The sequence below is a fragment of the Peromyscus eremicus genome, chromosome 7 (genome assembly GCF_949786415.1).
Source record: "Peromyscus eremicus chromosome 7, PerEre_H2_v1, whole genome shotgun sequence".
Taxonomy (NCBI): domain Eukaryota; kingdom Metazoa; phylum Chordata; class Mammalia; order Rodentia; family Cricetidae; genus Peromyscus; species Peromyscus eremicus.
This window is the reverse complement of record NC_081422.1, coordinates 103,122,886-103,238,081: the sequence shown is the minus strand read 5'-3', so window position 1 is coordinate 103,238,081 and position 115,196 is coordinate 103,122,886. Positions and strand designations below refer to the sequence as shown.

General features: G+C 49.9%; 5 protein-coding genes and 1 long non-coding RNA gene across 8 annotated transcripts; 1 reads left to right on the top strand and 5 right to left on the bottom strand.

Moving 5' to 3' along the window:
* Positions 1-9,892: 9,892 nt before the first annotated feature.
* Positions 9,893-10,816, bottom strand: Tmem89 (transmembrane protein 89). Its single transcript, XM_059267117.1, has 2 exons — positions 10,489-10,816; positions 9,893-10,088 (listed from the first exon to the last, which is right to left on the bottom strand). The coding sequence occupies exons 1-2, from the start codon at positions 10,780-10,782 to the stop codon at positions 9,903-9,905; spliced, it is 480 nt and encodes a 159-aa protein (XP_059123100.1). The 5' UTR covers positions 10,783-10,816; the 3' UTR covers positions 9,893-9,902.
* A 1,566-nt stretch (positions 10,817-12,382) lies between these two features.
* Slc26a6 (solute carrier family 26 member 6) lies at positions 12,383-23,014 on the bottom strand. Its single transcript, XM_059268710.1, has 21 exons — positions 22,861-23,014; positions 21,098-21,263; positions 20,881-21,020; positions 20,602-20,712; positions 19,907-20,055; positions 19,622-19,786; positions 19,387-19,539; positions 18,968-19,050; positions 18,743-18,890; positions 18,389-18,502; positions 18,037-18,114; positions 17,658-17,753; positions 17,470-17,576; positions 17,234-17,303; positions 15,993-16,085; positions 15,784-15,888; positions 15,267-15,371; positions 14,374-14,547; positions 14,195-14,249; positions 13,074-13,210; positions 12,383-12,661 (listed from the first exon to the last, which is right to left on the bottom strand). The coding sequence occupies exons 1-21, from the start codon at positions 22,976-22,978 to the stop codon at positions 12,647-12,649; spliced, it is 2,382 nt and encodes a 793-aa protein (XP_059124693.1). The 5' UTR covers positions 22,979-23,014; the 3' UTR covers positions 12,383-12,646.
* A 1,111-nt stretch (positions 23,015-24,125) lies between these two features.
* Celsr3 (cadherin EGF LAG seven-pass G-type receptor 3) lies at positions 24,126-50,822 on the bottom strand. Its single transcript, XM_059268709.1, has 36 exons — positions 47,090-50,822; positions 44,674-45,324; positions 44,089-44,314; positions 43,739-43,854; positions 43,283-43,371; positions 43,013-43,170; positions 42,263-42,426; positions 41,879-42,004; positions 41,615-41,784; positions 41,242-41,427; positions 40,011-40,127; positions 39,502-39,673; positions 39,207-39,348; positions 38,992-39,112; positions 38,487-38,670; positions 38,066-38,167; positions 37,835-37,849; positions 36,617-36,711; positions 36,215-36,424; positions 35,753-35,948; positions 35,380-35,535; positions 34,889-35,060; positions 34,141-34,308; positions 33,788-33,914; positions 33,487-33,693; positions 33,072-33,246; positions 32,741-32,853; positions 32,156-32,235; positions 31,487-31,613; positions 30,866-30,982; positions 30,613-30,761; positions 30,100-30,209; positions 29,612-29,770; positions 28,729-28,929; positions 27,105-27,996; positions 24,126-25,765 (listed from the first exon to the last, which is right to left on the bottom strand). Exons 1-36 carry the CDS (start codon positions 50,820-50,822, stop codon positions 25,738-25,740), a joined length of 9,954 nt encoding a protein of 3,317 aa, XP_059124692.1. The 3' UTR covers positions 24,126-25,737.
* Positions 50,823-60,663: 9,841 nt separating this feature from the next.
* On the bottom strand, positions 60,664-71,443 carry Nckipsd (NCK interacting protein with SH3 domain). The gene is made up of 13 exons (XM_059268705.1): positions 70,623-71,443; positions 68,073-68,182; positions 67,626-67,830; positions 67,404-67,494; positions 66,679-67,169; positions 65,360-65,530; positions 65,176-65,262; positions 64,958-65,096; positions 64,770-64,850; positions 64,447-64,575; positions 64,259-64,351; positions 63,944-64,116; positions 60,664-61,965 (listed from the first exon to the last, which is right to left on the bottom strand). The coding sequence occupies exons 1-13, from the start codon at positions 70,791-70,793 to the stop codon at positions 61,762-61,764; spliced, it is 2,145 nt and encodes a 714-aa protein (XP_059124688.1). The 5' UTR covers positions 70,794-71,443; the 3' UTR covers positions 60,664-61,761.
* Positions 67,762-72,648, top strand: LOC131915435 (uncharacterized). Of its 2 annotated transcripts, none has more exons than XR_009380332.1 (3): positions 67,762-67,893; positions 67,997-68,188; positions 72,363-72,648. It is a non-coding gene; the product is annotated as an uncharacterized LOC131915435 (long non-coding RNA). The 2 variants fall into 2 exon arrangements; XR_009380331.1 differs by lacking the exon at positions 72,363-72,648 and adding an exon at positions 69,211-69,257.
* Positions 72,649-72,949: 301 nt separating this feature from the next.
* On the bottom strand, positions 72,950-95,484 carry Ip6k2 (inositol hexakisphosphate kinase 2). 2 transcript variants are annotated; one of them, XM_059268707.1, is made up of 6 exons: positions 94,863-95,468; positions 83,050-83,382; positions 80,924-81,146; positions 79,823-79,998; positions 74,489-74,664; positions 72,950-73,730 (listed from the first exon to the last, which is right to left on the bottom strand). In XM_059268707.1, the coding sequence occupies exons 2-6, from the start codon at positions 83,249-83,251 to the stop codon at positions 73,230-73,232; spliced, it is 1,278 nt and encodes a 425-aa protein (XP_059124690.1). In that variant the 5' UTR covers positions 83,252-83,382; positions 94,863-95,468; the 3' UTR covers positions 72,950-73,229. The 2 variants fall into 2 exon arrangements, with proteins under 2 accessions (XP_059124690.1, XP_059124691.1); XM_059268708.1 differs by lacking the exons at positions 72,950-73,730; positions 74,489-74,664; positions 79,823-79,998; positions 80,924-81,146 and adding an exon at positions 82,063-82,187 and having other exon boundaries at positions 94,863-95,484.
* Positions 95,485-115,196: the final 19,712 nt, after the last annotated feature.

Below are 115,196 nucleotides of genomic sequence, written 5' to 3'. Positions count from 1 at the left end.
ACGAAAATAAATAAAACATATACTTTCTTTTGAGACTGGGTCTTTCTATGAAGTTCTGGCTGTACTGGAGCTTGCTGTATAGATCAGGCTGGCCTTGAACTCACAGAGATCCCTCTGATTCCCTAGTGCTAGGATTGAAGGCGTGCACCACAAGGCATGGCAATAAAATCTTAAAGAGACCCCCTCCAATCCTAAATGGCCAAACCTAAACACATACACATATGAGCAACACCTAATAGGCTCATCAAGTTGCATTCCTGTGTGTGTGTGTGTGTGTGTGTGTGTGTGTGTGTGTGTGTGTGACAATAACTCAAGAGATTATGGTGATGACACGGGGAACACAGGAGGAGATGGCAGGGACAGGAAAAGGTGGGAATGATGTAAATACAGTACACATGTATGAAATTCTCAAAAAAAAAAAAAGAAAAAGAAAGAAAGAAAGAAGGAAAAGAAAAAGTTAAAGAATAAAAGTCCAGGTATGGCCGGGCGGTGGTGGCGCACGCCTTTAATCCCAGCACTCGGGAGGCAGAGCCAGGCGGATCTCTGTGAGTTCGAGGCCAGCCTGGACTACCAAGTGAGTTCCAGGAAAGGCGCAAAGCTACACAGAGAAACCCTGTCTCGAAAAACCAAAAAAAAAAAAAAAAAAAAAAAAAAAAAAAAAAAAAAAAGTCCAGGTATGGTGGTGCATACTTTTAATTCCAGCACTCAGGAGGCAGAGGCAGGTGGACCTCAGTAAGTTCAAGGCCAGCCTGGTTTACAGAGCGAGTTCCAGGACAGTCAAGGCTACATAGTGAGGCCCTGTCTCAAATAATAAAATGAAGTAAAATAAAGTAAAAGGTCAGTAGAAGTCGGGGGCAGGTGAGAGGGGGGGCAATGGAGCTAAATGGGATCACAACCCTTGGTATACATGTATGAAACCATCAGAGAAGCTATGGAAAGAAACAGAAGGATCGATAGGCCAAAGAAGGAAATGCTATTGCAAATTAAGTATAAGCAGACAGAGATCACGTGGCTGCTGCAATGACTTGTCAAGTCTTTAGTGACTCATTAATTGATCTTCCATAAAGAGTGAAGTGAGGTCAAATGCTCCCACACACCCATTACAAACTGAGTTTTGTTTCCTGGCCAGACTTTCTTTCTCCAGCTGCCTCTGAGGCCTGCTTCATCAGCCTGCTCTCAAACCCTCCGCCAGGTGTGTGGCCTCTGCACTGTGTTGGAAGGTCCTGGCACTCGCCTTACTCTTTTTTGAGACAGGGCCTCATGCAGTCCAGGCTAGCTACATGCCAAGAAAGATGTTGAATTCCTGCTCCTCCTGCCTCTGCCTCCCAAGTGCTGGGATCTCAGGCACAGGGCACAGCTTTGGGCTCCCATCAGCCTCACTCTTTGCTCAATATTTAATACATTCACCTGTTCCAGATTTTTCTTTATTTTGTGAAAAATATGTTAAACTACCCAGGACAAAATTCTGCAGCCTCACCGTTGAGATAAGCACATAATTTGTTGTTATTAAATACATCTACAATGTTGTGCAATCATTACCACTACTTCATTATCCTCAGCAGAAACCCTGAGGAGCCATGAAGTAATCACTCTCTATTTCTGTACCAGATAACCTCTGCTGCTCTGTATCTTTATGACTGCCTGTCCTAATGCCTCCCACAAGCAGAGTCAAACGGTATTTGCCCTTTCATGTTCATTTACTTGATTTAACATAATGGGCTCAAAGGTTTGCCCATGTTGTAACATGTACGGGCATTTTCATTCCTCACTGGGTGTGGTGGTGCAGGCCCAGAATCTTAGCACTCCCACGGCTGAGGCAGGAGGATCACCAAAAGTGTGAAGCTAGCTAGACCACGTATTGAGTTCTGGGCTAGACAGGGCTACTGACTGAGAGCCTGTTGCAAACAAACAAACAAACAAACAAACAAACAAACAAGCAGGGGCTGGCGATGTAGCCTAGTTGGTAGGGTGCTTGCCTACCATGCACAAAGCTCTGGGTTCAATATATATATAGTATCACAAAAACTTTCCACCGTGGCTATTTTGGGGGACAGTGCTGGGAAGTTTTAGGGCAAGCACCTACTTTAAGGAAGCACTCTGCTACTGAGTACACCGTCAGCCCAATCGGGGCAGTTTAAGTGGCGTGAACTGCATTCACAATGTTATGCAACCACCGCCCTTTTCTGTTTCTAAAATGTTTGCATAATCCCGGATAGAAACTCTAACCACTAAGTAATTTCTCGTTTTCTCCTCCTTCTAGTGCCTGGTCACCTCTAGGGTACTTTTTTGACCCACAGGTACCTCGGATAAGAGCAATACTACAGTTTTTGTCTTTTTATATCTGCCTAATTGAATTCACCAAATGATCTCCAAGGTTCATCTGCTTTCTACCGTGTGTCAGAAATTCGGTATGGGGTCTCGAGCATGGCTCGCAGGTTTAGGTGCCTGTTCAAGTGCACACACATCAGGGCGTGACTGTCAACAGTTGGTTCTCTTTCTTTTTGTGAGTTCCAGGGATCAGGCTTGTGTGGCCAGGCTTGGCAGCAAATGCTTATATCCTCTGGGCCGTGTCACTGGACCCTTTCCCTCTTCTCTCTCTCTCTCTCTCTCTCTCTGTTTTTGTTTTTGTTTTTCGAGACAGGGTTTCTCTGTGTAGCTTTGGTGCCTTTCCTGGAACTTACTCTGCTGGCCTCGAACTCACAGAGATCCTCCTGCCTCTGCCTCCCGCATGCTAGGATTAAAGGTGTGCGCCACCACCACCCGGCTCCTTTCCTCTTTTAATTTTTTGAAATAACACCATTTTGATTCCCCCTTTTTAATTCTCATTTACCAAAAGCAAACTTGAGGAGGAAAGGGTTTATTTCCACTGCTCTTCCATATCACCGCAGTATAGCACGGTCTACCCTTTCGTCTTTTTATATTTCCTTAGTGGCTCTCACCAACTCTGTGTGTGCTCGTGTCCGTACAGGTGGACCTGAGGCAGCTGATGTTGAGAGTGGTCCTCCATCACTCTTTACCTTATGTTTTAGTAGATCTCTCGGTTGAATCTGAAGCTCCCTTACAGCTAGAGCCAGCTCGCTCTGGGCATCTCCTGCCTCTGCCTTCGCCATGCTGGAAGCACAGGCCGGTCGCCTTGCTCACCCTGGAGTTACGTGGGTTCTGGGGATGTGAACTCTGGTCTTCACACTAGTGTTTCATCCACAGAGCCATCTCTCCAGCTTCACCAGATTCCTGTAGTTTTGTTTTTTTTCTGTTTTTGTTTATTTGGTTTGTTTGAGACAAGACCTCACTACACAGCCATGACTGGCCTGGAACTGACTATGTAAACCAAGTTGGCCTTGAACTTGGGATCCTCCTGCCTCTCACTCTAAGGTGCCAGGATTACAAAGCACCCAGTCACCCATCTTTAAAACATCTATTTTTATTTTTATTTATTTATTTAAATGTTTTTCAAGACAGGGTTTCTCTGTGTAGCCCTGGCTGTCCTGGAACTCACTCTGTAGACCAGGCTGGCCTCAAACTTAGAGCTGTTTTATTTTTAGTCATATGTATATGTGTATGATGAGAGTTGTATGTACAAGTGATGGCAGGTGCCTGCTAAGTTCAGAAAAGGTGCTAGGTGCCCCAGAGCTGGAGTTTCTGGCTATTGTGAGTGGCCTGATGTGGATGTTGGGAACCTAACTCAGGTCTACAAGAGCAGTAGATGCCCTTAACCACTGAGCCGTCATTCCAGCCTGTAGCCTGCCCCCTCCTAAGATTTTGGATTCTGGTATCAATATTCCCAGAACTGGCATCCTGAATATCAGCTGTAACACTGTTGATCCCCTAAGGGTTGCCGATTTCTGCTTGTTAAGAGTTGGGAGCACTTGTGTGTGGCTTTCCAGATGCTAGCATTGTGGGCATGAGCCAACACACCTGTCCCACGCTCTTTCCAAAGCTCATACTTTCTATTGTGTGTGCTCACTGAAATTTGTTCCATTGTTTCTGAAAGCAGTCAGTGACCTGGAAAAAAAGCCTACGTTAAATGGCTGACATGGAAGAGGATGTGAAAGAAGAATTTTTCTTTAAATTCCCTGCACCTGGGAAGCCACTTCAGCTTGTGGGGTGGAGCTGGGGCAAGAGACTCTGAAACAGCTGAGAATTACTGAAACTTCCCAGCTTTATTACACTCTCTCCTGGATACGACTATGTTCATTGAGACAGTGGAACCCAAAAGACATTGCTGGGGGCAGGTCCTGCCAACTTGAGACATGGAGGGATGGATTCCAATGTTTCCTAACCCACTGCCCGTCCGGGTGTTGTTTAGTTTTGTTTGGGATAGGGTCTCATGTAACCCACGCTGATCTGGGATTCCACTGTCGTAGAGAATGATCTTGGACTCCCAATTCTCCTGCCTCTAAGTGTGTGTGTGTGTGGGCACTTTCTGTAGATTAGCAAACACTTTCTGTAGATTAGCAAACACTTTCTGTAGATTAGCAAACACTTTCTGTAGATTAGCAAACACTCTACCAACTGAGCTACAAGTCAAGATTTCATCTAATGGTTGAAGACAATCTTGGATTTTTCTATGATCTTCCTCAATGTGAATTTTAAAATTTTATTACATTCATATTTACTGTGTGTAGGTACATCCATGCCACAGCACATGTGTAGGGTCAGAAGACAATTCTCAGGAGTCAGATCTCTCCTACCATTTGGACTTGGGATCGAACACAGGTCATCAGGCTTGGCAGCAAGGTGTCTCTTTACCCACTGAACCATGTAATCGGCCCATTTTCAATGTTCTTTTAGCCTTTGCCCACCTGATTCCAAAGCCCACAGTTTTGAAATTTGCTGCAGCAGTACCTAATTCTTGGTATCTACATTTTTACTCGTTTTTATTAGTTTATCAATTTTTCGACAGTCTTAATATGTAGCCCAGGCTGACCTCAAACTCTTGATCTTCCTGCCTCAGTCTCCCAAGAACTGGGATTAAAGCTGTTTGCCTGGCTCATATCTTCACTACTTTTCTGTTACTGCTGCAATAACAAGCTGGCCCTGGGCTAAGGGGTGTAAATCAGTAGTAGTAGAGTGTTTGCCTGGCATGCATGAAGCCCTGGGTTCAGTCTCTAGTACCAGAAAACAATAACAACAACACCACAAATTTAGTAGTTGGAGCCATACACATTTATCACGTCATAGTTTTGTTGTCTCACCGTTCTGTAGTTGACATAGGTTCCATCGAGCTAAAATCAGGGCCATGACTTTCCCAGGGGCTGTAGGGAGTTAGCTGTGCTCTTGCTTATTAAGGTTGGCACGTTTCAATCCTTGGTGACTGTAGGTTACCTTGCTGGCTGTTGTCTGATTGTCCCTGCTCCTGATGCCACCTGAATTCTTTGGTCCCTGGTTCAGGATGAAGGACCCCTTACTCTGAATCGCTCTGCCTCCTGCCGGCCTCACCTGCCTTTTTTTTTTTCTTCCTTACATTGGGCCCAGAAATTTTTTTTTTTTTTTTTTTTTTTTTTTTTTTTTGGTTTTTCGAGACAGGGTTTCTCTGTGTAGTGTTGCGCCTTTCCTGGAACTCACTTGGTAGCCCAGGCTGGCCTTGAACTCACAGAGATCCGCCTGGCTCTGCCTCCCGAGTGCTGGGATTAAAGGCGTGCGCCACCACCGCCCGGCCTGGGCCCAGAAAATTTATCCATTATAAACTCCCTGACTTAAGACCCCTCTCTCTAGTTTCATGTCAAATTCTTTCTGCCAGATACTGCATTAGGCATTAGGGCACGGATGTCTTTGTGGGGCCATTGTTCTGCCTACCACACCCCCTCCAGGAGCCATTAGTTCATGCCACTCTTCCTGCTCCCCACAGCACTTTCCCCCTTGAAATCAGGGTACCTTAGATCTGGCACAGGCTGAGATCTGGGTATCCACTGGTTACTTGTAGGTGCTTGTCCTGACTGGAGTTCACCCTCTCCTCTGACCACTCCGCTCATCCTGGCCAGTGTTCCCTGCATCAGAGTGATTGTCTTCTCAAGTCTGTTTCACCGGTGGTGGCACCTCCACTTGTGGGTAGGTGAAGGAGGAACCAGGTCTGCTGCAGCATGCACTGGAGTACACGCTCATAGCCACTGTGTAGGGCCAGCAAGCCCGAGTGCTCATTAAACCCTGTAGGATGCAGGGTGGGGGCGGGGCCTCAACAAAGCTTTGTCTTCAATATCCTTCACTTCCAGGCCTTGAGAAGGGCCCAAGGAGTATGTCCACAGGGACATGTCATTGTGGAAAACCTACAAAATTAAGATAACCTAGAAATCAGCAAGATGGCTTCCTGGGTACAGGGGCTTCTTCCACTTAGGCCTGATGAGCTGAGTTTGACCCCTGGAATCCACATGTAGAAGGAAAAAACCGCTGGGCGGTGGTGGTGTACCCCTTTAATCCCAGCACTTGGGAGGCAGAGCCAGGCGAATCTCTGTGAGTTTGAGGCTAGCCTGGTCTATAGAGCGAGATCCAGGACAGGCACCAAAACTACACAGAGAAACCCTATCTTAAACAAACAAACAAACAAACAAAAACAAAAAACAAAAAAAGGAGAGAACCAACTCCTGCAAGCTGTTCTCTGTCACGTGTTCCCACCATGGTAGACATGTACTTGTAAGCTTGCATGTGTGCATGTGCACATGCACGCACACACACACACACACACACACACACACACACACACACACACACACTCAAAATAAATAAACCAGCTTAAGACGCCCTAACTGTGTCCACTCAGGATCTCTCCCCTTTGGCACTGGTTCTTTTCCAGCCTGCTTCCTCTGTCTCAAACAGCAGCTGGAGAACAGTGGAGGAAGTCACCCAACCTTGACCTCGGGCCTCCACGTGCTCACCTCTGCACACACCACACACACCACACACACAATTTAACAGCAATACTATCAGCAACCCATGTGTAACATTCATGCAGCACTGTCAATAATGAGTTAGGAAAAACAAAATAACTTTCCTAAACAATCAACAATTAAAACATAAATCTCCACGTTAGACGGAGGGCTGAATTATCTTCCTAGGGTCAGTATGAAAAAATTAACCTCCCAAATTATAAATGGGTTATCCTATTTTTAAAATATGCATTTTTAAAAAAAGATTTATTTTAGGGACTGGAGAGATGTCTCAGTGGTTAAGAGTGCTGGTTGAAGCTGGGCGGTGGTGGTGCACACCTTTAATCCCAGCACTTGGGAGGCAAAAGTAGTGGATATCTGAGTTCGAGGCTAGCCTGGTCTACAGAGTGAGTTCCAGAACAGCCAGGGATGCACTGAGAAACCCTGTCTTGAAAAACCAAAGAAACAAAACAAAGAATGTTGGTTGATCTTCCTGGGTTCAATTCCCAGCACCCACGTGGTGGCTCACAACCATCTGTAGCTGCAGTCCTGGAGGATCCAACACCCTCTTCTAGCTTCTCTGGGTACCAGGTGTGCATGTGGAGTGTAGATATGCATGCAGGCAGATACCCGTACTCATAAAATAAAGAATAGAAATTGTTTAATTTATTGTTATTATTTTGTTTCCTTCCTTCCTTCCTTCCTTCCTTCCTTCCTTTCTTTCTTCTTTTTATTTTTTATTTTTTTTTATTTTTTTTTTTATTTTTTGGTTTTTCGAGACAGGGTTTCTCTGTGTAGCTTTGCGCCTTTCCTGGAACTCACTTGGTAGCCCAGGCTGGCCTTGAACTCACAGAAATCCGCCTGCCTCTGCCTCCCGAGTGCTGGGATCAAAGGCGTGCGCCACCACCGCCCGGCATCTTCTTTTTCTTTTTTAGATAGGGTCTCACTGTGTAGCTTGGGCTAACCTTGAACTCACTATGTAGACCAGACTGGCTAAGTTCATAGAGATACACCTGTCTCTGCCTCCTGAGTGCTCATATCAAAGGCCTGCACTACCACGCCTGGCTGATTTTAGTTTTAATCATGTGTATGTGTGTATGTCCGTGTGTGGATATGTGCACATGAGTGTGAGTGACCTTAGAGGCTAGAGGTATCAGATCCCCTGGACCTGGAGTTATAGTTAGTTGTCAGCTACCTGACATGGGTGCTAGGAACTTAATTCAGGTCCTCTGGAAGATCAGTGCATACTCTTAATCACCAAGACATCCTTCCAACCAAATTTTAGTTATATATATTTGTATTTGTGTGTGTGTGTGTGTGTGTGTGTGTGTGTGTGTGTGTGTAAAAGAGAGAGAGAGAGAGAAAGGGAGGACATGAGCAGGCTAGTGTATATGTAACACAGTGAACTTGTGGAAGTCTGAGGCTAACTCCTTGTGGTCAGTTTCCCGCCTTCCACCTTGTTTTGAGGCAAGGTCTCTCCTGTTGGGTCACATGCTGTGTACAGGCCCATGTGCCTCTGACTGGCTGAGTTTCCTGCCTCCGCCTCTCATCTCCTAGAAATGCTGGGATTCTATGAGTACCGTGGCATCTAGCTTTTCACACGGGTTCCTGGGACTGAACTCATGCAGTCAGGTTTGTACAGCAAGTATTCTTACCGGCTGAACCACCACCCTGCTCAGCGAGCTTTTTTTTTTTTTTTTTTTTTGAGACAAGGTTTCTCTGTGTAGCTTTGGCGCCTTTCCTGGAACTCACTATATAAACTCTGCCTCCCGAGTGCTGGGATTAAAGGAGTGCGCCACCACCACCTGGCTGCTCATAGTTATCTTATATAGAAGCCATCACACCTTTAATCCCAGCACCTAGCGGGCAGGGGCAGACAGAATTCAAGACTAGTTTTGTCTATGTAGTGAGTTCTAGGTCACCAGGACTACGTACCAGGACCTTGTCTTAGAACAGAACAGAACAAACAAAAAGAGGCCAAAGCCATAGCAGGGGAAACATTACAGGGAGGTGTCAGGAGGTTCCCATGAATGTTATTTTTTCCGGATTTACTATTACAATATTTGTCAACTTAAAGCCCCTTTTCCAGCCACATGTTGGGGCGCATGCTATAATAGCTGCCCCTAGAAAGAAGAAGCAGGGGGAGACACCAAGTTGAAGTCCAGCCAGAGCTGTGTGGTTAGACTCTGTCTCAAAACACACACACACACACACACACACACACACACACACACACACACAAAGCCTCTTTTAAATTCGTTGTGATTTTTCTCATTTTGTTTCTTCTCAGAGCGATCAAAGCCAGGGCCTCATGCATGCTAAGCACATACTTTGCCAGCTGAGCAACAGCCCCGGCCCTTTTCTCATTATTTTGATTTACTTCTGTTTGTCTTTGATTTGTGATTGGAGTTTACTTTTCTGAAACACAGGACTCTAAAAATTCCTATTCCCCGGGACCCATTCAACCAGGATCACCCATGGAAGAGGAAGGGAGGAGAGGAGTGAGGGGTCCTTCGAAGTAGTTCAACCCTCACGCTTACTCCAGAGACCGTGGAGCTGCCTGGGCATCAGAGTATGTCTGAAGTTGCCACACCAATAAAGGCAGTTAGGGATCCCTGACTGGCCCTAGGTTGGGGCTCTAGGGGCCTGAGCTGGGAGTGAGGATGGGGTTAGAGATGGGGCATCTGAGGAGTGTCAACTACTGGACCCAGAGCAGTGACCCCTTGGGGACAGCCTTGCGAAAGTACAGGAGGAGCCCAAGCCAGCTGCTTTCTGGTGGTGGGTCCTGAGTTCACTCATCCACCTCCCTGAGATGAGACAAGGGCAGGGCTGGAAACAAAGGAGTGGGCACTACCCCACTGAGAGGGCAGTGATGCCTGGGACTACTTGCCCACCTAGCCTGTGCACCGCATGGTCAACAAGCCACTGCCTCTAACAGTGGAAGGGTCTAGACAGTCCCACAGATACACACGCCGGCGCCCCAAGGCCTTGGGCCATTCCCCGCTCCAGACGACAATCAGATAAAGAGAAGCCTGTATTGGGTCACCCAGACTGAGCGGGAGTCCCTTTTATTTGCATTTGTTGCTGGGAAGCCAGGCGCTGCAGGTGGCCCTCAATGTGGACCAGGATGGCGTCCAGCATGTGAAGGACCCTAAGGACCAGGGTGCGGTCTGAGACAGCTGCCTGCCGTCTCCAGTGTTTGCAGGAGCTGGAGGTCACCTGTGGGAGCTGAGAGTATAAGATCAGCGTGAGAGCGGAAGAGGGCCGGGGGTGGGGGGTGGGGGGGGCATCAATGGAGCTGGAGAGAGAGGCTGCGGGGCAGTGCCCGAGGCTGGGGAGACAGGTAATGCGTCACTGTGGCTCTGCCAGGGGTTAGGTGGTCCTGGGGCCCATGGAGGCTGAATGACGAGTGGGAGTATTAAATGGGGGCAGATGGGTCAGAGCACTGGCCCTGAGCAACGGTTAGGGATGGACTGGTGTAGACAGGGGTTCCATAGAAATGCAAGAGTAGGACATAGGCGTGAGGACAAGGCCTGGCAAGAGGCCAACAAGGCCCTAAGCCAGGCTGATCGAGGACGTGGGTGAGCAGAAGCAGGGACTCGAGAAGACAGAGGAGAGCTGTACTCACCTGACCCTTGGCGACCCGAGAACGCCACCGGTACAACATCACACGGGAGACGACCAGCATCATGGTGGTGGTGATCGTGATCCCAGCCACGGGGTAGACGCGGTTTCCTCCCAGGGCCATCCAGTAACCAGGGCAGCCGAGACTGCTCCTACAGCTATCCAGGCTGTTTGGCTGGCAGCCCCAGGGCTGCAAGTCCAGCCCCACTTGGTACCAGAGGGGCCGTGACCAGGCATGGCTAGGGACAGGCATCACCAGCAGGGACAGTGATGCCACTAAGAACAGTGAGTTCAGCATGGCTGCAGCCACTGCCAGAGGCCGGAACCCGGGCACCTTGGCAACCAGCAAACACCCCTCCCCCAAGAGCAGCCCCCCCCCCCCCCCCAGCAGGTTCCAGCTAGGCCCATAGCCTTTAAAAACACAGCTTGGCCAGATGATGGGACATGGGGGCGGCTGATCAAATAATGCAGGTTTAGGGCTGGGTCCCTTTCTCCCAGATGGACTAGGTATGAAAAGAACCTCTTACATGCTGGCCGCCAACTCACCTACCATCCCTCCTTAATCTAAGCACCCTGATGCTTGTGCCTTTAAGGTTCAGTGTTCTAGGGGAGCTACCCAACAGCTTAACTACCCAGCCCAGTCCCTCTCTGCACTGCGCTTCCTTGAAGGCCCCTGCTGGCTGCTGTCCCTGCCTTACCCAGGCCTCCCTCAACTCTTCCTTGTTCTGGGAGCATGATTTCCCTTCTAGAAAGCCACCTTCTTCTCGAGGTTAGAGCTGCACGCACTGCCAGCAACCCTCCCATGACTGCCTTGGTGATATAATCCACTTTCTCTAATAGGACCCTACGTTATTTTCTTTAGAGCACTTCTGGCTACCTACATCCTCATTCATCTGTATTCTCAAACCAGCTTCCTCCTAGCACCCAAGGCCAGCCTGACAAGTTCATGTTTGAAGTCTGCCTCTGGCTCCAGGTCTTCATTCCAACACTATTTACCAAGCACCCAGGCCCCAGGGCCAGAATGCAGTGCTACGGACAGACAAACAGCTCTGCCTTTCTGGGCTGAGGCTTTGGTGGGAGCAGAGACGGCTTGTAAACACTGTGGTGCCAGGCACGGGCAAATGCCGCGATAAAAATAGGGACAGGCAAGGGTACCTGGGTGATTTGGAGGGCAGGGAGACTCAGTCTACTGTTGCCTAGTGCCTAGCACTGAACTTGGCACCTGGAACATACCTGATGAATAGGGAAGTTCATGTGTTCTGGGCAGGTGATGTGGGTATTGCTTTGTTCTGGTCATGTCCAGGTGTTTGCTTGGGTAACTCACCAGGCAACTCAGGAGGCTGTTGATCCGTCACTGATCAGGAGCCCACTGCCCCATCCTTCCCACCACGGGATCAGGGGCCATAGGAGCAGCGCATGCTCTGTTGGTGTCTCAGGCCAGAAACCAGCCAGTTCTTGGCTGACAGTGTTCTGCCAATGCCAGTGTTGCAACTCTGTAAGTAGGCAATTCCTACCACTGATTTTTAAATCCAGCAGCAGAGCCTGTGAATGGGGGTCAGGGGTTCACTCTACATCCCCCAGAAGCACTGACTCGGCCTTGCCTCTTGTCAGGCTATCCCTGAGAATGGCTTAGTCCTGAGCTACAGTTTTGATTCCATTGATTTTTTTCCATTTGGAACAAAAGGGCTGTCCATGTGAAACTGAAGAGAACCCTGAGCATGTAAAATCCCAACCCAGCCTGGGCCCTACAGCTGCCCTGCTCGGCATGCTCTCTGTCTGGCCCTGACCTCCCTGAATCTTACACCCCAGTTATGTCTACCTTAGTGTTTATAAGGCGGTCTGGGAGCTGATCTGAGGACGGCGGCCCAGCCACACCCTGACCACATCACAGCAGAGCCTGAAGTTGGACAGACACATTTATTCCCAAAGTTGTAAACCCACATCAGCTCCCTTCCAGCACCTAGCCAGGGCCAGCCTGACTGCAATACCCTGCCCCAGGCCTCTAGCATTGAACTCGGAGTCCCAAGGCATCCATCCATGAGTTATATGTGCATGTACATGGAACAGAGTTCTGGGTGGCACCTGGAGGTGGCCTAGAGGCAGGAGTTTCATGAGGGTGACCTGTCACAACCTCCAGAGGTAGGTAATCTCCAGCAGTAAAGTCACAGTTTGGTGGCCTGTGTGGGCAGGAGAGGAAGTTCCAGTTAGTTTCTTTCTTTCTTTCTTTTTATTTTATGAGTGTTGATTGGTATTTTGCCTGCATGTATGTTTATGTGGAGGTACAGATGGTTGTGAGCTGTCATGTGGGTGCTGGGAATTGAACCCAGGTCCTCTGGAGGAACAGCCAGCGCTCTTATCCAGTGAGCCATCTCTCCAGCCCCCAGTTAGTTTCTGAAGGACATGTGACCGCCTGCTCCTGAGACAGCACCCCCACTCCCCACAAACAATTTTCTTCCAGGCAGGAGGGGAGAGCAATGGGTTCAGTGTGGCCAGAGCCCTGGGCAATAGCACAGACTTTCTGGAGTTGGGGTCAGGAAGGGGATAAGCAACAGATTAACAAAAGCGCTCAGTGGGTCAGAGGCAGCTTACCAAAACAGGGCTCTTAGAGCCAGGCTTCCGGTTGTGGAGGGCAAAGGTCACAGCGTCATGGACAGAGACAAAAAGATGCTGCTTCGTGATAGAGTCATCAAAGAAGTGTCCAGCCTCAAGCTGGGTGACCACAGGACCTGTGGGCAAGGAGGAGGTCCTGACATTCAGTACCACCAGGAGGCCCTAGGATTCTCTGATCCCTGCTACCCCTGAGGCTACTACAGCTAGAAACCCAGTCACTCCGATGTCTGTGTGTGTTTGTGTGTCTATTTATGTGTATATGTGTGTGTCTGTGTGTCTATGTGTGGGGTGTGTCTGTGTGTCTCTATGTCTATGTATGTCTGTGTGTCTATATGTCTATGTCTGTGTGTGTGTGCATGTCTCTGTGGGGTGTGTCTATATATCTGTGTGTGTGTGTGTGTCTGTGTGTGTGTATATATATATATCTGTGTGGGGGTGTGTCTGTCTGTGTGGGGGTATGTCTGTGTGTCTATATGTCTATGTGTATGTGTCTGTGTGTGTGTGCATGTCTCTGTGGGGGTGTGTCTGTGTGTCTATATATCTATGTGTGTGTGTGTGTCTGTGTGTGTATATGTATGTGTGGGGCTGTGTCTGTGTGTGTGTCTGTGTGGGGGTATGTCTGTGTGTCTATATGTGTATATGTCTATGTGTATGTGTCTGTGTAGGGGTGTGTCTCTCTGTGTGTGTGTCCCTGTGTGTGTGTTGCTTGCATCCAGAGGACACAGCAGGACGTCAAATGTTCTTCTGTTCTTACGTCTCTCAACCTTAGTCCCTTGAGTCGGGGTTTCTCACTAACCCTGAAACTCTGTCTTGGCTAGGCTGGCTGACCAGCTAGCTCCTAGGAACCATCTGTCTCCACCCACCGAAGGCTGGCATCACAGGCATGCACAGATGCGCCTGGCTTATTTTACACGGTGCTGGGGATTTGAACTCAGGTCTTCATGTGTGGGCAGCACTGAGCCACCTCCCTAGCCCTGCCCCTGACTCTTGACTCCTGTCTCCCAAGGCCTGCAGACTTTTTTCCTTGTGCTGTCTGACAAGCCCTTGACCGGAAGAGTCCCGCCCTCTGCCGGGATTGTTGCTGTCCCCACTCAACGCACTGTAACAGGCTGCGATGTATACTTCCACCTCGATCTCCCGGAAGTCACGGAAAATCTGCAGCAACAAAGAGGGCCGGCCTTAGAGGGGCAGCAGTTGGGCAAGATTTAGTGGGAGTCCCAGCTCAGAGGGCAAGTGATGGGGTCAGCTTGAGGGGTCCTAGCTGGCCATAATCCCTTACGTTCTTCAGGGTCTTAATGCACACGGTGTCCACAAAGGAAAGGGTGCTCAGGTCTAGGACGAGGCTGTGGAAGTCCGGCTGGGGCAGGCCCAGGGACTTCAGAGAGGTCATGGTTGGGGCCTTGACATCTTGATTGCTGGCGACCACATTATCCAGCTCCTCCTCTTGGTGCACCTGCAGTGGATTCGGATGTGCTCAGGGACCATCCATGACGGAGCAAAGGCATGCACACAGTGTACAGGGACACACAGAGCCAGACTATATATGCATGAAACTACAAATGCATGCAAAAATGCAGACATATGAAGACGTGCATGGGACACAGAAGGACACAGACACGGGTTGCTAGGAGAAACATGTGGATCTATAAACGCAGGAGGGACATGGAGGGACACAGGAAAGCATACTCCAACATGCACAAACTGCTTTGGTACTTCCTGGGCCAAAGCTTAACAAAGACACAAGGGAGGGTGCTGGGAGATCATGTCCCACCCTTAGTTAAACAGGGTAGAGTGAACAGGGGCCTAGGAACGGACAAGATGGCCACAGGCACTCACGGGCCCACACTCATTCATACACACCTTATACGCTGACCTGTCTGAATCTTTGGTTGAACTTGGCATCCCTCTTTACCCCTAGGTTTTCCCAATGTTCCTAAGCCCTTTCTCCTATCCATGAGCATAGACTGTGGGTCTTGTTACATCTATAAATTCAAGGTCTTCCTCTAGGTCAGTCTGAGATTACAGACAAGAGCCAGAGGAGAATTTGGTATCACAAGGGTCTTCCTGCAGCGTCCAAGCCCTCACCCCATTCCTCCCATCATTAGCCCAACACCTTCAAACCCACACTAGCAGGGTCATGGCTTTTCTCATGCAGCATGTGTGGACACCCACATCTTTGCAGATCTTGGCTGGTCCTTCCTCCACATCATTGCTTTTGATGTCTTCGGAGCTGGTGTTGACGTTGACTGAAACTGAGGAGATCTTGGAAGAGGTAGCCTAGGAGGGAAGAGGGATGATGGGAAAGTTATCCCAAGTGCCATATGACAACCATGCCAGGTAAACCTGGTATTGCCCCTGGCATTGGGCAAGAAGCCACAATAGGACTAGGCTGCAGGCCTGAGAAGTTGTGACAATGAAAGGGACCTGCTGTGGTGGATGCTGTGACTAATCCAGGAGAGGAACACAACATCTCAAGAGTTTGCCCTGCCTCGCTCGGGGCTGAACCAGGGTCCCTGGGGGGCTGAGGGAGAAAGGGGAGGGACAAAGAGTAGTGAAGAGAAATGATGGGGGTGAGAAAATGGGACAAGGACCAGACTGGGAGGAAGGCCAAAGAAGGATGCCAGAGTAGCTGAGGGTCACGGTTGAGTCCACAGCAGGGCTGGGCCAGGAGCTGCTGAGGGAACTGCACCTGTTTCTGGGTCTTCTTGGCTTTCTTCATCCGCTTCATCTTCATCTCCTGCTTCTTGATCCGTTTCTTTTTCTGGGAGATGAGGTGGTCAACGTCCACACCACACTAGACACCAAGGCAGAGGTAGGGTTTGGGTACTCTGGGGAGATGACGGTATTCAGGACCCCCCCCACACACACACACGCCAAGCAGGGGGACCCCAGCCTCACCTTCTGTTTCAGTGAGTCACTGTAGAGCTCAGCATTGGCAAAGTAAATGGTGGCGGAGGAGCGGAAGACCTTCACGCCAGGGATCTCCTTGGCCTGGAGATGAGGTGGAGTTGGGGTGGCCGAGCCTTCTTTGCCTTCCACTGAATCCTCCTCACTCAGATTCCCCCTCCTAGCCTGCTTACCCTCTGCTCCCAGCCTGTGACCGATACCCTTCCAGGAGTCTGGGCCAGAAGCCTAGCGACATCACCCCAGCTCCCTGTGTTGAACAGATCCGGTCCCTCCCGACTCTCCCGTCTTTGACCAGGTTTTGCGGTTCAGCTCTGCAGCGCCCCATTCCTGAGCCTCCCATCCCTGCGCTCTGCCGTTTCCCGCACACAGACAGAAGAGCCACCCTCAGCTCCCTCCACTCCTACCTTCCCCAGTTCTCACCTCATCCCACCCCCAGCCCAGCTCTCACCTGGCTGCTCCCTCCGGTCTTCTCCAACCCCTAGACCCCTCATTCTACTCTGTATTCTGCCTAATCATACTGCAGTCGGCCTCCAAGGCTTGTTTTATTCCCGACTCTCACACGACCTTTGTTCTCAGAACATGACATGAGGCTCTTTATATGAACTAGCAACTGGGGAGCTTGTATTCCCACTGAGCAGACCAGGAAACAACCTCCCCGACATCCTGTGCCGCCCCCCCCCTCCATTCTCTTGGCCCAGGGGTACTCTACAGGGTGGGGCTTGTTCTTCTGGTTCCATGACTGATCTGTCCACTTATGCCCTGAATAGGGTCACAGACCCAAACTCCTCTCTTCAAATTCCAAGAACCAAAGCCAAAATGCTCCCAGTGTGTGTGTGTGTGTGTGTGTGTGTGTGTGTGTGTGTGTGTACGGGTGTGCACCTTGCATGTGAAGACATTGGGTATCTTTGTCTATGGCTCCTCACCACTGAGACAGGGTCTCTTACCGAACCTGGAGCTTACCAATTGGCTAGACTAGCTGGCCAGTGATCCCCAGAGATCCTCCTGTCACTGCCTTCTGAGCCCTGGGGTTACAGACACACATGCTGCTACGCCTGCCATTTTATGTGGGTTCTGGGGACCCAAATTCAGGTCTTCATGTTCATATAGCCAACAGTGTACCCTCTGAGTCCTTTTCCCAGCCCATCCCCCAGTGTTCTTGTCCATGTGGAAGGGAATAAAAAGGGCCCATTTATCTTGTCTGCCCCAACCGCCCATTTAGTCCTGCCACTCACCCCTGAGTATTCTGCCACGTCTCTATAAATATCCGTATCTGGCACCTGCCCCAGGACAGAGTAATGGGGCCTGAGGAGAGAGTTAGGGGCAAAAAAAGGAGGCAAAGAAAAGGCCATGAGAGGGGAATGAGGAACTTGGGGTGTCCCCAGAGATGTAAGGAAAGTTGTGGAGAGCCAGCGTGAAACTTACTCCCTCACCAAGTTGGAATTGGGAGTACCAAAAGTGGTTGACTCACAACTGCATCCGGATCACCACGAGTAGCAGGGAGAATACTATGGAAACCGCCAGGCCAATGTCCAGGTTCAGCAGGATGGTGGCCACAAAGGTCACCAGCCAGATCAGCTGATAACAAAAGGACAGGGGTCAAAGGGTCCTCTGGCACTAAAGGCCCAAAGCCCAGTCCTAGGCTCCCAAGCACCTCACCAGGTCCATTCGATTTGCCTTCCAAAGAGAGCAGATGTCGGAGAACTGCTTCATCATGCCCTTTAGATTCACAATAATAACGGCTGCCAGGACGGCCTGGGGCAGGGAGAATGTCACTAGGGTTACTGCGAGGTTCCTAGAGGCTGACAGCCTCTACCACCCAGGCATGACCCACCCAGACTGGCCAAGCACTGGGGCAGAGCCCAGCCTATAACCAGCTACCACCCACACTAACCTTAACCCCTTGAAGCTGATTAGAAAGTTCTAACCCTTGACCGCTAATTCCAGATTGTGTCCCCAAGAGCTCAACCTTGTATCTCTGAGCCCCTCACATGGGACTAGACTGACTGAAGGCTGGCTGGGAGGGGTGGAGTCTCACCTTGGGCAGGTCTCGGAAGAGTTCCCCAAGTTTGACGATAATGAGGAGGATGAACAGGGAAGATATGGCTCCAGCAACCTACAGGGTAGGAGTTAGCAGGGGTGAAGGTGAGGAGGGGTGGGCCACCCTGGCGGAACAGCACGCTCACCCAGATGGACATACACCCACATCCGGGCCTACCCTGGCGGAACAGCACGCTCACCCAGATGGACATACACCCACAGCTGGCCCACCCTGGCGGAACAGCACGCTCACCCAGATGGACATACACCCACAGCTGGCCCACTGTGGCGGAACAGCACGCACACCCAGATGGTATGCCTGCACACGCATGCTCACACCTGAGGCCCACCTGCGTGTTGCCCCCAGTGCTCTCCTGTACCAGGCTCCGAGACATGGAGCAGCTCACGGGAAAACACTGGAAGAAGCTGCCAATGAAGTTACTGAGGCCAAGGGCCACCAGCTCCTGTTGGGGGAGTGTGGTGTGAGAAGTATTGCCAGGGATGCCGGGTCACTCTCCTGTGTAGGCTGACACACTCCCAACCCCCATTCCTACTCAATGGCCTCCAATATCTGGCTGTTGTCCCAAACATCCCATTCTCTCCCCCTCAGTCATTTTCAAGTCCAGCCTGACCCTTCTCTATTTCACCCCTATCATCTGGGCCTGTGTACACCTGTATGCCCCTACATGATCCGAATCACAGACCTGGTTACTGTCTACACGGTAGCCATGCCTCAGGGCAAAAATCTTCCCGAGCGAGATGGCAATGGCGAAGCCCACCACAGCGATAGCAAAGGCATTTCCCACAAGCTTTGCAAACAACTCTGTCTTGGGTGGCACTGGGGGTATCAGCCTGGGAGGAACATCGGTGAGGTCAGAGCATGGCTCTGGCTCTGGCTGCCCCACCTCCCTGACAGGACCAGCGCTTACCCTGTGGTGATGTTGCCCACCACGTCTATCTGGAATCTTTGATTCAGATTTGCACCAAATGAAATACCAGTGGCCCCAATGAGCTGTGGAGACAGGACAGAATTAGGGGAGGGAGGTCCTGCCAGTATCATAAGGGAGAAAGGTAAACCAGTATGGGGGACAGAAATCTTTTTCTGAGGAAGAAGCTGTGGATAGGGTGAGAGGTAAACATTACCACGTGAGGAAGGGGACAGGCTGCCCAAGTTGGTAAAAAGCCCATGATGGGGCTTCCTGCTGCAGTTGCCCCACAACACCCAGGAATCCCGCCAGCGAGCGGTCACCCCATCTGGTCCTCAGATACCTCGAGGTTGTGTACTGGCACAGATCTGCCCTCACTTCCCCTTCTCCTCTGCCCACCATGCCCTGGCACCCGAACCAACCGTGAGCAGTTCCCCAGGGATGGGCAGGGGCAGATGCCGCTTTAACTTTTCATTCAACAGCTTCACCATCACAAGCGCCACTCCGGCCACAAGTGCCGTGACCACGGTGCCGGGCACAGTCCGTGGCAGCTTTGAGCAGACCTCTAGCACTGTCTGAGGAGAAGTGGTGTTATAACCAGGGTTCACGGTCATGGGGCACAGCACACCTACCCACCCTTGCCCCATCCTCACTCACATAGATAACGGACAGTGGCCCAGAGTAGGTGGTCAGTTTGATGCCAAACACATACTTGAGCTGTGAGATAAGGACTTGCACAGAGGCGGCTGTGGTGTAGCTGCGGACCAAAGGCTCCGAGAGGTAGGTGACCACGAAGCCGAAGTGTACCAGGCCCAGCCCCACCTGTTGGGCGGTCAGGGAAAGTCAGGGAGGCAGAAATCATTAGGCCAGTGGGATCAGAGGGACAAATGACAGCCAGAAGACACAGGGTAGGGCAGACACTAAGGGGTGGCTGTTCCGTACCTGGAAGAGGCCGACCAGGAAACTGAGTGTGTAGGCCACCTGCACTCGGGCATCATCAACCGTGGCATTCAAGCCTTGCACAAAGGCCTCATCTGCAGTCAAGGTTTCTGTCACGCCGCCCACCATCACAGACATTATGGCGAAGGTCCCTGAAGGGGCAGGACAGGGCGGGTCTGAGGGGAAGAGGACGCTGTCCTGCTCTGGAGCCCCAGTCTTAATTAAAAGAGGCCAGGGGACATCCCATCCCGAACAAATATCCTTGGCCTACAGTTATACAAATGGAGGCAGTACTGGTTAGACATGGCCAAGGTCAGAAGTGACCCTTGAGCTCACGAGCTCTTACGGCTAGCCTGTAATGGTGACCTTCTCTTGCCACCTTGTCTCACCCGTGTCCAATGTTCTGTGACACAAAGGCTCTCTGGGAGCAAGAAAAGGATCGTAGCCGGGCTGGACAGGCCTCTCGGAACTCCCAGGCCCCATGAACTGTCTCATTCACCTGGAAGCCAGGGCTTAGAGATATCCTGAACTTGTAACCTCTATAGTCAGTTTTCTAGTACTTCTTGGGGTAGTCCATATGCTATTCTCTTAGTGACCTAACACCCACACTGCCCTCTTCCCCAAGCTGCCCTGCCCAGCCTGCCCCTGCCCCCTACACAGGGCACCCTCTATGAGAAGCTAGGCCTGACTTCACTTACCCACAGAGATATGCCGAGAGGTACCAAACAGGAAATAGACGAAGACGGGGTAGAAAGAACTGTACAGGCCAAGCATAGGAGGTAATCCCGCCAGGAGGGCGTAGGCCAGGCCTGGAGGTAGAAGGTTGCAATGCAGACTTGGAGAACAGGGTCTCAAAAAGGTAGGGGAATCCAAGCCCTGGGTTCAGGGGCCATAGTTCCAAGAACAGGGCCAGGGCTCCTGGTTTGGTGTTTCACAGACCACAGAGCTTACAGTCCAGGCTGTTAAAGGTAGCTCACCCTGTGGAAGCTGCATGATGGCCACACTCAGGCCAGATAACAGATCACCCAGGAGCCAGTCACGCACAGGATATCGGGGTAACCAGCCCAAGACTGGAACGTAATGGAGCAGAAGAGCATGGGCCCGAGCACGGGAGCATCTGGGGACATAAAGAGTCTGTTAGAGATAGGACTTGGGCCCTGCCAGAGCACCCCAGCCCTTTACCTTCATCATTACCGAAACCAGGCTCGCCACTGGTAGGTCTTGGACACTGGGCCCCAGTGCCCCAGATCCTCTAGCTGCCCCTGGGTCAGCAATGGCCTTTCCACATGGTAGTCTCGTCTTCGCAGCTCCATCTCCTGGGCTGCAGACAGGAGTGCCTGTGTCTGTTGTGTCCCGTGGTCTAGAGAGGTGAGATCACAGCCACGCAATGAGGATTCCCCTGTCCCAGCGTTTCCTACATTTCTACCTGGGACCACAGTGTCGTACACCTGAGTTTTCCAGGCTCAAAGATCAAGGGTAGATCCAACCCTGCTGGTCTCTGAGGGCCCTGTGCTCACACCCAGCCAGGGGCAGTACCTGAACTTTGGCTGCTGGAAGCCTCTTTCTGGGCCAAAGTCTCTCCAGGAGGGAGAGTGGGATGACCATGACTTAAACATCCAGCTCAGGTGTGGCTACCCAGCCCTGAGTACCACTCCAAGTTCATGTCCAGGTCCAGGTCCAGGTTCAGACCGGCTGTGCCCCTACCTCTCTCAGCCTCTTGCCTTCCCTGAACCAATTCCTGTCCAGTCCTTTTTCCAGCTAGCTGTACCACAGGCCCTGACTCACTGGCAGAGAGCATGTTCAGAGAAAGGACCTAGCAAACCAAAGATCTGTAAGCAATACTGCCGCCAAGCTTTAGGACAGGGCCCACCTAGACACCTCTATCTCCAGGGTCCAAGCCCTCACCTCCAGAGACAGGCTCCCACTTGAAGTAGGGAGAATTCACCTGGAAACAGGAATTTTCAGAAGCCAATCCAACCTAGAGGGAATCCTGCCCAGAGAGCCATCACCAGCCAGACAAGTTCTGACCTGGGGGTGAATCTCTCGGAGGTAGTGGGAGAAGGGGGTGGAGGGGGGAAAAGGTTCTCCTCATCTGGGGAGTTCTCTCAGAAGAAACTGAGCTGGGGGAGACTCCATATGGAATGCAGCTCTCCTCTGCGAATATATTTCGGGGAGTGGGCTAAATCTGGAGGGTGAACTAGCGTTTGGGGAAAGTTTTCATCTGTCAGTTCTGATCTGGAAGCAGCTACAACCAGGGGACAGGATCCCACCAGAGGGGTAGGACTCACCTGGGAAGAGCCTCTAACCGGGTGTCCAAGTTGGAGGAGGGAGCAGAGCAAGTACAAGGAAGATCCTCTGAGGTTCTCTGCACCACGGGCTGGCCAGACCTCAGGGCTCCCTCTCCCCTCCTTCTAGATCACTCAAGTCTTCTTAAAGGGCTCCCTCCCCTTACCAGGCAGCACGCGCCCGGGGGCGGAGCCTTGATCCTCCGCCCCGCCCTTTGGGAGGGTACTAGGGCCCTGAGCGCCAGCGTGCTCACAACCACGCTGCCTCCGGCCGCCGCTGGTCCACGGCCTGGGGAGAGCCTGTCTCGGAGAAGTCGGTCTCCCGGTCCCAACGCGCCCAGCCGGCGCACCTCCAGCCGGCGCACCTCCAGCCGGCGCGCCTCCTGGGCCTGGGCTCCTTGGCTGCCAGCAACCTCCCTGCGACCCCCTGATTAGCACTCCAGGGACTTTCTGCCTCAAGAGCTAGGGTCGCGCCGGATCCCGCCCCCATCCCTCGCTGCTGATGGACAACCACCTGCGGAAACTCGGCAAGGCGGTAAACTGAGGCTATGCAGGCGGGAAATGCCTGCTGGGAATTCGGCGGTTCCCTTTCAGAACTGACCTAGGCCGGGGTTTACAGGACTGCTAACGTTTCGTGGACACGTGTAATTCGGGCGGCGCCCTGTAACTCACCGGACCCATCGGACAGCCCCATTGCCCTCAGGTAGCTCGAGTGCCGCTGTGGGGACAGCTCCCGCGGGAGGCCACTACCGGCGGGAAGGTGGCGCCAGGCCGGGAACGAGGCCGGCATCACGCTCCACCGCCGGGATGTGCATGCTCGGACCAATGAGAATTCTAGGGTGGAACCTAAGTCATACTCTCCGGGCGGGGCGAGCCCGGCGATTGGGGGTTTAACCCTTTCCTTCCCAGAGGCCTAGCTTAAGCCTTCCCCCGCAACTCTAGTCGGTCGGTCGCAGCCAGCTAACCAGCTGCCTCGAGCGAGGACTGTAACAAAGGAGCTGTGCTAGGCTTGGCCAATAACGTGTCTCCGTGCCCCTGAATGGATGGACCCGATCTTACGTTCTGGCTTTGTGGAGGGCCCCCGTAGTGCAGGGGAGAAATCCCTGAATGATCTGGATGTCTAGAAGTGTAAGCAGGGACCCCAACCTCAACTGTGGGAAATCTAGGTCTGTAGGGTCTCTCAGGGACCACCCAGCTGTGAGCACCACCCTCAGACTTTACCTCTAAGACCTGGCACAGTGGTCCTCAAGACCTCCCGCCCACTCCCCCCTCCCCCCCCAGATGTTTCTCTGTGTAGCCCTGGCTGTCCTGGAACTCTCTCTGTGGAGCAGGCTGGCCTCTGTATCAGAGATCCACCTGCTTCAGCCTCCTGAGTGCTGGGATTAAAGTTGTGATCAAAAGCATTGGCCACCACTACTCGCTTCTCAAGGCCTCCCTTTCAATTCTGGCTGCCTATACTGCAAATGGAGCTGGGAGGGTCCCTGCCCACTCTGGAAACCCACCCCAGCCAGTGATCTAGGAAGGGAAGGGAAGCTCCTCTGAGCTTTCAAGCTTCTGGCTAGATCCAAGTCAGAAGGACCAGAGTCAGAGAGTGGGTGGGAAAGGCACACGCTGCCGAAAGGCAACTCCTAGGTTTAGTTTGACAAATGGGCAGGACCACAAATGTCAGGCTCCAGATATAAGGGAGCCCACACACTACTGCCTAGCCCCAGAAGGAGGCTTCTCGTGCCCAGCTCCTGTGTCTAACTTCAGGCTCCAATCACAAGGTGAGAGGCCATATTTCAGAAAGAAATAGGAACCTGGTCCAAATCTGCCATGAAATGGGCTAAAAATAACTGGATGTTTTGGAGGGAGGAGGGCTCAAATTCTTTCAAAGGTCGTTCTGGGTGAATCATTCATAGCAACCATCCTACATCTGAAACAGAAAGAGGAACAAGTGTTTTCCTTAGAAGTTTATTCCCAAAACAGAGCGCGGCTTCACGGAACAGTTTACACAGACAGGAAAGAGGGCCACTGTGCTGAAGGGGGACCCCAGAGACGGGTGTCTACAGAACCTAGGACATAGCAAGGACACTCTCCCACAGACAGGCCACTCAGCCTTGAAGGTCAGAGGTCAGGTCAGTCTGGGTAAGGAGAGCTAGGGACCTGGCTGGTAGGATTTGGCACAGGCAGTGAAGTGGGATTTTTGAATCTCAGAAACCGCCTCCCAAGTGTATACATGGGGTAGAGGTGGCGGCATTTGCAGAGAACCCCAGCCCCAAGTCTCCTTCAGGTGTGCTGTTAAACAGAAGACTCAGCTGACCTTTGACCTGGGAAAGGTCAGGGTTAGAAGCCCCCCTCAAGATGGCCAGGTCCAGGGACATCGCAGGTGGGTCTTCTAAGCCCCTCTCCCACTTTCCCTACTTTTCACTTGTAAACAAACGGGGGGGGGGGGGGCATTCTCAACTGTAAACAAAGTGTCTAAGTTCAATGTTTTCAGTTGTAGACAGTAAATAAAAACCAACAATTTAAAAAAATAATCTTGACCTGTAAACAAAGTAACAAAAATTTAAAGTCCCCAGTCGTGGGCATCAGACAAATAACAAAGAGTTTTATGAACAGGACCCTAACAGTCATTTTTCCCTCTATAAGGGAGTAAGCGGTGCGGCAGTCACTGCCCTGCCTGGTGCCAGGAGGATCCTGTCAGCAGTGGGAGGCTAGGGCACCTACATTCTGGGTCTTGGATCCCCTTGTTCCTGCTCCCGTTGTTCGCCCCCCCCCTCACCCCTGAGGGAGGCAGTGTTGCTGGGCAGGGGAAGAAGCAGGAACAAAGGGGTGGCCCCTCCACCCACCCCCTGGTAGGAATGTCTGATTAGAGGCCCATGTCCCTCCCCAAGGGAGAAAGGGAAGCCTTGATCTGTAAACATGACTTCTGCTGCTCCCCCAGCACCACAGCAGCAGTCCTAGGTCTTAAGGCAGTAAGTGGCAGGGACTCCAGGTAATATACACCCACATCCACAGGGGTAGTGGCACAATGAGCCCTGGAGGAGGTGGGAGGACCCCTGTTTCTAAGACCAACCCCCAAACACAAGAGTTTGGCCTTTGGGGCATTGGAGAAAACGCAAAGGTCAAATTTGCATTCTGGGCCCCAACAATGTTCAGATCAGTGTGGGGATGAGCCGGGAGAAAGTGTCCCACCTGTCCACTCCACCCGTAAGATGGAAAAAAGAGCAGATGGTTTGCTAAGGACCCAAATGAGGCCAGCTGCATCTCTCTCCTATCCCCTCCCCCTTCCAGCCCAGTCTCAGACCCCTGGGAGACAGAAAAGCTGAAAAATAACATAAGCATATCTCTCTGGTTCCAAAGGTACAAAAGTATAAAAGTCCTCCCTTCAGCCCCCACCCCTGCACCTGCCACACTCATGCTCACAGATGCGCATGGGACCTTCATACTGCACTGCACTGAGTCGAGGGGAGGGCTCGAAGGCTGCCTTGGATCAGTCCTGAAGTTTCTTCCATCAGCCCAAATCCTCCGCTGTCCTTGGTGGCTCCTCATCTGCTGGTTGGCCCCTCAGGAGTGACCTTCACTTCTGGGAACTCTGTCAGTTGAATGTAGAAACAGAAGGCCAGGGCTAAGAGGTGCTTTCCCTCTTAGCCCTCAGCCCCTTCATGCCCACGCCAGGATTCTGAGCCCTCCAGATACCCATGTGCACCTCCACTCCCTAGCCTCATTAGCAAGTGGCTGCCTAGGTCTCTGATTAGCAAGCCACCTTCTACGCAGACACTACACGAAGCATCGGTAGTCAGATAAGGTCACAAAGCTCCACAGTTCAAGGAGTTAGTTTCTATAAGCTACAGATGAAGAGCGGCTGTGTGGCTTGTACTGTGCCAAGGTCGGAGATGAGGGACGGAACGCAAACTCAAACTCTTGTGACTCTAAACCCTGAGTCCCTACTCAGTCCCCGGCACTTCTGCAGAGCCCAAGGCTAGACTGCAGGGGACCCAGATGGGTTGTCTGCTTCTCACCCTTCCCTTTCAGCATCCCTCTAGAACTCCAGGCCCCCAAGCCCTGCTTCCTCCCCCGTTCTCTGTCCTCTCAACATTAGGCCCTGCTAGTCCTCTTGGTCTCCAGCCCCATCCCCAGAGACCCTCTTCCCTCAGGTCATCTCTCACCCAGAGCTTGACCTGGCAGTTTCTCCTTGACAGACAACTCCCCTACTGGCTTGTCAGACCCCACCACTCCCCCGCCTGGGCCCTGCGCACTCTGGGTCTGGCAACGCTTTTCCCTGCTCCCCCATTCCTTCTTGGATTCCTGTGTATCCAGCCACTTGTGCTCTCTCTGAAAATCAGCCCCACAGATGCTCTGTAGGCACTTGAGTTGTACTGTGCCTAACTCCACAGTGCCCACAGCGGGGAGCAGTTTCATGCTGATGGAATCCAGCACCGAATGAATGACTTACTCTAAAGTGACTCCTCAGTCTGGCATAATATGCTAGTGTTCCATATGACCTCTTAGGCGGGGCCTTCGGAACAAAGATTCCTCTCATTGCCTCATGCAAATGCCAGGATATTTCATACTTTGATGCCTTGACCCCTGCCTACCCCCTCCACTAGTGTCAGCCTTTGGGGGCACTTTTGGGATGTGTAGGGTTGGGAAGCTGTCTCTAACCATACAGCCAGCAAGTTCCAGCTAGTTCTGTTCCCATGGTATGCTGGAACTGTTCCTAACACGTGGCCTCCTGGCTGTGCTGAGCCTTGGGGTAACCCATATCTGTGGGCCAACTCCCAATTCATTCTGCAGTGGACCTCAGGGATGGGCCCATGGGAAGCTGCTCCAAGCTGACAACAGTGTGAACAGGACCTCAGGGATGGGCCCATGGGAAGCTGCTCCAAGCTGACAACAGTGTGAACAGGACCTCAGGGATGGGCCCTGCTTACTCTGAATCCGGGGACAACTCCGAGATGCTGTGGGATGTGGCTGAGCGAGGTGTGGAAGGCCCAAGTGCAGAGGCTGTGGCCGAAGGCGTGGCAGTGGTGTGAGGGCCCGAGGGCGTGCTTGAGGACTGCACAGAAGACAGGGCTGAGGAGTTGAAAGAGGCAAGGATAGAGGAGAGAATGTCTAGTTGCTCTGTGGAGGGGCCATGGCTAGGGCCACTGGCCGGGTCCTCCCTGGCTCTGAGAAGCTGTGGGGCTGGTCCAAGGGCCTCTCGTGAGGGATGCCGACTAGGCACCTGGTCCAGCCGCTCCCGAGAGTTCGAGATCCTAGATAGAGAGTCCAGGGGCCGAGATGGTAAGAGGGGGTCCCTTGAGAGTTGCCGCTGTGGAGACAGGGGCAAAGGTGGGTGCTGTGGGTCAAGGTCCCGGTTGCGGCGGGGTGGGGGCAGTGTGCTCAACCATTCTCGGGGCGCCCCTAAGTCCAGTGCATCCCGTGACCCAAAGCGTCCAGCCATAGTGCCAGGGTAGTCCCGGGGTGGCTGCCTTCGTGGTAGGGTGCTGCCCCGATCTCTGGGCTCCAGGCGGACTGGTGTAGCATCCAGGTGTTCCTGGGAGCCTGGCCGGCTCAGGGGATGCAAAACAGGGGCAGGAACCGGAACTTCCTCTAGTCTCTCCCGGCTCAGCTGTCGCCTCAGGAGCAAGTCCAGCTGTTCTCGAGAAGAGTAGCGGCTGGCTGGCTGTGAAAGGCTACCTGTGCCCCCACCTGCATAGATGCGACCATAGGAGGCAGCCGGAACAGCACGGTGGCCCAAGGTAGCTGCACGGCACCAGGATAGCTCAGGAGTGCCTCGAGTCTGGGGCACCAATGGGTATTGCAACCTATTCTTCAGGATACCTGTGGAAGAATTGGGGACAGGTTGTATGACAAAGAGCAGGCCGGAATCTAACCAAGGAAGTGCCAGTTCCTGGGATCTTGTACAGAACTAAGGTCAGAGGCAACCAGAGTCCTAGACAGACAGTGAACAAGAGTCAGAGTAGGAGGTAGCAATCTTGTGAGTCAAGCTAGGGCAGTCATGGTGCAGGGTCAGGGAAGTCATGGTGCAGGGCCAGGGCAGACTCCCGAGAAGTCAGACGCGGGATAACTCTAAGTCATGGAAATATGAGCCTGGGTCAGAAGGGTAGGAGTTCCCTGGGTTGGGGCAGGATCAGTCTCCAGTGTTCCTGGGATGCATGACCAAGGGCAGAAACCTCTGTGCTGGTGCAAGGCCAACCTCAGGGACTGCTACAGCCTGTGTAAGAGACCAAGACCTTCCAGACCAGAGCAGGAGCTCTGGACTCTAAGGCTCAGCAGCCTCTATGGTTTGGCAACATGAGTGGGAATGGAGAAGTAGAAGGAAGATGGCTTCTAAGGATCCAGGAGTACAAGGCAGGATCTGGAGGGGGCAGGGACTCCACGGATCAGGCAGTCTCTGGGGACTATGAAGCAGGGTTGAGGAGCAGGAGCCTGTCAGACTGGAGCAAGGTGACCTCCCCATTTGGCATCAGGAAGCTGAATTCCCACAGAGTCTAGGCCTAAGCAGCCTTCAGGACTCCTACAGCGAGGGCGAAGGACCAGGAAAGGTCATACCTTTCCTCTGCCGCTGGGCCCGGCCCAGGGAGGTCTCATCTCCACTGGTCAAGGCCAGATCTGGCTGGTTGTTGTTGGCTGCATCTTTGTTGGTGTCTAGTCCCAGGCGCCTTTCAGAGCCCCACGCCTGCAGAGCACACGGTGCGGCCTCGCACTCTCCCAGGGCTGGCCAGTAGGCCAGGAGGTCATTGCCGTCCATATCTGTGAAGCCAGAGCAGGTTAGAGGAGCCTCTGGCTTGACTCCAGGGTTTCCTAACACTTGTGATCCAGACTCAGTGACCCCTGCACCTAAGGACTCTTCAAGCCCTGGCTGTCCTCACTGAGGACGGGAAAGGGAGAAAGCTGGTGAGATGGCGGGGCAGGGAGGCAAAGCACTTGGCCACCAAGCCTGTTAGCCTGTGTTTGATTCCCAGGACCACATGGTAGAGAGAACTGACTCCCACGAGCTGTCCTGTGACCTCCACATACACACCGACGTGTGCGTGCATGCACATACACACAAAATGAAAATATTTTCCCTTCTCAGATTGGTGGAGCCACTGAAGGAATGTCTACTGCTGAGCCTTTATCCTTAGCTAGAAGCAGATAGATGAGACGGAAGTTTGATGGCTGAGCTTAGGAAGACCAAGATAAACCCCAAATGACAGGGATGCTAGGCAGCTGAAGGGACAGCAAGTGACTCTGTAACATCTCTGACCTCGTTACCATAGCCCAGGTTGCTCCTGGGTCCCCAAGCACTCCTAGAAATCTGGATGGGAGTGGTACATAGGGTCCCAGTGAGTCGGGCTCAGGAATCCTGAGGAGGTGGTAAGGTCCCTACATTACATCTAGGTGAAATATGGGAGTCCCTTGATCACCCATGGAATCAGCAAGTTCCTATCACCTTTGGGGTGGGCAAGGAGCCTCTCACTCTGGGCTGCCCTGCGGAGTGGACGTTGGAAACGCCCTCTCGTCCGGCCATTGTCCTCACTTTCTGAAGACGGGATGGATAGACTCCTCTCCTCCTCCAAGGACAGATCACTGTCAGAGTCAGAGTCTGCACCTGAGGGGTCAGGAGAAAGGTGAAGTGACAGGGACTTGAGGATAAGGAAAGGTCCAGAGCTGAGGGTCTGGATGTGGTCGAGCAAGGGTTTAAGATGGGGCCTGGATGGAGCTTGAGCGAGGGGTAGAAACAGAAGGGCTTGAATTAATCAGGGCTGAGCTAGATCCGAAGTAGGTTTGGACAACCAGGGATGGGTAGGTGCCTTCTGAGGCAGTGACCTGAGAGGAGCATGTCCCCCCCATTAGGCACTGCCCCCAGTTTAGGGTGGAAGGCAGATCATAAAGATACCCTCTGCCCCCCTCCTCCCTGACCCAGGGCTCCAACTCCACCAGCATCTCGATGGAACATAGCCACATCCAGGTCAGTGGGGCCAGCATGAGCCTGGAGGCTGTGCTCGGTGTGGTCAGCAGTTGAGCCGTGTCGCACCAGAACATTGTCCCTGGAAATGCAGAACCCCCACCAGAGAAGAACATGACAAGGTGCTTTGGAAGCTGGGGAGTCTTTGAGTGCATGGCCTGAAGCATGTGGAATGGCTGAGGGTGCCTTTGAGTGCATGGCCTGCTACATGTGGAATGGCTGAGGGAGTCTTTGAGTGCATGGCCTGCTGCATGTAGAATGGCTGAGGGAGTCTTTGAGTGCATGGCCTGCTGCATGTGGAATGGCTGAGGGTGCCTTTCAGTGCATGGCCTGAAGCATGTGGAATTGCTGAGGGTGCCTCTGGGTATTTGTTAGAAGACATATGGGCAGGGCGGCACCGAGTTCCAGGCAGCCACCCTCCCTAAGATCTGATAAGGTCAACCTTGGTGAAGTGGGACTAGACTAAGCCATATGTGGTCACTCACCTGAGGTAGCTGCGGCCCCGCTGGCTGTCCTGGTCCTGGGCCCTGCCGGAGCGGGCACTGCTCACTGAAGAGACGGTGGAGGCACCAAGAGTGATGCGGATAAGGCCACTCTCCTCAAAGAGGGCCGTGTTGTTGTAGGCTCCAGACCCCTGAGGGAGGCGGTTGGACAAGGGTGTGAGCTTGTTCTGAAGGAGCCTCAGATCCGGGCCTCCTAGGGCTCCCAACCCCACCTTCAGCCCTGGCATTCTCTTACCGTCCCGGGTGCTGGCCTTGTCTCCTCAGGAGCTGCCTTCTTGCCTAGACAGGCTGGTGTCCAAGCAGCCCGAGCATCAGCATTCAGGACACAGAAGAGCAGCAGTACAGCCAGGCCCTGTGGGTCAGTAAGGGTCAGTGAAGGTCACTGAGAGATCAGAAGACATAAGCTCAGAATACAGCCAACAGGACATCAATCAGGGCCAATAAAAGTCTCTGTGGGTCAGCAAAGGGAGGATCAGTGTCACAGGTTAGTGTGAGTCAGTGAGGAGTCCAAGGGAGGGGGGGGCAGCGAGAAAGTCAGGGACAGGCTCAGGACTAATAATGAGAAGACCAGATGGCAGGAGGGCCTGGAGTCAGTGCTGGTGTGGTCAGCAAGGGGGTCAGAAGCTGCAGTGTTGGTGAAGGGCAGCCCAGGATTAGCTCCCAGCCTGATCTCAGGGACTAGTTTGGTGTCAGCTCTAGGCCTGGGGTCAGCAACCAAGGTCAGGGTCTGGTTTTGGATCAACGTAGTCACAGTCATTCAGTCAGTGAGCTCCAGGCTCAGTGACAGTGCCACACCTAGGGCTAGGCTGCTGAAGCCCCGTTGAGGTCTAGGGAAGGAGAGGGGCACTAGAGGTACCTGGAGGCCACAGAGTCCCACATGGAGGTAGTGAAAGGCCAGCACGCTGTGGTTGACAGCCAGGAGACCAAAGAGCCAGGAGGCACTGACCAGCAGGAGAAGCAGAAAGGAGCTACGCAGGGTCCTGCTGTAAGGACATGGAGGACACAGGGGACATGCCAGGGTCAAGCAGGGCTTATGTAGGGGACAAGAAAACACCTCACACAGGAACATGGAAGTCTCAGGAGGATACTAAGGAAGATGGGCGGTCACACCAAGAACAGGGAGAGCATTCAGGGAGCCATGAGGGACCATGGGAAAGACAATGGAGTCAGGGAGCCATGAGGGACCATGGGAAAGACAATGGAGTCAGGGAGCCATGAGGGACCATGGGAAAGAATGGAGTCAGGGAGCCACGAGAGACAACAGAAGACAGGAAGACACGTAAAGGCGGGGCGAAGTGAATCATTCAGGTCGTGGAAGAACCCTGGGAGACCCAGGGGATTGGGAGACAACAGAGCGAAAGCACATGTGAGGCCAGAATATGACGAAAGTACCAGAGAGGGAGCACAGGCCAAGGCATGAGCGACTTCCCTTCATGCAGAATCTGGAGCCCAACCTCCGCCAGACCCCACCCGGGAGGGGTCTGCCATCTTGAGGACCCCTACTTCCCTCAACTAGCCAACTCACAGCACAGAGGTCTTCTTGGCCTCCCTCTGCCCTGTGGAGCAGGATGTGCGGGCAGCGAGGAGAAACATGGTCCCATTCATCTACACCCACAGTCAGGTGGAGCAGGGAGAGAGAGACAGAGACAGTAAGAAACAGAAAGAGAACAAGTCCACAAGCCCAAGCATGGAGAGAAAAAACGAGAGGGGAGGGGAGAGGAGGAGAGGGGAGGAGAGGGGAGAGGGGGGAATGGAAGGGAGGGGAGAGGGGAGGGGAGGGGAGGGAAGAGGAAGGGAGAGGAGGGGAGAACATGACTCAGAAAGAGACAGAAGAGCTGAAAAATCACCGAAGTCAGAGATGGAAAGAGACGTCGAGTGGGGTCATGACAGCGACACAAGGAAATGGAGACAGAAGCAGGCGAATGGCCAAGTCTTTGACCCAACTGACCCCCCACTTCCATGCCAGCTCAGTGGGCGTTCATCCTGTGACCAGACATGAGACGGAAGCAGTCCAGGATGCCTGTGCACCACCACCTGCCACTTGGTCCAAGTCTCCTCCCTCCTTCCAGAGAATGGAGCACACAGGTGGCCCCGAGAGCCAGACACTCACCACAATGACAAGGATGATAGGGCCAGCGAAACTCCAGATGAGAGGTTCATGGATGGAGATCCAGCAGAAGTCAGGGTTCCCATAGCCCTCCGGGTCCAGCCCAACAGCAAGGCCTTTGGAAAGGGGAGAGGTAGAATCAAGAAGTGTATTCTAAATTCCGACTCCCTAGCATGGGAAGGAAATGGGATCAATGCAAACAGGGTCCTCCCTGAGTAGGTGACATGGGGCATGCGGTGGAGGGATCATGATAGGGTTGGGGGACATAACCTGGGGTCAGGCCATATGATGGGCAGAGGTTGGGGATCACAGGCCTGAGTGGGTAAGACCTCACCCAACAACACAGCAGGGACGCCCCAGCCCAGGGCATGGTAGAAGCGCATGGCACCACGATCCACATTTCGAGGCTCAACCTGCATTCGGTAGAGGTGTAGGCCCTGCACCAGGAGCCAGGCAAAGGTGCTGAGGAAGAAGTAGTGTAGCAGGATGGCGACTGCGGTGCACAGCAGCTGGGGGCAGGCCCGGGAGACTGCGGTCAGGATCTCTCCCGCCCATGCCACCTGGGACCCCACCCAGACACCCGCTCTCCACTGATGTCCCTAACAACAGCGTTTAATTCCAGTCAGTATCCTGCCCCAAACCAGGACCTCATTGGGCATCCCTGATCTTAGAGCCTGAGCTTCGGCCCGAGGCTTTCCAGGGAAAGGTGGAGTCACTGGGACACAGTTCCCCTGGCCCTGGCCCTGCACCTGGTTGTGGGTCCTGTGGATTCCCAGCAAGAAGAGGAGCTCTGCCACTCCCAGGGCAGCTGCCACGTTGGCATGGATCCCGCGCACATTGGACTTGAGGCTGCGCAGGCTCAGCAGGACAGCCGCCGTCAGAACTAGAGCGGCCACAGACACTGCCAGGACCACGTGAGTGAACACCGCCAGCAACTCTAGGTCTCCCTCTAGCCGCTGTGGAGTTAAGGGTGGTCACTGGGATGCCGGGTGGAGAGCTTCCCTGCCCTTTTGACTTCCCACTTCTTTGGGTCATTGAACACAAGTCTACCTCACGGGGAGAGGCATCCATAAGGACTCCAAACGTGCCTGTCCGGCTACAGCGACACCGTGCATGGGATCCATTCCTGTGTACCAGCTCGCAGTCCCTTGCCGTCCACATACCATGCTGGTCTGCCCTGTATCCAGAGGAGAGTTAGATCTACCCTTCCATCCAGGATGTGTTCCATTGCAGGCAGAGATGGGTGAGATGGTGGGGGAAGGGGAGGGTGCCTGGAGTTGGGGAATAGCATTCCTCATGGGCCTAATTGCACAGTGGCATAGATAGGGGCCTCAGGGACAGGCTGGGACACCTCCCAGAGGTGAAAAGGGACAAAAGGTTTCCAGAGTGGGGTGGGTCCTCACGGGCCAGGTGGATCCCACTGCACACAGATCGCCTTGCTCCGATTCGCTGTCTGTAGCAGGCGGAACTCAAGGTTGATTGGGGACACCAGAACGCCCCTTAGGAAGTTGCGTCCATGGAAAACAGCCACGCTGACCACCGGGGAGTTCATAACAGGGTTCTGGGGGAGCCTGAGGAAACACCCATCTGGTCTTGGACACTGTTGATCAAAGACTGACTGCCCGCCTCCCCCTGTCTTCAAACCACTTGCCATGGCTGACCAGGGTCTGGGATACCTCCAGAGCACAAGTTATTTCTAAGAACACTGTCCATCCTCTGCTGGGCTGCCAGGGACTTCAGACTCACTGTGTAGACAGGGCTCTGAGGCCTGAGCAGCCTGGCCTGGCCTGTGACTGTCAGCCTCAAACCCCCCCTTGTCCTATTTCTATCTGGCTTCCCCAACCGACCTGTCTATGCCTTTCTTTATCAGTCAGTTGACCTGTCTATACCTGGATCGATCGTGTACCCTTGTGCGTGTGTGATGGTCCCCATATATGTCTCTGTCTGTCACCCTGCACCCCTGCTACTCTTCATAACCAAACAAAATTCACATGGAACCCAGTTGAGGCTGCCTCCCTGGAGCTTTGCACAGGATCATGTTTACCTGTGGACTGGCTCATCTGCCCATCGAGGAAAGGAGTGCTGTGTTGGGGAAAAAACCCACACAAAGCTCAGGGTTGAGGGGACTAGGAGCAGCTCTGTGCCTGGTACCTGGCGCCCCGGCGCTCAGCCTGGAACTGGGCAGGGAGAAGCCCTCCCAAGGTGCGGTACACGAGGAGAATGACAATGGACAGCCCACGCTCCGGTTCCGGGTCCAGGGGGCTTGGTGGGGAGACCACACTTGAGGCTGTGGTGTTTTCTGTGTTGCTGCTTGTGGGTAGAGCTGCCAAGGGAAAGGAAGGAGCCAGGGTGACTTCTTACCATGAGCACCCACAGACCTAGCTCTGAACCCAAGCCACCATCAAGCACAGAGCTCTTCTACAAGATCCAGAACCTGGGGGATGGAGGGTGCAGGGCCATGAAGGGACATGGGAAAGGTAGCAAGGCTGGTGAGGTAAAAAGATGGTAGAGAATACACGGAGGTGGCCCTCGGAAGGTCTCACACAGGAGCCATGAGGCGAGGGAGGTCTGGCAGGGGGAGCATCGGTGAAAGGTGATAAGGAGACACGGCCCGGCTCAGAGGTCACCAGAAGGGCTCCTACCTTCAGATGGGGATGGCTGTGGGGACTGGGAAGGCAATAGCACGTGTGTATGAGGATCCCAGGCATCCTGGCCCCGGAAGAGGTTGCTGTGGTAACGGGGGTAACGACGGGCTCCCGGAGCTGAACTAGGATGCTCCATGCGGTCAATGCTGAGCACTGCCCAAGAAAAAGAGGGGTAACATCTGTCAAGGGCCTTCTTCCCATGCCAAGGGTTACATTCCCACCTATGCCCATGTTACACCTGAGCGTCACAAGCTGTATTCCTTGGTATGAGTGCAGAGCATGGCCCTACAAAGCACCAAGGGTTGGAGTAGTATTGTGGCATCAGCCCCAGAGCTCCCCCTGCCCTTCTCCTGTCCCATCCACCACTCACTGATATTGGGTGTGACTAGTCCGACTGGATTTAGGTATGTCAGTTCCATATTCCTTGCAAGTGTGGCTGCATATTCCTCCAGGTGCCGCACTAGCCCTGCACTCCCTGGGGAGCCCCCGGGTGCCCGCTGTCCCAGGGCTGCCCACAAGTCTCCTGTCTCTGGAGCAAGCAGTGCAGAGCCGGCCCACAGCAGATTCTAGATGGATGGAGATGGAGTTGGACTCACCCAGGTGGTGAGGATGTACATAGGGATGGGGCAGGCATGAGGGGTCTAGCCAGGTAATAATGGGGGCCCAGGAAGCAAGAGGGCAAGACTGAAGTGGACAGGGAAGAGTGAGGTTGTAGGACCTTCACTTTTCCAGAGGTCAGGAGGGGTATAAGCTGAGGATCCGGGGCTAGAGGGGAGGAACCATGGAGCTGGGGGTCAGGGCCATGGAATAGGGGACATAGAACACAGCCCACCTCATTGAAGTGGGCATCTTGTGTGGCTGTCAGCCCGAAGCCCTGCTGATGGCTTTCAAAAGCCAGCAGGTAGGCCAGCAGGCGGGCAGTGACTCGGACATCTTGGCTAAAGTAGTGGTCAGTCTGGCCGGTGACCTCCCGCAGCCTCTGGGCCAGCTTCTTGGCCTCCACAGTATCCAGTGCTGTCTTGTTCAGCTCTAGGCCATCCAACTGCCAGGACAAGGATGGCAGTGGTTGTTCTGTGATCCTGTAGGCCTTTCTCAAAAGCCTTACAGGGAGAAAGGCTTGGACAGATGAAAGGGTAACTAGGAAATGCCCAAGAGGTCAGGGCTGAGGTGTGTATTGGGCCCATCAGAGGCCCGAAGGTCTTGCGGGTAGGGCACTATCTGGGCAGAGTCTCACCAGCAGACTGAGCTCTCGAAAGGCAGGCGAGGTACAGTTGAAAAGGTCAGGCTCCAACCAACCCTGGTCCTCGTCACACATCCGCACCGCAGCACCTGGGGGCAGGCAACCCCTGGTCAGGCCTGGAGCCTGGGTCCTTTTGCTGTTAGGTGGCCACAGCACCCTCTTCTATCCCATAAGGAGCCTTGAGGTAGGGGCCAGAGTGAGAAGCATCTATGGCTAGGTGCCTAGATGCTGCTGCCAAAGCCCAGGTGGTTTCCAATAGCTTGTTGGTCAATTCTCCCGAGGATTCTGGGAACCAATCTTACCACTAACCACATAAAGAAAAGTAAAAGGAGGTACTGTAGATAGACACAGACACACACACACACACACACACACACACACACACACACACACTCATACAGACTCACTCACTCATTCACACAAATGGGCTTTGACAAGCTTACCTACAGGTCAAAATTCATACATATGCCAACAATGCTCATTAGCTGCACACACAGATGTATGAACAAGCACACGCACACACACACACACACTGCTCTCTTGTATACTCACAAGCATGCTGACACAGACAAGATCTTCCAGGAGTATCACATGACCCAAGTGAGGTAAGAGTAGGTTTCTCATACAAGTTTTAACTACCTCAATGGTACTTTATCATCATTGCCTTCCCTTGTCTATGCAGTTGGGATAGAAGTTGAATAAGTTGTGTCCACCAGCAAGAGACCCTAACTTAAATCCAGAACCCCATCCCCTCAAGACAGACTCACAGACACATGCACAGGCACAGAAGGACACGCACAATAGCATGCATACACAGACAATCTCTGTCCAGCCACTGCAGAGACCTCAGGCAGCGGGGAGGGTTCTGGGAGGCCCTCAGAAAGCAAGGAGAAGCTGGTGGGTGACTCTGACCAACGGGGAAAACCTACAAGGACCTTAGGAAGTAGGAAAGAGTGTGCAAGGTCTTAGAACGTGGGAAAATATCTGAAGGATCCCCGGGTGATGGGGAGGGATCCTTGAGGACCTTGGGCACCAGAGAAGGTCCCTAGGGTCCTCAGATCACAGGAAGGGGTCTCCAGGAGGTTAGGAGTAGGTTTTAGAGAGCTCAGCAGCAGGGAGGGCTTTGCAAGGACCTTAAGCAGCAGGAGGGGGTCTGCAAAAGCTCTGGCAGTGGGAGGGGGCAGCGCACCTGAGCAAACACGTACCCCTTACCTGTACCCCGCAATCCTGCCCAGAAGCCAAGAGAAACAGATGGAGGCTTAATAAGAGTATAGGAAGGGAACCAGAGCCCCTAAGAAGTTTAAGGGGCCCACATGGATTTCCACCCTACTCCCATCTCTTCACAGAGATAAGACCACCCAACTCGGTGAAAGAGGTGGCTATAACAATCAGAAAACAGACCTGCCTCACCCTTAGCAACAACGCTACCCACCACATACTCACCCAAGGCCCCCCGGGGACAGGGTACTGTGGCCAAAACACCAAACTTAGTCTGGGGCCACCACACACCAGATCTCAGGGACTTGGGGCAGGCATCGTAGAGTACTAGGGAGAAAAGAGTGTTGAGCCCGGTGGCCAGGTCTAAGGCAAGTAACACCATACTTACTGCTGTTCTCCCACTCCCATGCCCGGGCCCAGAGCCTACCACTCCCTGCTGGCTTCTAAAGAGCTGGCCTGTTAAAGTCTGGGACAAGTCAGCCAAGTACACATAGTAAATGTAGGGCTCCCAGCATAACGGGTCTCCCTCAGGAATAGCTTCCCAGAGCCCTCCACCTCCCGAAGCCAAGAGTGCCACTGGTTCCTTAGCATGCTGGAGCCAGTCCTCCTCGATAGATGGGGGGGGGGGGGGATAGAACTTGCTTACCTCGGCAGCCACTGGCTGTCACCTCTGCAAAGGGGCTGTCACAGCTGTTACACTGGCGGCCAAGGGCTCCTGGGCGGCAGGGGCACTGCCCGCTGTGGGGTGCACAGGAGCGCGAGGTGGAGCCCACAGGGTAGCAGTCACATGGGAGGCATGAGTCACTGCCCCTCGGTCGATAGTGGAACTCCTGTTTAGGGATGGGTCAGAGGCCTGAGGTCAGAGGTTAGGCTTAAGGGAAGGGTCTGAGGTGAAAGCTTGGGGGATAAGCACAATCAAGGGCAAAAGTTAAAAAAAAAATTGAAAAAGAGACATAGACTAGAAAAACTTGTCTTAGATGAAGACAAGGAAGGGTTTAGAGCTCAAGAGTGAGAGGTGAGAGGTGGCAACTAGACTGTAGGACACAGATTCAGAGGTTAGGGCGCCAGTCAGGTGACAGAGGTCAGCAAATCAGACAAAAATCATAGGTAGTGTCCAAGGGAAAACTGAAAGGTCAAGGGTCAGGGCAAACCTTGCAGTGGCACTGCCCATTTGTCTTGTTGCAGTTAGGGTCAAAGCCCTTGTGAACGTTACAGTTGCAGGGACCACAGGTTGGGCTTCCCCACCAGCCCCGAGGGCACTGCTGGTCCATCCTGAAATGAGAGGAGATAATGTGCGTCCACAGCATTTCAGTGACCCGCTTGTTCCCACAAGGTCTGACCACACTCCTAGTCCCAAGCCTCTCACCTGTGCTCACAGTGATGACCAAAATAGCCCTTTGCACAGTCGCAGGTATAGCCATGGGGGGCTCCTTGGAGGTGCCGGCATGACCCCTGGTTTTGACAAGGGTTCAAGAGGCAGGCATCCACACACCCTGGGCCGTAGTAACCTGCAGTTTGGGTCAGGAAGCTCAGAACACTGGTCAAAGAGCATGGAAAGAAGCAGAATCCTAGCCCTCTCGGTTCCTCTCTGCTCCAGGCCCTCCAGTTCCTGAGCCTTCTCCATGGCCCCTGGCTCCTTCCCCAACTCTCTCAACACCCACCTGGCCAACAGGTGCAGGAAAAGGTCAGCCAGAGGTCTTTGCAGTCAGCATGGGGTGGACAGGGCCCAGATGCACAGGCGTTGCTCACAACACAGCCTGGCTCCACATTCACTCTGTGGCTGGGAGGTGGCAGGGCTGAGGACCCAAGGGGTGTAAAGCCAATCCATATCCCCTGTAGACACAGACAGCAAAGGGTGAGACTCATGTCAAAGCATGTCCTGTGGAACCAGCCACCCAGTCTGATGTCCCGTGACATGCAGTCTCCCTCTATTCCTTCCACAAAACTCAAGGCCTCCCAAACATCCCCATCCAGCCCCCCGTAAGGATTCCTAGTTGTGCTGTTTCTGACATGTATTCCAGATGATCCTTGATTATCTAAGCTAGAGGAAGGTTTGGTTCGTCTCTGATCTCTCTGGGTCGTCTAGCCCCCCTCCCATGCCCACATGCACTTAAATGGTACTTTTCAGGTCCCTGATGACCCCATATCATATGCTCATGCTGATTCTCACCTGGATACAGCCAACCAGACCCTGTGGACCCTCCTCCTTACTTCTGGGGGGCAGGCCTCCTACATGGAGTTGCTTTACTTTCAGGCTCTGCAGCTCACCCCCCACAGCCATGGTGTCCTAGAAGAAGGGGACAGTCAGCACAAGAGAAGGGGTACCTAGTAAACCCCTGTCATATCCCAGAGTCAGAATAGCTCTCTTCTAGCCCTGTAGGACCATGCTTTGTCCCCTGTATCAGAAGAATGGTTTGGAAATGAGTCGCTCCTAAGTATGGAGAACTTGCTGTGGTATGGGTGATAGATAAGAGAAAAGCTTCAATTAAGAGCTGAGCTCAGGGCTGTCTGCTCTTCTAGAGGATCTGGGTTTGATTTCCAGTACCCACATGAAAACTCACAACAAGGGCTCTGATACTCTCCTGTGGCCTCCCTGGGTACCAGATATATATATGGTATACACGCATACACAGAGGCAAATACTCATACACATTAAAAAAATAAAAAATAAAGAGTTAGGCTCAGGCAGGCCCCCTCCCTCCTGGACCCAGAGCCAACCTTGAAATTCCATGATCTTATTGTTTGAGCATCTGTATGAGTATACGGTGTGCTTATGTGTATATACATGTTCATATGTGTATGTGTGTAGGAGCATGTGTATGTTGGACATGCGGAGGCCCAATGTTGACACCTGATGCCTTCCTTGATCACTCCCACTTTGTTAATTCATCTTGCAAAACCCGAGCTCATCAATGCTGGCTAGTCTAGCGGGCCAGCTTGCTCAGGGGATCTGTCTCTGCCTCCTGAGTGCTGGGATTACAGGCAGCTGCTGTGCCTGCCCAGTGGGTTCTGGGGATTGGAACTTGAGTCCCTACAGTTGTGTAAGCAGGGGCATTATACTTTGAGCCGTCTACCCATCCCTGGAATTCCAGGATTTTGACTTGGGGTAGGTAGAGATTAGGGAAGACAACAGAAGGGGCTTTCAGGAGTCAGGCAAAGCCAAAGTCCTGACTGCAGAGGTACCACAAGAGCAAGCCAGAAATCTAGGTAGCCTACCTGACACAAGAGGGGTTGCCTACCAGACCAACCCAGCTGGTGGAGTAGGATCAAAGCAAAGAGCTAGGAGAATATCAGATTTGGTAGTTGGAGGAGTGGGAAGGAGCTGGACAAGAGGTGGGGATAAATAAGTTAAGTCTGGTTGGAAAGCTGAGAACAGACTACCCTGGGGTCAGAGGTCAGACCTGGAAGAGGTTGAAGTCCAGTGAAACCATAAAGATATGATGGCCCCTTCGGCCACCTGGCTCCTCCTGCAACTCCAGCCGAAGATCATGCCACCGGCCATCACTGACAGTCATCTGGTCCAGCAGGAGGTGGGCAGCATGGCCTGAGGCCCTACTTAGTGTCACAGACAGCAACCCCCGATCTAGCTGTGAGTAAAAATGCATAGCCCCAGGGTTAGATTGGGATGAGGCTGGGTGGTGAGTTCAGAGGGTTTAGTGGTCAGGAATATGCATTCCAAACAGTAGAGACAAAAATAAACCAAATGCATAGTGCACTGTTCGGGGACACTGTATCATTGATACGGGCAGTGAAGGATTGGAAAAACAGACATACCTGGCAGAGGAGCACGCTATGTGGCCCAAGCTGCACTTGTATCAAGACCCCTTTGGTTGCCCGTGTTCGAAATGCTAGTCCCAGGTACCATGGCACAGACATAGTCACGTCATTTCCAAAGTCCCAACTCAGTGAGCCATTGCCATAGAAATGATAGGGATGGGCCATTGCTGAGGACATAATAGAAGTAGGGTTACACATCCTACCCCAAGAACAGGCCTTACCTACCCTGTATGGTCCTCCTGCCCCATGATGCCCACTCACTGAGGCGACAATCTTTGCCACCAAAGCCCACAGGACAGTCACAGCTGAAGCCACCCCAGCGCTCTGAGCAGGAGCCACTGTTCTTGCAGGGGCCCGAGGCACAAAAGTGCAACTTGGCCTGACAGCCTGGAGAGAAAGGGACAAGGAAGGTATGAGAAACCTGGGAGAGGAACTTGGGTGCTGGGCATTGATGGTACATGAGTTCATCCTCGTGTTCTAAGGAAGTCAATAAGCAAGAGTATGGCCTTAGGCTGGACTATAGTATGGATCTTGCCATGTAATATTGGATTGGGGTCAGATGTGGAGCCATCCCATGCAACCCTCCACCTCCTCCTTATGATGGAGACAGGGACATGAATGGGGACAAGTAGCTTGTGGGCCTACCTGCCATAGTGCCATTGTTTGCAACAAAGGCTGCCATGTCCATTCGGCGGCCATCAATGTGCAAGTCTCGCATGCAGCCAATGAAGTCCTTGTGGGACACGGGGAAGTTCTCGGGAAGGTTGGGGACACCCCCCAAGAGCAGAGGGCCAGTCAGGTCCAGGGACCTGGGGGTCAGGAGCCTGGGTCATTGGTGGGTCTGGAGCCAGAGTAGGGTTGCTCCTGGGGGCCACAGGAAGTAGGGGATAGGACTAAGGGAAGGGTAATTGGGTGAAGAAGACAAGGCCAGGCTGGGAAAAGAGTTAAGACTGCAATTGTGAGGATGCAAAGAAGAGATCATGATGGACGGATGGTCTGGAGAAAGTGGGGGACTTTGATTTGAAGACAATGAGGAGTGAGGCATTTGGGTGGCTGGGGTGGGGGATGGAGAAGAGGGGTTGAGGGGTGAGATCAGCACACTCAATGGTCTCGGGGGCTATTTATGAGATTAATGGACTAGAGGCAATGTGTGTCATTAGAGACTTAAGATATGTAGAGATTTTTTGAGGACAGAATGCCTAGAGACTTCTTCTGAAGACTGTGTGGAAGCCAGAAGCCAGGGGCAGAATATAGGATTGGGGGCTAGACTGAGTAGGCTCCCAGTGTCTTTGATCTGTGGTTTGGGAAAAGAAGAAGGATCTGGCAGCCTATGTGAAGGGTTGAGGTGGGCTCTGGCAGGCAGAGAACATGAGGATCAGGGGGTGGGGGCCTCACTTCTTGGAGCTTGTTTGCACACCAGCAGCTGCACATGAGTAGTTGCCAATCTCAGCACCAAACTGCAGAGCCACTGCCACATTGCAGTCATCCACACTCAACACAGCCACCTTGTCCTTCGAGGGGCCCTGAGCACCCCCTAGGGCATCTGTCCGGGGCTAAAGACCAGGCACACCAATCAACAATGCCCCTATGGTAATTCCTGAGGAGAACGCAGAATCCTGACTCCCCCACACAGCCCACCCATACTATGCCAGAGGTGGCGCCCACCTTGTTGTAGTATCTCAGATGCACTGTATGCCACTGTCCATCACTCAGGCCTCCTGGAACTGTGGGGCTAACCACTGTATTGGATTCACCTGTGGGGAATATGCATGCAGAACGATATCTGGAGGTCCAAGCGGCACCATCCCAACCCATTTACATTGATACAGACACTCTTAGGGTCATGCTGGATAGTTGGATCACCATATCCCCTGGTGACCACACTGGCTGGACTACAGTGTCCTTGAACACATAGGAGAAACTCAGACTTCTGGGAGAGATGGACCTTCCCTGAGGGAGTGGCCACAGCGTCTGGTCCTCACTGTTGTCTGTTTGGCACTGAAGAGAGTGCTCAGATGCTCAGTGAAGGACACCTGAGGGGACTCATGCATCGACTCTGCCAGCTATCCCAGGAACACATGCACCCCACTCACTGTCACAAAAATCCACGGGAGCACCCACCCGTGGAATATGTAAGCCGCACTTGGCCAGCCACAAGCTCTAGAGCCAAAAAGTCATGCTTCTCATTCAGACGCCCGTTGTAGAAGAGTAGCCCGCTGGGCTGCACTGTTGCAAACCTGGGTGAAGTGGAATGGGACCATTAGGAGCAGACATCTCACACCCTCCATTAGAGAACCAGCTCAAGCTGAGCCAAAACAAGAGCGTGGGAGATGCCAGTGCATCCCAGCAGGGATCAGGGGAGAGGGTGGTGTCCGGTGAAGACCTCGGGACTGGGCAGTCAGCAATCTGGGTCAGGGTCACATAGGTAGAGACAGTGGAGAGACGTGCAGTGACACGGGGCGGGCACCTACGAGAGGGACAGCGTGAGGTGGAAGCGCTGCCGCAGGCCACGGAACATGACGAACGAACTGGGAGGGAAGGAGCGTGCGGCCACCTCACAGCGCGGGCCCTCGAAAGCGCCGCCCGCGGGGCACTGGCAGCGAAAGCCGCCATTGGGCGCGTTGGTGCAGGTGCCCCCGTTGCGGCAGACGCCAGGCACGCAGAGTCCAGCTTCGGTGTCCAGCTCGCAGTCTTCCCCTGCAGGGCAGGACGGGTAAGAGAACGACGCCCCGCCCACGCCCCGCCCACGCTCTTCCGAGGCCGCAACCTCAAGGCGGAGTCCCTCGGCCTCTGAATGGTTGAGCTGCCTGTGGGCACGCCCTCAAATGGTCTATCCCCCCGAGGACACGCCCACAGTCTCGTCGCTCCGCCCCTGCCCCGCCCCCTTGCTTAGGACTTGTATTTCTCCACCAGCTTCAGACCTTCCGCAGGCTGGGCTCAGCCGTGCCTCTAACCCGACCAAGTTGCCTCAAAAAGGATGCCCGGTGCTCACTCGCACTCCGCAGTCCCGCCGCTAAGCTTCTCCAGGACTTCATCCAGCGCGGCACGCGACTTACCGGTGAAGCGCGGGCGGCACACACAGGTGTAGCCTCCCTCGCGCCGCGCACATGCGCCGCCATTGCGACAAGGGTTCGAGTAGCAGAGGTCGAGCTCAGTCTCGCAGAAGTCTCCCGTGAAGCCAGGCGGGCAGCGGCAGCGCAGACCGGCGATGGGTTGGATGGGTCGGAAGAGCGTGGAGGCCGAAGCCAGGAAGGGCGCAGAGGAGTCGAAGCGGAGCACTGACACGCATTTCATGTAGTTCTCGCAGGGCTCGCGCAAGCACACGTTGTCATCAAAGGGCAGCACGTCGAGCAGCGAGCGGGCAGCCAAGGCGGCACGGCGCACGTACAGTTGCTCCTGCAGCTCCTCCGAGCTGAACCAGGGCCCTGCAGCGCCTGCCCCAGCCCCACGAGGTGCCAGCGCTGAGAAGCTCACGTTGAGCACGGTGCCCCCCACGTCCGTGTCGTTCTGGATGTTGAAGATGAAAACGTCCTCGGTAGGTGTTGCGAGCACTGCAGCCACGCCTTCAAGAAAATGGCCCAGCAGCGGTGACAGGAAGCGCTCTTGCCACATGTTCTCCAGGCGCACTGTCAAGCTGTTGGCCAGCAGCTCCTCCGTGATGATGACCACACGCAGCACACACTGTGCTGTAACACTATGCAGGCCATCTGCAGGCAAGGGCAGGGACAGTGATTAGTTTCGGGTCAGTAGCTGCCTCTCCTTGGAATACAAGAGGTCTGGGGCCTTTGAGTCAGTAGACTGACCCCTAACAAGGCTCTAGAGAGTTTGGGGCTAGTAATCACCATCTCTCCAGCATCAGGTAATGACTAGCTGCTACTTCCTACTCCAGCATCCGCAACATGAGGAGAAGCTTGAGTCAGTAATTTACCCAGCTCAGGTCTGGCCCCTTAGCACCAGGGAGCTCCACTAGCCCTGTCTCAATAATTACCCATGAGATCTCAGTGATGCAGAAAAAAAAAAAGAAAAAGAAAAAAAGAAAAAAAATAATTACCCATGAGTCAGTACTCTAGGAACATGCAAGAATTTCCCTAAGTGCTCAGTAATCCATACTCCCAGTCATTGTGATTGATAGGCTACCCCCACTAAGGATAGGAGGAGAAGCCATCTATCCCTAACTTCCCATCTTCCTCCATTGCAGCAGAAACAGCAGGACACCCCCTGCAAGAAACATTTGGGGGGGCAGGTGTGTGGTGGCACATGCCTTTAATCTCAGCACTTGGGAGGCAGAGGCAGGCAGATCTCTGTGAGTTTGAAGCCAACCTGATCTATAGAGTGAGTTCAAGCCAGAGCTACATAGTGAGACCCAGTCTCAGAAAACAAAAAAACAAAACAAAAAAAAATCCCAGCACTTGGGAGGCAGAGGCAAGGGGATCTCGGGTTCAATGCCAGCCTGGTGAGTTCCAGGACATCCAGGGCTACATAGAGAAACCCTGTCTGGAAAAACAAACAAAAACAAAATGAACAAAAAAGAGAGAAAGAACGAAAAAGAGAGAAAGAAGGGGGTTCCAGGGCAAGGCTATCTCTTGCCAGTCAACTGCTCTCCCGAGGCACTAGATGAGGTCCTGAACTAGCGAACACTGAATGCAGTTCTCCAGAACTGAATCAGCAAGCTCCAGGAATACCATGGACCTTGATGTATACCCACACTGCATCCTCCTCAGCTGCTTTAGTTAGCAAACTGCCTAACACTCTAGGTCTGGGTTCTGTGAGTTCAGTGTCCATCCTGAGGTGACAGTAAGGTACTAATCTACTTTGTTCATCTCAGATCAAGCCTGTGTTGGGTGGTCCATAAAGACTTGCTGTTGAGAGAACTGGAAGTAAATGATCTCACCTCCTCTGTCGGTGCCAGGAGTCCCAGCTCCAGGGCTGAGACAGAAGAGACTCTCCAAACCTCTGGCACTTCTAGAAGGTAGGATTTCAAGGGTCTTTCCCACCTGATCTATGAGGGAAGGTTTTATGAAAGCCACTGGATCTCTGGACATTTCCAAAAGGAAAGGTCCTTGGCCTGCCCTTTGGATAGCAGTATGGGCCCATTCCCTGCCTGAGGCTGTCAAAGTTAGCTGCTCTCCCTGACCACTGAATTGAGGGCAGACTAGACCCAAAGTAACCCTTATCTAAACATGGCCATGAAATGAATGAACTTTCTGGCTTTTCCTAGAAACACAAGAGCATCACAAAGAACCTCTGGTCCTTCCTTCTTTAAGGAGAGAGGAGCAACCCCTATATGAACAGCCATTTATGGTTCTTAGAAGCCCTTAGAATCTTTAGGATTCTGCAAAGACTGTCCAAGAACATAAGTGGAATCTGAGGTCTATGGGAGATCTTACTGGGTACAGGAATCCACCACTTTAGAGATTCTGGTTTGAACCCTGACAAGATCACTAGGTCACTTGCCTACCCTGCACCCCTCACCTGTTACAGTTACCAGCATGGAGGCCACTAGTGGGCGGTTGTTGTCCAACTTTCTGCTGAGTCGAAGCTCCCCACTGGTCTGGTTGACCACTAGTAGCTGCAGCTCATTGCCCCTCTCAAAGGAGTAAAAGAGGTGATCAGAGACATCTGGGTCATAAGCTGGGATACGCCCAATGATGCCTGAGGGGAAAGTGTCAGAACGGTTGGATACATAGTTGTTGAAGAGGATCTGGAAGTTGTTGAGCACAGGACTATTGTCATTCTGGTCAACTAGGCGCACATGTACAGTGGCCCGGCTGACCAGAGGAGCAGAGGTGGCCTGCACCACAATCACATATTCCTGACGAGCCTCATAATCCAAGTCTATGAGTGCTGTCAGCTCTCCAGAGAAGATGTCCATTTGGAACAGCTCAGGGATGTTGCCTTCCACAATCTGGTACATTATGTGGGCATTGGGGCCTTCATCAGGGTCCACTGCAGTGATCTGAGCCACCACAGAACCTACAATGCTGTTCTCCTTCACCTTCACTTCGAACTCCTCAGCTGGGAAGACAGGTGCATTGTCATTCACATCTTGTACGGTCACCTGGATACTGACTGGAGTCCGAAGTGGGGGCACACCACGGTCCACTGCATAGGCAGTCAGCTCATACACTGGCACTGCTTCCCGGTCCAGCCGCCTCACGGTCCTGACAATGCCAGAAGTGGGCTCAATGGTAAAATCTCCATCCCCATCTTCCCCATTCTGGAAAGTATATTGAACCCGGCCATTGGCATGAGCATCCCGGTCAGTGGCTGAGATCTGCAGAACACTGGTGAAAGGTGGGGCATCCTCAGAGACCAAGCCTGTATAGTGGGAGGCCACAAACTGTGGGGCATTGTCATTTACATCATTGACCATTACCTCCACATACGTGGTGTCTGCTTTCTGTGGGATACCATTGTCCCGGGCAGTAATGGCCAGTGTATACGTCACTTGGTCCTCGTAATCAAGTGGAGCTTGTAGTGTAATGGCCCCTGAGTCTGCATCTATTCGGAACTGGGGCAAGTTGTCTTCCAGAAAATAAGTGATACGAGCATTTTCACCCACATCATCATCAGAAGCACTGATGACCACCACAGTGCTACCCACTGGTCGATCTTCGTTCATGCTCACTGAGTAATGAGCACTCTGAAAGACAGGCCTGTGTGTATTGGCATCTGTGATGTTGATATGCACATAGCAGTGATCATGAAGGGCACGGTCAGACGCAGTAAGCACCAGCTTGAAGTAGCGTTCCTGCTTGTAATCCAGTGGCAGCGCCAGTGTCACCAGGCCCACGCCACCTTGGGTGCTGATAGCAAAGCGGTTCCGGGTGTTGCCACCTGTGATTTGGTAGCTGATGGCACTGTTGGCATCTCGGTCTACTGCAGTCACACTGACCACACTGGTGCCCACAGCTGCATCTTCATTGAGCCGAAGGTGGTACTCTTTCATGGTGAATTCAGGCCGATTGTCATTGACATCCAACACCGTTATGGTGACACTGGCTGAAGCCGAGAGTGGGGGTGAGCCGTGGTCTCGTGCCTCCACACCAAAGAAGTAATGTTCCACAGACTCCCGGTCCAGGGGACCACTCACAGAGACCCAGCCAGTGGCACTGTTTATGACAAAGGGTGTGTCTGGTGCCACACCAGTTAAAGAATACTCCAGCCTGGAGTTCTCCCCGTGATCTGCATCCACTGCCTGAATGTGAATGACTGAGTGACCCAGGGGTGCATTTTCCAGAACAGAGACCTGAAAGGGTGTGCTGACAAAGATAGGAGTGTGGTCGTTGATGTCTACCACCTGGATGCTTGCCAGGCCTGTGTTGTTGGACAGAGGTGGCCTGCCTGCATCTTGTGCCCGGATTCGCAAAGCGTACTCTCTCTCTGCCTCAAAGTCCAGAGGTGCCACTACCTGGATCTCACCTGTGAGGCTGTCGATGGCAAAATGGCCACGGCTGTTGCCACTGATGATGTTATAGTGCACCAAACCATTGGCGTCCTTGTCCTGGTCTGTGGCCGTGACACGTAGCACCACTGTGTGAGGGCGCACATCTTCACGCACCTGTGCCACATAGCGCTTCTCGCTGAACTGGGGCGCGTTATCATTCTCATCCAGCACAGTTATGTGCACTCGAACGGTGGCTGAACGTGGCCCAGGCTCCTGGCCCTGGTCACTAGCTTCTACCACCAGCTCGTAGCTTTCCATGTGTTCCCGGTCCACGCGGCCACTGGTGCTGATAAGGCCCGAACGTGGATCAATCTCGAAAGCGGCAGCCGCCTCCGTGCGTGCAGCTGGCGACCCTACAAAGCGGTAGCGCAGGTTGGCATTAGGTGGCGCATCGCCGTCTGTGGCACGCAGCTGCAGGATGGGGTAACCTTCTTCCACATTCTCACGAAGTGTTTCCCGATACTGGGCTTGCTCAAACACTGGCGCGTGATCGTTGCGGTCAGCTACTGTCACAGCCACCATGGTGGTGGCTGAGAGGCGCGGTGAGCCGTGGTCCTGTGCGGTCACTCGAAGGTAGTGGCGTTCCATACTCTCACGGTCCAGGGCGGCCGCCGTGCGGATGAGGCCACTCTGAGGGTCAATACTGAAAAGCTCCAGCGAGCGGCTGTTCATGAGCGCCGCCAGCGAGTAGACGAGGCGCCCGGCCTCGCCTGGGTCCGGGTCCTGCGCTACCACGCGCAGCACCGCTGTGCCCGCTGCCTCGTTTTCAGGCACCAGTGTCTGGTAGTTGTATTGAGGAAACTGTGGGTGTCGGTTTGCGGCACGACGGGGACGACCCTGGTTCTTTGAGAGTATTCCCTTGGCTTCAGGAGCAGTTTGGAACCCTGGAGGGCGCGGCCCAGGGCGCTGAAAGAGGAAACGGCGGCGGAAGAGACCGCGGGAGCGCATGCGCTCGGGAGCCGGTTCGGGAGCTGTCCGAGGCTCGCGGGGTGCTGAAGCCGGCATAGGAGCTGTCCTCACTGCACGTGGTGCTGAATTTTCCCCTTGGTCAGATCCCAAAGAGCCAGGGAGGCAGTCCCGCCGAAGCGGCTCCCTCTCTGTTCGAAAAGTCGCGGATCTCTCACCCTGACCCTTGCGTCGTGGCGCCCACAGTTTCCCACAGCAGCGGGAGGTTTCCACTCTCTTGCGGACGCCTCTCCTAGCATTACGCTGGAAGGACACTGGCCTGGAGCCATCAGGCTGAGCCAGAAGGTCCGAAGGTTGGGGAGAGATGTTCCCCAGAACCGGATCCCCTGGGGACAGAGCCTCGAGCGGCAGACTACCTCTCCGTAAAGGTCCTGTCCGGCCACAAGAAGAGATCTCTGGGTGCCAACATAACAGATATCCTGGACCCTGAGCAGCCTCTTGCTCCCGACTACCCAATGCCTGGACCACCAGCTCCGCGTTTGGTTGCTCAGGAGTCCCTCGACCGTTCCGGGCGCTTTGCCTACCTACGCGGAGCCTCATGAAGACAGGCTCCCTGACTCCCAGGCCAGACTCTCCATCCTCCCAGACGCCGGGAGGCTCGGGACAAAGAGCTGCGGCTCCACGGCCGATCTGCGTTCTTGGCCCTGTAGCAGTAGCTACCCCTGGGTCCCAGCCCTGGTCCCCGCCGCCCCCCAGCTCCTCCCGGCTAAAAGGGAACAAAGAGAGGAGAAGGAGCAGCAGTATCGGGGTCGACGGTCCCCGGAGACCCCACCATAGAGGCCGCCTCGCCATCACCCCCCGCCTCCCGGCACGGCCTCGGCCGCCCCCCGCCCGGGTCCGGGCCTTGGGCCCGCCCCGCCGCTCTGGCCCCCTCCTGGGCCCCTGCCGCCGCCCCGGCCCTCCGCCCCTCGGCCTGTCGCTCCGCGCCGCCTCTGCTCTCTGGGCACCATCTACTCCGCGGCCAGAGCCCCTTTGGCATACAGCCCCGGCTTTTGCCGCCCCCACCACAGCATCCCCGACGCTGCTGCCGCCTCCCGACGCTCCAACATGGCTCCCGGCCGCTCCGATGGTTTGCTCCACCTCCGCCCCGATGCCCCAAACCCGGTGGTACAACCCGTTGCGCATGGCAATTCTTGCTACAGAAGCCGTTGCCGCCATCTTTATTGAGGACAGAAGTGCTGCCCACGGTGCTGAATGGAGCGGGGAGTTTCTCCGCTACTCCATCAACGCCCTCCCTTTCCTCCTAATGCGTTGTTCCTTCTTGGTTTCCCAGCCTTTCTTTAGATTGAGGATCTCGACTCCCTTCCGGAGCACTAGTTCCGAACCCTAAAACCAATTTTGGTCTGAAAATGTCTTGTCATAATGCTCTGGTGTTCTCACCGCTCTGGGCAGCGTTACCATGTAGAACGGGGACGATAATGGTAATGACCGGACACCGGCCTGGGCCACTAGCAATAGCGTGTTCAAAGAATAGCGTTAACTATTAACAAGTTTAACTTATGAAACGTTGCAAATATCTCCTTGTTTGCCCCTACAGAGCAGGGTCTGAAAATAACCCCCATGAGGCAGGAAGATAAGCCAGCTCTTCTCTGCCTCGACAGTCACTAGCATCTCCCAGACTTGGGGCTCCTGCACTAGACATCACATCTCTCCAGGCTATGGTTCTTTCCACTGTTCTGAGATGCCACGTGGAACCCAGGGTTGCACCACAGCTGTGAGCCCAGCTTCCTCAGATCCCCGCCCCTCGTCTGCGACAACTGCATCCTTTAACCCCTTGAAGAGCCTGAGAGAAGCTCAATTCTCCCTAGTTCTGGTTCAATCTAGCTTTCTGTCCAACTCCTGGCACGCGCGCATCTCAACTAACCAATAGGTGGACGTGGCGCAACAGACGTCACAGAATACGAGAGTAAAGGCGGCGCATTCCAATCAGAGAGTCATTGTTTCTATTGGCACAATGGGAGACCCCGCCCCTCTCGGAGGACTCCATTGTATGCGGGATGAAGGAGGGCCTCGGGGGTGCCAAGCTAGCCAGCAGAAATAATCCAAAAGGCGCGCTACACTGGTCGGACTCCAGACGTGTCATCGGTAACGAGCTGCAAAGCCAGGTGCAGAGCACTGTGGCATTCTGGCACCGAGACAGAAGTCAGGCCCAGGACCCCAGCACGCTGAACTGGGTGCGGCTCCCCCGGCTGAGCGGTTACTGCTTCAAATAGTCCAAGAACTCCTGGCCAAGACCTCTGGCCCGCCCCCAGATGGTAGCTATGACATCACCAGCAACCAATCAACGCATTCTCTCGCTCCTCGGTTTCTTTGCTTCCGGGAGGCCGGTCTCACGCGGAGGCCTATATCACGCGGGTTGTACCCCCAAGAGGCTGCTAATATCTGCCCATGGGCTTCAGCTGTGTTTTGGATCTTCGAGTCTTAAGAAGGTATTCAGAGTCAGAGTTCCGTGTCAGGTGCACCATTTGTGAGTGCCGGTGGAGTGTCTGCAGAAGCACTAAAGGATTGCTGTTCCCGACTAGAGGAGAGGGGACCTGGTTTTGACCGTGCCCGCCGGTCTGTGGAAGCTAGTGGAAGACACAAATCTGAGGTCGAACAAGGAGGAAGAGAAATGGGATCACAGAAGAGGCGCCTGAATGACTTTAGGGATCTGGACTTCCGGTACAAAATGCCTGAGCAGCAGTTTTAGGGAACCATCCTGGCTCTTGCCGCATGGGCAGACGTGCAAAGGCACCGTGGCTGAGGGAAATGGAGTTCCGTTTCCCGTCCTGGCTTCCACTCTGGGTCATGTCCACTTCAGATGGCACTCCGTGTGGCTCTGCGTCTAACTGTCTCCACTCTTCCTCTTAGGGCTGCTGCGTTCTGGGGGCTCCCTCACCTCTCTTCTTATACGCACTCACTTCTCCGTCCAGCCCATTCCCTAATGCACCTTCTGGAAAAACAAAAATGAGGAGATAGTTCAGCTGGTAAGGGTGCTTGATGCCCAAGTCTGAATGAACACGAGTCTGATCCCTGGAACGCAGATAAAAGTGGAAGGAGAGAGCGGATTCCACGAAGTTACCCTCTGACCTCTGCATGCTACTCCACTCCATAGTAACACGTCCACATTTTCAAATGAAATGTTAATTCTCTCTCTGCTTCCGAGTACAACTTTGCCCCTACTTCCCCCAGGAGATAAGTTAGACCTCCACGTAGTTCATCCTCATTCTCTTCTCAATTATTTCAACGATAGGGTCCACTTAGGACTCAGAGCCCTAGATTTGATGTTGCTGTGAGGCAAGATAAAAGACCAGACAGCCCAGGAGTGAGGGCTTTAGGTCCTCACCTTTGGCATTAGCCTCAGAATTCAGTGCTATGGACATGTTTAGGACTCTGAGGCCAATCAATCCCCGACACCAGAAAAAAAAGAAAGAATCTTGGCCTGGTGTGGTGTCACAGGCTTTTTGTTGGTGGTGTTGTTTTTGTTTTTCGAGACAGGGTTTCTCTGTGTAGTTTTGGTTCCTGTCCTGGATCTTGCTCTGTAGACCAGGCTGACCTCAAACTCACAGAGATCCTCTTGGCTCTGCCTCCCGAGTGCTGGGATTAAAGGCGTGCACCATACCACTTGGTTGTCACAGGCTTTTAATCTAGCACTCAAGAGACAGAGGCAGGCAGATCTCTGAGTTTGAGACCAGTCTTGTCTAAGCAGCAAGTTCCAGGCCAGCCAGAGCTACATAATGAGACCCTGTTTCTAAATAAAACTAGCATACGTAAAAATCCTATCTGTAACTCCTCACCTCTTCACTGGGCTATACCCAAACCCACTTAAAATGGAATGTGTATCTTTCACCTCTGGAGCTGTACAGAATTGCTGGAGAAAAACACAAAATTCTATTAATTGGTCTCATTTTGCATTCATGACCACAGCCTTAGTGTGTTAGAGGGCCTAACCAGCTAATGTAGTAAGGCAAGAAGACCAATTTAAAAATATATATATATATATATATATATATGGTGGGCATAATTCCCAGTTGGTAGAGTGCTTGCTTATCATATAAAGGCTTGGGGTATATCCTCAGCACTGAATAAACCAGGTGGTGTGTGCCTGTAACCCCAGCACTCAAGGATTCTCAGTTCAAGTCCTCAGGTACATAGGGAATCCAGGGTCAGTCTGAGCTACATGAGACTCTGTCCTAAAAATAAAATTAAAAAATCCAAGGGAACCTAAGGGTAAGTTGTCTTTATATTTATTTGATTGATTTGATGTGTATGAGTGTATTGCCTGCCTGTGGGAATGTTCACCACATGTGTGTCCGGTGCCTGCAGAGGTCAGAATAGAGCATCAGATCCCCAGGAGGTGGAGTTACAGATGATTGTGAGCCATCATGTAAATGCTTGGAACTGAACCAGGGCCTTCTGCAAGAGCAACAAGTGACTCTTAACTGCTGAGCCACCTTCCTAGCCTCAGAAGGGCAAACTGTTAAAGTAGGCTTATCAAAGTTGTTGGACATGGGGCTGGAGAGATGGCTCAGTTATTAAGAGAACCTACTATTACAGAAGATTCTAGTTTGAGTCCCAGCACCCACAGCAGGCCATTCACATCTGCCTGTAACTAGCTCCAGGGGAAAGCTGATGATTCTGACCTCTGTGGGCATCTGTACTCGTACACACACACATACACAACACAACACACACACACACACACAACACACACACACACACAGTTTGAAATAGTAAAAAATAAATCTTTAAAAATTGTTAGATAGGCCGGGCGGTGGTGGCGCACGCCTTTAATCCCAGCACTCGGGAGGCAGAGCCAGGCGGATCTCTGTGAGTTCGAGGCCAACCTGGTCTACAGAGTGAGTTCCAGGAAAGGCTCCAAAGCTACACAGAGAAACCCTGTCTCAAAAAAACCAAAACAAACAAAAAATTGTTAGACGTAAAGTCAATTTATAAAAACCAATTCCAATTTCTATTATCTCAGGAATAATTAGAAAATAAAAATCTGGGGTTGGGGATTTAGCTCAGTGGTAGAGCGCTTGCCTAGCAAGCGCAAGGCCCCGGGTTCGGTCCTCAGCTCTGAAAAAGAAAAGAAAAGAAAAGAAAAATCTAAGCTGACATTTGCAATAACATCAAGTAACAGCAAATGTTGAGGGGTACAGCTAATGAAAAAATCGACTACACACACACAAAACACCTCAAAGCTACTGAAATCATCATAAATGGGAGGAATTATGGCCAAATATTGAAGTCAATATCATAAAAGTGCCTGCCAACTCTCTGTCAATTGATATATATGTTCAGTGTGACTCCAGTTGAAATCTCAGAGTGTGTGTGTATGTGTGTGTGTGTGTGTGTGTACTCGTAAACTAGATTCTGAAATATAAAAACAAGAACACTTAAGACAGGAGCTGGAGAGATGGCTCAGTGGTTAAAAGTACTTGCTGTTCAGCCGGGCGTGGTGGCGCACGCCTTTAATCCCAGCACTTGGGAGGCAGAGCCAGGTGGATCTCTGTGAGTTCGAGGCCAGCCTGGGCTACCAAGCGAGTTCCAGGAAAGACGCAAAGCTACACAGAGAAACCCTGTCTCGAAAAACCAAAAAAAAAAAAAAAAAAAAAAAAAAAAGTACTTGCTGTTCTTGCTGATGGCACAGTTCAATTCCTAGCACCTACATGGTGGTTCACACCCATGTTTAACTCCAGTTCCAGGGTCCAACACCCTTCTCTGGCTCTATAGGCTCTAGGCATGCACATGGTACATACACATACATTCAGGCCAAACACACATAAACAGAAAAGTAAATAAAACATTTTCTTTTTTTCAGAGCTGAGGACCGAACCCAGGGCCTTGCGCTTGCTCTACCACTGAGCTAAATCCCCAACCCCACTTTTTCTTTTTAAGAATACTTAAGACAACAGTGCTAAAAAAAACCCCAAAGTTAGGAAGTCAACTTCTATTTATTAGATAGGAGGTTTGAAAAGCTACTGTCGGGTGTTGGTTTAGGGATAGTACACTACTGTTATAAATCTAGGGAGGGGGATAAACGTGTGAACTGAAATTTTTTTTAGATTTATTTTTTTTATGTGTATGAGTGTCTGCTTGCATATACATTTGTGTACCACATGTGTGCCTGGTACTCACTGAGGCCAGAAGAAGATGTCAGCTACCTTGAGACTGGAGTTATAGACCATTGTTAGCCACCATGTGGGTGCTGGGATTTGAACCCAGATCTTCCAGAAGAGCAGCCAGTGCTCTTAACTGTTGAGCTATCTCTTCAGCCCTTGTTTATTTGTTTTTTGTTTTGTTTTGAGAAAAGTTTCACTGTAGCCTTGGTTGGATTGGAACTTGTTGTATAGAGCAGGCTGGCCTCAGTTCACAGAGATATGCCTGGGAGTGCTTGGATTAAGGCTTGTATTACCACTCCTGGCTTGGTTTGTTTTTTTTTGGGGGGGGGGGCTGTTTTTTGTTTTGTTTTGTTTTGTTTTGTTTTTTGAGACAGAGTTTCCCTGTATAGCCCTGGCTGTCCTGGAACTCGTTATGTAGACCAGGCTGGCCTCAAACTCAGAGATCCACCTGTCTTTGCCTCCTGAGTGCTGGGATTAAAGACGTGTGTCACCACCACCCAGGTTTAAAGTAAGGTTATTTAATAGATGCACTAAACAAATGAAAACTTCAACAAACTGGAATATGTAACAATTAACAAATTCTTATTATTAAATGGCAATAAGAAGGGAGCAGGCCGGGCAACGGTGGTGCACACCTTTAATCTCAGCACTCGGGAGGCAGAGCCAGGAGGATCTCTGTGAGTTTGAGGCCAGCCTGGTCTACAGAGTGAGATCCAGGACAGGTACCAAAACTACACAGAGAGACCCTGTATCGAAGAAAAAAAAAGAAAGAAAGAAAGAAAGAAGGAAAGAAAAAGAAAAAGAAAAAAAAAGAAAGGAGCCAGTTAGGAATGACACATGCCTGTAATCCAAGCACTGGGGCTGAGATGGGAAGATGTTATTTGCTGGCCAGGGCTAGGTAGTGAGACCCTGTTCCAACAACAGCAACAATCACAACAATAAAAGAATAGTAACCATCCCACCATAGCCCTGTGATCTTACAGACTCAGCCTCTTTGAAGGCTGAGATAGAAAAGTTATTCAAGTTGAGACACCATAACAAGATCTTGATGGATTGATGGATGGATGGATGGATGGATGGATAGATGATAGATAGATAGATAGATAGATAGATAGATAGATAGATAGATAGGGAGACTTTACTGTAAGTATAAAATCTAAGGACTCATGTTGAATACATATATAAGTCAATAAAAGATTCACAAATCAATAGATATATGGATAAGAGATTTGAATTATTAACATTACACCTGAAAATAATTGACTAGCCAGTAAACTAATGAAAAAGTGCTTAATGTCTTTAGTCATCAGGGAAATACAAATGAAAAAAAATAAATTGTATCAGAATGATGAGGATAAAAATGGCAATAGGAAGCTGTTTCTCTATGTGTTTATGCTGCATATAGAATCCAGAACCTTGTGCATGGGGAGTACATGCCCAGCCATACCAAGTTTTGGGGAAGACAGGAAGCATTAGAACTCACAGATACTGCTAGAATTTATATTGGTAGAAAAGTTTTGGGTACCTGGGAGGTAGTGGTGCTTGCTTTTAATTCCAGCACTCTAGAGGCAAAGGCAGTTGGATCTCTGTGCGTTTGAGGCCAGCATGGTCTACAAGAGTAAGTTCTAGGACAGCCAAGACTACACAGAGAGATCCTGTATCAAACAAACAAACAAACAAAACAAACAAAAAAAAGCATCTTCCATCTCATTCCTCTAGTACTCTCTTCTAGCCCTTCAATATAGTTCTTGGCCATCTCAGTTCATTCCTCTCTAGTTCTTACCCATCTAGTTCTTCCATTCTCTTTTCTTTTCCCCTTCTTGTCCTTCCAAATCTCTTTGTGTTGTTGTTGTTGTTGCTTGTTTCAAGATAAGTTTTCTTTGTGTAGCCCTGGCTGTCCTGGAACTTGCTCTGTAGACTAGGTGGCCTTCAACTCAGAGATCCACCTGCCTCTGCCTCCCTAGTGCTGGGAGTAAAGGCATGCGCCACCACCCCTGGTAATTCATGCTCTTTGAATACGGTACTTTTCATGGTGTGTTATCCTTCCATTAAAAGGGGGAACAGCTGGGGTGATGACCCAGCAGCTAAACCACTTGCCATGTAAATGTGAGGACCAGAGTTTGGATCTCCAGCACCCACATGAATATTGGATGGGTGTGGTGCTGCTCATAATTCTCCAGCTCAGAGGGCAGGCTGGATATCCTTGAAGCGTCTAAGCTAATCAGACTAGCTATATTACTGAGCTCTGGGTTTGATTGGCAGACTCTGTTTTAATGAATAAGGTGAAGAGCTATTGGGGAAAGATGCCCATTGGCCTTGAGCTTCCACGTGAACATGCATCTGCACATATGTGCTCATACATACACAACACAACACAGATTAAAAGAAAAAAAAAAGATTTCTCCTCATTGTAGCCTCAGTTAGTGTCTTTTGAGAACTGAGCTGAGCTCTCCACCCTTCTCAAGCTGTGCTTGAGTAGCTTGGGGTCCATTGCATCTCCCAATTGGACCAGACCTTTAGGCACCCACTTTAGGTGCCATTTCTGGTCAAAGCAATGCCCAGCCCACAGATTCCTACTGTCCCTTCTGCTTCTCCAGCCCATCCAAACACTGCCCTTTATTGGCAGGGAACGTGCTTTCTGTTCCTCGATCCTTCTCTCGCCTAGCCACATCCCACATCTATTCTTCCAAGCAGCTGGAGAGGTGTGGTCAGGCTTCCCTTCCTGAGAGGAATCTTTTGGTTCACCACAATCAACCTTTATGGCTTAAATTCTATGTTGTGAGATCATCCATCATCAGGGTGTTTGCTGAAGGGGTTTTGGAGTCCTGCCCCTCCCCCAGAATGTTTGGGAACACGACCCAGTATTTATGTAACTGTTGGCTAGGACTTCTGCATCTCTTACAGACATGTGCAGGACCCATTGGACAGTCCTGCCAACGTGGGTGTGGGCTTCTTGGAGCTTACATTGTTTATCTAGGAGCCAGCCCTAGGACAGAGGACAGAACAGCCAGCTCTTCCCACAAGGTCTGTGTGTACATCCTGGCAGGGCAAAGCAAATAGCAGATGATGTCTGACGTTCCTGTTTCAGCTTCCCGGGAATGTCTGCTTTTCACTGAATTATGTTGTCTCCTGAGAACAATGATTTCCTGCCTGTAGCACTCCGGTGAAAAGTCATGGCTGGAAACCAGTATCATTAACTCTGGATGTACTATGAGTAGGCTGTGTCCCTCCACCAGAAAGAAGCCTGTGAGCTTAGCAATCTGACAGAGCCAGTGGCTAAGGAGGAACACTGCCTGGAAGATCACTGAGATTCCCTCTACCCCATAGGTTTCCTTTGAAATGCTCCTGCCTCACTTTCCTGAGCAACGGTTGAGGCCCTGCGCTGAGCTGAGTGAGCTCTGTCTGCTACATGTATTGTGTATGAAGGCTGGAGGGTGGTAACATGTTTTTCTCTATAGCTCTGCACCTTTAAATTTTTATTTACGTTAAAAAATGTATATGAATGTTTTGTTTGCATGGATGTATGTCCACTACATTTGTGTCTGGTGCCTGCAGAGGTCAGAACAGGGCACCAGATGCCCTGGAAATAGAGTTACAGATAATTGTGAGCCACTTTGTAGGTGTTGGGAACCAAACCTGAGCCTTCTCCAAGAGCAGTCAGTGATCTTAACCTCTGAGCCACCTCTCCAGCCCCTCTATTTAAGGAAAAGAATTTTTTTTGTTTTTAATCTTGTGTGTATGCATAGGTATGTGTGAGTTTGTGCAGTGCCTGAAAAGGCCAGAAGAGGGCACTGAATCCCCTGGAGCTGGAGGAGCTATTGCCGGGTTGTAAGCCTCCTGATGTGGGTGCCGGAATTGGACTGGGATCCATCCCAAGAATGCAGGTGCTCTTCATGTTTTAACCGCTGAGCCATCTCTCCACCCTCCTCCACCTTCCATTTTTCTAATTACATTTTATTATTTTGTGCATGTGAGCATACACAGGAACGTAGCACAGCACACATGCGGAGGACAGCTTGCAGGAGTCTTTTCTCCAGCCCCTGCCTTCAGCAGCCTGTTATGATTCTGGGTGTGTGGATCTGTGTGAGGAATAGGGACCTCAGTCAGGTAAGAAAGACCTGAAGAACCAGACTCTGTTGCTGTCTGAGGGCCCTCACTCCCCGCTCCGCCCACTTTGAGTGAGAACCACCATGCTGACCTGAAAGAGAATGAGGTTTTTGTCAATCTCCAACCTCTAATAATGCAGGAATGCACCCTTAACCCCATCCTGCTTAACACAGTCCTTCAGAATACAAAAATGAGAAGATCTCTGAGAAGAGATCATGATCAGAGAATCATGGTGGACCAAAAATAACAAGAGAAATAATGCTAATCAAGGCCAGCATGCTCAGGGAGAGCAAGCTGGGAGAAGGGCCTGCTCCACTTGAGACTGACTATGCAGGAGCATGTGTGAGGCCCTGGGTTCAGTTGCCAGCATGAGAGGGAGGGAGATGGAGAAGGAAAGAGAAGGGAGAAATAGAGAAGAGCTGTAACTGTGCAGGACTAGATAACTTTATTTTTCATTTCTGGTGAGACAAGATCTCACTATGTAGCCCTGGCTGGCCTGGAACTATGTAAACTAAGCTGATTGTGGGTATCCATCTGCTTCTGCCTCCCAAGTGCTAGAATTAAAGGTGTGCACCACCATGGCCAGCAAAAAGATATAAATGAAACTCAAGAGATAGATACCTACGTGTGTCCCTGGGTCACTTGGTTGACTGGGCCCTAGAAGGCTGGATAGGACCCTTAGGACTACAGAGGCCAGTCTTGTCAAGGCCCATCACTTCTTTGGACTGCAGATGTCAGTATAAGCTGAAGCAGTGAGGTCCTGAGGCCCATCTGCCCCACTCGCCCCCCCAGGATCATACAGGGAAGCCCGATTCCTGATGCCTAGAATTTATTTCTGAAGGAGAGCTGTAGCACATAGGAAAATACACATGGCTTTCGGTCTACTTTTTTTTTTTTTCCCAGAGAAAATAGATTCTGTCATTGGCTTTCTGAGCACCATCATCCTGTTCCATGAGGTTCCAGGATGAATGGCCTGTCTCAAAGATCCCGCTTTCAAGGCAGCAGCCTAGCCAAGGCCTCTGGGGTTGAAAGTAGGGGTTTGGGGGACAGCAGTCCCTAAGGGGGTAAGGGCTGCACATGAGCAACACTCACTGCAAAGCTAAGGCAAAGAACAGAGCTGGCGGGAGGTGCCTCCCCTCACCCTAAGGACATGGCTTACTGAGGCTCAAGACTCAGACCAGGCAGTGGGTAGGGATGGCGGTGGCCCAGCCTGGAGCAGCAGCAGGACTCTGGGTATGCACATGGGTATGGGGGGTTGGGTGGCATGCTGAAGAGGCAGCCTATCAGCAAACAGAGGGTCTTCAGCTTGCACATTTCCTCTGCCCCAATATAGTTCCCAGACTGTGGTCCCCAATCCTACACTTGGCCCCTTACACTGACTACTTCAGGTAAGGGGCCCAGCTCCGGTCCCTTCTAGTTCTTTATCCCCTCATAATGTCGGTGCCAAACATTCTTAGAGCAAAGCCCCTGAGCTCCCTGCACCCTGACCAGGGCTGCAGAGAAGGGAGAAAAGAGAAGTGCTAGCTGGGGACCTCTCCCAGCTCTGGGAACTCCTTGTACATCTCTTGGACAATCATGCGGTCCATCTGGCACTGGGGTGAGGCCTCTTCCTCGGCCAGGATGCGCCGCAGCGTAGCCTGCAGGTCTGACAGCCGATGGCGGTGCTGCAGGTAGGATGTGGAGCGAACCACAGCATGCATCAGGGAGAGGTACTCCATGCGCAGCTGTGGGAAGAGCAGATTGGCTCAGAGACCCCCAGAGAAGTACTGCAATCACCCTCAGAGAGGGACTGGCCATTACTGCCCCATGGGCTCTAGGACTACAAACCAGCTGGTACTTCTCGAATACCAGAACTGCATCTCTAGGACCTAGAATGCAGTCAACACTAAATGGCTCTTAGAGCTGTTGAATAGTGAATACATGAATCACTCCAGCCACAGAGTTCCAGAATACGGCTGCCCTGGAAAGTCCTGCCAGTCCTTTGATGCTAGGTCCCCTAGATACCATGCATGTCAGTCAGAATCCTTGGCTTCTCGCTCTGTCTCTTGCCCCAGAAGATCTTAATTACACCCACAACTTCAACAATAATCCACTCTCACACATACATCTCATGCAGATCTGTCCTGTGAGTGCCCAACAAGAACATCCAGTTGCTGACTTGGCATCTCCTCCATAGCTCCGACGCCTCAAATCCACACACCTTCCACCAAACCCAGCATCTTCCCCCAACATCCCCAGGGTGAAAGGCTTCCCATGTTCTTTACTCTAGGACAGAAACATTGCTTTGATCCAAAAGTTCAGGCCCGAATGCATGTGTCCCGATTCCCCTGTATCCAGTTCTGACTTACTCTGCTGTGTCTGTTCTCCTTGTCCTGCTGTCCATCTTCTCTCTCGAACCTTAGGTGATCTTGTGCTTTCTAAAACCCCCTTGTCTTCTGCTCTCTGCACCCACAATTCACCTGTCTTCACTAGAAAGCACAGCAGAGCCCACCACTGCCTGTCCCCTGCCTCACCTGCTCATCTCTTGCAGTGGTCCATTCTCTCCAACACGTGGCCCATTTCTCTATGCTTACTGGAGAATCCCGCCTAGGTCAGGGCACGTACCAGCACCTCCACCTTTAAAGACCCTCCCTGATCCCATAGTGTCTCCTTTTAGCACCTGTCTCCACTTTTTTTCTGTTTCCCTGTACAGAAAATTGGTGACCTTCACTGACTGCTTCCAAGTCCCTCCTCATTTCCACTCCCCCAGTAAATTAATAATTTCTCACACTTTCCATTCAGACTCGACCCTCCACTGCACTGGCTCTGTGGGCCAGTCACCATTGGTGTCCACGCGGAAGCTGCAAAGGCTAACTCTCGGCTCCATCTTCTCCCCGCTCCAAACACATGGTCTGTGGATTGCTCTCACTCACCAGGTTTTGTTCCTGGGTTTCTCCTTCGTTGAGCCCTGCTGTGTCACAGCTAAGGTCCAAGTTTCCTGCTGACTCCATCTATCTAATATCCTAGGTGACCACACTCTATCACAAGCTCTCTGCCGTATTTCTGAACAGACTACTCCAGTCTGTCTCTAGTCCCAACTCATCCACTGCCTCCCTGATGCCCTGGCACCTGAGTATCTTGCAGTTATCTCCTAAACAGTTTATTTATTGTTCTCAGTTTTGGGGACTGAAGCCAGGGCCTCATGTATGCAAAGCAAACTCTATCACCTGAACTATCCCCAGTCCTTGTCTTCAGTCTTAACCCACTCAAAACACAACTCTCGCCATCAATCACCAGCACTCCATCCACCCAGCTGCTCAACACCAACCCAGGAGCAAGCCCTGCAGGCCCACCTCCAGCACAGCCCAAACCGGTCCTGTTTCCCCACCCACTCCTGCCACGGGCTTCCTGGCTCCCAATCAGCCCTCACACAGGAAGGCAGTGAGTTACTTCCGGTTCTGAGAAGCAATCTCAAGCCACAGCTACAGCCTCAAAGGCTCTGTAAAAACCACTGCGTCATCTGCATCTTTCCACCCCGACTCTCTTCAGACATCCTGTTCAGACTGCCACACAGAAGGCTGCCGTGGGTTCAGACACAGCTGTCCTGGCTTCCGGGTGGCCTTCCACACTCCCTGCTCCCTCACCTCCACTAATGTCACAGTCACCCCACTTTGGTTACGATGTCACTCAGCTCCCATCCCCACTGCAGCAACCTCCGGGCACCTTGTCTCCAGGTGACAGGTCCGCAATCTGCCGCACAGTGATGTCAATAAGTGCCATCATGTCTGTGTGGTAGAAGATGGAAGCAGTGGCAGGGCTGCTGAACACATCCTGCAGGAACTTGAGGACAGAGTGTGGTGGCTGCGGCTCATGTTTGAAGATACGCACAGGATCATCTAGGAGGCAAGGTCACAGGAGTCAAGGGGGTCCGCGTTGGGGTCCCAGAGTCATCCCGGAGGATTAGAGAAGTCAAAGCAGGGGAGGTGACGGAGTCACAGGGCATCGGAGTGACACCCATGCAGACTTCTAGGCTCTCACCCCCTCTGTTCAGAAGCAAAAGCAGCTTCTCGGAGAAGATCTTAACATTGGTGTGTTTGCTCAAGGCAGCCATGATGACGTTCTGGTCAGGAGCTGAGGAAAGACATGGATGAACATAGATGAGTGTGTAGTACAGAGCCCACAAAGCCCCACCTGGGTCAGCTGCCCTCCCGACGGGCTCACCCCACCTGTCAGGTGCAGGTTGAGAGCCAGAAGCAGGTTCATGCAGAGGTCTGGCAGCTGCTCTGTGGTGTCCAGTGGAAGGCCGTCCTCAACGATGCTTAGCAGAAACTGGGCAAAGGGTGTGCCCAGGTGTTCTGAAAGAGGAACGTAAAGAATCTACAGACTCAACTCTTCCTCGTCACACAATCCAGCCTCCTTGACTTTCTGTGAGCCTTGGGAACACCCTCTCCTTGTCAGGCTATAGTCAGCAGGTCTCCGGGCCCTTGGGCCCTGCATGGGTTCTACCTCTGGGGCCTGTCTCCAACTCATTAGCAATCTGCATACTCACCATAGTGTGCATAGGGCACTGCCTCTCCCATGGAGAAGACCATGGCCAGGACGAGAGCCGAGTAGCAGAGCTTCTGGTGGTCTAGGAGGGTAAGGCAGGCAGTCAGCAATCCCCAGAGTGCCAGGCATCCCCGGCAGATGGTGGGAACACTCTCCGAGGCACAGGGAGCGGCCCCCACCCCACCTCACCCTGTGTGTCGGTCTGCATGTCTCGTGCCAATTCCACAGGCAGCACGGATGATACAAGTGTGGAGATGATCGCTGCGTCTAGGCTGCACATGGCACCGAAGCATTTGAGGAGCAGCAGCCGCAGCGACGCTCGGTGTTCCTGAAGGAAGAACCCGCGTGCTCAGTGCCCTGACTCCTGCCCACATTCCTCTGTGCCCACTCCCTGGTCTCATACGTACCATTTGGTAATAGGCCACCAAGGCCAGGACAGACTCAAACTCATTCCTTTTGCACATTTTTTTGCAAACTTCGGGGTCTGCATCAGTCTGTAGAGAAGAGAGAGTGAGAGTCACTCAGTGTGAGATGACCACGTGTGGGCAGAAGATACCTGAACATTAAGGATGGATGGTCCCTACCCCATACCAGGATATGCAGTAGTTCTTCCAAATAGCAGCGGATGACATCCTCGTCCTCATACAGCGCCCAGCTGCGCTGCTGGGCGTCGTCCTTCCTTCGAGCTAGGTCTGCAAAGATCACCTCGAGTCTCTGCTGGTCGTGGCAGATCTGTCCTGAAGGTAGGGCTGTGCTCAGGTCCTGGGGGAACAGGGCAAAGCGTGGCTCAGTAAGATCCCTGCACATCACCAGCTCCAGGAAGCCTCCAAGGCCTGGGCCCCTAAGGCTATCTCTGAGCTGAGGTCCCACAAAATCCACACTGGGCAGGGCAACTCCAGTCTCGACCTCCTGGTACAAGATTCCTGCTTAAGACACAGCTGTGGGAATCTCTAATGTCCTCTCCCACGAGGCAGGCATTGACTCTGTCCCTCCCTGAATGTGACTCAGAGTCCTCATTTCCGTTCTACACAGGACGCCAGCTGCTATGCCAAGGCATACATATCACTGGCCTCTACTCACTCCAACCAAAACTACAGGTGGAGCCTAAGGAAATACCTTTGGCTCACCCAAACCCCAACAGGTAGTCAGCACTCACCATCCCCATTCCTTCTCCTGACCAGTAACCTCCAAGACAGGGTTTCTCTGTGTAGCCCTGGCTGTCCTGGAACTCACTCTGTAGACCAGGCTGGCATCAAACTCAAGAGATCTGCCTGCCTCTGCCTCTTGAGTGCTGGGATTAAAGGCGTGTGACACCACACCCCCAGCACCAGTGTCCTAATTTTGACAAGGGACCATAGCTTTCTTGAAATGCCCGCATCTCACTCACTACCATCCAAGTTAGCAGCTAGCTCACCAAGCACCTTTCCCGTACACTTCCAAAGCTGGCAAGGGATTGCTCTCACCTACGTCCTGTGTCGATTCTTTCCCTGAACTCAGAATCCAGAGGCAGAGGAGCCCCAGCAGATAGTGGGGAAACCCCTCCAGGTGGCGGGGAGCTTGCCCTGTTCCCACTCATCCTGGTCTTACCACCTGCCTCAGGCCCACCTGCTCCCACACCACCTGCGATCCAGCCATGCCGGCCACCGTCTTCCAATTCCTCCTTCCTGTGAGCCATGCTCTGTCCTGCCCCTTGGTCCTTGTCCAGGCTGAGTCTCTGTCTAGAATGTTCTTCCTTTCTCTGTCATGGGTCAACTCAAATGACCCAGCGCAACAAAAGCCAAGAACCAGGCTTGGTGTTGAACAAACACCTGTCACAGACAGCCTGAACGAACGTGTGAGGGCAGGAGCGGGGTGGGACTAGCAGGCTGGCTGAGGGTGGAAGGCTCCTTGGCCATGTTGCCCACCCTCACCTTGCCCTCTACCAGCGAGAGGAGGACCTGCTCCATGACAGGTGAGCTGGCTGGTACGGAGGCCTGTATGTGACCCACCACGACACCAATGGCCACACGACATAATTCATGACTCAGGCCGGTGTTTCTCCGCACGAGCTCCATCAGCTCTGCCCCAATGGTCCTTGGCACAACTGTCTCAGCAGCTGGCTTCTCCTCTGTGGTCTCCAGGCTCAGTGCATCCAGCGCTTCCAGGTCGTCAGGGGCAGAGTTTGTATCGGCTGCCACCTCCTCTACAGGGGGCTCAGGGGATGGTGCCTTGGAGGGAGAGGGCTGGACCTGGGACACAGTGGTGTGGGCACCTCGGCGAGGTACAGGTGGGGGTGTGGGTGAGCAGCTGGGACCTAGCTCAGAGGGGCTGGAAGCAGTATAGAGTGTGTCCATGGAGGTGCTGCTGACTGATGAGCCACTGGACATAGAACTACCCCCAGAGGGTATTGAGGTGCGGCCACCTGTGAGTAGAAAGTAAATGCTATGCTGGGGCAACCCACTGGGGGCCCCATGCTTCCTTGCTCAAAGACCCTGACCCTAGTACAGGACCCCCTCTGCTAGGCCCTATCTCCTCACCAAGCCTAGAGCCCCCAAGTGCCCGAACACAGGACTCTAGATTCTCCCCCAGTTCAGAGCTGCCATGTGTCTACCATGAGCAGACTCCCGTCCCAGTTACCCCAGCCTGGTCCTCTCACCGCTCCCTGAGATCACCAGGGCCTCGCGATCTCGGCGCTTCACCGGTGGGGGTGGGGTGGCAGGTGCTGCTCGGCGAGGCTGCGGTGGGACCTGAGAGAACACACGTGGGATCAGGGAGGGCAGGCTGCTGGCTGCCCCTGTGGCCCAAGCAGACCCCTTGAGTCTCCGGATAAAGTCTTAGTCCCACACCCTCCTTCTAAAAAGATACCCTCACTCCATACCTGGTAGAGGACTCCATCCGTCCCAAGATGCTCAGAACTGGGCAGGCTGTGCTGCCGTTCAAACCCAGTTCGACACACCCCATTGGGCTGCCTAGATACAGCAGCATCCAAATGGTGGTCACTGGTGGATGAGGTCATAACTGAAGCACTGGAGGCTGAGGGACCCCTTCGAGACAATGTTTCTTTCCGGTGATGGATCAGCTTCCTGACAGAGACACAGACATACCGTGGCGGGGAGGCTCCTTCCTACTCCCGAAGTCCTCACTTGGTACTTGTGGGATGCTGGGCTCTCACAGTACAGGCCCCTCATACTTCCATCTTTCTGTTCCATTCTGTGGTACCTCATGCTAACCCTAATACTGCCCCTACAGTATCTCTGGCCCTATGAAGGAGCCCACCCACTGCCACGCTCAAGGGAAGTGGTACCTGCCCCTCCCAGACACTCACTGCAGGACTCCACGCTGCTCCAGGCTGTACTTGCCACCTTCCCGCATGGCTGTGTTGTGCACGGCCTCAATGGCCCGGTCAATTGCTTGGAGGACATCTTGCTCCATGCCCTAAAGGTAGGTGGGCAGTTAGACCTGGGGGCCAAGTGGGGTCGATCAGCCCAGCCCCAGCCCAGGCTGGAACTGGGTAGAGGACCCACTATAGCTGAAGCCTAGAAGTCTGGATACTAGCAGACAGCCACAGTGGAAGCTGGAATGAAGTACTCAAACAGCATCACTCAGAAAGCAGGGGCACGGGGGGGGGGGGGGGGGGGTGTCTCTGTGACGGTTCTTTACATTTAGGGACCCCTCAGGATTTTAGCTCATATAGATGCTTGGCAAAGGCATTTCTGAAAACTATAGGTCTGGAGTGAAAGCACAGAAATCCCAGATTGGGACCAGGCATGTATACCTAGCCTACCCTTGGGCTTGGCTCGGAGCCCAGAGTGAAATGCCAAAAGGAAGACTCCAGTGTCTAGAATCCTTAATCAGTCACTCTGGATGCTACTGATCCTTCACAAAACCAAGGTCACACTCCAAAACAGCTTCTTCCCCACAAAGCCCTTCCAGACAACTGGGAGGTAAGAATGGGTCAATTGACCTCCCTTTCGTGCCCCTAAGCTGTTCTTCTAGCTTTTCAGAACACCTCTGGGAAGCCCCTCGGTGCTTGTGGTAAATAAGGGGCTTGAACGACGGGCCTGGTTCCTGGCCTATGCTATCATTCTCTGTAATCCAGGATCCGTTCTACTCCACTGTCTGGCGCGGAGGGAGGTGTGTGTTAGCTGTGGGGCTGCCCAGGATACATGGTCCCCCAGGCTCCACAGGAACCCCCAGAGCCGAAGTGAACACACTCCAGGGTGGAGTTCTGTTGTTTTGGTGGGCTGGGTGGCGGCCAAAGCTGGACAGGAACTCACAGTAATCCTTCCAAATGCTGAGACTGTGGGTGTAAGCCATCATGCTTAGTTCCAGAGTGAGTTTATGAAGCTTCTCTGATGGGGTCAGATGGATACAGGGGTCAGCAAAGTCCTTCATATGGCATAAGGGGTACAGTGGTGGAGGGCTGGGGGGGGACAGAAAGAGTAAACCGCGTGTATACACAGATAAGAGGACAGATGTGGAGAGAGAAGGCCCCAGACACAGGCAGTGAAGACTCAGCTCCACAGTAGAACGGGAAAGGCTGAGGAAGAAAGATAAACGCCAGGTAGAGTAAAAATGAGACAGAGATGAGCAGAGACCATTCCTTCCCAAATTCCCAGCCACTGGCCTGACTGAAGCAGGGGATCCACAGGCTCTGAGGAAGAGGGAGGACTTCCCCTAGAAGTCTCCAATAAGACCCCAGTGCTCAAAAGGCTGAGCTGGGTGTGACACATTTTAGATCCAACTGACCTTGTGTCTCTCACCTCTAGATAAGAGGAAACTAAGGGTCCATGAGGAGGCCCCTAGAACCTCCCCTTTGGTAAGACCAGACAACATTTCCAACTTTAGCACATTATTCCTGTCCTTAACTGGGCCTGGACAGGATGTTTCCATAGCTAGGGACCAGGGCAGGGCAGGAGTCTGGCACAAGCCAGGCTGCTTTGGGCTCTCCTTCTTCCTACAGTCAGGACAGATTAACTGGAGAACTGCAGCAGGACTACTCCTGAGGAAACAGGAACTGGAGCCACAGCTTCCGCTGGAAGGAAACCAGGCCATCTTCATAACAGGGGAAGCCATGCAGAGGCCTCCCTTCCTCACAGCTCCCATTCCAGGATGGAGCTCCCCAGATTTCAGAGGAAAGAAAAGCCAAGAAGTCAAGACTGGAGGCTTGGAGGAAGTGGAGGCAGTACCAGGGAGCACTGTGAGCAGGGGCCAGGGGCCTTGGTTCCAAAAGGGTTCCGGGAATAGTCCTTGGGTAGAGATTGAAAGACGGCTGAATTCAGAATACAGAGATATTACAGGAATTGAGTGTCGAATAAGGGATGGGAATGCCTATGACTTGGGGGTCCAAGTGTGTGGGTCGGGGTTGGGGCTGAGAACCTGGAGGGTGGTTGGGGAAACAGGTGGTGTATGAGATGATACAGTGTCAGTGGAGGGCATGGTGGTCTTTATGGTAAAGGTGGAGGTTTCAAATGGTGCGGGGAGGGAGCAAGAGTGTGGAATCCTAGGGACTCAGTAAAGGGGAATAATAAGGACTTGGGATCTTAGGGACTTGGGTAATGGACTGGAGTCTCTGGGTCCAGCTAAGGAATTCTATTTATATGAAGGCTCTGATTCTGGACACAGGGGAGCCTGGAGCGCCAGTCCCAGGATTCAGCTTTTTATAGGCCTGCGATTAGATGTCATAGGCCTAGTCTTTGATGGGTACTGATGGCCCCTGGGGTCTCAGTCCTTAAGGCTCTTGGGACTTAAGGTCAGATTCTCAAACTCCCTGTCTGGTAGAAGTCCTGAAGAAGCTAGCTGAGCTTCCTGGATCGGTTCTGCGTACCGGTGAAGGGGTTCAGTCGAGAGGCCTGGCAGGGAGGGACACACTCACCTGCAGACGATGCAGGTAGGCAGGCGGCACGTACCCCGTCTCGCCACTGCGCGCCCGTGCAGCTAACCACCAGTGCGTGCTGCTGCGCTCCAACACCAGGAAGGTCTCGCCCGCAGCGAACGCCATGGCGTTGGGCTCCGCCGAGCGGAACGCATACAGCGCGCGGTACATGGGGCCTGACCGGGCCGCTCCGGTCTGGGTACGAGACGGAGGTTGCGGTGCCGGGAAGCCAGGCCCGGAGAGCCGCGCCGCGCTGCGCTCGCCCCGCCCCGCCCCGTGACACGCCACGCGTGCGCATGCGCGACTGCCGGAGCCCCGCCCCGGGAGCGAGTCGGCTCCAGCACTGGAGCGCCGCGCCCCCTGGCGGCCCTGAGAGGTTCGGCAGGGCGGGGTGGTGCTCCAGAGTCTCTTAGCCCCTCAGACCTCAGACTCAAGTCAGGTAATTCCGGTCCTAGCTCGCTCTTGCTGGCCTTCCTCCTCCTTTCCCTTCTCTGGTGAGAGCATTGCTTTTCTTCCCACCTCCTGAGGAAGGCGCACAGGGCTTGCAGCCGGTGCGTCCCCGGAGATGGGGATGTGGCGCTTTGCTTTGAAGAATACTGATCAGACATTTGGAAGTCCTTCGCGGGAAGACGTCTTCTTAGCGAGTCTAGGCCTCACAGTGCCTTAGCACCAAGTTTCTTCTCTGTCACTGAGGTGGTGGGCAAGTGTGTACTGTCCGAAATGCATCTCTGCTTCCCAGCACACCGCACTCTTCAGCCACTGGCTCCCTTCCTTTCTATCCTGAGTCTCTGCACCTGTTCTCTCTGCTTGAGCGCTCCCTTCTGGACCATGCTCCAACTTCTATCAATCACTGTTTTGTCGTCACAAAGGTCTCAAAGTCTATGACCTTGAGGTCATATTCATTCCTCTCTCTCTCTCTCTCTCTCTCTCTCTCTCTCTCTCTCTCTCTCTCTCTCTCTCTCTCTCTCTCTGTGTGTGTGTGTGTGTGTGTGTGTGTGTGTGTGTGTGTGTGTATCTCCCATTTTTTAAAGGCAGTAGTTATGTAACCCTGTCCTCCTGCCCCAACCTCACAAATGGCCCTTCTGGAAAAAGAAGGGGTGAGGAGCAAAAGGCTAATAGGGGAGGGATTGAATTCATGGGGTTTGGAGAACATGCAGGAGGCAGAGGCTGGAGAAAGATCAGCCTGGGCTTCATAGTAAGACCCTGTTTCAAAGAAAAAAAGAAAAATCATCCTTGATCTTCAGCCCAGACCTCTCAGTCTTTGAAATCCTTGCCATGCCAGAGTCCCAGGTGAAGAAGGCATCAAGGGTCTCCACTGAAAGCCTGACTCTAGGGGGCACCGGATGTATACACCATCAAACCTAAAGCTTTTGGTTTTTAATTTTATTCTGTAACTATGTAGACCAGGCTGGCCTCGAATTCATGGTGATCCACCCGCCTTTGCCTCCCAAGTATTGGGACTAAGGGTATGTGCCACGACACCAGGCCTTTTTTGTTTTTTTGTTTTGTTTTTTTAGACAGGGTCTCACTACGCAACCTGAAACTAACAGCAATCCCACTGCCTCTGCCACACCTAGCCTTCACTAATCTGTTTTTAGATATAGTAGAGGTAGGCCCAGTGGGACTTGAGAGCTGTCAGAAGGTTCAGCTCAGACAAGCATTTGACATCCAGATCCTGGCTTCTCCATACCAAATGTTTCTGCCGATTTTTGACCCCCCTTTCTCCCTCCCCGCTTCCAGAAGCTCTCCAGGCACAAGGTAGTAGCTCTTTGGGGCAGTGCTGGCAAGTCTTTGTGAAGACAAGACTGGAATGACCATGGGGCTGCTGAGGAGCCGTGGCAGGTGTTCAAGCCAAAACCACCCTGTCCAAAACTACATGTCCTCCACCTGGGCTCATGGCTACCAATAGACCAGAGACCAGTGGCTACTTGAGACCCCAGCATGGGGTCCAGGGTATCTGAGATTACTATGTCCAGCCAATTAATTACTTGCTGCCAACACAGAAATCAAGGACCCAAGTATTGAAGCGCCTGTTGTCCAACTTCTTAAGCTGTGTGGGGCCGTGGGAAAACCTATGCCAATTGTACTTTTGTACAAGGGTAGTAGAGACCCAGCCAGCATAAACCACAGTGACCTGGCTAAGTAAGTATAACTGGTTTTGGTGATTGCAAGGTGTTAAACTGGGACACTCTAGACAAAGCTAAGCCATTGTGAAGCTTCAATGCAATCTACAGAGTGGGTGCAGGGACTGGGAGGTCACAACACACAAAGCTTCTGCAGATGGGGAGGGAGTATGCATGCTTAGAAAGAATGACAGCATCACTGTATACAATAAACAAAAAGGTCTGTATTAGGACATTTACACTCAGGGAAGAAAGAGGTATCTGCATCATCAAATGTGGAATGTTGAAGAAATAGTTAAAATAAATAAAAGACTCTGAGCATGGCTGGGGCTGGCTCAGGCTGGGGGGGGGGGGGTCACAGAGGCCACCATCTATCAGCTCCAGGCTGCAGAGGCCACCACCTGGCCATACTGGCCTCCTCCCCGACAGCACAGCTGTAGGGGGGACACAGAGAGTCTCTCAGGTACTGGAATAGCTAGCAAGCTCACTCCCCACTCTCCTCACTTATCTCTGTGACAATGTCTATCAGGCTCTGGAGCCCAAAGATATAGCCAGCATCCTGGCCCTCATGTACCACACTGTCCTCGCCATACAGCCTGCAGGTGGTATGTGCAAAGTCGATCATGCGCACATCAACTGAGCTGGCACCAATGGGTTTGTAGGCATAGGCACCGGCAGACTCATCAGCTGACTCTTCAGAAAGGTCTTCCAAGTCCTCAGCATCTGAGTCCAGGGTCACTTCTGGCCACTCTTTACCATCGTAAATGACCAGTAGGGAACTTGAATAGAAGCGGTAGGATTCCTGTCGTTCCAACACAGCCTTGAGCTCAGTTAGCTTCTTGAGAACAGGGCCCAGGAGCTCACGGCGAAGGTACCGCCCATTGTGGAAGAACTGGAAAAGTGCCTCCTTGAAGCCCTGCACCGAAAGCTTCCGCCCATGGTACTTGTTCATGAACATGAGCTGCCCAGTGCCTGCCTGGTACACCTGTGGGAGAGATCAGCAAGTCAGGGTCAAACGGCATTTCAAGACTTCGACACTGAATGAATGAGGGTGATATGACTGATGAGATCTTGTACCTGAGTGCATCAGTCACACAGGAGGGCCTGTCTTTGCTCGGCATCCACCCAGAATATGCCCTGTCACCTAGGTTCAGTCACTGTATTCAAGGCCCCTATTCTGCAACTAGATCAACAGAGATGGCTTAACTTTGCATCCTAGTATATGGACACATACATATGGACTCAGCCAGCCAGACTAGCCTCAGAGGGCTCAACTAGGAATACATGCTTTCTTTTTTAACCAGAAAGCAATAGACTCAGGTAAGACCAAACCTAGATTTAAAAAGACAAAAACAAACTGTGCATGTGTGTGTCTATGCTGGAGATCAAATCCAGGGCCTTGTGTATGCAAGGCAAACACTCTACCATTGAGCTGTATCTTAAGTTCACTCAAATCTGCTTTGTTTTTGGTACTGGGTACTAAACCCACAAACTCGTATGTGTTAAGTGCACATTCTACCAGCTAAGATGTATCCCTACCGAATCTGTTTGTTGTTACTTTAAATAAATCAGAATGGATGTATTTATTAAAGGAAAGTAGAAAAAACTGAGTAGGAGGAGTTTTAAATTTCCAAAGGAGAACTCTTTGGAACTCTTCAGAACATTTCAGAGTTCTATGCCACAGTGAAGTGATAGTCATTGGATACCCTAGTAGTCCTTGTTTAGTATGAGCACTCTCCTCACCTGCATGCCACACACACGCACACCAATGACTGCAGATGTGCTCTGCTGACACTTTCGGATCTGGTTGGCTGCTTTCTCCTCCGAAGCATCATCGCCATGCTGGCGTGTGCCCATCTTGAGGTCCAGGACACAAGGCACCTCGTAGCGGGAAGTTAGGTTCTCCAGTAAGATAAATTCTGAGTAGTTAAGGACAATACCCCAGAAGGAAGTGTCTGCACATAATGACAAAAGATGCCTAAGCTCACAGACACTCCATTCATTAGCTATACTCTCTTCCAGAGGGAGGTCAGAGCTGAGGAGAGATCTCAGGGGTACCCTTGACTTGCCAGGGAACTACCATAAATAACAATAGCCAGTGTCTAGACTCAACACATAGGGAGGGCCCCCAGCCAGAGACACATATACCAAGTCTGTGCATCTCTGTGTGCCTGTAATGGACTGTGCATGTGAGTACACACCAAAAGAGGGTGACTCAGATTCCCAAAGCTGGGAGTTACAAGTGGTAATGAGCCACCTGAGTTGGATGCTGGGAACTGAATTAGTGGTCTGTGAGCTTTTAATCACTGAGCCATCTTTCTAGCTCAGGTTTTACTTTTTCTTTTTTTCTTTCTCCAAGACAGGGTTTCCCTGTGTAACAGTCCTGGCTGTCCTGGAACTCGCTTTGTAGACCAGGCTGGCCTCAAACTCTCCCAAGTGCTGGGATTAAAGGCGTGTGCTACCACTACCCGGCTAGGTTTTACTTTTTTTTTTTCCCCCCTCAGAGCTGAGGACCGAACCCAGGGCCTTGCACTTGCTAGGCAACCCTAACCCTAGGTTTTACATTTTTTAATACAATACGTTATCAAAAGTATCAAATCATATCAAAATATACAGCATGTTATGACCTAGGAAAAAGATGGTCAAGGCTGGGAAAAAGGCTCGTTTGTCATGCAATTCTCATGAGCTATGTGTGGACCCCCAGAATCCCTGTGAAAACTGGATCTTAAGGTGAGAGGTGGGGTGATGACAGAACAACTTCCTGAAGTTCTAGGACTGAAGAGCCTGGAGAAGAGACAGAGACGTGCTAATGAGCACTGCCTCAAATAAGGTAGAAGGTGAGGACACCTGAGGACGTTCTCCAATCCTCACATGCGTGCCCGGCATATGCTTACCCTCATACACAAACAAGTATACATATCATACAAACATATCTTTAAAAGAAGAGGTTTGGTTACAATAAATTTCAATGTTTAATAGAACATATTAATATAATAGAACTAATTCACTTATACTAACATCTATGGATGTTGCTACAGTGGCAGAGTTGGGACAATAGATTGTATGGCCCACAAAACCTGAAATATTCACTATGTAGTCCTTTACTCACTTCTGGAGTACTAGGACAGCCAGGGATACACAGAGAAATGGTTTCAAAACAAACAAAAAGGTTTAAGCTAACATCCAGGACAAGAAATATACATGGTCATCTCCTAGACTATCTTTTCCAAATCAGAAAGGAAGACAACAATTAAAACTCGGGATATTTAGGTTATCAGTCAAGAGAACAGCTGTAGGGTATGGAGATCTGGCTCAGTGAGAAAGCGCTTGCCTAGAATTCACAAGGCCCTGGGCTTGATCCCTGGTACCACAAAGCCGCCTAAATCATCCTTCAACTGATGAAAATACATCCAATATGCTTAACTCATGCATTCAAGATGATGCTAAAATCACACTATGATGGACACCTCTGGAGGATTAGGATCCACCTATTCATTATACCAAACATCTAGTAAATAAAGCAAAATGAACATTTAATCTCTTTCCAAATGCACCTCAAGATTATTCTTTGTAAAATTCCAGCTAATGACTAACAAAATTAGGAAATCATCTAATGAAAAAGGTGGCCCTAAAACAATGACGACTGAGAAATAAAGCTAAATACCATGTTTCCCAATGGACAATAACATTTCTCAAGGATTCTTGCTGGTAGCCCCTGAAGAACGGAACCTGCATCTGATCAAGCCTTTAGATCCAATTATCAACTTACTGGAAACAGAGGAGAGGGTCATATGAAAAAGATACTAAAGGGATGTACTAAGTAAAATCCAGATCACGGGAAACTCCATGTTCTTTCTAGTGTGCACATGCATGTATTAGTGCAGCAGAAATCCAGATGTTGGTACCTTGCTCTATCACTTCCCAAACCTATTTTGAGACAGGTTTCTTCACTGAACCTGAAGCTTACCATCTGGCTAGACCAGCTGACCAGCAAGTTCCAGAGGTCTTCCTGTCTCTGTCCTACATCAATGGGGTTACAGACCCAAGTTGTCATGCTCAGATCTTCTGTGGGTATTGGGATTCAAACCCTGGTCTTCATGCTTGCAGAACAAGTCCTATCTAAACCAGAGACATCTCCCTAGCGCTGATCCTTATTTATTTGTTCTGACAAGAAATCTCCCAAGAAGAAAAAAAAAAAAAAATGGGAGTAATATTTTAAAAGTCCCAAACACTTCGATGCAATGTTATACATGACCTTTATACGGACCTTCCCTCAAACAGACCAACAATAAAAACACATTTACTGAGACAATTCGGAAAATAAGAACATGAAATAGATATTTTCTTTTTTCTGTTTGTTTTTTGTAGACAGAGTTTCTCTGTATAGCTCTGGCTGTCCTGAAACTCACTCTGTAGACCAGGCTGGCCTCAAACTCAGAGATCTACCTGCCTCTGTCTCCCAAGTGCTGGGATTAAAGGTGTGGGCTACCATGTCCAGTGAAACAGGATTTTATAGACAAGAATTACTGTCTATTTTTGAGAAGTACAATGGTATTGTTTTAAAACATCCTTATTTTTTTTTTTTTTTGGAGCTGAGGATCGAACCCAGGGCCTTGTGCTCGCTAGGCAAGCACTCTACCATTGAGCTAAATCCCCAACCCCAAAACATCCTTATTTTAAAAAATATTTTGTGGGGGCTGGAGAGATGGCTCAGTGGTTAAGAGCACCCACTGCTTTTCCAGAGGTATTGAGTTCAATTCCCAGCAACCACATGGTGGCGCACAATCACCTGTAATGAGATCTGGTGCCCTCTTCTGGTCTGCAGGGACACATGAAGGCAGAATACTGCGTAAACAATAAATAAATAAATCTTTAAAAAAATATTTTGTGGATGTATGCAGATGTTCCTGCATGCACATGTGGAGAGAAGCTGACCCTGTCGTCCTCCTCAATCACTTGCCACATTTTTTCTGTCTGAGACAGGGTACTTTAACGACTCAGCTAGAGTGGCTGCTGAATGAGCTCCAGGGATCCTCCTGTTTCTTCTCCCTCCCACTGCTGGGATCACAGGTGTGTCCAGCTGTTGTTACACAGATGCTGGGAATCAAACCGGTCCTCATGCTAAAGGATTTTTTTCCTTTTATGGATACATGATGATATAAACAGATTAAATGATATATCTCAGACTTGTTTCAGAATCAAAATCAGGGAAAAAGACAAAACTGTTTAAATAAGGATAGGTGACCTAATTTAACTCAGTGGTAAGGAGGTTTGTTTAGCCTGCACAAGGCCCAGTACCTAAAAAGAAAAGTCAGTTGCCACCTTCTCCAGGGCTTGATCTGGTAACTGTAGCCCTTACTCATCCAGGAAGCTTCTCTTTGAAAACTACAACCTATCAAAATGCAGAGTTGTGGAGCCCAGTCCCTGGATACATTTACAAACAACTCCTGTCCCTCGGTCTCAGGGAACACTGCAGATGAGGAAGAGCTTAAGAGCCAGAGGATCAGGAAGTTCGGTGTGCGATTGTCTCCGACGAGTATGAGAAGCCATACCCATAAAGTCTCACCAACATGACTGTCAAACGTGAGCTCAACAAGGACAACAACCCTGGACATGTTAAAGTGGACAAGGGAAAGCCCACAAGGCCTCAATGCTCCACAAAGAACTACAGGCAACTAAGGAAAGCTGAGAGTAGAAGAAAGTCTTCCCCAGGGAAGAGCACATCAACTGGTTGTCCAATACCAAATGGTCAGCCCTGAAAACATACATATAAATACAGACTGAGCAGGTTATATTTAGAAATATATATATGTGTGTGTATATACATATATGTATGTGTATATATATATATATATGTATGCATGTAACAACAATTAATGAAAAAAACAGGCCATGAATTTGAAAGAGAGTAAGGAGGAGTATATGAGAGGGTTTGGAGGGAGGAAAGGGAAGGGGGAAATGATGTAATTATAACCTCAAAAAATAAAATAATTAAAAAAATATCAGTTGTGGGGCACTGGGTACATGCAGATAGTTATGACAGGACACTGACTCAAGTAGGTTAATGTCCAATTCTGAGCAACAAGTACTTAGAAATTCCATTTTTAAAGGTTAAAAAAAACTCTCAGGAATTTCAATCCATAAGATTTAAAAAAAAAAAAAAAAGAGAGAGAGACCTGGGGGTGGGCAGTGAGGTGGTTCAGTGGGTGACCCATATGAGGGAGAGGACAGACTCCTTCCTGCAAATTGTTCTCTGACCTCTAGACACAATGTGTATGTCCCCAACCTTGGCCAAATCCAACCCTGGGTTGGATTCCCAGAACTGCAAAAAACAAACAAAAAATCTAAGGCCAGTAAATGACAGTTTAATGGAAAGACAAAAAGGATCCTGGTACTTTCCTTGTGCAGTTTTGTATGACAGAGTGGTAGACCAGATTCAAATACTAGTCCCCTATCATTCCCCTCAGCTGGTGCAGGTTAAAATCTGTGAGACATTCTGCAGGAGTCTGAAGACAGGGCCACACTCTTGGCCACCTAGGCTAAACAAGACAGCTTCTTCATGAGGCTCTCAGAGACCCGTTGTTCTCACTTACTGAACTCTGAGACTGGGTTCTATTCATAACGGAGCAGACAGTCTCCCAGTTATCACACAGGGTTTGTGTGATTGGGCACAACTCTAATAATGGAAATTAGCCATCCTAACACAAAACCAAACCAGGCCCATTAGATGGCTCTGTGCGTTCAATCTTCGGAACCTGCTTGGTGGAAGGAGAGAAATGACAACTCCGGCAAGTTGTCATCTGACCTCACATATGCTGTGGCACGTTTGCGCGCGCGCATGCGCGCGCGCACGCGCGCGCACGCGCGCGCACACACACACACACACACACACACCCCAACCCAAAAGAGAACACTTCGGGCAGGTGTAGTGGCAGACACCAGCAATCCCAGTGATCAGAAGCGTCTTCTAGTCCAGCTGGGCTCTACAGAGACCCTGCTATCATAAACCAACCAAGTCCCCAAGCTACCTTGTCAGGCCCTCCTTCCAAGGCAGAAAAGCCTGACGACAAAGGATACTGTACTGGTTTCGATGCTTTGCGTTCTCCTTCATTCTCTGTAACTGTTGTTGATGACACTTCATGCTCCAAGGGTTGTAGTGTTTAAGCTGGGAACTTATATTTCCCTTTTTTTCTACACTGTAATATAAGACTTCAGATTTCTTTAGCCACTCAAATTCTTCTTCTAACTTATGACTATAAAGAAATAAAAATTCAATAAATCATGATGTATTATCAAAATTAAATATGAATAATGAAGCAGCTTTCTAGAGTGATGGATATTTATTTGATGTCATTACAGTATACATAGTCTGCTCATACTCATTAAATATTTAAATTGGTGCATTTTATCATGTAGCTACTTGTAGAAAGTTGATTAAATTTTTTTTTTTTTTTTTTTTTTTGGTTTTTCGAGACAGGGTTTCTCTGTGTAGCTTTGCGCCTTTCCTGGAACTCACTTGGTAGCCCAGGCTGGCCTCGAACTCACGGAGATCCGCCTGGCTCTGCCTCCCGAGTGCTGGGATTAAAGGCGTGCGCTACCACTGCCCGGCTTGATTAAAAATTTTAAAAGGGGGCAGCCCACCACTATTTTCTATAGCAAGATGTAACCATGGCCTTTTCTCCCCAACTTATGAGGCAGGCAGTCTTCATTCCCCCTTTCCAGGCAACATGACTCCTGGCCTCTGGTACACAGGGTCTCCTGATTCCAGAGACTGGGGGAAAGAGAAACTGTATTGGAATCAGTTAATCTACTTAACCACATTACACATACTTCACATTTTTATTTTATACTTTTGTAAGTCCTGCCCACATGGGTCCTCCCTTTTGCAGAGACTAACTGATCATTTTAGCCCCCACCATTAGCAAAGCCTGAGGTGAAGCAATGGCTCCAGTCTGCCTGTGGCCAGGGACAAAGCAATTGTGGAAGGAATGAGTCAATCTTTTTAATAGCTGCCACTTCAGCTGTTTATGCAAAATAGCATGATCTAACCCAGAGCCAATCAGAGACAGCAGACATGTGGAACCAGCGGCAAGTCACCAACAGGTTCACGATGAGTTCTTGGCTTCAAGGCACCAGACTCTAACCAAGCCCCAACACTTGCATTCAGTTTTTACCCACCTCTTTATCTTTTCCTCTTTCCGGTGCTGGCGCACCCAATCCTTGGGACTCTTTTCTGTTTCTAGGACATGATGTTTTTTGTTTGTCCATCTTAGCAGCTTACTTTTTGGTTCACAGTCTGAATTGTCTACAATGTCCACAGTGCCATGGTCCCCCTTTAATGGGTATGCTATTAAACACAAGTTCCTGTCTTCATCTTCTTCAAAGCGCACTGACACCACACCTGAAAGGGGGGTGAGGAGCAGAAGGGACTTTTATTTCCACAGAAAAAAGCATTCTAGATAACATGATTGTAACATTGTTTTGTTTCTTACCCTGTTCCTTAGTCTCTATGTTGCCAGAGGCCCCAAACTCATCTGCAAACCTAACAAATATCAAAACAGCTAGAAAAAAGTGACACCATACAAGACAAGCAATTAGGGAGCAAACATGGCCGAGAGACTTCCTCTCTAATGCACTCAACAAGGGAAGGCAGGGCCAAAGAATTACAAGACACATTTTTCCATCATTGAAAATGTTTATTAATTTTTATGTAACTCTTCTAATCCTCAGAGAGACACAAAAACATTGCTCTATGTATCTTATGAGAAACTCCAACAGCCTGGAGGCTTGCTTTAAAGCAGAGCCCGAGTGCAGGGAATACAGGTGTGCTGAACTTCAGGTGGAAGCACCGGAGGGTGGGGAGACTGGGGAAGCAAAGCAAAGGAAAGCAGCAAACAAACCACACAGCACAGACACCCTGGCCAAGGCTTCTCTAGCACCCTACATGGGTGGGTGAGCCAAGCCTTTGCCCTTCTTAGTTATGCTTTTATTGGTTTTTGTAGTTCTGTGTCACAAAAGAACAAAATGAACACAGCAGATGAGGGGGCGGGAACACAGACACATGGTAGCCTTGAAAGCAGCTCTCCCCTTTGAGTCTCTAGGACCTGCCATGTGTAATTAGACAGTCTCTGAGGAAGGGGCTGCCAGGTGGGAGCATTTCAGCAGTGCCGACGAGCGCCTTACAGCCGACTGGCTGAACACCTCCTAGGCCTCTCTGCCCCACGATCACTCAATCTGCTCAGTCCTTGCTGCCCGCCCGCTCGCTTGCTGCAGGGAATGCGTGCTCAGAGAGATGCCACTTCTGAGGTGACCCCCAGCTCTGGGCGCAGAGGAGCGGGAGGGGGGTATCAGGGGACCACACTTCCCTGTGGGCATAAGGAAGGACCAAAGGGATAAAAACGGGGCAGGGGTGGCCAGCTAACAAGGGAACTTTGGCTTTGTCCTGGAAAAAATAACAGAAAAGGACCAAGTGAGGGTCCCCAACTCCCCCAGTCCCACCACATGCATTTCCAAGTAGAGAGAATTAACCCAGTCTGTCCTGTCTTTAAAGAACAATGTTTTAATTGTCCCAAGAGAATCTAAGTTGTTATAGCCTTTTTTCATACCTGGTAATACACATTTAAAATTAATTTCTTAATAAGTTCTCTTCTGATTTACAAAAGGTTCCCCCTCCTCCCCAGGAAAGACCACACCATGCTGGTGGTTGACGTTCCCTTGAAATGTATCAGTATAAAAAGAGAGAAAAAAGTCACTACATGTGAATCAAAGGGTTGCCTTCACACAGCAATTCTGGGGACATTCCGTAATAGCAAAGGACTTGAGCTAATCAGCACAATCCTCCCACTCCTGCATTCCATCTGACTCAACCCTGTTCCCAGCCTACCTAATCACCAGGGCTTCTGGTTTCCTGGAGGACAAAAAGCAGGCAGCAAGAACTCTGGGTAAAATCCTCCTAAAGTCTTCAGAACTGTCCCCACATGGGGACTATGGGTTACCTTGAGCAAGAGACACCTGAACATAAAAAACAACTATACTTCCACCAAAAATAAACTCAAAGCAAATCCAGAAAACAAAACAATTGAGCAATCTTACCAGGGCTTGAAAACTGAGGGTGTGAGGTGCTGGGCCGAGGGCCAGGAAGAGGAGGAGAAGGGAAACAAAAGGGTAAATGGGAGGGAGGGAGGGAGGGAGGGAGGAAGGGAGGGAGGGAGGGCTGGCTCCCAGGACTGCTGCCAGGGCCTTCCACTGCCACAGTCCCTTGCATCTCACCAGCCTGGCCACCCCTCTGGCAGCTGGGGGCTCACCTTTGTACTGGGGAGTGAATTTGCGCATCTCAGCTGGGAGGGTCTCGTAGAACTGATGCTCCCTCGGAACCAGAGGCTTGCACAGGGTTGTCTCGTTGAATCGGAGAACGCACGAGTGCCCCCCAACCTGGTGGACAAAGGGCTCCAGCAGGACGCCCTTGGTGCGGGGCTCCACGTCCATGGTCCTGAAGGCTGGGCTCATCCTCCGGACACAGGCAGCAGGGAGAAAGGGGAGGCAGCGGGGTCCAGCGGCCAGCGCGTCCTCCGTTTACTGTCTGTCCTTACGTCTGTCTGTTTGCTCTCTGCTCGTAGGTTTGTACAGGCCAGGATACTCTGGCGGAAGCAAACACAATGATGACATGAGGTTTAGAAGTAGCCTGGGAACCGCCTTTCAGTCAGTCCTTGGCCTTCTCAGCAGGAAGACAAACAGCAGGAGCTCACACAGGGCTCCGCCCACACTGCCTACCCCTGCCCCGCCTCTTTCCAGAAGAGACAAACATTGGAGGGGGAGGGAGTAGGGGCGGGGCAGATACTGACAATCAAAGACTGGGCTCCAGGGGCCCCTAAACCGCCAAACCTGGCCACCACAGCATTAGAAAATCACAACAGCAGGCAAAACACAAAGCCACGATGGCGTAAAAGCACAATTTCCAACGGAGTATTCACATAAAACCTTACCATTTTCTAATTAAGGTTGTCACACTTAAAGGTAAGTGGTGCCTAAGTTACTCTGCTAATTATATTTTTATAAAATGGATTTAAATACAGGGAAAACCAACTTACGCATTGTTTAATAAGATCTATTCCTTCAAGGTGTCCACAAACATTGCCCCTTGCTAAAAGCCAAAGCCAAGCCCCATTAACCTTATTAGCAATGGAGCTCTGAACCCGCTTTAATGATTAACGTCTGTATCTAAAAACAACTGATTGAAGCTGGCTAACTCCATTTAAAAAGATACACAGTGTTCTAGGTCACCAACTATTTTTATCAGTTCTATCCTTATCACCAAAAGCTGAGGCACACCTTTAAACTCAAGTTGTGCTCGCTCCTGGAGCAGTTGGGTCTCTCATCCACCACACAGCCTGGTCCTCAGATCTGATTGGGCACCCACAGCCACCAACCGGGATCCTATCAGCAGGCACACACCCTGTGTACTCGGTTAACTGTTTGAGGGCGGGTCAAGCTGGTTCTGTTTCCCAACTGTAACTTACAGGTGCAGGCATCCTCACCTGGCTCTACTACACCACCTTTCAGTGACTGCTGGGACCCTTACTGGTAGAGACCTTGTTTCCAGGACTTCCCCAGGAAATGGGAGTGAAGAGGAAAAGCCTGCTGTAGGTGTGCACACACTGTTCTTCACCATGGTTAAGACAACTACTATGATGCAGGCTTGCTAGTGGACTTCTTACTTGGCTCTCACCATACTTTCTATGAGACAGACACTACCCTCTTGCAAATGAATGTGGGGAGGTTAGGAAACATCGGAGCTAGCGTCCAGACAGAGAGCCACAGCTCCCAGTGCAGCCTAGACTGCTACTGGCAGACATTCCAACACAACTGCCCCTGGGACCTAAGGTCTCAGGTACTCCTGCCGGTACCTGTATTTCCAATATTCACAGAGACATTAGCTTGTCTCATGAGAGTGCTCTCATCCAAAATTTATATTTCTACATGAGTATCATCTTTCTGGAGAGGTTAAGTTGGTGTCGATGTTTTCTCTTTTCTGTTGTTTGCTGGTGTTCATTTCTTCCTTTCAGAAAGAGCCTACCTGTGGACTCCACAATGACAAATCCATAAGCTTTCCTACATGTAAACAGAGACCCAAGGGCCCCGGTCTCTCACCTGACATCACCTTCTTTGTTATCACCACCACAGGCCCCTCAGGAGGACGTATATCCTGAGAAAAGTCCCAAAATTACACAGGCAATGGGACTCAAGAATGCACAAATTCTCTGACACAATTTGAGCTTGCTACAGCAAGAAAGTCTAACCCCTGCCACTGTTCTCTTCCCCATGAGGCAAGCTGTTATAGGCTCAAAGAAAAAGAATACATTCATTCTAGCATTCCAGCAGCGTCTTTTCAAACGATGGGGCTCTGCTATGCCTCAGCACTCCAGTTCTTTCTGTTTCTTTTTTGTGTTTGTTGGGGGTGGTGGTGGTAAGGTTTCTCTGTGTGTAGCCCTGGCTGTCCTCGAACTCTGTAGGCCAGATTGGCCTTGAACTCAGACATCTACCTGCCTCTACCACCCATCTCTAAAAGACTTCCTGAGAAAGCAACACTGAAGGAAAGCTAATGACTCATAGTCAGCCTGCCAGTACCATGTGAGTCAGGACCATACTTATTAAACAGAGTACAACATGCTCCCCAATGCCCAGGCCTTGGAAACAAAATCCAAAGTCTTTGTCAAGATACAAAACTACCTTTGCTCTGAGAGCAATGCTAGGCAGCAGGCAGGCCCCACAAGTTGGGAAGCTGGAGCAGAAGGACTGCCACACAGTCTGACCAGTCTGAACCAAACAGAGTTTCAAGTCCCTTGAAACCTTTTTTTTTTTTTTTTTCTTTCAAAAAAGAGATGGCTCAACACTGGCTGCAGAAGCCCAACACACAAGTCTAATGACCCGAGTTTGTCCCAAGAAGCCATCTAACGGTGGGAGGAGAGAACATACTCCACAGATGAACTCCACATCTGTGTCCATACAAATTTGTATCACGCACACTAGTAATAATAGTTTTTAAAGCCCCCCTAAAAGAACTTGAGTAGTAACTTAGTCAAGCTGAGCACTTGAGTACAATTCCCCAGAATCCACAACCTACAAAAACAATGGTCATGGTGAATCATGCTTGTAATGACAGTGCTGGGGAAACTGAGACAAGGATGATTCTTGGGCTCATTGGCCAGACAGCCTAGCCTTATCAATGTGTTCTAGGACCAGAGGCTCCGCCGTGAAAAACCAATGTGGACAATTCCTGAGGAATAACACCTGGAGACTGACCTGCACCTGGACACACATATGCACTGATACAAACACACATGCAGACATGTTTTACACACACACACACACACACACACACACACACACACACACACACACAGAGAGACTGCATACTACTCCTTAAATACATTTAACTAAGAAGACGACTATCTTTTCAGATTTCTCTCATCTACCCCTCCAATGAAAAATTTAAAATGGTTCCACAGCATCTCTGTGCAGTGTGGTCTATGGTGTGGACAGAAGACTGAAAGTCCCAGCAAGACTCTCTACCTCCTCTTAGGTCTAAGCCACTTTGCCACACTCCCTTTTCTTTTCTTTTCTTTCTTTTTTTTTTAAGATTTATTTATTTATTATGTATACAGTGTTCTGCCTGCATGTGTCCCTTCAGGCCAGAAGAGGGAACCAGATCTCATTACAGATGGTTGTGAGCCACCATGTGGTTGCTGGGAATTGAACTCAGGACCTCTGGAAGAACAGCCAGTGCTCTTAACCGCTGAGCCATCTCTCCAGCCCCCGCCACACTCCCTTTTCATCTAACTTTTTTTTTTTTTTTGAGACAGCGTCTCACTATATAGCCCTGGCTGTCCTGAAACTCGCTCTATAGACCAGGCTGGCTTTGAACTCACAGAGATCCGAGTGCCTCTGCTTCCCAAGTGCTGGGTTTAAAGGTGTGTGCCACCATGCCTGGATTCACCTTGAAGTTCATACACAGCAATGCTCCCAGGAGAATCATCACCTTGGGTAGAGGTAGGAAAAATAAGGCTCGATCTTGCCTGAGCCAAGTCTGATGACAGAGAAAACTCCCAACTGTGAGGAGGAACTTGAAAACTGATTAGATGGCAGTACTCAATGGCTTGGGGAGAGACTCCAATCCTTGGTTCCCTTCTTCCTGTGGGGATCATTTTCTGATCTGTAAAATGAGGCTTTGAGTAAACCTCTGTTTCTCCAGTTGTAACCAAACAAGAGAGTAGTAATGAGTAGCTTTTTTTTTTTTGGATAAAACATTCAACATAATTGTTCTGCAATTCTTCTGCTCTGATTATGTTTAACTTTGCAACATGAATTTAAGAATGATGACATTGTGCACCAGGTCTCACATTTAGAAGTAGTAAAAAGGTGCTTCTGTTTTAAGTATCCTTATACTTCCCCCAAGGATTACAAAGCCCATCAACTTTCTCCCTAGACACCTCAGAAGAAAAGCCCCCAAACACCTCTCTCTGCTCCATGTGCAGTTTGAGTAGGATGTTAATATTTTTTTTTCCTAATAAAGCACAGTCTTGCTATATAACCTAAAGCTTTCAGCAATATTCCTGCCCCAGACTCTGAAATGCTGTGTGATTACAGACATGTGCCACTGTGGCCAGCTGTCAGTAATTTATAAACCTCCAAAGACTAAGGTTCATTTTTTTTCAGGAGCCCTGGATTAGCAATGGTTGCTGTGCCGCTCTTGCAATCTAGAGACCAAGAAGACCTACAAAACAAAACCCTGGCTTCAGACCTAGCGGCTGGTTTAGCTTTTCACGCTGGCTCACAGCTTCCATGAAACTACAGCAAGTAAAAGCAGACTATGACCCATCCTAGCACAGGCTATACAATGCTCCCCACAGCCCGCCCCAAGATCAATTAACTGTCAGTGTAAGGATCCGAGGGAGGAGCCAGTGCCTTAACCTTCTTAATGGTTTTTGTTTGTTTTCTTCCCTAGTGCTGCAAGCTAAACACCTGTGACTAAAGCCCCCGGGGTCTTAGCTCACTAGGCCAGAATTCACCTAATGAGACAACAAATGGGATCCACAGGAGCCACTTACTGGGCCTCAAGAAAAGCTCCAGGGTCAGGGAGTCACCAGGGACTGTGTAAGGAACCACAGCCTCATGGCACAAAACAACCCTTTCCACTCAAATCTCCATCTTGGGCCCTGAGGGCAACACCTAACATCCGCTCAGCACGTCTCACAAGCAGGGCCGGCACTGAAACTCCTACAGTGCTGGAGTACAAAGCTACCCAAACCACAGTGACAAAGCAGACGATGAGGAGTCACGACAGGCCAAAGAGGAGGCTGGGGTGGACCGAGGCCCCACAGATTTTTAGGGTTGATAGTGTTTTACACTGTGGCTTGAAGAGTATGTGACTGGGATAAATATGCCAAGAACTCATCAAATCATGGCCTTAAAACTGCCCCACTCTGAGCATCTTCAGTCATACACCAAGGGCTGCCTGCTTACTATCTTGGTCAAAATTAAGTCATCTTCCCAGTTTTTCTCCCTATTTCTATTTTTGTTTGAGACAGCCTAACTACACAGCCCAGCCTGGTTTTGAACTCAACCCCAGACTCCCAAGTACTAGGATTACGGTCATGTGGATAATGCCTGGTTCAATCTCTTTTCTTTCCTTCCTTCCTTAATTGTTCCCTCCCTTCTTTTTCTCTTTTTCAGACAGAATTTGCCTTGTAGTTCAGGCTGGACCTATCTCTGAGCCCCAATAATTTTCCTTAAATTTTTTTAAAATTCCATTGATTCACTAATTCATCTATTCATTCATTACGTGCATGTGGGCACAGTACAGGGTGTGTGTGGAGGTCAGAGGACACTTTTGGGAGTCAGTCTTTTCCTTCCAGTAAGTGCTGAGCTCCAGGTACTGAGCTCAGGTTGGCAGGACTGGCAGCAAGTGCCTTTACCACTGGGCCATTTCACCTGCCCTCCTTTCTCTTTTTCAGATTGGTGTGTTTGTCAAGATGTTGCCCAGGCTAGCTCGGAACTCACAATCCTCCAGAGTAGCTTAGCCAGGATCAGAAATACATGCCACCACATCCAGCTTTCAACTCATTATGCAAGGGTCATACATTTTGATTCTCCTAGTCACTATTTCCATGGTCCCATCTGAGACTTGAGAGAGAGAATGTGAGTGAGCACAGCCCTACTATGCTGCCCATGATGGTCTCAAAGTAGGATCAAGTGATCTAAGGTCCCTGAGCCACTCTATTTAAAGTGCCACACTGTCTCAGCCACACTCACTGACTGACACACACCCTGCTTTATTTTCTCTTCCCTGACACAAATACACAAAAAGAAAATAAATCCTTAATAAATAAAAAATAGCTGGGCAGTTCGGTCATATGCCTTTAATCCCAGCACTCAGGAGGCAGAGGCAGGCGGACCTCTGTGAGTTCAAGGTCAGCCCGATCTACAAAGCAAGTTCCAGGACAGCCAGAGCTGTTACAGAGAAATCTTGTCTCAAAAAACCAAAACTAAATAAATAATATTAAGAGACAAGCAGTGGTGGTGCACACTTTTAAAAAAATTTATTTGTATTTTGTGCACATTCATTTTTTTGCCTGCATGTATGTCTGTGTAAAGGTGCATCTAAACAAATGGGCACCAGAGTGGAGACTGGCAGGCATATAATTAGATTAATCTAAGGTGAACATAGCTGGAGTCTTAGCAAAACCATCTGTGTAAGATTCAAGGCCGGGGCAGAGAAGGATTTAGGTGGTGGGCAGTGCAGGGGCACATGCCTGTAGTCCCGGCACTCACAAGGCCGACCGACGATCTCTGAAGTTAGACTCCATCTCAAAAAATAAATGCTGGGTGTGGTGGTACATGGCAGGCAGATCTTTCTAAGTTCATCCTGCCTGGTCTCACAGCAAGCTCTAGGCCAGCCATGGTGACACGGTGAAACCCTGTTTCAAAAAAACAAAAACGAAAGTTCTTTGTTCACCTATGTTAGAAAACTATTGTCTCTAGCAACTTACTTTGAAAATAAAATAAAAAATTAAAACTTAAAATGTGAGTAGGAAGGACAATTAGAGAAAACATTGTTAGCTAATGTTCATTTTATACTGTAAAACAGTCTGTATTACTCTCATAAAAGAAGCAGGGAAGGGTGATGAAATAGTTGTGCATTTCCCAAGGGAGCTGAGACAAGTGCCTGCAGCCCATGGGGCATCACGTTTTTGTGTGTGCAACTTGAGTTTGGAAAGGCTATTGGCCCCAAAGCAGCCCCAGCTAGAAGAGCAATACAAAGCTCAAGACAAGGACTGGTACTCGGGGCTAGTACAGATGGATGGGTCTAAGATAGAGTGAAAAGGCCTAAGTACCATAGGGTCAGCAGTGGAAAGGGAGAGTTCGCTCATAAAGCCTGCCCTGTGAGATCCAGCCAGGAACCAACTGCACACATTCCTGTCCATGAAATGAAGATGCCAAGGTTTTGCTTTCTGGTCCGTAACACATTTTATTCCATTAAAACACAAGCTTTATTCAGCAATTTCTTTTCTTCCTTTCTTTGTCCTTTTGTCTCTGAGACAGACTCTTTTTTATATAACACAGGTTGGCCCTGAACTCAAGGCAATCCTTCCGCCTCAGCCTCCCAAGTGCTGAGATTATGGGACTGTTATCACCACATCTGGCTTTAGATCATTTTTAAATGAGTGGTAAGATTAATGGATACATAAACACTAAATATTTCCTTTCATTTGATCAATTGTGAATTTCTATTCTAAGTATTAAAAAAGAACCCAAAGTGAGCCGAGCGGTGGTGGCGCACGCCTTTAATCCCAGCACTCGGGAGGCAGAGCCAGGTGGATCTCTGTGGTCCTCTGACCTCCCTAAGTCCTTCCTTCCTCCCTCCCTCCCTCCCTCCCACATACACACACCATGCACATACAGAATAATAATATATTTTAAAGGTCTTAAAGATGGAGGTCTCCCTACGCTGCCTAGGCTGTGCTTGAACTCTCAGCTCTCTCTGGGATTGCAGGTCTACAACACTGCCGGCCAGAGTTATCTCTCAATGCACCTTGGTGGTTCTTTCCCAATGTCTTCACAGAGAGGATTAATAAGAGCGACTTTAAATCCAGCTACTCACCACAGCCGAAAGGTCTCAATCACAAGGAATGATCAACAAACGCCAGAAATTCAACCACAGATGCTTCAATAAACAAATCACAAGAAAAACAGAACAAGCACATATAAACTGAATCGACTAAGAGCCACCTCAGTCACCAGGGCAGTGGTGGCACACCCTTGATCCCAGCACTCAGGGGGCAAAGGCAGGCAGATCTCTGTGAGTTTGAGGCCAGTCTGGTCTAGAGCAAGTTCTAGGACAACCATGGCTACACAGAGAAACCCTGTTTGTTTTTTTTTTTGGAGGGGGGGAAGGGCCACCTCATCAGAATGCTATGAGCAGATCTTGAATCCTGATTTAAACATATGAACTAGTAAAAACGTCAGATGGGTATATGAATTTTAGAACTTTAAAAAATAAAGAATTACAAGTTTTTAAGCAGAGTAATGGTACTGTAGATTACATGGCTAGCCCTCCCCCAAACCCTGTTTTGAGACATTGTAGCACAGGCTGTCCTAGAATTTGTAATCCTCCTGTATCAGCTTTTTGAGTGTTGGGATTCACTCATATCCAGCACTTTTTGTCTTCAGAGATACCCACTAAAATATGTATAAGCGCTGGGCGGTGGTGGCGCACACTTTTAATCCCAGCACTCAGGAGGCAGAGGCAGGCAGATCTGTGTGAGTTCGAGGCCAGCCTGGTCTACAGAACGAGATCCAGGAAAGGCGCAAAGCCACACAGAGAAACCCTGTCTCGAAAAACCAAAATAAATAAATAAATAAATAAATAAATAAATAAATAAATAAATAAGTAAAATACGTATAAGCAAAATAACATTTCTGGGGGCTAAAGTATCACAGCAAAACAAGAAACATTTCTGGATATGTGCCCTTCAAAATCCAGCTTTCTTCTACTTTTCCTCCTTCCTTAAAGAGAAAGGCAAGGGGCTGGAGAGACGGCTTAGTGGTAAGCACACTGGCTGCTCTTCCAGAGGTTCTGAGTTCAGTGCCCAGCACCCACACAGCAGCTTACAGCAGTCTACAACTGTAGTCCCATGAGATCTCATGCCCTCGTCTGGTGCACATACATGCAGACAAAACACCCAAACACCCAAATTTTAAAAGAAAGGAAAAAAAAAAAAAAAAGGAAGGCTCATAGTTGTAATCTCAGTACTTGGGAGGCAGAGGTTAGGCAAATCTCTGAGTTCGAGGCCAGCCTGTCTGGTCTACAGAGTGAGTTTCAGGACAGGCTACACACAGAAGAAATAAGGCAAACTGACTGTAGTGGCTCATGGGTATACCCTCAGCATCTGATTAAGCATCTAGAGGTTCAGGCAGGAGGATTGCCATAAGTTCTAGGCCAACCTAGGTTATTATGTGAGGCCTTTTTTGTTTGTTTGTTTTGTTTTGTTTTGTTTTTCAAGACAGAGTTTCTCGGTGTAGCTTTGCACCTTTCCTGGAACTTGCTTTGCAGACCAGGCTGGCCTCGAACTTACAAAGATCTGCCTGCCTCTGCCTCCCGAGTGCTGGGATTAAAGGCATGCACCACCACAGCCCAGCGAGGCCTTCTTAAAAACCAAATAAATGAATAGTTAAGTAAATAAAATGCAATTTAAGACAGCAAGAGGTGTGTGGATACAACACGTAAGGATCAGTTACCTGCGTTTTGGTTTGGAGTAGTTTTTGGTTTTGGTTTTTGAGACTGGTCTCTCAAAGTAGACCTGAGTAGTTTAGTCTTGGAACTTGTGGCAACCTACTGCCTCAGCCTCCCAGTGACAGGAGGACAGGTGTGAGCCACAATTAGCTGAAATCAGCTGACTGCTGGAAGCTGGTGATGAATGACAGATTAAAGCCACATACATTATCTCTGCAAATGATGTTTTTCTCAATTCAATTTTTTGGGAAAAGGACATTTACTTACCAACACGATATACTTCATAACATACACTACTTGTTATTTTTATTACACAAAAAGACAAAATATAATTTTAAAAATAAAAATATGCTTCAAAATGTAATCATACTAAAGTAATTTTCTGATTATTTTCTACCATAAAAAATATGGCCAATTTGTAAGATAATCATCCCATGACAAATTAATTTCCCTTGCCTGAGGTGGGGGCAAATGCCTCTAATCCTGGCATACAGAAGGCAGGGGCAGACTGATCTATGAGTTCAAGGCCAGCCTGATCTACAGAGTGAGTTACAGGACAGACTGGTATACATAAAGAGACCCTATCTCAAACCAACAAAAAAACAAAACAACTCTTCCCTTAAAGGGAAAATTCTTCCCCAGTGCATCCTCTTTATGAGCCAACAATGGAAAATTTTCACCTTAACAAGCTGGCCCTAGGAAGGCTCCAGCACATCCTTGTTGCCTAGATACCAGTGACATCTCTAGGGCTCACAGAAGTCCTTGACCCTCCCTGTAAAGGAGACTAAGTTTCATCAGTCAGCAATTACGTCCCCTGGCACATTCCAATGTTCAGATACTTGGTTGTATAGACCAAAATCTGTCTCCTAGCAAACTCCAAAGCACAAAAGAAGTCTATTACATATGAGAAACTGGTTTCTATAATTATAAGAACAGGTCTAATCCTACTTATGCACTTGAATTTTACAGAATGCAGGTAAACCTGTCAGAATAAGTCAACAGTTCAATCAACGTGATCTCAAAAAAATAAATAAATAAATAATAAATTAAGGGGTCAATCAAATGGTCTGTTCACATCAAATATAAGTATTCATTTTATATTTCTATCTGTGACAGCGGCTGAAATTAAAACAACAAACCCCTGCAATTATACACTCTCCATGGCAACAACTCAGTAAATAAGCATCTTCCTTCTCTTAAAATGTCAACCTGGGAAAAATGCAAATACAGCAAACATTTTAAATACTCAACAAAACTGCTGTAAACAAGGTCCTCTAGTCTGCAACATTTTTAATGTTTCAAAACTTTCAGTATTTTTTCCTTTGGAGTATTTTTGTTTTGATAAATATGTATTCTTTGACAATGTCAAACATGTATACGATGTATTTTGATCCTACTCACTCCCTGGCCCCTCTCGTCCTCCTCCCACTTCCTCCAGATCCCTTCAGTACTTTTTCTCAAAACTATTCGAAATTATTTTGTTCTTGTTCTATGTACATTTTGCGAACAAAATGTTTATTTACAAGCGATGACTAGCTCTATTTCCTTTGGCATGTAAGATCACTAGATTTCACTAGTTCCTACATTTTTCACTCATTCCTCTGCTAGTAACAGCTTTCTTGATATTTGAGGGAAATTAAAATCCTAAAATGAAACAAGTCATTAAGAAGGATGCGGAAGACAGCTGCAGTCTTGTTATCAAATGTGAAAGAAATAACTATCCCACTGGCGGTAGAAACATCAGTATTAAAAAAGGCATCTTCTGATCCGGTTTAATGTTAAAAAAAAAAAAAGACAGTAAGGTTGGACGCGCAGATCTCCCCGCCCCCCAATCAAAGGCGAGGTGACTGGCTGACGTTCAATACCCAAAATGGCTGCACGTCTGCGGGCCCAGGTAACAGTACCTGAGGATCAGGGCTGACCCCTCATCCAAAGATAGAGACCCCATCCGCAATGGCCTGGGAGGTCGTGGCCGGGGGGGCCTCGAAACAAGAGACCCTGCCCACCGGAAGACCCAGGGAGACCGCTTCAAACACAGAGAAAGACGCTGTCGTCGCCCCCGACCCCCCAATCCCAGCAGACCCTCTCCAAAGCCGGGGAAGATTCTGCCCTCCTCTCGGTGGGGAGCGCTGGTCTCCCCGAGGGCCAGAAGACATGATGCCCCCCGTAAGTAGGGAAATTTTACTCCACAATGACAGCTAGAGAACCCCTCCGCCAAATAATCTGGAAAGCTCCCGAGTGATCAGGAAGCCTGTCCGCTAACAGCACCGAAAACCTCCCTAAAGCCCCGGGGCGACCGGGCCACGGGCCCGGCAGGGCGGGCGTTACCTGCGGCCACAGCCCAGTCCCGCGACGCTTCCGTCCTATTGTTTCTCTTCCACCAAAATGGCTGCGGCGGCGCTCAGCCCCGCCCCCCAGCCTCGCTCCCGGCGCCCCTCACGATTGGCTCGCACCCGAAGCCGCGCAAGCGGACTGGGCAGCCTGAAAGACTCTGTTGCTAGGGCGCCAGGATTCGCTTCGGGGGCTTCCGGAATGGGCGGGGGGAGGGGGAAGTGAAGGTAGGAGGCGGAGCGCTGTCCTGGTGAGGAGGATGGCCCGTCGGTCTGTTGCGTAGTTGAAGTAACTGATGGGCTGCGTGCCAATGGGTCGATTGCAGGATGCCTAGGATACGGACAGATGAACAGGCAGTCCTGGTTTGCCCTGCACTGGGAAGCTTCCGAGGATACAGGAATGTCAAGGCCAGTCAGTATTCATTCTGTGACCAACTGCAAAGCTGGTCACCCTGGCAGATGGATGGACAAAACTGCATGTGAATAGTCGCTGAGTTAAAGGGATAGCTATACAGAGCGGACAGAAGAAGGACTACAGACGACGGACAAATAAAAGGCTATGTAGAGGGCCAGTGAGAAGGCTCAGGAAGTTAAAGGCAATGAGATGAGTACAATCTTTGGGACTCAGGAGAGAACCAACTCCCCGAAGGTTGTTTTCTGACCTCTGCAAGAGCATTGTGACAGGCGCTCTCTCTCTCTCTCTCTCTCTCTCTCTCTCTCTCTCTCTCTCTCTCTCTCTCTCCACACACACACACACACACACACACACACTAATAATTGTTAAAAATCGTTATTTGACAGGTGAACAGATGAGTGGACAGGTAGACAAAATGAAAGCCATAAGGTGGCGGAAAAAAGGAGTGGATTGAAAGTCCTCTCTAAACTGGTGGGTCTGAAGACAGGTCTACCAACCTCCAAAGCATAGAAGTAGGTAAGACTCCTTTGTCCTGGGGCCTGCGTTATTCAGGAGGGCTCTGGCCTCAGGGAATGTCAGTGTAGCTAGGAAAAGCAAGGGATGTGATGGGTACCACTGACCGTGGGAAGAACCTCCTACTTGCCCACTAGCCTTTCTGTAAAGGAGGTCAGTGTTGCAACCCTGCATCCTGGGCATTTGCAAAGGTGTGGCTCACACGTTTTTTAAACTCAAGTGTTTCTTAAGTATCTATAGTCTGCAGGAAATACAGTAAAGGGAAATAAATATTTTTTAAATCCCAGCTGTCTTAGAGATGGACTTAGAGAGATTTCCTATCATCAACAGATTCTTCTTGGAATCTCCTTTTGTAGGCTGTCAAGGCGCTATGCTCACCAGGTTTCCTCTGATACACATTTTTACATTTTTCCATCTGTCTGTACCCACTTACCCACACTCATGGTTTTGCTTTTAAAATACGGATTGATTTGAGTAGGGGTCCCGCTCTGTAGCCCAGGCTGGCCTCATAATTACAGCAATCTTGCTGCCACAACCTCCACGTGCTGGGATTTATAGGTACAAAGCAACAGACCTAATTTTCAGGCTCATGGCTTTAAATGCCAACTTCATGTTTATCAACCCCAAAAGTGTTTACCCAGGTGAGACTCTTCCTGATTCAACATCCAGCTGTTGCCAGACAACCTGAGTCTGGCTTTGTGGCCCTTCCCTGTTTTGGTTGTTATTGTCTTACCGTCATCCATTGTGCCAGGAAGTTGTCTATCTCAAGAATGAGGTCACTGTTTGACGTGACCACAGCTTGAACATCCAAACCCCTACATGTCTCTCCAGGTCAGTCACAGACCCCTCCCAGTCCCTTGTTGTCCTTCAGTCCACTCCACACATCAGCCTGTGGATTTGTAGTCACTCCCCAAAGATGGTCCAGAGCCAGGTAGATTCCCAGGATTCCCACACCCACCTCACTGCGTCTCATTTGCTGGCCTCCAGCTCAGCCTCAAAGCGCTCTTCAGACACCCTGCCCTGTGCACCCTCTGGCTCAGTGGCTGTCCTCCAGCTGTTCTCTGCCATGAAGACACAGGTTTCCGTGGGCTGTACTCCAGCATTCTCACGCTCTCATTTTAGACTGTAGCTTCTCTCTTGGCCCCCAGCACTGGGGATGGCCTTTATCTTCTGTCCTGCTTTTTTCCCATAGCATTTATCATCTTACTGAATATTTTTCATTTTTGTTTTTTATACAAGGTCTCATACATCCCTTGCTGATCTTCTCCTACCTCCAACTCCCAAGTGCTGGTGTTACAGGTGTATGCTCCCTGTTTTTTTTGTGTTTCTTCAATACTAGATATTAGATCCAGGGCTTCATACATACTAGGTAGGCACTCTGTCACTGGTCTATATCTACAGCCCTCACATAATCTTTAATGTAGATACTTATTATCCTTACACAGTACTGTGGGGGTTGGCTGTGTCTTTGTTTTGTTCAGAGATGTATCTTGAGTACTTCAAGTACTAAGTTCCAGAAATATCTGCAAATTGATTTACCTTAAAGAAGCCACATAGTGTTCAGTGGTAAGTACTATAGAGGAAAAAGAAAATGACAGAAGCTGGAGCAAGGGGAGAATGTAGATGCCATCCTGGGACTGATGGGTGTGCTGTGCTATTCCAGTCTCAAGACTGCTTTTGCCTCAGACTAGGCTGGTCTCAGAGCAAGGCCTCTTCTTCTCTGAGCAGGACCAGAATTGATTAGTCAGTCCTAAAAGCCCTGGCTGCAGTCTCTCTTAGGACAGCCCCACACACTGTAGGAAATTCCACTCTTTATCTTTAATTTTTTAAATTTACATGCATTGGTGTTTTGCATGCATGTATTTCTGTATGAGGGTGTCAGGTACCCTAGAACTGGAGTTACAGACAGGTGTGAGCTGCCCTGTGGGTGCTGGGAATTGAACCTTGGTTATCTGGAAGACTAGCTAGTGCTCTTAACTGCAGAGCCATCTCTCCAGCCCAGGGAATTCCACTCTTTAATGAATAGACTCAGACACTCAGAAGTATGACTCCTAGAGCCCCACACCCACCTTGCATAGACAGCCATTTCTGAGAAGAGACAATCCACAAGATATAACATATTCCTTAGCAAAATAATACGGTATCTGCCGAACTCCACAGATACAAGCCCTTCACAGTTGTCTTACATGATAAGACCTAAACAACCAGGCACCGTGATATTAAAACATGGCCCATGCTGAGCAGATGGTAGAGTGCTTGCCTAACATACCCTAGGGCAGAGACAGTCAGGGCCCTTTGGAATAGGTTCCAGGCCCTCTCGAGGCTATCCTATATTTTCTATCTATTCATCTCCACAATCTAAATCCTTCTATCTAATATTTCCTGCTGCTCTCACTCAAGAAAAGTCTGGGGAACTGTGGGGGTGGTGGGTAAATACCCCGCAGTTGTGGTTGTTTTGTTTTTTGTAGGGGAAGTTCTTCTTCTTTGTTTGAGTTTTGAGTCAGGGTCTCACTTTGTAGCTCAGGCAACTCACTACATAGCCCAGGCTGGCCTCAAACTGGAGTCAATCCTCTTGCCTTAGCCTTCTGACTGCTGGGATTCCAAGCATGAGCAGCTACAACGAAGTTGATCTTCTGCCTCCTTCTGTCTTTGGCCAATTCTTTCAGTCTATACTGCTGCCAGCTGTCAATGCTGTCCCTAGCGCAGCAAAGACCAGCCCCAGGGTTGGGTTCAGGAGCCTCCACCCCAACCTTGCTAGGTTGCTAGAAAGCCTCACCCAGTTTCTGCCCCTGATACCAGACAGTGGTGTCAGCGCCTGTGACTGCTGGGTAGAAGCCCAACAGGCACCAGGCGTTCAGGTCCTTACAGGCCACTGTTCTACTGCCTCCCAACCAAGCTTCCATTCCAGGGCTCCCACATGCAGAGTGGAAAGCTGGACAAGATGGCCCGAGCATAACAAATTCACTCTCATTCCTTCTGCTAAGTGCTTCCTATGATGGGCTGACATGGATTAGATCCTGGGAATGTGGTAAGAATGGATTTAGCAAGAATGTTCTTGAATGATGGGACTTCTGCCCTGTGAGGTGATGGGGGGATGGAAGACAAAGGATGGATTCAATAGACATTAAAAGAACAAACCTTAATCCCAAGGCAGGGGGAAGGTGCCTCTGAGCAGGTGAGGCCTGAGCTGACTAACCCGGAGGCATCTTGCTGCACAGGGAACGGGCCAGGGGACCCAACAGAAGACATGGCAGGTCAAAGACGCTGAGGAAAGAAGGGTGGCAGGGTGAAGGAATGTGGTCTAGCAGAGAAAATACCCAAAACTCCAGGGAAACATGCACGTTGCTCAAAGCCATTAGGTATGAGAAATCTCAAGGTCAAGCCCAGGCAAACCACAGGAATTCAAGGGGAGAAAAAAAGGACCGTCAAAACAGAGGCAACCAACTAGTCAAATTACAGACGGGAAAGGAAAGTAACATTCTTTAAAATGTTGTAAAATTGCGCAGGGCAGTGGTGGCACACACCTTTAATCCCAGCACTCGGGAGGCAGAGCCAGGCAGATCTCTGTGAGTTCGAGGGCAGCCTGGTTTACAGAGCGAGACCCAGGACAGGCACCAAAACTACACACAGAAACCCTATCTCAAAAAAAAAAAAGTTTTAAAATTTATTTTTATTTATGTATATGTGCCTGCTGGTCAGTGTGTACACCATGTGTATGCAGGTGCCCATAGAAGCAAGAAGACCATAGGTGCTGGGAATCAAGCCCAGGTCTCTACAACAGCAGCAAGTCCCCTCACTGGATGAGCCATCTCTCCAGCCCCACAGTAAAATTCTTAAACTCCAAGGATAAAAAAAACAATGAAGTATTAGATTAAATAAAACAAGTCACATACCAAGGAAAAAGGGCCAGGCAACCCTAAACCCTTCTCTATACCACAGGAACAACATAGGTCTACCTACACCCGGCCGAGGGATAGTCCTCCCATTCTAGAAGGGGACAGTAACTCAGTCTGGACAAGATCATGACGGGGAAACCTGCAGAAACGACCAAACCAAACTAGTGAGAACTCATGAAAGTTGGATCAATGGCTGTGGGGCCTGCACGGTTCTGGACTAGGCCCTCTGCTTGGGGAGAGAGTTGTGTAGCTTGATCTGCTTGGGGGACCCCGGGCAGTAAGATCAGAATCCATCCCCGGTGGCCGGGCAGTGGTGGCGCACACCTTTGATCCCAGCACTTGGGAGGCAGAGGCAGGCGGATCTCTGTGAGTTCCAGGCCAGCCTGGTCTACAGAGTGAGATCCAGGAAAGGCACAAAGCCACACAGAGAAACCCTGTCTCAAAAAACCAAAAAAAAAAAAAAAAAAAAGAATCCATCCCAGGTGCATGAGCGGACTTTGTGGAGCCCACTACCTAAGATGGAACACCTCATGCAGCCTTGAGGCAGGGGCAAGGGCTTGGACTTGCCTCTACTCAATGTGCCTCCCCATGGGAGGCCTTGCCTTCTGGGAGTAGGGGTGGGTTGGGAGGGGGAGGCTGGAGAGGTGGGAGGAGGAAGAGGGGGATCTTTGATTGGTGTGTAAAGTCAAAGTATAGGTTATATATTTCCAACACCCAATGGCGTGGAGGGAAACCGTGCACTCACAGGGAAGAATGGAGGTACAACGGGAAAAGCCTGGACAAACCAAGACTGGAAGCCAGCAGGACGAACACTAGATCCCGAAGCTCAAGTCAGGGTCTGGAGCTCAGGATGGCCCCTCCAGTCTCTGGGCCTTGGGCACCCCAGCTGCTCTGCTCTGCTGCCTGTAGCACACACAGCCTCTGGAGGGAGTTGAGAAAACTCTGCATAGGCACGTCCCTGTAATCCAGCACTCTGGAAACGGACTCAAGGAGCACTCTATGAATTCAAGACCAGCCTGGTCTATATAGTGAATTCCGGGCCAACTGAGGCTACCGGTCTTATAAAGACAACAGGCAAACAAGGATATTGACTGGACTCCTTCGAACTGCCCATGTCTGGGCTCTCAACTGTGCCTTTCCCTTTCTTCTTTTTTAAAAAGATTTATTTATTATGTATACAGTGTTCTGCCTGCAGGCCAGAAGAGGGTGCCAGATCTCATGACAGATGGTTGTGAGCCACCATGTGGGTGCTGGGAATTGAACTCAGGACCTCTGGAAGAGCAGTCAGTGCTCTTAACCATTGAGCCAACTCTCCAGCCCACCTTTCTCTTTCTTGAACACCTTTCTGTTTTCAATCAACTTCATCTCTGCCTCATACTGGCTTGTCCTGAAATTCTTTTCTGAGTCAAACCAAAGATCGGGTTTTCCCTGAGCTGAAATACCTAACAGAAGAATGAAACTTTGGAAACAACTGCAAGGTGACATCATGGAGTTGTACCATTGTTGTGCTGATGCTGGCATGACCACTCATGGAATAGGAGCAAGAACTGGAGATTTTCCAAGCTGCTAACAGAAAAAAAAAATTGGACAAGGAAAATACTGAGCTGATCCTATGAAACTGTGAATATTCAACTATTTTGGTCTGCAAAAATTGGTAGTTTCATACAAGCAATTGAATGAAAAAATAAAACCATGAAGTAAAACATGATAAACAAAAAGTAAATATGAAATGAATGAAGCTAAACATCTTTTTCAGAGGCAGGCACAGTGGCAGACTTTTAATTCCTGCCCTTGGAAGCAGAGGCAAGTGGATCGCTGTGAATCTGGGGCCAACCTGGTCTACATGGAGAGTTTGTCAGCCAGGGATACATAGAGAGACTCTGTCTCAAAACAAGAACAACAATGAAAATAAAAAAAAGAAAAGAAATAAACTATCTTTTTAGTCTTTACTTAATGCCATAATAATTAATCTAGAAAATCCAAAGGACTTTCCTTTAAAATTATCATAATTTGGAGGTTCAGGAGAAAAAAGTAAAGTATCGTAATAAGATAAAATGTTAAGGTGATAAAATTGCTGTAGTTAGGCCCCTTAAAAACATTATATAAGGGCTGGGGATATGGCTCAGAGGTTAAGATCATCTGCTCTTCCAGAGGTCCTGAGTTCAATTCCCAGCTATCACATGGTGGCTTACAACCATCTATAATGAGATCTGGTGTCCTCTTCTGGCAAGCAGACATACATGCAGGCAGAACACTCTATACATAATAAATAAATAAATCTTTAAAAAAATTACATAAGCTGCCTGGTGGTGGTGGTGGCACATGCCTTTAATCCCAGCACTCGGGAGGCAGAGGCAGGCGGATCTTTGTAAGTTTGAGGCCAGCCTGGTCTACAGAGTAAGTTCCAGGACAGTCAAGTCTATATAGAAAAACCCTGTTCAAAAAAAAAAAAAAGGGGCTGGAGAGATGGCTCAGAGGTTAAGAGCACTGACTGCTCTTCCAGAGGTCCTGAGTTCAATTCCCAGCGACCACATGGTGGCTCACAACCATCTGTAATGAGATCTGGTGCCCTCTTCTGGCCTGCAAACAGACATACATGCAGGCAGAACATTGTATACTAAATAAATAAATCTTTAAAAAAAAAAAAAAAAGAATTACATAAGAGAAAGCTTTAAGTAACAAACTAAACTATAAAAAAATTAGAAATAAATTCAGTAGGTGTGGAGCGTTTACCCACCACCCCCACAGTTCCCAGAGTTTTCTTGAGTGTGAGCAGCAGGAAATATTAGATAGAAGGATTTATTGCAGAGAATCTTGCGGAGATAAACAGATAGAAAATAAAGGATAGCCTCGAGAGGGCCTGGAACCTTTTCCAATGGGCCCCGACTGTCTCTGCCCCAGGGTTTTTATAGAGACACCAAGGGGTGGAGCAAAAGACCTCCTCCCCCAGCATAGCCAAGTGCAGACCATCCCAGACACCTGCACTCAGGCCCGTGGTCCTAATCATCCTCTATGCGGACCTGCTGGGTAAAGGCACGAGGAACCCGAGAACGGGCTCCCACAAGTAGGGAAAGTACCAAGTAGGAACTGTACCACTGAGCAAACCTGTCAAATCTATTTAAAGGAGAGGCACAGAGCACTAGGGCTGAGCTGTGGAGAACGGGAAGACAATGTTCATGATGTGGTGGTCCAGAGAGGGGCTCTCAGGAGTGTCTTTTCTGGGCAAAGTCTTCAGCAAGAGGCAGTCAGTCAGTCACCCTGCAGAGCGTTAATCATCCCTGTCCTGGAGGTGACCCCATGATCTCCCAGTACTCTCTCTCCTGAAGAGGTCACTGCAATCCTAACTGCTGTCATCATAGATAAAATGTTTAAAAAGCTCCATCTTAAAACTTAATATATGTAGAATCATACAGCATGCCTTTTTTTTTTAATTTTTATTTTGCAATGCAATTAAGTTCTACATACAGGCACAGATTCCCTTGTTCTCCGCCCTCCCGCCCCCCTCACCTTCCCCCCAGCCCGCCCCCCATTCCAATCTCCTCCAGGGCAAAGCCTTCCTCACAGACTGAGATCAACCTGCCTTTTTGAAATTATTTTTAATTTTTTTGTTTTTTTGTTTTTTTGTTTGTTTGTTTTCGAGACAGGGTTTCTCTGTGTAGTTTTGGTGCCTGTCCTGGATCTTGCTCTGTAGACCAGGCTGGCCTCGAACTCACAGAGATCCACCTGGCTCTGCCTCCCAAGTGCTAGGATTAAAGGCGTGCACCCCCATTGCCTGGCTATTTTTATATTCTTTGAAAGTTGTATGCATGTATACAACATATCTTGATCATATCCATCTCCCCTCTCCCTAGCCCACCCCTCCCAACTTCTTTTTAAAAATATTTACTTTATTTATTAAGAGAAAGAGAGGTATCGCTGCCTGTGGAAGCCAGAGGCATAAGATCTCCTAGAGCTGGAGTTATAGACAGTTGTAAACACAGGACATCGTGCTGGGAACTGCACCAGAATCCTCGGCAAGAGCAGTATGCTCTCCTCGCTCCTGGGCCATCTCTCTTCAGGTCTTGGTCCAGTTAGTAGTGCTGCCAGTATGCACAAGCGTGTGAGGACTTCCAGTGTGACATGGGCAGCCTACCAGTGGCCACGCCCACAGAGAAAAAGGGCTTTTCCTTGTTGCATGAATCTTAAAAGTTCTTATTACTTTAAAAAAAAATTCTTATTAATAAAAACAAACCTGGGCCAGGTATTGGGGTGAATGCTGGAAGATCAGAGAAGCAGAACAAGCCACAGCTACCTCACCTTGCCAATTCCTCAGCTGATCCTGTTTCCTCAGACTGGAAGCCTCTGAGTCCTCATCTGAATGGGTCTCAGCTGAACTGCTTCTCGAAAGCCTGAAAGCTTAACCAGCTCTAGTTCCTGGTCCTCATACCTTATATACCTTTCTGCTTCCTGCCATCACTTTCTGGGATTAAAGGCGTGAGTCACCATGCCTGGCTGTTTCCAATGTGGCCTTGAACTCACAGAGATCCAGATGGATTTCTGCTTCTGGAATGCTAGGATTAAAGGCGTGAGTGCCACCATTTTCTAGCCTCTGTATCAAGTGGCTGTTCTGTTCTCTGACCCCAGATAATTTTATTAGGGTGCACAATATTTTGGGGAACATAATACCCATTCCCTCCTCCACTTTCTGTTTTTTGAAAGAATGGGAAGTTGTGTTGTTCAGGCTGATCCCAAACTCTTGAACTCATGTGATCTATTTTTCCCAGTTTCCCACGTACCTGGGGCCAGGGGTATGTGCTACCATGCCCAGCATGTCTAGCTTAAAGTCTGTTTTTACATTCATTTATTTATGGTGTGTACATGCATGTGCACACAGGTAGAGATCAGAGGACAACCTTTGAGACTCAGCTCTCTCCTTCCACTGTGTGGGCTTCGGGGATCAAACTCGGGTCGTCAGGCTTGGCCGCAAGCATCTTCACCTACAGAGCTGTCTTCCCAGCCCCACACTGAGCTTTTTAAATTCAGCATTATACCTATAAAATGTGTCCATGTTTTTGTCTTTTGTGTGTATATAGTGATAGACTTCTCTTTTAGTCGCTCTATATTATAATAGTTCATCATATGATTATAACATAAACTGTTCAACTATTCATCTGGGCGGGCATTCATTAGTGGGCATCTAGGTCAACTTCAAATTTTGGCTGTTGTGAACATGGCTGCTCTGGGTGGTCTCTTACAAGTCTCTGGTGGACATACCACTTGTTTCCACCGAACAGGATCCAGTCTCTTTGTACTTTTCCACCACCGTCCTTAATATTGGCTGCTGTCCTCATGTTCAAGGGCCCCGTATTGCAAGACAGCTGCATCCTTTCCACATATTACATCAGTATCTAAACCACAGTGCAGGGTGACACTAGCCACACCCGGCCCTTTTATCAGGTAAGCAGAGACAAACTTGGGTTACCTATGGCTGCTCTTAGAGGGAAGGAGGCCGAGAAGTCAGAGAATTGCTTCAGGATTGGCCTGTGACTTCATATATGTCTAAAGACCACAAAACCCAAGGTGGGGGAATCCAGCAATGGTTCAACAGTTAAGAACTTTACCGAGGACCTAGGGTTTGTTCCCAGCACCCACTTCACGTGGTTCACAATCATCTAACTCCAGCTACAAGGGATCAGACACCCTCCTTGGGTGTCTGAACACCCTCGCACCTACACATAAAAACAATAAGGGGGATGGCTCCTGGAGAGGGACATTGGAGGTTGACCTCTGGCTTCCACACGCAGAGGCACACATGTGCACACATGTACCTGCACATACACAGTATCACTGCCTGGGGGGGGGGACCAGCCTCTAGGCAGCACAGAACTCAGATGGGAAATCCACAGCATTGGTGCATACTAGACTTTTTTATCTGAGGGAGTTAAGGGAAAAGACACACACTCTCTTGATGGTTTTCTTCAGACCTTTCCTTTATTCTTCTTTTGCATTCTCTATTCTTTATTTTCCTAGCGATTTCCTTCTCTCATTCTTGACATTTTCCTTCTAACTCATTTTAACTCTTTCATTTTGATGTTTTCCTTCTCATTTTTAACTCTGATTCTTGATGTTTTCCTTCTAGCCTATTTTAACTCTCTAACTCCATCTTTATCCTTTTTCTTACAGCTTATATACCCCAGTAAAAATCTTCCAGGCAGTATAAAAATTACAATGTGGTTACATTCTGTTTTTCAAGTGAATGATTACAATGTATACAAAACAAACAGTAAAAAACAGCATATTTTCCATATTCCTTACATGATTAAACATTTTATGCATTACAGGTGAAAATAAATTATCCCAAGAACTCATGTACATTCATACCCAAGCAACTTGTTATAGATTAACCATATAGGCAAGCAAGATATTTTTCTCAGTCAGGTCTTCTACTGGCAGGCTGTAGTTTTGCAGTTATAAAGAAAGAACTACTTTATTACTTACCTTGAAAAGTAATCTTATAAGGAATCTTAAAGGGATCATAAACCTAAACTTTTATATATGAAAAATAATCAGTCAGCTCTACTTTAAATCTTTGGGGGCACATACCCATCCATCAATAGTTTGTTTTTGTTTTTTTTTTTTGTTTTTTTGTTTTTTCGAGACAGGGTTTCTCTGTGTAGCCTTGTGCCTTTCCTGGAACTAACTCTGTAGCCCAGGTTGGCCTCGAACTCACAAAAATCCGCCTGCTTCTCCTGAGTGCTGGGAATAAAGGCGTGCGCCACCACCGCCCGACCCAATAGTTTCTTTTTTTTTTTTTTTTTTAAATATTTTATTTTATTTTATGTACATTGTTGTGAGGATGTGAGATCCCTTGGAACTGGAACAGTTGTGAGCTGCCATGTGAGTGCTGGGAATTGAACTCAGGACCTCTGGAAGAGCAGCCAGTGCTCTTAACCTCTGAGCCATCTCTCCAGCCCCCCAATAGTTTCTTATATCAGGAGATTGAGGGCAAAAATGGGCACAAGGGCTGGGCAGTGGTGGTGCACACCTTTAGTCCCAGCTCTTGGGAGGCAGAGGCAGGAGGATCTCTGTGAGTTCGAGACCAGCCTGGTCTACAGAGCGAGATCCAGAACAGCTAAGACTGTAACACAGAGAAACCCTGTTTCAAAAAATCATAAAGGGGAGGGGGGACACAAGGAATTTATCATCACATTTAATCACCAACCAAACTTAACAAGGAAAGTAAGTCAGCTAACAACAATTGGGCTGCTTTGTATTTTTGACTCTAACCTAATGAATCTATAACTCAGCTATGTGTTCTTGTGAACGTTACATTGTTTTCTGGGGTTTTTCACGTCAAAGCTATTATCAAAACATCTGTTCTAACCTGAAGTTATTTTAAGGCTTTGTTTCACCTAATGATGCACACCAAAACTTGTGACTGCAGCTTTCAGCATTAAGATGAAAGGAATTTGAGCCAGCCTGGCTCCTGGGGACTCAATTGTTTTTCTTTTTTTTTTTTTTTTTTTTTTTTTTTGGTTTTTCCGAGACAGGGTTTCTCTGTGTAGCTTTGCGCCTTTCCTGGAACTCACTTGGTAGCCCAGGCTGGCCTCGAACTCACAGAGATCCGCCTGGCTCTGCCTCCCGAGTGCTGGGATTAAAGGCGTGCGCCACCACTGCCCGGCTCAATTGTTTTTCTTAATCATTAACTTGAGCTGTGATCTAATGCAGCTCCTTAGGTGGAACTCATAGGCTCTAGCTGTATAACATTTTCTTGTATTTATTTTTATTCATCAAAACTCTGTATAAGCTAAAATTATTATCAATTAGCTTAGGGAGGAATCATCTTCATGACAATCCACAGATAAAAATTTCCAGTAGAACGGGGTATTTCCATGAGATAAACACACTGCATTACAGGCAGTGGGGGTCTCCTCACATTCATTCACACCATGCCAGATACCAGAGAAAGATGGCAGCAGCAAACTTGTAAAGGCACAGCAGAAGCAAAAGAGATTCCAGGTCTGTGGTCTCAGGGGCCTTGCCTGTCTGAGAATGACCCATCAGAGGGTTTCCTCCTGGTGGGCTGACACCTTGAACTTCAATTGCCTCCTGCTGCTCCTCTGACTAGGCCACCAGCGACAAAATACACATATACATATATGCATAAGAGATAAGTAAACAATGAGTAATAAAAAATTTTTAAATGCAAAAATGAATGACTATCAGCCTTTGGCTAAGACCACATGTAGAAATGCAGTAATGAACCAAGCAGGAGCTTAGGTATGGTGGGGGCATGGCTTGAATCTGGGAGTTGGGGGCTTTATCAAAACAAAAAAAATGCATAACAGTAGAAAATCTGCTGAGAGAGTTAAAGATCAGCTTCTGGCAGGTGTGAGAGCACATAGAATAGGTAGAATCAAGGAATGTGGGGCAGGGAAACTGTCCCATGTGATGCCGTCATGATCAACACCTGCCATTATACTGCAGAACTCACAGGTTATATGCTGTAGCTGAATGTTTATTTCTCCACACAAATTCCTATGTTGAAACCTAATTACCTATGTGATAGTTTTTGGAGGTAGGGACTTCGGAGGTAATTAGGTCGTGAGAACTCCTCCTCATGCACAGAATTGGTGCCCTTATACAAAAGGCCTGGTGAGCTGCTTCAACCTTCATTCATGTGGAGATGAAGCGTGAGGGTGCCCTCTATGGCCATGAGATGGGCCCTCCTTAGGCACCAAATCTTCCAGCCCCTTGATCTTGGATTTCTCAGCCTTCTGAACTGTGAGAAGTCCTGTTTTGTTTGGTTTTTAAACTTACTACGATCTTGGATTTCTCAGCCTTCTGAACTGTGAGAAGTCCTGTTTTGTTTGGTTTGTAAACTTAACTACGGCCATGATATTTAGCAGCCTCAACAGACGCAAAGGACAACACAGAAAACCATGTGCAAATTGTGGAGCCCTGTACGTTTTGTTTTGCTTTGTTTTGTTTTTGAAACAGAGTCTCATGTGGCCCAGACCTCAAGCTCACTATGTCTCCAAGGCTGGCCTTGAATTCAAGATCCTCCCACCTCCATTTCCCAAGTTGACTACAGCCATGCACCACTACAGCCACCACTACTGGCTGAGAACTCTGTTTTTCATTTGATTTTTCTGTATCTTTAACATTTCTTGGGGCTGGAGGCATGGTTCAGCAGCTACGGGTGCTTGCTCTGTGTGTGTAAGGACTGGAGATCTGACCCTAGCTCCCAGGAAAGAGTCCAGCATGATTTGGCACATGCCTGTAACCCAAGCAAGAGGGCAACAGAGACGGGGATCACTGGGGCTTGTTGGCTGCCATTCTAGCTACTTGATGAGCTACAGCAGCCTGAGACAAGACAATATTTGTTTCACTTACAAAGCTGCCATTTGGGTTGGGTGTGGTGGCAGAAGCCTGAAATCTCAGCTAAAAATGTGAGTTCTAGCCGGGCAGTGATGGTGCACACCTTTGATCCCAGCACTCGAGAGGCAGAGGCAGGCGGATCTCTGTGAGTTCGAGGCCAGCCTGGTCTACAGAGCAAGTTCCAGGACAGGCTCCAAAGCTACACAGAGAAACCCTGTCTGGAAATCAAAAACAAAAACCAATGTGAGTTCCAGGTTCACTGAGAGACCCTGCCTCAAAAGAAGAAGGTGGAGATCAATAGAAGAGGATCTGCATGCCTCTGTCCTTCCTGGGAGAGTACAGGCATGTGCACCTACACATACTTCACATACAATTTATTAGAAGTATCTAGGGCTGGAGAGATGGCTCAGAGGTTAAGAGCACCGACTGCTCTTCCAGAGGTCCTGAGTTCAATTCCCAGCACCCACATGGTGGCTCACAACCATCTGTAATGAGATCTGGCACCCTCTTACTGTGTACATAATAAATAAATAAATAAAATCTTTAAAAAAAAAAAAAAAAAGAAGTATCTAACAGGAGAAGTTATTCAAACAAACAAACACAAAAAATACAGTAGCCTGGCGTGGTGGTGTCTCCTTTTAATCTCTGCTCTTAAGAAGCAGAGGCAGACAGATCTCTGTGAGTTCAAGGCCAGCCTGGTCTACAGAGTGAGTTCCAGGACAGTCAGGGCTACATGGTGAGACCCCATCTCAAAAAACCAAAAAAAAAGTGTGTAGAAGGGAGCTGGAGAGATGGCTCAGTGGTTAAGAGCATTGGATGACCTTCCAGAGGACCTGGGTTTGATTGCCAGCACCCACGTGGCAGCTCACAATCATCTGTAACTCCAATCCCATGATATCCATGCCTTCTTCTGGCCTCTGGCGGCATGTGGTACATAGACACACATGCAGGAAATACACACATACACACAGAAAACAGAAGCAGTAAAAAAACAAAGCAGGCCGGGCGGTGGTGGCGCACGCCTTTAATCCCAGCACTCGGGAGGCAGAGCCAGGCAGATCTCTGTGAGTTCGAGGCCAGCCTGGGCTACCAAGTGAGTTCCAAGAAAGGCGCAAAGCTACACAGAGAAACCTTGTCTCGAAAAACCAAAAAAAAAAAAAAAAAACAAAAAAAAAACAAAAACAAAAACAAAGCAGATGTATCAGCGGTTAAGAGTGCTTGCTGCTCTTCCAGAGGACCTGACTTCATTCTCGTTGCCTACACCTGGCAGCTCACAGCCGGCAGTAACTCCAGCTTCAGGGGATCGAACACCCTCTCTTGACCTCTGTGAACACCAACGCACACACGGCTTATATTCAAACAAATCCATACACAGATAGAAATAATCTTAAAAGAGTAACAGTGAAAAGCCACTTGGCAACCCAGCAGCCCCAAGCAAACATTCAACAGCCCCTGGGCCAGGTGTGGTGGCACACACTTTTAATCTCAGCACTTGGAGGGCAGAAGCAGACAGAGATCTCTGTGAGTTTGAGGCCAGCCTGGTTTACATATTGAGTTCCAGGACAGTCAGGACTACATAGAGAAATCCTGTCTTAAAAAAAAAAAAAAAAAAAAAAGAATCACACCAAGTCTTGTATTCCAGGATGTGAGGAAATGGATGCTGGACAGGGGTGAAATTGCCTACAGGAATTTTGCATACTTAAGTTAAAATTCATAAAGCCCTTAGGGCTGAAAAGGTGTCTCTGAGGCTAAGAGCATGTACTGTCTTGCAGAAGACTGGAGTTTTCTTCCCAGCACTTGTGTTAGGTGGCTCACAACTGCCTGAAACTCCAGCGCTAGGAGGACCTGACACCTCTGACCTCCACAGGCAACTACACACGTGCTCAAATGCATAGACACACACAGACACACACACAGACACACACACACAGGAAGCAGAGGCAGGCAGATCTCTGTGAATTCAAGGCCAGCCTGGTTTACAGAGTGAGTTTCAGGCCAGCCAGAGCTACATAAGTGAAACTTTGTCTCAAAAATAAATACTTAAATAAGTAAGTTATCCATATAGCCCTATGAAGAGGATTTCAAGTCTTGAGGCCAGTCTGGACTACTTCATGAGAATTGATATTGTTGTTCTGAGTCTGGAGACCCTCAAGCAAGACCACCACAGAGCCGATATCCAATGCAAAACACACAGGGGTTTATTGATAATAAGCAGGTCGGGCTTGGTCCGTGTCCAACACTCTGACACAGCGGGTGGAGGAGGATGGCCCTGAGCTCTCAAAATGAGGGTTTTTTTAATGGGAAAAACCAAAAGCAGGATGGTATAAGCCTTTGCATCATATGATTGGGTGAGGGTGTGTAACCTTTGAATTTACTGGTTGGGATTTACAGTTATCATTTTTGGGCAGGCCTGGACAAGTCCCAGGCTCTGTCCTTGAGCTGCCATGGGGGCTGGCTGGCCTAGCATGTTCACATTGACCCGTGCAGGTAGCTCTAAGTTGGTGAGGGGTCCCAGGCAGTAAACAATTGAACCTTGAGCAGTCAGAGTACGTGCAGAAAGGGAGCTACTGCAAGGACTATGTCTTTGTTCATGGCCCTCCCAGAAACTGCTTGCTCAAGTCTCAGGAAACTGGAACATAAAGCAGCCGGTTATGGCGTCTGCTTGGTCCTTTCAATATCAATAAACAGAAACAGAAAAATCAAGCACACATATTTGGGCCTCATAGTGGGCTTCACATTTACAGACGTAAAAATACTGAAGAGGTTGGAGGCAGGAGGATCAGGAATTTAAAGTCATCCTCATTTGAGACTAGCCTGGGCTATGTGAGACCCTGTCTCAAGAAAAACAAGATGAAGGAGAAGAACAGGAGGAGGAAGGGGGAGAGAGGGAGGAAGAAGAGGAAGAGAAGGAGGAAGAGGAAGAAGAGGAGGAATTAATAAAAGTACCAAGAAATGAGTTACATGATCAGAGTGTTTACTCTTCTGCAGTGTATAGTAAGAAGAGGCTTCTGAAGTGACTGCCATCCACAAGAGCATTGCTGGAGACCCCTTGAAAGCTCCTCATTGTTGGGTTACTATGTTGTAATAAATTGTTGTTTCGTGTGCGTGAGTCTTTTGTTCACATGTGTGTCTGCGAATCACACGTGCCTGGTGGCTGCAGAGTTTGGAGGACAGTACCGGGTCCTGCAAACGGAGGGTTTTCTCTGTCCCAACCCCTGCACCTCCCCCACCCCCTGTACAAAATTAGGAACCTCAAAATTTATTTAAAAAGTCACAAAGGCCTGGTTCACAATGTGGAGGCAAAGGCGCATTGAGAGCGTGGGTGGGAGTGAGACTCACTGCCTGGGCAGCTATCCAGCACAATGGGAGTCTTTCAGCTGGCCTCTCAGGGCTGTGCGCTGCCCAGACGCACTGGGGACAGAGTGTACATGTCCTGGACATGCTGAAAACCGCCTCCACCCTGGCCCTGTGGAATCCTTTTCTTGGTAATTTTCCTGTGTTTTGTTCTGGGAGAATGCTAAGTGCTAATGATTTGTAGCAGCCAGCTCTCTTCCTGAATGACCCATGATCTGTGGCTGTGGGTAGGGATGGGTTCACAGAAGGCAAGAATCCCACTTCCAATTCCGACGAGAACATCATGTTTCAGCTTTGAGTTGTGTCTAATCTCAGGCACTAGGGACCCAGGGCGGACCTTAAACTCTGGGGACTGGGAGTAAGGGGAACAGCTACCGAATTTAAAAGCATAAAGGGTTCTGACATCTGCCTGCTCTCAAGTCAACTTCACCCGCTTCCAGGACCAGATACGAGCAAAAAGGGGTGCTTCCTAAGTCCCCAGCTACAGCCAGGGAAGGGCAGGAAGCACTGGCCTAACTCGTTAGCACAGAAACCAGATCTAACCCCACCATTCACCCTTCTCCAGGGTCTTTATAGTGTTTGCTGCCTTGCCTGAAGACCATGTGTAATGCCGTATGCCCTTACAGAGACCCCATAAATGGCCTTATCATGTTTACAGAGAGAAAAACAAGTCATAGGTTCCAAGTGTCAGAATCCTCCTTACCCCTCAACCGCTCTCCAGCTCCTGGCCCATGGGTCTGCTCCCTTCTTGACAATAGCCTGGAGATGTGCTTGTGGGTGCCATGCCTGCATCCCTTCATGGCCTCTCACTCTTGCTGCGCCTCATCTATCCCTCCACAGAGACTTCTAGGGACAACCAACGCATGAACCAGCTCAGCAGAGTCCACCATCATTGACTCCCAGCCACAGCTTCAAAGGCCACTTTCTTTTCTTTTCTTATTTATTTATTATTTTTTCTTTTTTATTAATAGTTTTTCATTCATTTTACACACCAATCAAAGATCCCCCTCTTCCCCTCCTCCTCCCCCCAGCCTCCCCTCCCAACCCATCCCCCACTCCCTCCCACAAGAGGGCAAGGCCACTTTCTTAAGAGACAGTTTTCTTCCACCTCACGATCATTCTCATCCCAAGCAGTTGTGACAGATAAATGTTACGGTCCCCCAAGGCTGTGCGCCCTGGGCTCTCCTTTCTCCCTCCTTGAGAATAGCGATGGCTTTTTATCACCATGCTGATAGCTCTGCGCCTGGGTGTACCACTGCCCGCTTGACGTCACCAGGTCACCAGGCTGCAGAGGCTGTCTTGCATAGAAGTGCTCCTCGGTTGTATCATGTTTTCTGTCCTCCTCCTGCCTCTGCCAAGAGCCTCCAGTAGTCCACAGTGCGTCCCATTAACCCTGCTACTCTACTACTAGGTCCTAGTCCTAGCTTTAATCACTCTTCAGATCAACAGCTAGGGTGAGTCATTTGGTCTATATATCTATATCCTATCAAACTATCATCTGTATCTATATTTCTATTTGAATGGAATGTCATGTTGTTCAGGCTGGTCTTGAACTCACAACCATCCAACCACAGCCTTCTGAGTCAGTTGTTCCCATTTAACTTGCCCTTCCTCTCCCTCCCCTTCTCCTTTCCTCCTTCCTCCCTCTCTTTCTGCACCCCCCCCCCCCCCCCCGCCCCCTTCTTTCTCTCTGTTGAGACAGGGTCTTGACTGCGCAACTCTGGCTGTCCTGGAACTCACTATGTAGACCAGGCTGGCCTCAAACTTAGAGATCCACCTGCCTCTGCCTCCCGAGTGCTGGGATCAAAAGTATGCACCACCACATCCGGTCTATTTCTTTTTGGACAGGGTCTCACTATATAGCTCAGGCTGGACCTTACGGTACTTCTCCAGTTTCAGCTTCCCAATTTTTTTTTTTTTTTCCGAGACAGAGTTTCACTGTGTAGCTTTGCGCCTTTCCTGGATCTCGCTCAGTAGACCAGGCTGGCCTCAAACTCACAGAGATCCGCCTGGCTCTGTCTCCCGAGTGCTGGGATTAAAGGCGTGCGCCACCACCACCCGGCATCAAATTCTTGTATGGCATCATGACTGACATTTTTTTTTTTCTTTTGATGGGGGAAATCTTGCTGTTTTCTAGATTCATGAAATAATTTCCTGAATTCTTCTTAAAACGAAATCAAAATCAAAACAGGCTGCAGAGATAGCTGTTGGTAAAACGCTGTTCAGAAAACATGAGGACCTGAGTTCAATCTCTAGCGCCCACCTTTTTTTTTTTTTAAAAAAAAAGCAGGACAGCCAGGCATGATGGTACACTGCTTTAGTAAATACTAGGGAGGCAGAAGCAGGAGTATTTCTGTGAGTTTGAGGCCAGCTTGGTCTACACAGTGAGTTCCAGGACACCCTGAGCTACATAGTGAGACCCTATCTCAAGAACTTACAAACAAAAATAATAACAATAAATAAAAATAAAAAATACAGAGCATAGGGACTGACAGACAGCTTAGCAGGTAAAGGTGCTTGCTTGGCAAGCCCGGTGACCTGAGTTTTATTCCCTGGAACCCATTCTTAGGGAAAGGTGAGAACCAACTCCTCAAAGTTGTCCTTGGCCTCCAAATGTGCACCACGGCATATGCATATCCCTATAGACATATCATAGGCACACGATAATTTTTAAAAGGCAGGCTCATGGCTGTTAATCCCAGCCCTGGGAAGGTGGAGACAGGATCACTGAGGCTTATTGGCCAGATTGTTTAGTAGAATCAGCAAGCTCCAGGTTCAGTGAGAAAGAAACCTT

Excerpts from the sequence above, each read along its gene's own strand:
- Tmem89 (XM_059267117.1), bottom strand. The coding sequence starts at position 10,782 with ATGCTGAACTCACTGTTCTTAGTGGCATCACTGTCCCTGCTGGTGATG. Across the intron at positions 10,089-10,488 it reads CTCGGGTCGCCAAGGGTCAG|CTCCCACAGGTGACCTCCAG; the intron begins GTGAGTACAGCT and ends TTATACTCTCAG.
- Slc26a6 (XM_059268710.1), bottom strand. The coding sequence starts at position 22,978 with ATGCCGGCCTCGTTCCCGGCCTGGCGCCACCTTCCCGCCGGTAGTGGC. Across the intron at positions 17,577-17,657 it reads AGGCAAATCGAATGGACCTG|CTGATCTGGCTGGTGACCTT; the intron begins GTGAGGTGCTTG and ends TTTTGTTATCAG. Across the intron at positions 14,548-15,266 it reads CAGCCAAGATCTGCAAAGAT|GTGCACCAAGAGGAGGAGCT; the intron begins GTGGGTGTCCAC and ends AATCCACTGCAG.
- Celsr3 (XM_059268709.1), bottom strand. The coding sequence starts at position 50,822 with ATGGCGAGGCGGCCTCTATGGTGGGGTCTCCGGGGACCGTCGACCCCG. Across the intron at positions 43,171-43,282 it reads ATCTGAGATACTACAACAAG|CCCCGGACAGATGCCCTAGG; the intron begins GTGGGCGCCACC and ends CCTGGTCTTTAG. Across the intron at positions 27,997-28,728 it reads GGCCCAGCGGCAGAGGAAAG|GTATCCTGAAGAATAGGTTG; the intron begins GTATGACCTTTC and ends ATTCTTCCACAG.
- Nckipsd (XM_059268705.1), bottom strand. The coding sequence starts at position 70,793 with ATGTACCGCGCGCTGTATGCGTTCCGCTCGGCGGAGCCCAACGCCATG. Across the intron at positions 68,183-70,622 it reads CCTACCTGCATCGTCTGCAG|GGCATGGAGCAAGATGTCCT; the intron begins GTGAGTGTGTCC and ends ACCTACCTTTAG. Across the intron at positions 61,966-63,943 it reads ACCTGTCACCTGGAGACAAG|CTGCGCATGGAGTACCTCTC; the intron begins GTGCCCGGAGGT and ends CTCTTCCCACAG.
- Ip6k2 (XM_059268707.1), bottom strand. The coding sequence starts at position 83,251 with ATGAGCCCAGCCTTCAGGACCATGGACGTGGAGCCCCGCACCAAGGGC. Across the intron at positions 79,999-80,923 it reads AAAGAGGAAAAGATAAAGAG|TCATAAGTTAGAAGAAGAAT; the intron begins GTGGGTAAAAAC and ends ATTTCTTTATAG. Across the intron at positions 73,731-74,488 it reads TGCGTGTGTGTGGCATGCAG|GTGTACCAGGCAGGCACTGG; the intron begins GTGAGGAGAGTG and ends TCTCTCCCACAG.